The sequence below is a fragment of the Anopheles ziemanni genome, assembly GCF_943734765.1.
Source record: "Anopheles ziemanni chromosome X unlocalized genomic scaffold, idAnoZiCoDA_A2_x.2 X_unloc_1, whole genome shotgun sequence".
NCBI classification, from domain to species: Eukaryota; Metazoa; Arthropoda; class Insecta; order Diptera; family Culicidae; genus Anopheles; species Anopheles ziemanni.
The window spans coordinates 1,125,241-1,269,419 of NW_026689707.1; the positions used below are offsets into that span (position 1 = coordinate 1,125,241).

A 144,179-nucleotide genomic window follows, 5' to 3' on the forward strand; every position below is an offset into this window, starting at 1 on the left:
ACGATAGTTGAAGGTCGGACTCCAGTGGCATTAAACGAGCGAAAGAGAGAGCATGCTACGGCATCGCGCCAGCATAATCGAGAAGGAGAGTGCAGCAGAGTAACGTTCGCTCTCACACTGTGTTGCGTTTTGCCACAAGAACTGGCGTGTGTGAGCGAGACAACGCATGAGCCGGACGAGCGTGCGAACAGAAACGTTGGAAACTCCGCACATTTGCAAACACAGTAGAACCGTATGAGGTTAATAGTTTGTGAGAAAACTTTGTATTCCTTTAAAAATAAATGTAATGTTCTATTTTAATTGGACTATGAAACAAATACATCGGTCTAGAATGTTACACATAAGTTCACGGCGTACGATCAAGTGTGTTCAAGGCAAGCTTTATACGTATTCAATTTCATTTCGGCGGATTTCCTCCGACTGCCTCATAGTGCATCTGTTACAGCATGTGCGAGCATCGACTTCATAGCAGATACACTCTGGCGCACCTGGCTTTCTGCTCCGTGTGCCAGAAAGAGAACGTAAACGCAAAGTCGTAATCTGCGAGCAAACTATACGGGTTGCTGTATGGTTACCGGCTGCGGTGAACTCGGCGCAAACGTTTGACGGCTAACATTTTGAGAAAAAATAAACATTTTTAAAACTAAGTCATCGCCATATTCCCCTCTTTCACTGCCTCATTTTCTTTCAGTAATGGTATATATAAAAAAGAATCCAATGAACCGGATTATTTTTGCTAATTAAAACAAAAACAAGCTTTCTAAATCTTTGCCCAGCTTACCGCTCGGTTACATACTGCCCGTGCGATAATTCATGAAAAGTACCATGCACTGGATAGCCAAGTGTGCGCCACTGTTGAAGACATGCATGAGCCGTTAGCAAGAATTAAACAACAGCCCGATCGTTTTTCACTTCGCTTAGTTACACCTTTTAAAGAGACTGCCCTTGAAATATAAAGTTGGTTTCAGGGTCAGGGTCAATCGGTGTACACAATTCGTTGCTGGAATTCGAAGGAAAAAGAACCGCTACTATGACTGGCGCGTCGCCGTTATCTCATTGGTGGCATTGACATTCCAGGAGAAACCAGTTCGGAACTGTTGCATACCGGTTGTGGCGCACTAGGCGCATACGTATGACTACTCGTATTCGGGGGAAAATAACCCGTTGGTTAAACTTGGTCATGGTCATATTCCCCTCTGTTACTTTTTCCTTTTCCCACATTAATGGTAAAGATCGCCCTTGAAAACAATTTCGTAACTGTAGAACACCGACCTAGATTTTTGTCACTCACGTGCTTCGGCCACACGCCCTTTTCGGTAGCTGAGATCAAAATTCTATACACGAACAAAATTCACGCCTTGTGGCGTACAACATTTAAGCCAAACAATAATCCTCTGGCTCGTATGCAAAAGTTTGTGCTGTTTTATCAGACGTTTTACCATTTGAGACGCCAGTAAAACACGAGCTCGAATTGTACCAAACGTGTCAGCGAGTAAAAAATGTGGAACACAGGTAAGGTTTAAGTGTACGTTTCAAACAAACGGGTAGAGGCGATCAATTAATTTTCGGCATGTTGGTACGCAGGTATATAATTAAATAGAAAGTACGATTGTTCTAGAGATTCAGGTACGATGCTGCTAGAGATTCAGGTAGGTTCAACCGGTTCAACGAGTTGACAGCTGAAGATCCGGCGATCACCATCTTGCCGAATCCGTCGATTGAACTGAAGACTCGAGAAAGCGGACCGACCGAATCCGCTATGACGGATTGACAGCCGGAAATTAGAACCACGTGTTCGAGCTGGTGCTCGAAATTCGAAATTCGAGCAAGTGCTTTCGCTAATTTCGCAAAATATGAAATTTCGGATTTTCCAACCTTTTTAGATATCGAGCAGGTGCTCGTAGTTCGGAAAATCTGCTCGAAATACGGCGAACGATTAAAATTTTGGATTTTCGTGCAAGGATACTCACGTTAACAGGCGTACTAGGCCCATCTGACCCCCCTACGCCCATGCGTCCCCCCCTCCTCTCCTAGGCACCAGCATGGAGGACGAAACCCCGAGGAGGACTCTTAGATCAAGGACCGCGAAAGGGGAGGCTCCCGAAGATAAGCTGGAGGAAGAGCCGGGGCGAGTTCCTGATCGGGCACTCCGGAGTCGCTCGGCTTCGGTGAGCTCTTGCCAGCATTCTAAAGAGGAACGCTCGTTTTTCGGGAAAATAGGAGACAGACTTGGGGTGCTCTTGGGACCACTGCCACTGGACCCGGTATCGGCCTCCCCGTCGGGGAACTCAGTCAACAATCGATCGGCCGATGTAACGATTGATACTGAAAGCAGCGACGAGGAGACTTCGGAGCATTCGATTGCAACGCCAAAGCCAACGAGCGCATCACTATCGTCAGCAGCGGCATCACCATCACCACCGCCGGCTACGCCGATCTCTACATTAGTAATCGGGCGCACGATGGCGATGGACGAGGGTCGAACTACCCCAGAGAGAGATGGTCTCGTTGAACAGGGCGCATCGGCCCACCTGGCAGCATCATCGGCCGAACCTGAAGCCCACAGAGGGCAGGATTCAGGGGTGATGGCAGACATGCTGGCCGTCATGCGGGAGGAGTCATCGCGGAACGCGACGGTCATCGCTGAACTGCGGGAGATGCTCAAGGAGTTGCGAGATGACAACCGTGAGCTCCGGACCCAGGTTAGCGTCCTCACCCAGCAGCTGGCGACCATGAAAAATGAGCAGAACGAGCAACTGGCGCAGACCATTAAACAAGGTGCTGCAACAATCAACAACCTGGTAGTTGAAACGCTCGGAACGGCTCCTTTGTCGGAGAGTAAAAAGCCTCGCCGCAAAGCAACCAGCAGCCAGCAGAAGAAGGAGAAGCCGGCTCCGAAAGAAAAGCCTCAAAGGAGCCAGCAAATAGATCCGCAGCAGCAGTCGAAGCCTCGGCGGGAGACTGCCGCGAAACTGCCTTTTATCATCGAAGCATCGCGTTCGGAAAACCACCGGCTTACTAAGGAAGAAAAGCGGCTGTTTGACGAGGCAAACGGAAAGCCCAAATCCGTTCCGCTCACTACAATCGATTTCTTCGTCGCAAAGTACGGCCAACATAAACCACCATATACCGCAGCGAGGTGTCACCGGGCTGCAAGGAAGCGATTCCACCGACTGCCAACAGTCCGCAAAACAGCATTCGAGAAAGAACACCAGGACGCCCTGATTAGATACATCACCGAATATATGGCGTATATTGATACATGTTCATCTTTTCAGATGCAGGCGGAGTGGGAGGAGCTGGATCGGTACATGCTGGCTGTGCTACCGAAAACGGAAGCGGTGGACGAAGACCAGGCCAGATGCAGCACCGATGATTTCCACGACTTGCCGATTGCGGAGTCGACGGCGCTGGACGATGCAACCCTTTTTGGCCATTTGGAACTAAACGAAGAAATCCGGACAATTCATCGTCGTCGTCGAGCGTCCACTCGCTCACTCTATTTTAATATGAATAATTAATTTAACTATAATTAATGCATGCCTTCAATTCATTTAATGCATGCAAAAAATGGAAAATCGCGTTCAATTTAAAGTAATGCATGCAATATAATAAATTAATGCATGCAAATGTAGATATAGCTCATTAAATTATGTTTTTTTTACAATTTTACAATTGTTACAATTTTATTAATGTACCCTCGTTGATAGAAAAACTTATTCCATTCTCAGTAATGCATGTAATTTAGTAAATAAATGAATGCAAAGATAGATATAGCACATTAAGTTTTTTTAATGCATGCAAATAAACAAACATCACTTATTAAACATTCGTGTTCAAGTTATTTATGCATAGGCTTCATTTTTGCTGGATTCGTTACTCGCATTGTTTATTTCGCTATCGGTGGCTCTCGATGTTTATGATGACTTTTATTACATGCATGATTTAACTCTCATATTGGATTTCGTTTGAGGGTGATGGTAGCCCGAAACTTTTGCAGGAATAATGTGATCATCATAGTCATGAACATCACCCGGCAGTTAGTAAATCTGCCGTCGTGTAAAATTCGTGTAAATGTTCTATCAGCCATAATAAAAAAACGGCTGACATAGTCAAGCTGCAATAAACATACTTGTGTTTTGTTGAAAACTATCCCCGAACGAAAGAATTTACTAAAAACACAAAATGCGTTTCCTGTGCGAGTATCTATAAAGCGCAAGTATCTACGCAAATAAAACTCAATTAAAATAAATGCAAGGAAAGAAAAGACTTTGAACGATAAGACGCTCGTATTCAAGTAATTTGAGCTTTGGCTTCATTTTTCCTTGCTTTGTTACTCGCACTCGTTGAATTCACTATCGCTGGCCCTCGTGATTTATTTTGCTGTTTTATTTCACGTTTCACACGCACTTCATGCACGATTTCACTCATATTTTACGCCAAAAATGTTACAAAGTTCGCCCACGTTTGATATTTTTTAAACGGAATGGTTAACAGCTATGGGAGATATGTCTTACTTGATGGGCTGTGACCGTTAACGCTTAGATCTTGTTCACCATCGGCCCATTTTGTTACATGTGCGACAAGTTTTGCTTTAACTTGAAAGCGAACAGATTTTGTCTCGGTTTGCTGTTCATGCAGAAGTTTTATCATTTAAAACGCCAGTGAAACACAGTACAGGTAGCTAGTATTGTACCTATCGTGTCAGCAAGTACAAAATGTTGCACACAGGTAGAGTTTTAGCGTACGTTTCATGGAAACAGGTAACGAAAGATTAATTTATGATTGGAATATTGGCAGGCAGGTATATAATTAAACGAAAAGTACGACTTATTTTTACTCCCGTCCCGAACGAAACAGTTTTGGAAACATATGATGTATGCAGCCGATCATCACGCGCGAGGTTGGTTTTTATTTGTACTCGCATCAAATGCGCCTAATGGCAACTCCAGAAAACCTGATTATATTTTGTTTTTGTAGTTTATGCCGTAAAAGATAATAACAACCTTTCTGAAATTGTGCTTAGCAAGGCGCTCGGTTGTATAAAGCCCGAACGATATTTCATCATTCAGGTACCTTATTCTGCCATGCCAAGAGTACACCGCGATCGGTCAACGACCCAAACGACCGATTAGCCGTCTAGGGAAAATAAAAATTTGTTGCGAAAAATGCTGGTGCAAAAGCTCCGAATGAACCTTGGTAACTATAACCAATGTCATAACGGCGACGCCGTGAAAGAACAGGTGATGTAATAAACCAAGTCATTCTAGCGGTTTCTTTTTCTCCGAATTCAAGCAACGAAAGTAGGGCACGCACGGTCATTGACCCAGATTTAGCCAATACGATAGTTGAAGGTCGGACTCCAGTGGCATTAAACGAGCGAAAGAGAGAGCATGCTACGGCATCGCGCCAGCATAATCGAGAAGGAGAGTGCAGCAGAGTAACGTTCGCTCTCACACTGTGTTGCGTTGTGCCACAAGAACTGGCGTGTGTGAGCGAGACAACGCATGAGCCGGACGAGCGTGCGAACAGAAACGTTGGAAACTCCGCACATTTGCAAACACAGTAGAACCGTATGAGGTTAATAGTTTGTGAGAAAACTTTGTATTCTTTTAAAAATAAATGTAATGTTCTATTTTAATTGGACTATGAAACAAATACATCGGTCTAGAATGTTACACATAATTTCACGGCGTACGATCAAGTGTGTTCAAGGCAAGCTTTATACGTATTCAATTTCATTTCGGCGGATTTCCTCCGACTGCCTCATAGTGCATCTGTTACAGCATGTGCGAGCATCGACTTCATAGCAGATACACTCTGGCGCACCTGGCTTTCTGCTCCGTGTGCCAGAAAGAGAACGTAAACGCAATGTCGTAATCTGCGAGCAAACTATACGGGTTGCTGTATGGTTACCGGCTGCGGTGAACTCGGCGCAAACGTTTGACGGCTAACATTTTGAGAAAAAATAAACATTTTTAAAACTAAGTCATCGCCATATTCCCCTCTTTCACTGCCTCAGTTTCTTTCAGTAATGGTATATATAAAAAAGAATCCAATGAACCGGATTATTTTTGCTAATTAAAACAAAAACAAGCTTTCTAAATCTTTGCCCAGCTTACCGCTCGGTTACATACTGCCCGTGCGATAATTCATGAAAAGTACCATGCACTGGATAGCCAAGTGTGCGCCACTGTTGAAGACATGCATGAGCCGTTAGCAAGAATTAAACAACAGCCCGATCGTTTTTCACTTCGCTTAGTTACACCTTTTAAAGAGACTGCCCTTGAAATATAAAGTTGGTTTCAGGGTCAGGGTCAATCGGTGTACACAATTCGTTGCTGGAATTCGAAGGAAAAAGAACCGCTACTATGACTGGCGCGTCACCGTTATCTCATTGGTGGCATTGACATTCCAGGAGAAACCAGTTCGGAACTATTGCATACCGGTTGTGGCGCACTTGGCGCATACGTATGACTACTCGTATTCGGGGGAAAATAACCCGTTGGTTAAACTTGGTCATGGTCATATTCCCCTCTGTTACTTTTTCCTTTTCCCACATTAATGGTAAAGATCGCCCTTGAAAACAATTTCGTAACTGTAGAACACCGACGATAAGGCAATTTCGCATGGAAAATTGATAAACACGTATCTCGTTCACTATTTTCGTCACTCACGTGCTTCGGCCACACGCCCTTTTCGGTAGCTGAGATCAAAATTCTATACACGAACAAAATTCACGCCTTGTGGCGTACAACATTTAAGCCAAACAATAATCCTCTGGCTCGTATGCAAAAGTTTGTGCTGTTTTATCAGACGTTTTACCATTTGAGACGCCAGTAAAACACGAGCTCGAATTGTACCAAACGTGTCAGCGAGTAAAAAATGTGGAACAAAGGGTAAGAGCCCCGCTACACGACCCGAAAACTCAAAAACTTCTCGGCGAGAAGAGGGGAACAACCGAGAAGTTTACGTCAAAAACTTTTCAGCTCCGTGAGCTGAAAACTGCACCCGAGAAGTTTTTGGCAGCTAACCGAAAACTCAAATGCGTCAGAAGAAGAAGACGAAAAAGAAATAAATGTAAACATAACAAATCTCAAAAACAAAATAAACGAACATATGGTGATAAATTTACGTGTTTCTTTTGTAGTTACGGTTAGTTAATATTTTGTTATTTTATAGCTAGAATATCAATTATAAATTCACTATAGATCAGGGGTTCGCAAAGTCCGGCCCACCAACCAAAAGTCCGGCCCACCAACGCAAAGTCCGGGGATTCCAAAATCTAAAAGTTTCAAAAAGTTTAATGATAAATATTAAAATATTTTATTCTACCACTTTTTATGTAACTTGAGAACATCAAAATCTTCCTTCTTCATGCGAAGAAAGTTAATTATAGTTTCATTTGCTTGCTCTGCTACAGTATTGTCCAGCAAACGGTTGCCATCTTCTTGCCTCCGCACAATACGCCTGTTGCGTTGTTGCAAGTTTTGGGTACTCAACTCGATGACCCGCGATAGGGTAGTTAGCCACACTTCAACAGATTATCCATCTTTTACTTTTAGTGTGAATTGAAATAAGATCTTGTTTGCTTTGAAGGAAGATTTTTGAGTTAACTGAAAAATCAAAAACAAAAACCTCGTTGCGCCGCAAAGTTTTGAGTTTGCGGCTCGTGTAGCGTGGCTCACAGAATTGGTACCACAAAACGCGGCTACACGAACCGAGAAGATTTTGACGTAAACTTCCCCGGAGGCAGAAAATGTCACGCGTGACATAAAAATGTTGTATACCCCGCGCAATTAGCGCGCAATTGGCGCGCAATGTAACAGCTAATTGCGCGGGTCTGAGTTACCCTCGTGGGCGATTTTGCGCATGCGCATGGATCAGAAATGGCGGCCCCCGAGTACCCTGTATAGTGATGGTCATCATGCAAACATAAGTCCGCCAGTTCCGTAATATTTTTATCAACATATATATTTATTTCGGTTTATTTTTAATTACCTACACCGCTTAAGACTATTCTTAGTCATAAATTTCACTACATATCACTGCACTACACACAACACTTGTACACTAGAGAATATCTTCGGATTCGCATCCGAGCAGCGGAATCCAAAACAAGCTTCCGACGAAAGATGCTCTAGAAATGAAAATAGATAGGAAATTACTATTGATGTTTATACACAATCAATGATGGAATATTCATCTTTTTTTGTTTTTTATCGATCGAATTCTGCGAGAACGGATCGGACGCCAGCAGCAGCAGTACCTCTCCGTGCGGAAGAGTAGCGATGTAAACAACACTATCTATCGATTAAATATGTCGTTTTCGGGCTGAATATGAGCAGCAAAGCAAGCCCACACACAATTTCTTCACTCTTATCCATAAAGATCACTAAAAAACTCAGAAAACACCACTAATTTACCCACTTTATTTTCACTGCGCTCGACGCACTCCAAGCCGGTCCCGGCGGCTGCCATCACTGAACGCTCCCTTGACAGCTTGACTGTGAGCGTGGGTTTGAGACTATGGTGGCCAAAAATAAGTGTGATCGTTGAACAAAAATCGCGTGTGACGAAAGTTTATCTGTCCTAAATTTTTTTAAATTTGATAATATTTTTTTGTACATGGTTGAGGTTTCGCCTATTCAACAATTGCATGAAAAATCGGTGATAAAAATAATTTATCCACCCGCAATAAACTTTGTCCACAGGACAACCAAATCCCACAATAATGTAGGCGGTTTCGCTTGGCATTGAGTGATTGAAAATCTGGTCGAAGTGTGAATTTGATTTTCATTGTTATTTTCAAATACATGGACGTAAATCATATTGAAAATGATGGAATCGAACGCATAATTTCTTTTCTATGTTTATTTCTGTTGTAAAATGTGCTGAAATCATTTGAAGTGCATTATGGACATGCTTTTTAACTTTTTTATTCTGTATAGTTACGTACAAAAGTACAAATACGTTTGGAATTTGACAAATTTGTTGATCATTAATCAAATCGACGTTATTTATTTAAGTTTTGCAAAAATGAAAACGGTTTGAAAAATTGACTAAGTCCCAAAAGAGCGAGTACGAAAATTCGGGGTCGAAAGTGGGAGTAGGATGGCCTGCTGATTGTAGCAATTGACCGTTGACGATGTTGCACATCGTTTGAAAAGTGTGGGCCAATGAGGGGTGGAAACGGGTGGAGACGGGAGAGACGTAGACGTGACACGGAATTTTGAGTTACCGCTGCCAGCAGGGTTATACGGTTTTTGAGTTCTCGGTTGGAGTTTTCGGTTCGTGTAGCGGCCCGGTAAGGTTTAAGTGTACGTTTCAAACAAACGGGTAGAGGCGATCAATTAATTTTCGGCATGTTGGTACCCAGGTATATAATTAAATAGAAAGTACGATTGTTCTAGAGATTCAGGTACGATGCTGCTAGAGATTCAGGTAGATGCTTCTATTGATTCAGGTACGTTTAAGACACAACAGTTTACGTGGCGCGTGATCGATAGCATTCTTAGCGCTATCTTACCCGCCCTGTATTTCAAACAATCATAGTTGAGGGCAGACACCACCGATTTTGGCTTTTTGTTGAAACACAAAACCAAGCGTAGCTCAGGCTGCATCAAACCAATCTCGCAAAACAAAACAGTTTTGGAAACGTATGCTGTATACAGGTATACAGTTCGCCCGCTATCGCGAGAAAACGGAAAAACACGTTTACAAAATTCGTCCGGAATTTTGTGGACGCTCTCCATACATTTTCGATCGATTTAAAAAATTTCGAGATAGCGCGTTGGTGTCTTCGGTAATAATGTAGAAATCGGGTTTTTAAACACATTTTACTTGTGGGTTTTTTTCGATCCGTCGCTTGCTTCGCCCGCAATTGCGAGAAAACGGAAAAACACGTTTACAAAATTCGTCCGGAATTTTGTGAACGCTCTCCATACATTTTCACCTTTGGATCGTGAATACCGGCTGACCGGTAAGAGATAGCGACTTGTCGTAGAATATTTATATGTTGGGCGTTGGAAGACGCAACTTTCATTATATTGGAGCAACCCGGTCAGGGTGCTCCAAGTCGGTCGTTTGGTCGGTTTATGGTTTGGGCCGATCACGTGGTGTACCAGGTTGAAGTACCTTTCATGAATTATTACTCGGTCAGTTTGCCTTCGTGCGACAAGTTACGGTGTGATTTGGAATGGTCTTGAGTGGGACTATTACGGAAAAATACGAACAGAAAATCAGCATGTTGGTGGGCGAAGCTATTAGTGAAACATAGAGCAAAATGGGTCCTAAACCTAATGAAATGGGACTTGGACCAAGAATAGCGGCAAGTTGGAGACGAGGTAGCAAGTTGGCGTGGAACAATTATAAACTGTGCATGATTTAACCAACAAAAAACCATATGGGGCCAAGGCACAATCCCTCTGATTGCTTACTGTTACAATCCCTCCTGAACCTCCTCGTGGATTGGTGCTCTGCTAATTTTCTTACCCTTTGCCTCCCCAAGTGTTCCACTATCTCCTTTACACGCTCCCGTAATCCTATCCAATTTTCCTACTCTCTCGCAGGCACACCTGTCGCTCGCGTTGATACCATTTGTGACCTTGGAGTGATCCTCGACTCAGGTCTTCTTTTTAAGAATCACCTCGAGTCAATCATAGCCAAGGCCTATAGAACCCTCGGTCTTCTTCGCAAATACGCAGCCGATTTCTCAGACCCCATGTGTTTGAAGGCTCTATATTTTAGCCGCTCCATTTTGGTCCGCTCCATCCTAGAGTATGGCAGTGTGGTCTGGTGTCCCTCCGGTTCAGGCTGGATAGCGAGGCTTGAGGGTGTCCAGCGTTCCTTTACTAGGTTTGCTCTGTACCGCTGTCTTGACCACTCGGCCCCTAGAGCAGACTACCAGACTCGGTGTCAGCTTCTGGGTATTGAGACCCTCGAGTCCAGGCGCAATAACGCGCAGACCTTGTTCGTTGCTGGTTTATTGTTAGGCGAGGTTGACTGCGCCTCCTTACTTTCCCAGATTCACATCTACGACCCTTCCCGCATCCTCCGTCCCCGCCCTCTTCTTGCTAAGCCTACTCGTCGTACGCGTCATGGCCAGGAGGACCCACTTGTGGCCTCCATCCGTCGCTTCAATGAGCGTTTTGAGTGGTTTGACTTTTCCTCCCTTTCATCTCTCAGATCCCATTTGCGTTCCTCCCCGTCCTAACCACTCTCTCCCCTTCATTTTCCCTTCTCTTCCTTGATACCTCCCTATGTATTCGTTCACTTAATTCGCTGTGTTAGGCTATTTTTAAGATGTTAGTTAGTAAGATAAATCATTGTTAAACCTTTAAGGTGGACAATCTTAATTGAATCAATAACAAATAACAAATAACAAAAGTGTTGCCTTTTTGTAGAACACTTCTCCAGTGAGTTCGTCGCGCCCGGTAGCCGTGGAGTGCCTCTGGTAGATGGTCTTTCCTTCACCCCTTGTAACGTCTTTTCCGTTCTGTAAAGGGTTGGATCCGACGCCTCCTGAAGGCTACCATAGGCTCTCCTCCCCAACTCCTACTCAATACGTCCGCGACGTACAGAACGGTAACTTGTCGCCTAAATATTCAAGCTTGGGTACACGGGGAAACCCACCCCCTTGGGCGGATGGGCGGCAAGGCTGTTCATCCCCGAGCGTCTGTTCTCCATGTTAGGAGCGGCTCGAACCAGCGTCTGTTCCCCATGTTAGGGGCGGCTGTACACCCTGTCCTGACATCCTACGGGACGTAAAACAGCTAGGATGCGTTGTTCCACCGACCGGCGGGGGGAGAGGCCCTGCAAGCAACCCTCTGTATCATTGCAACGAAAAGTTACCATAATGAAGAACCGATTTGGACCAATCATGCCAGACCTACGCGACGGAAAAAGGACTACGATTGGAAACTCGGTACATGGAACTGCAGGTCTCTTACCTCACCCGGGAGTACCAGAATACTCGCAGAAGAAGTGAGAGCCCGCGGCTTCGAAATAGTAGCACTTCAAGAGGTTCGCTGGAAAGGAGTCTCGGTGCGCCCCTACCGTAGCGATTGCATGATCTACCAGAGTGGTGGAGACAAGCACGAGCTCGGTACGTCGTTCCTTGTGATGGGTGCCATGAGGAAGCGTGTGATCGGATGGTGGCCGATCAACGACAGGATGTGCAGGTTGAGGATACGTGGACGCTTTTTTAACCTGAGCATTATTAATGTGCACAGCCCGCACCTTGGGAGCAGCGATGACGACAAAGACGCCTTTTATACGCAACTCGAGAGGGAGTACGACCGCTGCCCACAACATGATGTGAAGATCGTCATTGGAGATCTAAATGCTCAGGTCGGGCGAGAGGAGGCCTATAAACCTACGATTGGAAGCTTTAGTGTCCACCAGCTAACCAACGACAACGGCCTCCGGCTCATAAACTTCGCATCCTCGAGGCGCATGAACATCCGTAGCACCTTCTTCCAGCATAAACCTCGTTTCAGCTACACCTGGAGATCACCACAGCAGACATATTCCCAAATAGACCACGTTCTCATAGACGGAAGGCACTTCTAGGACATCATCGACGTACGTACGTACAGGGGCGCAAACGTGGACTCGGACCTGGTTATGCTGAAGCTACGGCAGAAGCTCTGCGCTGTCAACACACTGCGTCACCGGCCTACCCCACGCCTAAACACGGATCGGCTGCGAACACCTGATGTTGCCGAGGGCTACGCGACAGCGCTTGGGGAAGCGCTACCGTACAACATCGCGACCGCCACAATGTCCCTCTATGACCACTGGCGTATGGTGGAGCGAGTCATCAGCAGCACAGCCGAGCAGACACTGGGCCATAAGCCACGTAACCAGAGGAAAGAGTGGTTCGATGACGAGTGCAGGCGGGCACTATCCGAGAAGAACACAGCGCGCGCCCGAATGCTGCAGCGCGAAACCCGTCAGAACGTGGATAACTACAAACGACTGAGGACACAGCAAACCCGGCTCTTCGAAAGCAAGAAGCGCCGCTTCAAGGAGTCGGATGAACAACTGATGCAGCAGCTAACTCAGTCGGGGGAAACTCGCCAGTTCTACAGGATGTTGAAGAAGACACAAGGCGGCTTCACGCCAAATGTCGCAATGTGCCGTGACGAGGAGGGCAACATTCTTACGGACGAGCGAGAGGTGATCGAAAGGTGGAAGTGCTACTTCAACGGACACCTTAACGGAGCGGAATTGGGGGAGTCCAGCAGCGGCGCAGGCAGAATTGAGCAGCACATTAGCCAGGAGGTAGATGACGAGGTGCTCCCACCATCCTTGGACGAAGTCACTAGTGCCATCAAGCAGCTGAAACAGAACAAAGCACCTGGCAGCGATGGGCTGGTGGCAGAACTATTCAAGATGGGTTCGGTAGAGCTTGCCGTCAGTATGCACCAGCTAATTGTGAAAATCTGGGAGCAGGAAAGGATACCGGAGGACTGGAAGCTGGGTGTCATCCACCCAGTGTACAAGAAGGGTGACAGAATGGACTGTGCCAACTTTCGAGCCATCACAGTCCTCAATGCCGCCTACAAAATCCTATCCCAGATACTCTTCTGCAGACTCGCGCCCCTTGCTACAGATTTCGTCGGAAGCTACCAAGCTGGGTTTGTTGGAGGCAAATCCACCACCGACCAGATCTTCACTCTACGGCAGATCCTCCAGAAATGTCGGGAGCACCAGATCCCGACGCACCATCTCTTCATCGTCTTCAAGGCGGCCTACGATACCATAGGTAGGAAGGAGCTATGGAAGACCATGCGGCAGTACAACTTCCCCGAGAAGCTGGTTGGACTGTTAGAAGCCACAATGGAGGGGGTGCAGTGTAAGGTGAGGATTTCGAACATGCTGTCGGATTCGTTCGAATCTCATCGGAGTCTGAGGCAAGATGATGGACTCTCCTGCCTTCTATTCAACATCGCTCTGGAAGGGAACATGACAAGCGCGGGCTTCGACATCCGTGGCACGATTTTCACCCGCTCTCTCCAATTCCTCGGCTTCGCGGATGACATCGACATCATCGGGCGGAACACAAGGACGGTGTGCGAGGCGTACACCCGACTGAAACGCGAGGCCGCAAGGATTGGATTGATGATCAATGCGACGAAAACGAAGTACCTGCTCGTCGGTGGCTCTGACAGTGACAGAGCCAGGCTGGGGAGCAGTGTATCAGTAGACGGCGACGAACTCGAGGTAGTAGAGGAGCTTTGCTACCTCGGCACTTCAGGGGAATCGTGCCTACTATGGGCTCCACAAACTCCTGAGGTCCAGATGGCTTCTCCCACGCACTAAGAGTGCCATATACCGCACGCTGATTAGACCGGTCGTCCTTTATGGGCATGAATCTTGGACTCTGCTCACGGAGGACGCCAACGCTCTCGCAGTTTTCGAGCGGCGCGTGCTCCGGTCTATTTTTGGCGGCGTGTGTGAGCAGGGCGTGTGGAGGAGAAGGATGAACCACGAGCTAGCTGAGCTGTATGGTGAGCTGGACATCCTGACGGTGGCAAAGGCCGGCAGGATTCGTTGGTTGGGGCATGTCATGAGGATGCCGGACTCATGCCCCACCAAGAAGGTGCTCACCAGCGACCCGCCTGGCACGAGACGACGAGAAGCTCAGCGAGCTCGGTGGATGGACCAAGTGGAGCAGAACCTGCGAGACATCGGATGCGACCGGGGTTGGAGGGCTGCAGCCATGGACCGAGCTACCTGGAAATCGATTGGTGACCAGGCCATGTCAGCACGACGTGCTCAACTGCGAGCGGGCCAGTGAAGAAAAAGAAGAACGTCTTTTCCATAAACCATGTTCCCATTGATATCTCTGCAGTGCTTCTATCTTTGTCTAAGCTAAAAATGTCCTTCTCTCCTGGCCTCGTCGATCCTAAAAAAATGTCCATCTCTGTTTGCTCCTCTTCTGTTGCGCTTATATAACCGATCCATTCTCGAAGGCTCCTTCCCAACCATTTGGAAGTCTGCTTGGTTAATCCCTTCCCATACAAAAAAGGATCGCTCAGTATGCTCTAATTACCATGGTAGCTCGATCCTTTGCTCCCCATGCAAAGTCCTCGAATCCATCATCCATTCCTCCATTCTTCCTATTATCGTCAGTTATCTTTCTCCTAACCAACATGGTTTTATTCCCAAACGTTCCACTTCTTCCAACCTTATGTGTCTAATTTCATCTGCCTTCAATAATATGGTCTCCGGCCGTCAAACTGATGTTATTTATACAAACTTTAAGGCGGCCTTTGATAGTATCCCCCTTGAGCTGTTAGTTACCAAACTGAAAAAGCTAGGAGTGGGTGGTCACCTGCTTTCTTGGTTTGAGTCCTACTTATACGGTAGATCGTACAAGGTCAAGGTACAGACCAGCTATTCTGATCCCTTTACTGGCTTGTCTGGAGTACCTCAAGGCAGCGTTCTTAGCCCTCTTCTATTTGTTCTCTTTGTTAACGACTGTACCAATATCCTTCCAAATCACGGTTGTCTGCTCTATGCTGACGACCTCAAAATATTCCTTCCTGTGTCTTCGTCTGTTGATTGTCATGCGCTCCAAAATGTCCTAGACTCCTTTTCCATGTGGTGTAATGCCAACGGCCTTCTTCTCTGTCCTGATAAATGTTGTGTCATCTCGTTTGGTAGATCCTGTAAATTTTCCTATTCTTACTCCCTGTGCAATACCCCCATTAGTCGAGTAACCTCCGTAAAAGACTTGGGAGTATGGCTTGATGAGGCTCTTAACTTTAACCTACATGTTGATTATGTTGTAAAAAAAGCTAACAAAACTTTGGGCCTTATTCTTAGACTTTCGTCCGAAATCAAAGACCCTCGTTGCCTCAAAGCACTTTACTGTTGCTGGGTTCGATCCACCCTGGATTACGCCGCCGTTATCTGGTCACCACCAGGTTCCGTTGCGATGGCCAGGCTGGAGAGTGTTCAGCTCAAGTTCACTCGTGTAGCAGTTCGACGTCTCCACGTGGAAGTCCCTTCCTATCCTATCCGCTGCCAGCTTCTAGAGCTCGATACTATAGAAGTTCGGCATTCCTATTCCAGAGCTTGCATTTATTGCAAGCCTCCTATCCCATGACCTTGATGTTCCTGCTCTGTTATCCTCTGTCCCTTTCTATGCCCCTTCACGTCACCTGCGGGATAGACCCACCTTGCATATCCCAACCCGCCATACGCGTATTGGATCCAACGACCCGTTCCTTCGAGCGCTTTCAGCTTTCAACAGCTCGTACCACCTGTTTGACTACAATCGTCCTTTGTCACACTTCCGCTCACGCCTTCGCGCCTCCTCTTCTTTCCTACCCCATCTTCTTCTCTATATCTATAAAAATGGATGTTTGTATGTTCGTGATGCTAAAACTCAAAATCGGCTGGACCAATCTTGATGACGTCTTCGTATGATTTGTTCCTTTTTACCCAAGGAAGGTTTAGGAAAAAAGAGAATTTGAAAATTCCTAAGGAAAAGCCGGAAAATGGGAAAATTCGGCAAAAACGGCTTTTTTCCATATAAAAAATAAAAAACAAACTTCAGTCTTTAACGAAAATACAAAACGGCTGAACTTATTCTAAGGAAATCTTTTGCCGATTTCTTCCTTTTGGTCATTTTAAGGTTTTAGAAAAATGAAAAGTTTGAAAATTTAAAAGTTCAAGGAAAAAAAATTAGAAAACTCGAAAAAAGGCTTTTTTTCATAAAAGTAGTATTCAAATTAATAATTTTGAAATACGCATCTTATCTTACATAAATTACCTACATCTTGAGCGAGATGAGATCATCAAGTATCAAATGGGACGATACGTTAACTGCAATGAAGCGCTATGGAGAATATTTTCTTTTGCAATTCATGAGCGATTTCCTACTGTTGTGCATCTCGCAGTTCATTTGGAGAATGGTCAAAGAGTGTATTTCAACCTAGAAAATGCAGTACAACGAGCCGAAAAACAACCAGCAACAACTTTGACGAGTTTTGTTTTAACCTGCGCCAGCGATCCTTTCGCAAAAACATTGGTTTATTCGGAAATGCCTCGATATTACACATGGAATGCATCGTGAAAGAAATGTGTTCCGTCTAGATCGGAAGCTACGGAACGCCTGAATGTAGGCAATATAGTTTAGAACCAAACCTTTAGAACAGAGTACAGAATAGAACTGTACAACGTGAAACGATAAGAAAGACGTAGCAAGATTACAGCGATAAGCACTGTTCATCGCTAGTACAGCATGGTGTAGAACTAGGATAAAAAGCAGTAGCTAGGATTTAGATATCGCTATAATAGCATCCGATCGTGGGATGCCTTGAGGCCACGAATTTGAAGAAATACATGGAGAACTTGGAATAAAGAAGCGTAGGCATTATTTATCAAGGCATTTAGATCCGAAACGGAATCCGACCCACGGTAGTTCTATTTGGACACCTTTTTGCCGTCTAAGTCTCCATAAGTTGGAAAGGTAGAGTACTAGTCTGTTGGCCTGCCCATCGACTTTGCTTTTTTTTTCCAGAGCGAGTAACCTTAATCCGCGGAGGTTACTTCCGAGCTCTTTTCCGTCCAGGCAGTGGTGGCTTCCATCCGCTGAAGTCACTCCCTGGATCCTTCCTCACGCCACGAGGAAGGTCGGTGCAAGTCTGTGTGTAAGTTCGTTCGGCCGCACACCGAACATATGGTCCAGTCGAACCGGATCCATTGTGCTAGTGAAAAGTGAAAAGACAACCCGATGCCACGAGTTAGGCACACCCCATCGAAGCAAGTGGATTCCCCAGCGAAGACGCCGAGTGAGCCGACAGCGAGTACTTCAACAAGTGAACCCCAGGACAGCGAGAAGATGGAAAAGGCGCTGAAGACGGCAGTCCGCCAACGAGCGCAGATCAACGCCAAGCTACTGAGAATCGAGCAGACGCTGCAGGAAACGAAAGAGCCAACCGTTTCCCAGCTGAAGGTGCTCGCCAAAAACGTCGCGACTGTGTAAGCGGAATTTAGTGCCATACACACCACCATCGTAGGCCTAATTCCAGACAGCGCAATGGCAGAGCAGGACGGCGTATATGACGAGTTCGAGGAAGTATTCTACGAGGCGTCCAATAGAATCGAGGAGTTGCTGCTTGCTGCGGAATCGAAGACCAAGAACAACATGTCTGCCGCGGCGCAAGTCATCATCCAGCAGCAACCGCTTAAGGCACCGATCCCGACTTTCGACGGCACATACGCTGCATGGCCCAAGTTTAAGGCCATCTTCGAAGACCTGATGGCCAATGCCGGCGACAGTGATACTATGAAGCTGTATCACCTTGAAAAGGCATTGGTCGGCGAGGCTGCAGGTGCAATTGATGTCAGCATCCTCAACGCTGGCAATTACAAGCAAGCCTGGGAGATTCTGACGGAGCGCTTCGGCAATCATCGAGCCATAGTGGACAGCCACATCCACGGATTGCTGAACCTCAAAAGGATGACGTCAGAAAACTTCCACGAGCTAAGAGCTCTAGTCCAAGAGACTTCCCGGCATGTGGAAAGTCTCAGGTTCCTAAAACAAAACCTGGAAGGAGTGTCGGAACCAATGGTGGTCCATCTGTTGGTTTCGGCTTTAGACAAATCAACCCGAAAAGCCTGGGAAGGGACGCAGCGGAAAGGTGAGCTGCCCCGTTACGAGCAGACGATGGCATTTCTAAAATCCCGATGCCAGATTTTGGAAAATTGCGCAGCAGCGTCATCATCAGCTCCTGTGGTCAAACTAAAGGGCAACCATCCGCTCCCCCCTAGACATCCAGCCCAGAAGAGCTATACAGCAGCGGTCATTCAGTGCGAAATCTGTGGTAAGGACCATCCTAATATAAATTGCCCAGAACTGCTGAAAGGGACACCACGGGAAAGAAGTAACACCGCACAAAAAGCAGGACTATGCTTCAACTGCCTGCGGAAGGGACATCAGTTACGGGAATGTCCCTCCAAGAGAAAGTGCTACAAGTGCCAGCGTCGCCATCATACGCTCCTGCACGAGGACGTAGCACCCACCGGACAGCCAACTATTTCCATGGCAGCAGAAGTAGAACCTCAACCTCCGACCCCAAGTGTGCATCCTCCATCGACAGCGGCAGAGTACGGCGGACCAGTGGTACGGGAACAACTTTCGACAGCATGTGCATCGCAAACCATCAAACCCAGTAAGAACGTCCTGCTGTTGACGGCCGTGGTCAACGTACTGGACGCCAAGAACCAGCCACATCGCTGCCGCGTCCTCCTAGACAGCGGTTCTCAGGTCAATTTCCTTGCTGAGGAAATGGCCAACCGTCTAGGACTGCCAAAGAGACCGGCAAACGTTCCGATCGTGGGAATCAACGCGTTGCGCACGCTCGCTCGCGATAAGTTAACCGTTACCATACAATCCCGAGTGAACAGTTACCAAACAAGCTTGGAATGCTTGGTAACTCCAAAAATAACCGGCACAATCCCATCCTGCAACATCAACATCGACAACTGGGACATTCCGGAGGGAATAACCTTTGCTGATCCAACGTTCTACACGCCAGACAAGGTTGATTTACTGATCGGGGCTGAGTTGTTCTTCGATATACTCAAGCCAAGCCAACTCGATCTTGCCGATAATCTACCTCGTCTGCAAGATAGCCAGTTTGGTTGGATTGTGTCCGGAGCCATAGTAGAGCAGCAGGCTACCATCCCAGCCAGATATTCCCACCACGCTTTGGTCGACATCGAAAAAATGATCCAGCAGTTTTGGCAGATTGAAGAGGTTCCAGACGTCCCGGAACGATCCATCGAAGAACTGGAGTGCGAGAACCATTTTCTAACTACATATAAAAGGGACGAATCTGGAAGGTTCATTATGCGACTACCGTTTAACAAACAACAAACCCTGTTGAACAATGGTCGCACGGTAGCCCTCAAACGGTTCATGATGTTGGAGAAACGACTGCTTCGCAACCCAGAGCTACAACAACAGTATGTGGAGTTCATCCGAGAGTACGAAACTCTAGGGCACTGCCGACAAATCCGTGAATCCGACGATGTACCCAACCAGCTATCCTACTATCTGCCACACCATGCGGTTTTGCGGCCATCTAGTTCGAGCACGAAATGCCGAGTCGTGTTTGACGCCAGTGCAAAGGCATCTCCAGCCGAGTTATCGCTCAACGACGTGCTGCATGTAGGACCAGTTGTACAGAACGATCTCTACTCCATTGTTCTGAGATTTCGAATGTACAAAGTAGCCTTTTCGGGAGACATCGCCAAAATGTATCGTCAGATTCTCCACGCTAAAGAAGATCAACGTTTCCTGCGGATTTTTTGGAGACCACACCCTTCCGAGCCACTACGAGTCTTCGAGTTGTGTACAGTTACCTACGGTACAGCATCAGCACCATTTCTTGCCACCAAATGTTTGCTCCAATTTGTCGAGGAGGACGGGGATGCCTTTCCGATTGCATCCCGCATAATAAAGGAAGAGACATACATGGACGACGTTCTCTCAGGGGCGGACTCGGTTGAGGAAGCTATAGAAGCCCAACACCAACTTAAGCGGCTTCTCAACCAAGGAGGGTTTCCCATCCGCAAATGGTGCTCAAACTCGCTGGAGTTTCTTCAGCATATTCCAGTAGAAGAGCAAGAAAAAGCCATCCCAATGGCCGAACGAGGAGTGAACCAGGCGATAAAGGTGCTTGGGTTACTCTGGGACCCAAAAGCAGATCATCTATATATCGCGCACCAGCCGAAGCCAGTCGCAACAGCTGACCAAAGGGTTACGAAGCTCATCATTTATTCGGAAGTAGCCAAATTCTTCGACCCTCTGGGGTTAGTGTCTCCGGTCATCGTGTTGGCTAAGCTACTCATTCAACGTCTTTGGAAGCTGAAAACTTACTGGAACGACCCCATCGACGAAGGATCGATGAAACAGTGGCAAGAACTCCAACCATCCTTGCAACACCTGCATCGCATCCAGACTCAAAGGTGCGTCACATTTGAGGGAGCAACGTCGTACGAGCTGCACGGATTTTCCGACGCCTCAAATGTGGCCTACGGGGCTTGTATATACCTACGAAGCCTGTTTCCTGATGGGTCAGCGAAGCTATGTTTGCTCACTAGCAAATCCAAACTGGCTCCACAGCACGATGTGTCCATCCCACGCAAAGAGTTGTGCGCCGCTCTTCTCCTCACCCGGTTAGTACAGAAAGTTTTGCCAGCCCTGAATTTGAAGTTCCAAGAAATTGTGTTGTGGTGTGACAGCACAATTGTTCTGGCTTGGATTAGAAAACCATTGAACCAGCTGCAGCTATTCGTCCGAAACCGAATTGCGGTAATCCAGAAACACACGGAAGAGTGTCGATGCGAATATATAAGGTCTCATCACAACCCAGCTGACATCGTTTCGAGAGGCATGCTACTAGAAGCCTTGGAAACCAACAACCTCTGGTGGAGAGGAAACGATTACCTTCATGAGGCGAGCTATATGGTTAATCCAGCAGATCCTGTTCCTGAGGACGAACTTCCCGAATTAAACGGAGTGATGGCCAACCCAACCGTGACTATTGAACCATTTTCATTTTTTGAACGGTTTAGTTGTTTTCGAACGGTTCAAAGAATCATGGGATACGTTCTCCGGTTTGTGGAAAATTGTAGAAGACCGTCAACTCAACGACATACCAGCCAGTATTTAACGATTCCCGAGTTGCGCCGTTCTACTGAAGCCATCATCCGTGTCACCCAACTCATCCATCTTGACGACGAAATCCAGCGAGCAGTGAAAAACGAACCCTCGAAGAAGTTTGCAAACCTTCGTCCAATCTACTCTGCAGGTTTGCTCCGTGTGGGAGGCCGTCTGGATCGGTCTCTTCTACCCTTCGAAAGCCGCCATCCTATCATTCTACCAAACAAGGATCCAGTTATTCGTCTTATGGTTCGACAAATGCATGTAGAGTTACTTCATGTAGGACAAACCGGCTTGATGAACGCCCTACGTCAACGATATTGGCTCTTGAACGCACGCTCCACGATTCGGTCTATCACCCGAAAATGCGTCACCTGCTTCAAGACCAACCCAGCCCCCGTAAGCCAGTTGATGGGTAACCTGCCAGCCGTCAGAGTGACGCCATCACCACCGTTTGCAGTTACCGGAGTGGACTACGCCGGTCCAATTTTCATCAAGCAAGGTGTTCGTCGTTCAGCAATGATCAAGGCATACATAGCAGTCTATGTGTGTATGGCAACAAAGGCAGTTCATCTAGAAGCAGTGTCTGATTTAAGCACAAATGCGTTCATTGCATCTCTCAAGCGGGTTATCAGTCGACGAGGAATGATGCAGCAGATTCACTCGGATAACGCAACAAATTTCCGAGGCGCAAAGAGACTACTTGAATACGCTGCAACCGAGGAAGAAAAATCTACGCAGCCTGCCGAATGTTCGCGAAGGAATGATCATCCTCATCCATGATCGACAACAGCCTACGCTCCATTGGAAGATGGGCAGAGTGGAAGCAGTATACCCTGGTGAAGACGGCCTTGTACGAGCGATTGATGTATTCATAGACGGAGCAACATATCGGCGACCCATAACAAAAATTTCATTATTGCCCATAGAAGAGTAAGAGTAACCCTGAAATATTGAGTAGCCTCAACGGGGGGTGTATGTTCCGTCTAGATCGGAAGCTACGGAACGCCTGAATGTAGGCAATATAGTTTAGAACCAAACCTTTAGAACAGAGTACAGAATAGAACTGTACAACGTGAAACGATAAGAAAGACGTAGCAAGATTACAGCGATAAGCACTGTTCATCGCTAGTACAGCATGGTGTAGAACTAGGATAAAAAGCAGTAGCTAGGATTTAGATATCGCTATAATAGCATCCGATCGTGGGATGCCTTGAGGCCACGAATTTGAAGAAATACATGGAGAACTTGGAATAAAGAAGCGTAGGCATTATTTATCAAGGCATTTAGATCCGAAACGGAATCCGACCCACGGTAGTTCTATTTGGACACCTTTTTGCCGTCTAAGTCTCCATAAGTTGGAAAGGTAGAGTACTAGTCTGTTGGCCTGCCCATCGACTTTGCTTTTTTTTTCCAGAGCGAGTAACCTTAATCCGCGGAGGTTACTTCCGAGCTCTTTTCCGTCCAGGCAGTGGTGGCTTCCATCCGCTGAAGTCACTCCCTGGATCCTTCCTCACGCCACGAGGAAGGTCGGTGCAAGTCTGTGTGTAAGTTCGTTCGGCCGCACACCGAACAAAATGGTTACGTAGAAAGCGAGGCCAACCAGTAGACGGACATCCAGTTGTGTTTTCAACTAATGCGTTAGGACGAATATACACAATCCACCCAAAAAACGATGATTGCTTCTATCTTCGGTTGTTGTTGGTTAATGTACGCGGTCCAACATCGTTTGAGTCATTACGTACCGTGAATCGTATCGTGTGTTCAACTTTTCGAGAAGCATGCCTGCAGTTAGAACTATTGGAACATGATAATCAGTGGAATCAAACAATGGACGATGCCATAGCTGCTTCACATGCCACTGAAGTTCTTACACTTTTCGAGATGATCATTTCGACATGTCAGCCTTCAAATCCACACCAACTATGGGAAACGTACAAAAATGACATCGCCGAAGACATTTTACATCGCATTCGAGTAACAACAGGAGATTTCGAGTTACAAATGAACGATAAGATCTACAATGAAGCATTGGCGTTGATTGAAGATTTGTGTTTGCGTATGAGTGGCAAATTATTGACAGAAATTCATATGCCAGCGCCAAATCGCCAAATCCAAGATGACGACATAAAGGCGTTGGAACAACAAGTTCAAAGAAATGTCCCACTTTTGAACACTTAGCAAAAGAGTGCGTATGATCGATTGATGAAGGTTACCGATGATGGTGGAAGAACGGCACACTCCGCACTAAAATTACCGTTAAACATGCAAGTCAGTGAAACTCCTGTTTGCAACATTTCATAGCAAGCAGCTATGGCCCAAGTATTGAAAAATTGTAAACTAATTGTGTGGGATGTGCACAATGGCTCACAAACGATCTGCGGAACAATAACGGTCGTTTTGGTGGAGCAACTGTATTGTTAGCAGGCGATTTTAGACAAACACTTCCCGTTATTCCAAAATCAACACCGGCAGATGAAGTAAATGCATGTCTCAAATCATCGTATTTTTGGCAATACGTAAAAACCATACGATTGACTATAAATATGCGAGTGCACTTGCAACAGGATAGAAGCGCAAGAGTTTTCTCCAAAGAGCTTCTAAGAATTGGAAACGGACAGATTCCGGTTAATATATCCAGTGGATTAATATCAATTCCGACTACCATTTGCCAATTCACTTCAACTAAAGAGGATCTCATAACTAATGTGTATCCAAATATCACCCAAAATTAAGCTAACGATTGATTGAGTTCACGTGCAATATTAGCTGCGAAAAATATAGATGTTAATGACCTCAACTGGACAATTCTAAACCAAGTTCCAGGAGATTTGCGATCATACAAATCAATACAGCTTATGAGCAATAGCATAGAGGCAAGAATATTAAAAGGGGCTTATAAGCGGACCGAATGTTTAATTCCTAGAATTTCCTTGAAATCGAACGATACCCAGCCAGCCAAATGAATGGAAAAATTCATGATTTACCCTCAAATTCATCAAACTCGCTCGATCTTAGGATGTATGTATATTCCTAGAATTTCCTTGAAATCGATCGATATGCTATTTCAGTTCAACCGAATTTAATTTCCAGTGAATCTTGCATTTGCGATGACAATCAACAAGTCACAAGGGCAGTCGCTGGAAGTGTTTGGCTTAAATCTAGAAATGCTTTGGTTTTCTCATGGTCAGCTATATGTTGCATGTTCACGCATAGGAAAACCGGCATCATTGTACATTTACGCACCCGAACAAAAGACTAAAAATGTAGTCTAACAAGCTGCGTTACAGTAAAAGCAATAATAAAATCACAATAAAATTATTTCCAATATAATGAATTCAAATTTCTTCTCTATACAGTTTTTCAAAACCAAATTTAACATCACAGGTAGTCAATTTCAAATTTTAGAATATTAGAAACTGCATAATTATTTGACGGGGCGAAGTTCGTCGGGTCAGCTTGTTAGTTATAAGTTTATTCATAGTACCAAAACATTGTGTAACCCTAGCCGCAGACAATTTATACAAATAAATAAATAAATTAATAAAAATAAATAAAACTTAACCCCAGTACATGTAAGTTTTTCAAATCAGAACTGACTTATTTAGGGCATAAGATAACAGATAAAGGGATTTTCCAGACAAATCGAAATTCGACAAGGTAAAGAATTTCCCAACACCTACAAACGGAGACGAGGTCGTAAGTTTTTTAGCATTCTGTAATTATTACAGAAAATTCGTCAAAAATTTTGCGAAAATAGCAAAACCGTTAAACCAATTGAAGAAGAAAGGAGTACCATTTGTGTGGACTAACGAATGTCAGAAGGCGTTTGAGCAACTAAAACAAAGACTGCTATCGCCAACAATTTTAACAGTAACAGTAATGAATTTATCATTACTACGGACGCATCCGACATAGCATGCGGTGCCGTATTGTCACAAATAACAGATGGAAATGATTTCCCTGTTGCAAACGCAAGCAAAAGCTTCAGCTTTTTCAGGAGAAAAGAATAAGCCAATCATTGAAAAAGAGCTTACAGCAATTCATTGGGCTATTAATTATTTTAAGCCTTATGTTTACAGTAGAAAGTTCAAAGTAAGAACCGATCATAGACCATTAGTTTACTTATTTGGAATGAAAACTCCAACATCTAAGCTAACTAGAATGAGATTAGACTTAGAAGAATTCGATTTTGAAATTGAATTTTTAGCAGGTAAAGCCAATGTAGCTGCAGATGCATTGTCTAGAATAATCATCAATTCAGATGAACTTAAATCATATATTCCCAAGAATAAGGAAAACACTGCGAATGTACAGATGAAGAGTACAATATTAACAGTAACGACAAGAGCGATGCTAAGGAAAAAGGAGAATGAAAAATCGCAGAAAAACGAAGAAAACAAGAAGAAGAATCAATCGAGGACTGATCACCCTGCGATGTGGGAAACGGATAGACCTTCCGAGGTATCCAAAATGTTGAAAATACAGACAAATGAAACAAAAAACGAAATAAAGCTCATGGTATATAACCATAAAGGAAATAAAGCGCTAGGGTCGATAGTAATCCCCTCTAATAATCATGCACTGAGAAATGAAAGTCAAGTACTAGAACTTGCTCTTTTAAAATTGTGCCAAGTAGCAAGAGACTACAACAGAGACAAATTAGCATTATCAGTGAAAGATGCATTGTTCAAGTACTTTCCCCATGAAATGGTTAAGGAAATAGCCAACAGGACTATTTCTAATTTCAGTAGTATTCTGTTCACTCCAACCAGCTGGATCTCAGAAAGGGAAGACCAGCTGAGAATAATCCATGATTATCATATGACCCCTTCGGGAGGACATATAGGCCAGTACAGAACGTATCTGAAGCAACGAGAAAAATACAAATGGAAAAACATGAAAGAAGACTTCAGAAAATACGTACGAAACTGTAACGCATGCTTTAGAAATAAAACAATTAGACATACTAAAAACATACTAAAGAAGAGACAGTTGTGACGACAACTCCTTCGAAACCATTTAGCGTAATATCCATAGATACAGTTGGACCACTTCCAAAAACAAACAATGACAATAGATACGCAGTAACAATTCAATGCGATTTAACCAAATACGTTGTTACAATTCCAATTCAAAACAAAGAAGCAAACACAATAGCTAGAGCATTAGTGGAGAACTTTATTCTAACTTACGGTAATTTCTTGGAACTAAAATCAGATCAAGGACTGGAATACAACAATGAAATTTTAAGCAAAGTAGCACAAATCCTCAAAATAAAACAAACATTTGCAACCGCATATCATCATCTAACCATAGGAGCTTTAGAAAGGAATCTTCTTCTTGGCGTAACGACCTCTTGGTCATGCCTGCCCCGTTAGGGGCTTACGAGACTTGTTTCCCTGTTGTACGTGGATAGTCAGTCCTCTCGTACAGGGGAGGGTCCGGTCTCGGTTGGGATTCGAACCCACGCCGTCGAGGTGGTGAGCCCCGGCGCTCATGGGCCGATTTTATAACCGGCGATACCGCTCGGCTGTCGCGGACCTTAGAAAGGAATCATAGATGTTTAAACGAATACTTACGATCATTTCCAAATGAACACCAAAACGATTGGGATAATTGGACTAAATTTTATGAATTTGTATACAATACAACAACACATACAGATACGAGATATACACCATTTGAACTAGTTTTCGGAAGAACAGCAAATTTACCACAAGATCTATACAAAGCAAAAATAGAACCAGTTTATCATATCGAGCAATATTACAATGAAATAAAATTCAAATTACAAAAATCAACCGAAATTGCAAAGGAAAATTTAATCAAGGCAAAAGAAAAACGTCAGACTTAACGTTGTCTTTGACGTTGACAAAACCACAAATCCAATAAATTTATCAATAGGAGATACAGTGCACATTACAAACGAAACAGGCAGAAAATTAGATCCAACATACATTGGACCATTTATCGTCAAAAGCATACAAGAAACAAATTGCGTAATACAAAATTGTCACACCAGCAAAGAAACCACAGTTCACGAAAAAAGAATAATCAGAAAACCTAGTGAGTAAGGTCATGATTCTTTACGATTGCGTAAGAACCATAACCTACCTCAAGAAAAGGGGGGCGCGTGTAGCAAGCTTATGCAATACAGCCTTAAAATTATGACAATGTCACAAGAAGAATCGGAACGATTCAAACCGAACATACTTTGTATCACAATGTCAATTCAACCAAACTCGAACCAATTGACCCATATATACGAAGATGAAACGTAAGCAGATTTTGTTCAATGCATCGAAACCGAAACAGCGCAACTCGCAAGCGCACCGCGACGCGTAAAGGCACAGCCACGCGAAAACAATAACAAACAGCGTGACCACCGCGAACGCTTCAAGCGGAAGAACTTTGAATAACATAAACACAAAGCGGAAGAACCGCCAAGCGAAATCGAGCGCAGACAAGATAGGAAAACCATTTAATAAACATTCAGAGGGCAGGAACACAAAGTAGGAAGTTAAACTTTCACCAACGTTACGTAAATAAGGAACAACAGAACTAACCAATCAGAAGACGAAATGATGTCAACTAACCCCATTGTACCAACGTAGTAATAATGAGTATAAAATAAAGAGATAAGACAAATGACAGTGCAGTCGAGAAGTAGAGCACTGAAGAGTCAGAGTCGGAGTTAGACCGGAGGACGTTTGCCGAGTAAAAACGAACAGACGAATCTAAGTTTATTTTCCTGACTGATCCAGCAGTAGCAGCTCACTCCTCACTCTCGGCGGCCTTCTCCCATCGTTTTCCACGTCAACCACAGGCTCAATCTTTCCAATCAAAGACATTTTGACTTGACTTGACTTGACTTGACTTTTTTCGCTTTATCCTCGTCGCCAACTATTATGCGGACTTGTTTCTTGTTCGAATGCTGATCAACGACTGACCCTTCATTACAATCTTTACACATATACTTATGTCGAACTTACATCGATCACTTACACTACGCTTACGTATTACTCACATTTCTAAGACACTACAATTTCAAGCTCCATTGCAGAACTTAATCTTCTAAGCAAGTTCTAAGTAGAATACAATGTAGAAGGCAATATGGAATGCAACGCAAAGATGCAGTGTAATCACAATCGAAGCCAAACAGGCATGCACGCATATTGTAACTTGATATTGTTTACCGCTAACAAATTCAACCACAAAAAAACCAAAATAACTTTGCGCAGTAAACCAAATGTTAAAGAAGCAATCCATGCGTAGTTGGGAATGCGTGTTTCCACGCTTTCAAGTGTCTCAATATGACACCGCGAGATAATTCTCACGATTCTGGGTACACATGCTATCGCGCCAACAACATATTAAGTTCAAAGGAAAAAGAACGTTTAGAAACACATCAAATACAATGTACGGATTCCCACACTTTCAGGTAAAATAATGAACACCAAGTTAGGCAATCGAATATGTTCAATCATGATAGGCACGTGTACGATCATATTAACCAAACTAACCAATCATAATTAAGTAAACAGGAAGTTAGCCAGAAAGTAAATCGATATCAATTCTATAAACGACCAATCAAAATTCAGACAAACAAAAGTGTTAAATTTAATATTATTTTCTTTATCAAAAAACTTAGAAATTCAAAACATGACCCGTGGGAACCTATTAGAAATAATCCAAAAGGAAATGTTAAATTTTTAGGAAGAAATTGTACTATAAATAAAGGGCCAAGGACTGATCGAACTACTCTCAGTTGAGGAGAAGCCTCAGTTCAGGACACTCAGTTCCGCAGAAACCTCGATACAGTTAAATCTCAGTTTAGAACTGAGCTCCGGCTCAGTTCCGTCCCCATTCAAAGATGGAGTTACAGACAGCAAAGAAGTTATAGTGAAAAAAAGACAAAAGGCACAGTTCGATCAGTTTAGGCAACTATAGAAACGAAACCACACTTGTGTTTTATTTCGGGACAAAGTCTCAAGAAGGAAGAACGATGGGTTTCCTACAGGTGCATAGTGATCAGTGAATTCCACCACGAGTAAAGGGCATTCTACAGTCAGCAGTGAGGCTGCTTATTCGAAGTGATATCATGGCAACCGTGATGCCGAAAGTTCACGCGTAGATATATTATCATTTGAAAGTGAAGTGAAGAGAACTACGTAATATATCATGGCAACCGTGATGCCGGAAATTCACGCGTAGATATATTAAAATATTACACCCTGGTCTACACGAAGCGCAAAGCAACCTTTGCAAACGGCAAAATGCTGTGAGTTAGCGGTAAAATGCTGTCAGTTGGCCAGCCAACTGTCAAAATGTGCGCAAATGTGTTTTTCGGTCGGCGAGTAAAAATAGATTTGCAAACATTTGCGCACCTGGTATAGAGTGTCGGAGAATGGAAAATAGTTGTTTTGATGATGAACAGTGCTTGTTGATAACACTGCGGTGTACACTAGTGATGGGTAAATTCGTCAAAAAACCGGAATCGCTTCCGAATGACTCCACCAATTTCGGAAGCGGCTCCGTAAGGTAGGTGCAACACTCCGCGGTCGGAACCGTCCGGAGTCGTCCGGAGCCGTCCGGAGCCGTCCGGAGCCGCTAGTCGGCAGCCGGAGCCGTCCGGAGCCGTCGGAGCCGTCGGAGCCGTCGGAACCGTACGGAGCCGTCCGGAGCCGTTCGGAGTCGTCCGGAGCCGTCCGGAGACGCTAGTCGGCAGCCGGAACCGTCCGGAGCCGTCGGTCCCGTCGGAACCGTCGGAGCCGTCCGGAGCCGTCGGTACCGTCGGAACCGTCGGAGCTGTCCGGAGCCGTCCGGAGCTGTCCGGAGCCGTCCGGAACCGTCGAAGCTGGCTGACCGTCGGAATCGTTGGTGCAAAAATGAATTGAAATCCCCTAACAGTTCAAATCGTCCATGAGTTGATTAATTAAAAAAGTGCTTGTATAGAAGTCTTCATAGAAACTTTTCAATAAAAGGAGAAAATAATTTGTAAATTTGGAAATTAGATAAAAACACTTCTTTGCGAAAACGATTTCCATGTCTAGGTACAGTTCTTAAAATAAATACTTTATTAAATGCTGGTTACTATACTTAATCAAGTATGGTTCAATCGACATGTAGGGTAACTGTACCAATAGTGGTGCACTTAGTACTGTAAATACCAATTAGGTGTAATTTATGAGTGTTAAGAACACAATATTCTACATATTTGACTCAATTATGATAGAAACATGACTTTCTTCTGGAAAACATCAATTTTCACCGTAAACCATACAAAATACACGAAAAAAAGCGTATTTTTCTTCCTAGTCGATTGTTCCTATTATGGTGGTATGGTTCCTATAGTTGTGGTACCGTGTTCCTTTAGTGGTGATAGTACGAAAAACTTGAATATATTTTGACTATGACTTATTTTTGAAGGATATTGCAAACAGAACGGTAAAATACTCCTTGACCAATGCGTTGTCATTGACAAGACTCCTCTCGTTCTTGCTCGGGGTCTGTCTTTTACCCCGTCGAATGTTATCCATGTTCCTCCTATTGTTTTGAATAGTGAAATTGTTGAGGGAGCTCTTGCCAAACTAAATCCGTCGAACTCTCCAGGACCCGATGGCATTCCGGCCTCGGTCCTTATCAAGTGTCGATCGATTCTTGCTCCACTGCTCGCTTCAATTTTTGGACTCAGCCTCTCTACCAGTACTTTTCCTGCTTTGTGGAAAACCAGCTGGCTGCCTCCTGTGTTCAAGAAGAGCGATCGCAGTGTGATATCTAATTACCGTGGCGTCTCCTTACTCTGTGCTTGTGCGAAAGTATTCGAATCTGTTGTCCACCCTTGTGTGTTGTTTCATACTCGTTCGTGGATCAGTATTCATCAGCATGGTTTCATGCCTGGACGATCCACAACGACGAACCTTGTGCTTTTCGTCTCTTTCCTGTCCAAGTATTTAGATCGCCGTTGTCAGGTTGATGCTATTTACACGGATTTTCGTTCAGCATTTGACCATGTTTGTCATTCATTGTTATTAGCCAAGCTTGACAAACTTGGTTTATCTTCTTCCCTACTTGCCTGGTTTTGTTCTTATCTGTCTGATCGGTCCTGCAGAGTTAAACTTGGTGTCTCCCGCTCTAGTGTTATTGCCTGTACTCCTGGGGTTCCCCAGGGTAGCGTTTTGAGTCCTCTCCTTTTCCTTCTGTTTATCAATGATGTTTGTCCTATACTTCCCCATGATGGTCATCTTCTCTATGCAGATGACCTTAAAATTTTTCTTCCTGTTGCCAATCTCTCTGACTGTATGGTTCTTCAAGACTTTTTGAACGAATTTTCCATGTGGTGTTCCGCTAACTTTTTATCCCTGTGTCCCGAGAAATGTTCTGCCATTTCTTTCTCCCGTTCCCAATCTCCTTTTTGTGCGACTTATTCTGTGTACGGTTGCCGCCTTCAACGTGTTGAGTCCATTCGTGACCTTGGGGTCATTCTTGACTCCAGGGTTACTTTCAACCTGCACTATGAAGCTGTCCTTAGTAAATGTTTCAAAACTTTAGGTCTGATCAGACATTTGTCACATGGCTTCTATGATCCTCTTTGTTTAAAAGCCCTGTATTGTGCCCTCGTTCGTCCCATTGTTGAATATGCTTGTGTTGTTTGGAATCCCGCGGGTGTTGGTTGGTGTGCCAGGTTCGAGAGGATCCAATGAACTTTTACCCATTTTGCTGTTGCTCGTTTGTACGGGGGTTCTGTCCAGCAGATGCCTTCGTACACGTCCCGGTGTCAGCTACTGGGTCTTCCCTCCCTGGAACAGAGGCGTGTCTCCGCGCAGGCCTCCTTCATTGCTGGAGTTATCCTGGGCGAGATTGATGCCCCAGCGCTGCTTGCCTGCGTCAACTTCTACGTGCATTCTCGGTCCCTTCGTCCGCGTGCTCCTCTTTTTGTTGAATCCCGTCGTACTGGTGTCGGTAACAATGACCCTTTGCTTGTATCTTTGCGTCACTTCAATCTTCTTTCTGATCACTTTGATTTCAATTCTTCCCACTCAAATTTCCGCTCTTCAATATCCTCTACTCCTGTTTTGCTTTAATTTTTCTATTGCCTTCTTTCTGCTTCCGGTTCAACAGCATTATTTCGGGTCCTCGCTTATCCATGTTTGTAGTCTGAGCTAGGGTCTAGTGCTTAAGTCTCTGTTTATGTATATTAATTTTAAGTTTTGTTTAGCCCACAAGCGGTAGACAAAATAAATAAATAAATAATAATAAATAAATAATAATAATAAATAAGACTGGGAAATACTATAGGAACAACTTGGGTTTTTGTGCCTATAGTGGCACTATAGTAAAAACTATAAAAATATAATAAAATTATGCTAAAATGCACTAAGTTCGTATAAATCAATAATATTGGATTTTGTAGTGACTATAGCCTTAAGGAAATCATGATATTGGTTATAGATTCTTAAGGAATGCAGCATGTTGGGACAACCTGTTTAGAAAATATGAATTTTGGAGCTTATATATTACGGAATGAGATGGTTCATCTTTTTAACACTCTCGAGCTAGGATTTTATTCCACTACAACCACTATTGGTACTAGCTCCACTATGGGGGCTGTTAAAGACAAATTGTCTTTAACGGTGCTCTAGGTGGTTCGAAGATAAAAAAGAAAGCAACCAGCTTGCCTATGTGAAACTTTATTAAAGCTACAAAAGCCAAAAAATCGTCTGGCTTTTCCGTCTTCTGTAGTGAAAAAGAGATCGAAGGCGCATCCTTCGATATTTTTTATATTTTCCAAAATCTAAGCATGAAACTAGTGGAGCTCTATTTTTATTTAAACGGTCAAGCATATCAAACGTAGAATTCCAGCGCGTGTGACAATCTTATTTTAATTTCAAAATAGGACAATTTAATTTAGTTTGCATTTCAAGCAGCATCTGAGCTGCCTTAGAACTTTTTTTGAAAAGAATTACCACATTCTTGGCATTATCTATAGTACTTTTGATAGATTTTTCGTGTGCCTGTTGTACGACTAAATTCAATGTATGTGCCCCACAAGATAGATGCACAATGTTTATATATTAGAAGCATTATAAGTAACCAATGCGAATATTTTGTCAGTTATATTAACCCTTTCACGACCAAGGGAAATATTTTTCCCATCTACAAAACTCGTTACTGTTTGTTCAACTAATATCAAAACGATACTTTTGGTTTTTGGGAAACATTGAGGAATTCGAAAGTACCTATGACAGATTAATAGAGAAGATGATTCCACTTCAGCCTCAGTCAGAAAACACAATTGTAGAAGAAATCGAATTATTAGATAGCGATGATGATATTTGGGAACCTTTAATACGAAAAGGAAAAAGAGGAACCCCAAGGTGTAGTCCTATGATTCTTGCAGCTAATGAATTAGATCGATACATAGCAGAAAATAATTTAAAATTAAATGAAGATGCCCTTCATTGGTGGAATGAGCGAAAATCAACATATCACATTTTGTACACTTTCGCCAAACAGTATATAAGCATTCCAGCAACATCGGTTCTATGCGAACGCATTTTTTGAAAATCCGGTAACAGAATGACTGAAAAACGAAACTCGGGATCCACACTACAGCGCGACGTCGCCAGACAGGAGCTGAACTCCATATAAAAAAAACCTTGCGTGATGTCGCGCTAGGTTGTTTTTGCATGGAGTTCTGCGCCTGTCAGGCGACGTCGCGTTACGCGACGGTGCAGTCTGGAAAGCGTGAAACAGGCTTACGTCTAAATCACACACACAATCACACTTAACATTATAGCAGCTTGATGCGGACGAACTGGCCCTGAAAACAGTGTATCAGGAACCATAGACGCCCCGTTCATTTTAAGCAAAATCAACCTTCTAGCTCCAAGTAGACAGTTACGACCCAGACAACTATTACGAGTAGAATACAGATCCACAGTACATAGCACTTGTGACCCTTTCACACAAATGATGGAGGCATATAATTCTATAAGTACCAGGTTGGCAATTGTTAAAGACAAGTTGTTTGACGATCCCTAGGTTTACTTTACCACGTTTTATTTACATTTATGTTTTGTTATGAAGGCAAACTATGCCAGATAACGCGAACCAATCTTCTTCTTCTTGGCGTAACGACCTTGTTGGTCATGCCTGCCCCGTTAAGGGCTTACAAGACTTATTTCCCTGTTGTACGTGGATAGTCAATCCTCTCGGGGGGGGGAGAGGAGGGTCCGGTCTCGGTTGGGATTCGAACCCACGCCGTCGAAGTGGTGAGCCCCGGCGCTAATGGGCCGATTTTCTAACCGGCGCTACCGCTCGGCTGTCGCGGACCCCCAACGCGAACCAATAATAAATAAATAAAAACAAAAGTTTTCGCAAAGAAGTGTTTTTTTCTAGTTTTCAAATTTACAAATTATTTTCTCCTTTTATTGAAAAGTTTCTATGAAGACTTCTACACAAGCACTTTTTTAATTAATCAACTCATGGACGATTTGAACCGTTAGGGGATTTCAATTCATTTTTGCACCAACGATTCCGACGGTCAGCCGGCTCCGACGATTCCGGACGATACCGACGGTTCCGGACGGTGCAATACTCCGAGCTCGGAACCGCCCGGAGCCGTCCGGAACCGTCGGAGCCGTCCGGAGCCGCTAGTCGGCAGCCGGAACCGTCCGGAGCCGTCCGAGCCGTCGGAGCCGTCGGAGCCGTCCGGAGCCGTCCGGAGCCGCTAGTCGGCAGCCGGAACCGTCCGGAGCCGTCGGAGCCGTTGGGAGCCGTCCGGAGCCGTCCGGAGCCGTCCGGAGCCGTCCGGAGCCGTCCGGAGCCGTCCGGAGCCGTCCGGAGCCGTCCGGAGCCGTCCGGAGCCGTCCGGAACCGTGTGTTTTACTAAGCCGGAATCGGAGCCGGTTTATAGATGCTCGGAAGCGGTTCCGAGTGGTGGGTGCGGTTCCGAGTGGTGGGTGCGGTTCCGAGAACTCATTACTAGTGTACACAATACCTCTCTGTGCTGTTTTTTTTACAGTTAAACAATCAAATCAACATTGAATGCACTTACAGCTGCATCGGCTCACGAATAGGAACGTCTACGCGAAGCGAAAAAGAGTGACAGAAAAAATTATATTTTCGCCTATGTTTTTAGAGTTTTGAGCCTCGTGTAAACTAAGCATTATAAATATGGTATACACCGACTGCCGCAAAAAGCTCAGGCCAAAAAATTCGGTCTACGCGTTCGTTCGCTCACGTGTGGCTCCTCGGTAAGATGGAAAACTGTCTGGAGAAAGAGAAGTCTCCCGTCAGACCAACGATTGATTCTCTACTTACATGCAAACAACAAAATGCAACACGGTCAACCACTGCATCGGATGAGACGTGTACCAACAGACACGTGTGCGTCGTGCCCCGAAGTGGACATCCTGGAGCATAAGTTTACGCTGTGTCCAAGAGTTACCGCGGCCTGGGACCTGCTGCGAAGTGTGACTCACAGTTTTTCTCCAAGATGGTCACGTCCGTTTACGGGGCTATGATAGCCAATACTGTCTGGAATGAGCACCCACATGCGCCTCACTGTACACATTTAAATTTTTTTGACGGCCTCGGTTAATTTTATTGCTGAGACCGCTCGGTTGGAGCATACTTTGTTGATATCTCGGCTTAAAATCCGCCTTTACCGAGAATCAGCATTGTGGTGAACCGAAAAATCAGCTAAGCTTAGCATTTAACCGATTTTCGGCAACAGTATATGCCGAGCACCTCCTTTAAGAACCTTGTTACCGATTTCGGTTGTCAAAGTAACCGAGATGTCAGCAATGCCACCTGTCATCTGTCATCCGCCGTCCACCATACTTTATTTACGTCGTGGAACTGTGTTTATCAAGTGAAGTGAAACATTTTCTAAAACCGTAACCAACATAGGTGATGCAGCACATGATATTCCAACAGTACCAGTTGAGTTCATAACGCAATCTTCTTCTTGGCGTAACGACCTCTTGGTCATGTCTGCCCGTTAAGAGCTTATGAGACTTGTTTCCCTGTTGTACGTGGATACTCAGTCCTCTCGTACAGGGGAGGGTCCGGTCTCGGTTGGGATTCGAACTCACGCCGTCGAGGTGGTGAGCCCCGGCGCTCATGGGCCGATTTTCTAACCGGCGCTACCGCTCGGCTGTCGCGGACCCGCCCATAACGCAATCATCTTATATAATAATTTTCCTTGCGAGGGTCGACCATGGCCCAACAAACACGCGCGCGAAAAGTAACCCTTATTCGAATGATGCCTGATTCAATGTCGCTACTAATTCAAAATCAGAAAAATGGGCCTGTTAAGCAAAACCGACCCTTCTGTGCGTTGTTGTTGGAATTTTGTGCTGTAAGTGTGTGTAAGAGTGAGATAAAGAAATAGGGAGAGGTTGAACGATAAAATGAGAGAGAAAGAGAGAGACATACAGTAAAGATAGAAGCTGACATAGTGGGAAAAAGAGAGATAAAAATGGAATGTATGACAAGGCGAGGCATAGGGATAGGGATAGATATAGCCAGAGAGCCAGAGAGCCAGAGAGAGAGAGAGAGAGAGAGAGAGAGAGAGAGATAAATAGACAGAGAGAGAGATAATGAGAGAGAGCGAGACAGTGTGAATGCGATTGTAGATGTGGTTGGCAAAGTAAGAAAGAGTAGATGGGAGATGGGAGATGGGAGATGGGAGATGGGAGATGGGAGCTGGGAGATGGAAGATGGGAGATGGTTGATGGGCGGTTCATGGTGGTTGGTGAAAGGTTGGTCGTGGTTGGTGGGCAGTTGTTGGTGGTTGGTGGGCGGTTCGTGGCGGTTGGTGGGCGGTTGGTGGTGGTTGGTGGGCGGTTGGTGGTGGTTGATAGTGGTGGGTGGATGGTCATCAGTGGAGGTAGATGGGTGGTGGGAGGAGGGAGGTAGGAAATGGGCGGTGAAAGGTGAGACGGTAGAGTTGGGTAAGTAAGGGACATAGAGTGGTGAACAAAGAAAGAGAGGTATTGGGTGATAATGAGAGGGATGGGGAGAAAACGAGAAAGAAAGAAAAAGAGAGTGAGAGTGAGAGGGGAGAGGGAGGGAGAGCGAGAATGCGAGCGGCATAGGACGATATGTCCGAGCTGTGCGAGCAGGTAGCTTTAAGTGAGGGATAGCAAACAGCAGTGTGCCGGATGTCGAGCCGATACTGCGCCTTTCGTGAATCGTCACACACATGGAAGGGTTCTGCAACACGAACGAAAGAAAGAAGAAACCGGAAACGAGGGGCCGCGTCCGCATTTCAACAGTAGGCAAGCGAGATTCAGTCATCATGCGCCGCGTACCACCGTTGATACTCGCGTTTCCACCGTTATAGCGCGCCATTGCACAGAAGGCGGGCGCGCTTCCACCCTAAGTGGAAACGGGTGTATAATACTCGCGCGAATGTCAGTTTTGTTGTCATTTTTTTTGTTTTGTTTCGTATCGACGCTCCTATTCGTGAGCCGATCTAAATGAAAGCGCATTCAGTGTTGATTTGAATGTTTAACTGTAACAAATTACAGAGAGGTAATGTGTTCACCGAAATCTTTTGAACAAACATTAAATATCATCACAAACAACTATTTTCCATCGGCTTGCAAGCAATACCAGTTGCGCAAATTTTTGCAAATCTATTTGTCACTCGACGACCGAAAACACATTTGCGCAGATTTTGACAGTTTATTGACTATCTGACATTTTACCATTTGCAAAGGTTGCAGTACCCGGTTGCATGTGCTGTGTGGCACAGAAACTGGTACAATATGCTGTACCCACACAACACGAAGTCGTATTAAGTTGAATAAATTGAATCTCATATTAGTATATTTCGAATCGGAATCGCATTATGCATAGACAATGTACGAGCAATGTTTATTCTTTGTTGCATATGATGCCGATTAAGAATGTAATACGATTTTCTTTATGCATACGTATAGATATACGAACAATGTACGGCTGATGTATATCGTAAGTCGTATATGATGCCGACTTAGAAAACATACGACTAAAGATATACATTTTGAACCATGTACGGTTAGCGCCTCCACTTTTGTACGTTTAGGCATTATTTTAGCATCATTTACGATTCAATCATATTGCATAGAAGTACGATTATTTCAAGTTGATATTCGATTTACATGCATATGTGTTGTGTGGGTAATTCGGTTCAAGTCCCTGTCTTCGAAAAACCTTCTACTAACCGAGCTGTTCGATAGACGCGTTTGGTTTTTTGGTTACATTTTGCGATATAACAGTGCTTTTGCATACATATCGATGGGGGCTTCAATTAAAGGGACACATCTTGCGCGTGAAGATCGGGCGCTCGTCGAACAGAGAGAGGGTCAGATTATTTCGTAATTTTTTATCCCGCAATTCGTATTTGTATTTGAACCCACTTATCGCTCGGCAATTGTCAACACAATATACCTTCTGCGGAAAGACCTAGAAACTGTAACGGGGACGGCATGGAACCAACAATGGGGCGGTAGGGGAGCCAGGGACTGCTGACGGGCCAGGTACCAGGCCTAAAAATCCTAGTGTTTATTATAACTGTGTCAGTTGAAATCAGAATCGTAGCAGTTGATATTAAAAAGTTGGTATGGCAGGTCGAGCGATGTACGTAACTAACAAGTATAAACGTATATCGCATGAATGAAACGCCAAAGTTGATTTACATAGCAGGTGAATTAATCTCGCATGAATCGCTTTAATTTCATTACAAAACGAAAGATTTTTTTAAACAAGCAGTGCTGATTAATTTTCATGTTGACTGCATGTCATTATTTTACTTATTTTTGTGAGCAGTTTCGTTCCAATGAAATCGAAGAGCTTCATTCGTTATGAACCCACCTGCTATGTAGATCAACGGTGGGCTGTCATTCGTGCGATATTCGTTTACAATCGCCAGTTGCGTACTTCGCTCAAGCTGCTGTACCAGGAGGATTATAATATCAACTGCTACGATTTTGATTTCAACTGACACAGTTATAATAAACATGATTGCTTTATAAATTCAACTAACGCAGTTGGAATATCATGTGCTGCAGTTGGAATAAATGCTTCTACTGTTATGATATCATCTGAAAATCCCTGTATATGGATAAGTTGGCTGTTAATATTCCCAATCCAATCGAACAGATGCTTCAAACCCGGGATGACATTCGATATGTTGATGGTATCGCAACTAAAGTGACGGTTAAGGAGTCTTTCATGTACATACCCATCATCGAGACATTGAAGCTCATTTTCAGAAATTCTCAAAATATGGACTTTATGAAAGATGGTTTGTCCCTTGATCTTAGTTGTGATGAATATGCAAGTTTTCGTTCCGGACAAACGTATCAGAAAAGCGAATATTTTAACAAATTTCCCGATGCCATCCGTATAAACATTTATCAAAACGATGTGGAACTCGGAAACGCGCTAAGCTCTAGAGCAGGAATAAACAAAGTGTCAGTGTTCGATTTTAAAATAGAAAATTTTCCCTCAAAGTGGAATAGTTCACCAAAGACAGTTTTTCCGCTTATTTACTGCACCACTATAGACGCAAAGAAGCATGGATTTAACAAAATTTTGAAATCTCTTGTTCACGACCTCAAGAGACTAGAGCAAGGAGTAACTGTTTGTTATGAAAATGAAAGATACACTATCTGAGCAGTGGTAACTATGTTCTGCGGTGACACTTGGCTGCGCATGATGTTTTCGGACTACTGGGACCGATGGCAAAATTCTTTTGTAAATTATGCACACTTCAAAGACCTGCTTTTCATCAGAATCCCCATCAAAGTTTTCCCATGCGTACTAAAGAATGGTATGAATTTAACATGACTAAAATTGAATCCGGAGAAATAAATCCTTCAGAACGTGGTGGGTGTATGTTGAATGAGTTAAGTCAATATCATATTACTCAAAATTTTGCTCTAGATACAATGCATGACTTAGCGGAACGATTGGTACCTACCACAATACAGCTAGTACTGAGCCATTATTCCAAAAACAAAGCACTAGGTATCAACGCAGCGTTCATAAATAAACTCATATAGTTTTTGCTTATGGCTACATCGATAAAAAAAAATAAACCATCTGCAAACTTCACCGTCGAAATGCTATCTAAACCCAGTAAACAGAAATTGAAACAGTCAGCATCACAAAACCTTCTTTTGCTCAGATCATTTCCTTTTTTATCCGGTGATAAAGTTCCTACTGATTGCGAATATATGCGTATGATTGGCCATTCGATAAACATCACACGAATTTTAACACGTTAAGCGCTACGTCGGCCCCGTGGGGCCGACAGTGTTCTTCCCCGTAAGCCGGCGTCGGTCTGCTCGGGCCGACAGAGCCCGTTGGGTAGGCCGGCGTTTCTACGAATCGCTGGCAGAACGGGAAGTAGTACAATTTGCGCGTAGCGCTTAACGTGTTAATGTCCACTATCATATCAGACCATGTGTTAGTATCGCTTGAGGAGCATTTGGTTGTATGAGGATTTATTCTACAACAAGTTTCAGAGAAGTGTACGAGCAAAAGAATAAGCCCAACAAAAATCAATCGGCGACCTGTCGAAATTTTAAAAATATTTGTAAACGCCTAGCTCAAAGGTGGTACATATATTGGTTTTACAAAGGTGGTACATATATTGGATAATCCATTCACGGATAATGTAATCTACAGTGGAGGTAACAAAATTCTACGAGAAGATTGTCGCAGTGCTCAGTTGTTAGAAGAAAACGTTAAACATGTGTTTATACCGAAGAAAGTAACAATCAATGGTATTGAATTCAGACCGAACTTGTTGGTCTGCATAAAAAACCACAACAATGAATATTATCCATCATACGGTATTATCGTCGAAATTGCTATAATAAATAGCCAAATCAATTTCTTATTCGAACTATGTAACACAATCACATATAACGATTTTTTAAGCATACTAGGGAAAACGGCCCGGTTACACGGGCCCTTGTAGAGTATATTGGGGGTTCAATAATTTAAATATAATAAATTGAAAATTTTGGAAATCTTTGCTCGGTTAGTACCACGATCATTGTTTTATTCTGCTCATGGCTAGCCGTGTCGAGAATTCAGTACTACTACAGTAAATATGATAAAGCATATACAGTATAAGGTATAAGCATATACAGTATGAAGAATGCATTTGCTCGATAGCTCAAAAATACCTGGAAACTACAATAATTACGCGATCGAAATGAAGGTAAAGAATACAGGATCATTCTCACTCGATCTCATTCATTAGAAACGCACCATAAATGATGCAGTAAATTTTATCGTAAAACAGTATCAGTAAAGCCCTCTGAAAGCTATTTTATTGGCCTATCAGGCGGATTTGCGACCGAGGGATGGAAATTTAACAGTAACCAACAAAACTATTAATGTTTGCATGTTTATCAGTTCTTTTGTGTGTTAAACGATCAACTACTGCCCTGTTTTAAGTTCAAAGTGACTGGAATATACCCATAAATTTTAAATAAAAGAAAATTATTAAGGAACCGATGTTATGTCAATATCCAGGATGGTTACGACTCCAAAATCTATCAAGAGCTTCAAAATATGGAATCTTTGAGCAAGATTGACACTTCCCAATCACCTTTTGACCCAAAGCACGGAACGATTAAGCCACTTTTCACATTTGCTTCTGCTTCTGTCGCACTTTACGGATCCGTCCACTGTTTGTGGTCGGAACCATTTCTGATTAAAGCTTTAATTTTTCGCCATAACTGACAGGAAACCAAAATCCTGCCTGCTAAAGTTGGTTGGAACGCAGTACATCGAGGTGATACACTCTGGGATAAAACAGTTAGGTTAATCAATCTTGATTGCTTTATTGATTTGGCCAAAACAGTTTCAATGCTCGATGAACTTATCAAAAAAAAGTTGGTAGCATTCTTGAAGTTATATTAAAAATCAATGTAATGTTGTTGTTTATACGGTGTTTAGAAACTTTGAGCCTTGGTGGTTTCTTTCGTTTCAAAAATCAATGTAATCAGTCCAGTGTTGCAATGCTTACGTTATTCTAGGATGTTGAGAAAATAGAAGTAAGTTTAATTAAAACCCATCCTAAAGGCTATTATTAACACAGTACATAGCAGATAGAAAGATTTCGTCATAACTTTCGCGTAGAAGCACATTATTGTTAATGCTTCATATACTGCCTAAATGAATTCGCGTAGGATAAATGCATTTCAGAGAACGGTCCATTCATTAGACTGTGAAGATCTACGGGGTTCTTAGGTGTCCAAAGTATGGTCGAATCGAAAACAACATATTCTATGTTAAACAGTTTTCTTGCATTCACCTTCCCGGATGTCGCAAAAATTGAATCGGACAGAGATAAAAGACAGGAGATCAGTTATGAAAGAGTGTGCCAGCAACACCAGCATATTTCGCTCCCAGATTATGACTGTGCGTTGGCGATCCCGTTCTGGCCCACTTGAACAGATAGCGTGCTGGTCTCCTTCAGCAGCTCTCCCGGGAGAGCGCTGTGTGACATTGAGAGATCGCACGTTGTGTTCACTCGCAGCAGTGCTGAAGAACGAGAGCACTTCCTCAGTGCTCATAGCAAACGTTAAAACAGAATGCAGCCCTACTCTTACTTCTATCAAGGATTATCAAATTGGTACTCGACCATCGCGATCCTGTTTACTGCAAAGCAAAACGAGTTGCGCCAGATCCTGCAGTAACAGGCAGTGAATTTCTACTCCTTCCTAAGTACACTCCGACTCAACTAACTTAATGACAATTTTCATATAAAAAAATAAATCCTGTTTTCTCTGTTCATGTAATACGTAAAAGTATAAAATAAATTAAATGAAAAAATAAATTTTCAAAGCAACAGTTTTTCCTTAAACGTACTAAAAAATAAAAAATAATGTAAGTTAAATGACATATGTATTTATGTATCAGTTTTTTGTTTTTGTCATTATTCGCATAGCTGATGCAAAGTTGAACTTATATAGTTTATGCATCAGACCATCGTGCCAGACGCTATCGAAGGCTTTTTCAATGTCTAATAATGCCATAGCAGAAGACTTGCAATTTATTTTAGCATTTGTGATGTGGTTGGCCACTCGAATTAGTTGAAGGGTAGTGGAATTAGTTGAAGGGTTGGGGGTGCCCATGGCGCAGCGGTAGCGCGAGGAAACACCACACCCCAGGTGTGGGATCGAATCTCGAGTCTGGCACCCTCCGGTATTACGAACGGCTGACCACCGATCTATAATATACCGTCTTTCGGTCACACAAACTCTCTTCGGAGAGAGGCCTTGTCCCACTAGGGGAGGTCGTGCCACATTAAAAAAAAAAAGTGGAATGGCCGGAACGGAAACCAAATTGTTGAGGGGGGTATATATTGTTTGACTCTACATGATCAATAATATGACACATGAGAAGTTTTTCTAATATTTTGCTGAGTGAACTAAGGAGGCTTATAGGGCGATAGCTACTTGGTAAGGTTGGGTCTTTACTTGGTTTAATGATTGGGATAATCTTACTTGTCTTCCATGAATTTGGAAAGTAACTATTGTTGAGACAGGGATTAAAAATATTTGTTATGTGTTTTATGGTGTTGATATTTAAGTGTTTGAAAAGTAAGTTGAAAATTCCATCTTTCCCAGGAGCCTTAAATTTTTTAGGGTTTAAATAGTGTTTGAGACTTGAATGTAAGATAAGACCAGGATATTTGTCGGTATAATGTGTCCCAAGTATTTAATTTGATCAGTTATTATGTCGTTCCTTTCTTTTAAACGTTTCATTCCGATCTGTTCAACAAACGTCGCAATTTTCTGAATTTTGGCTCCGAACTGCATTGCAAGCGCCTGACTTTTGGTGTTTTAAGGTTTCATACATGGTTTCTGTTACATTCAAAACGAAAAAAAAACACAACTTTAAAACAGACATAAAACTTTAAAATAGAAGTCAAACTTTAAAACACATCTCGTCGCCGTTCTGTAGGTTGTGAGTAACGGGACTTTATTGAATTATGAAAATACGTCTTGCCCGGACGAGCACCGGAGATAGAAGCCCCGAAGCTGTGTCTGCCTCGCAAAGGCCGATGCCCTCCAGGCCGCAACGGTCGTGCCGTCTCTGTCCTCGTATGCTGTCACACAACTGACATCATCGAGTCCAGCGTTGCCAGACACGCTTATTAAAATCTTAAACGCCCGTAACACATAGCTTGATCAAAGTTTTTAAAGATATACTTTGATATTACTTAACCATTGTTAATTTTTATCTAAAGCCTTGGCAGAATATGTGTTCATCAATCTTCTTCCATCTTTCCCAGGAGCCTTAAAAACTTTAAGGCTCCTGGGAAAGATGGAAGAAGATTGATGAACACATATTCTGCCAAGGCTTTAGATAAAAATTAACAATGGTTAAGTAATATCAAAGTATATCTTTAAAAACTTTGATCAAGCTATGTGTTACGGGCGTTTAAGATTTTAATAAGCGTGTCTGGCAACGCTGGACTCGATGATGTCAGTTGTGTGACAGCATACGAGGACAGAGACGGCACGACCGTTGCGGCCTGGAGGGCATCGGCCTTTGCGAGGCAGACACAGCTTCGGGGCTTCTATCTCCGGTGCTCGTCCGGGCAAGACGTATTTTCATAATTCAATAAAGTCCCGTTACTCACAACCTACAGAACGGCGACGAGATGTGTTTTAAAGTTTGACTTCTATTTTAAAGTTTTATGTCTGTTTTAAAGTTGTGTTTTTTTTTCGTTTTGAATGTAACAGAAACCATGTATGAAACCTTAAAACACCAAAAGTCAGGCGCTTGCAATGCAGTTCGGAGCCAAAATTCAGAAAATTGCGACGTTTGTTGAACAGATCGGAATGAAACGTTTAAAAGAAAGGAACGACATAATAACTGATCAAATTAAATACTTGGGACACATTATACCGACAAATATCCTGGTCTTATCGTACATTCAAGTCTCAAACACTATTTAAACCCTAAAAAATTTAAGGCTCCTGGGAAAGATGGAATTTTCAACTTACTTTTCAAACACTTAAATATCAACACCATAAAACACATAACAAATATTTTTAATCCCTGTCTCAACAATAGTTACTTTCCAAATTCATGGAAGACAAGTAAGATTATCCCAATCATTAAACCAAGTAAAAACCCAACCTTACCAAGTAGCTATCGCCCTATAAGCCTCCTTAGTTCACTCAGCAAAATATTAGAAAAACTTCTCATGTGTCATATTATTGATCATGTAGAGTCAAACAATATATACCCCCCTCAACAATTTGGTTTCCGTTCCGGCCATTCCACTTTTTTTTTTTTAATGTGGCACGACCTCCCCTAGTGGGACAAGGCCTCTCTCCGAAGAGAGTTTGTGTGACCGAAAGACGGTATATTATAGATCGGTGGTCAGCCGTTCGTAATACCGGAGGGTGCCAGACTCGAGATTCGATCCCACACCTGGGGTGTGGTGTTTCCTCGCGCTACCGCTGCGCCATGGGCACCCCCAACCCTTCAACTAATTCCACTACCCTTCAACTAATTCGAGTGGCCAACCACATCACAAATGCTAAAATAAATTGCAAGTCTTCTGCTATGGCATTATTAGACATTGAAAAAGCCTTCGATAGCGTCTGGCACGATGGTCTGATGCATAAACTATATAAGTTCAACTTTGCATCAGCTATGCGAATAATGACAAAAACAAAAAACTGATACATAAATACATATGTCATTTAACTTACATTATTTTTTATTTTTTAGTACGTTTAAGGAAAAACTGTTGCTTTGAAATTTATTTTTTCATTTAATTTATTTTCCTTTTCATGATTTTGTAAAGCCTGTTGGTAACAATATGTTAAGTTTGAACCAGTTGTAAACATATTTTTTTTTTTTTTATATGGCACGACATCCCCTAGTGGGACAAGGCCTCTCTCCGAAGAGAGTTAGTGTGACCGAAAGACGGTATATTATAGATCGGTGGTCAGCCGTTCGTAATACCGGAGGGTGGCAGACTCGAGATTCGATCCCCACACCTGTGGTGTGGTGTTTCCTCGCGCTACCGCTGCGCCATGGGCACCCCCATTGGTTGGTACATGTTATTGATAGAAATAGGTAATGATAGAAATAGGTTGGGGAGAATTGGTTGGTACATGTTATTGATAGAAATAGGTATACGTTTGTAACTTGTATTACTATGTTTAAGATACCTCTTGAATTTAAACTTTTAAACCCACTCGCTGCTCCATTTGAAGACATGTGGTGTGTTATTCAAGAATTTTTTTTGGAAAAGTATCGTAACGCTCATCGGTACATTAGAAATGATGTTTTGAAGGCGCTATCCATCGTTCGAGAAAAAAACTCCATACGAGATGATAAAAGAACACGCGATAATGGCAACGAACAAAAAGGAGAAGAAGCTCGTCGACTGAATCCATTGCATGGTATAATCGAATGGATTGATGTAAGTCATGCAATAAGTATAAATAATCGATAACAGTACATTTGCAATGCGGAAGTATTCCGTACAATCTAGAATGTAATACTTTTATTTTATTCAAATTCGTTTTCCAATCTTTTCTTTTAGTTTGAGACCGCACTTCCAACGGGAAAAATGTTCTTCAAAAAAAAAAAAAAACTTCCACAAGGAAAAATGTTTGAGCTCGGTGATTGTTACGTGGTTTGGAAAAAATCAACCATCAATGTAGACTTCTTCTTCTTCTTCTTGGCGGTCTTCTCTTTGGTCATGTCTGCCCGTTAAGGGCTTACTAGACTTATTTCCCTGGTGTACGTGGATAGTCAGTCCTCTCGTACAGGGGAGGGCCCGGTCTCGGTTGGGATTCGAACCCACGCCGTCGAGGTGGTGAGCCCCGGCGCTCATGGGCCGATTTTCTCACCGGCGCTACCGCTTAACAATGTAGACAAAAACCTGATTGGTGCCTTCACTCTTCTGTGTCAAGCGTTTACCGTATTTGGGGTCAAATATTGTCCTACCGACAAATTATTTTTTTCATTTTTTAATGCATCCTGCTTCAAAATTGAAGCACTAAGTACAACTGGTAACAAATTTTTGAACCAACTTATGTAAATACTTTTTTTATTCTAAAAGAACGGGCAATTGTCTAGCTTTAATGGATTTTTTGCTATATTTTGAACTAGCTTGACGGCCCGGCGTTGCCCGGTGATGGAGGGATTGAAAAAAGAATTATGGTTTTAACTATTACTTGAAAGATATGTTTGAATTTAATAGTATCAATAACGAAATATTTTAAATGTTTGATATTTCATCAATTTCCCCATAATGTATAAACCTTAGGGTAACTATGTTGGATACACCTTGACATTTGTTTACATGCTTGTTTTGTTTGTGTTAGTAAAACTGAGGTTAAATTATAAAATTTAGATGATTTTATCAAAATTTAGTGATCAAACAAACCTTCAACGACATCTGCAGAACTTAAACTTAATGTGTGAAAAATTTCAGAAGCGACAGTTCAGTAATGGTCGAGTTTTTAGTGTACACAGAACTCCATACATAAAAAAAAGCTAAAATATGTAGTAGATTAATAAAGAAGAATTTTTACTAAAAACTGAACATATGGAATTGATCATTATTCTATAGATACTCACAAAAAACCTATTGAAAAATTCCGAAGAACGAAATTTTTTAGGTTATGTGTAGTAAACTGCCCAAATGATTGTTTTTAAACATTACTGATATCTCGGTTATTAGTTACCGACAGACTCAGCTAAACACTCTAAACCTGTCATTTTTTGTAACTAACCGAATAGCTCGGTTAGAAAAGTTTAACCGAGAGCATTACCGAGCGCTCAGCAGTGCGGATCTCGGTAACCAATAACCGAGACTCGGCAAAAAAATTTAAGTGTCCACATCGTTGGAAACAACATCGTGTGATTGATCTTGATATTCTCGCGTGTGCCTTAAGAGGACAGCAATCACTGTACCAAAACCTATGGATTTTCTCTACAAATAAACAATATTTTACAAAAAAATAAGTAGAGGGAATTTCAGGGAATGGGGAGACCTTTAAATATAAGCGAATCAAGTAACGTAGTTGCACTTGAAGTACGAAGGTTCGTTTTGCGTAGCTCTCGGTTTTAAATTGTTTTACGGTCATATTTCGTCACTCTGCGCGATTATTTTTTCGTATACGTAAGTGAAAATTTGCAGTGCTATAAGATGGATGTTTTGGCATCGATCCGCAGTGCGAGTGATCTACTAATGATCACCGACAATGAAATAGAACTTGTGAAGGTGCTGCAACAGGCGGGGTTGCTCGCCACTAGCATGTTGTGCGAAAAGTGTGGCCGCTTCATGACATTAAAGTCTACGAAGCGTGCTAATTCGTGCAAGTGGGTTTGTATAAAAACCCTAATCTGCCCGGGGAGTGAATGTACGGTCCGTACGGGCAGTATTCAATAACTCCACCCTTCACCCCCCAGCTTATGCGAGTGGTTTTTGTTTAGGCGCTTAACACCAAGCTAGAGTTCGCGGCTACCGATTCCGGTACATAGCGAAAGACCACTGGAAAGTGGTATCAAATATTAAGAAAATTGAGTGCCGATCACGTGTTTCACCACCAGAATCAAATTGGTGACGAGGGATGCGTATTTGAACTCGACGAATCCGTCGTCACCCAGCGGAAATATCACCGGGGACGAATGTCGTACAACTACCAAGTGTGGGTTTTTGGAGGCATTTGTCGTGAAACCAGAGATATTTTCGTTGAGATCGTGGAGAAGCGTGATCGTGTAACTCTTCGCAATCTTACACCGTTTTCGAGAACAGGTAAGCATCGTTCAACTGCTTCTATTTCACTGTTCAACCGTAAGTAAACATTTGACGTCCACCTGAAATACTGTTGCCTATCTGTGCCTGATCCAAACGTAAATGAATAAAGTTCAATCACAACGAAACATTTGATGCCTCCGATGTCAATGCAGGTGTATATCGCCCGGATTCGTTTTTTGTCCTATTATCGCTTTTAACAATCGTTGGAAAACAATCATTGAGTGGGAAACCTTATAGTAAATAATTAGCTGCCGAGCACAATGAGCTTTTTTAATCCTTCAAGTGGGTTATTTACGAACATGACACTGTGTATGTGTGTAATAATGAAAAAAGCTATCCTGTAATCTACGTAAACTTACAACAACTATGAACTACAAAAACGACTTCCTATGAAGATAAAGAATTTTTTACGCCGAATGTAGTTTATCATTAAATTTTAATGTGCCTGAATTATAATTATGTTTATTTTTATGTTAATTGTCTTTTCAAATGAAAGCAACAAAACGAAGTTAAACTTACATCATGTAAACGTATCTGCTCGGAGGCATCAAATGTTTCGTTGCGTTTGAACTTTATTCATTTACGTTTGGACCATGCACAGATACGCAACAGTATTTCAGTTGGACGTCAAATGTTTACTAACGGTTGAACAGTGATACACAAGCACTTGAACGATGCTTACCTGGGCTCCAAAATGGTGTATTGTGACCCATGTCCGTCCGGGCACAACAATAATGGCCGATTGTTGGAGGTCTTACAATGCCTTGCATGGTTTCATCCGTCAGACCATAAACCATTCGCAGTATTTTATTCAACCTGAAGACCCCACGGTGCACACGCAGAACATTGAGAATGTCTGACGATGGTTGAAACCGTTTCTGAAGAGAAAAGAGAACAAACCGAGGAGGAGTACATTACGGAGTACGAAGTCAAACGCCGAAACGATGACACATTTTTAACTATTTGCAATATCATCAAAATAGCACAAAGCTAAAAAAAAGCTGTTGCAAAAGCGGTACGCTTTCTGCGTTCGTTCCCTAAACATATATTTTTTTGGCTAGCAAAAGCTTATATACAAATTAAATGTTTTACAAAATGTGTATTCTTGAACTCCGACACCAACCTCATCGTGGTGCTAGCTGGAGTAAGATCTCGGAACGTATTAAGTTCTTCAGCACTTTGTGCAACGATCGTATACTAATTTATTTATTTATTTATTCAGGCTTACAAGGCAAAAATAAAAAAGTATCTGCAAAGGCAACAAGTAAGATGATAGCAAAACATTTGCAAATATTTTTCACCAAAACAAATGATTTCCTTTTCCAGACGCTAATATATGTAGCAGATACAGCCAAAAGAGAATGCACAACTCCTCGGAATACATTATGGGAACTATTCAACGTTTGTTAATTACATATCGGTACCTTTTCATCCCGGTAGCCTTTCGGTAGATAGGACAGGCCCACTTCGTACTCGGAGAAAAAACTAAACTAAATTAAATATGTTTTCCATTTCAGTTTAAACTGTGCACTGTGTAGAAAACATCCTAGGGAAGCTGATTCAATCGAAGCTTAACGGACATGGGCTGTACCAGATAACTTTATATAATAATTCCTACATCCTAGGGAATTTCACGGAGACATCTTGCTGCACCGCTTAACACTCGACAAACATATCATTTTATTGAAAGTCGATCGATAATATTGTTTACCAAGTGTGCTTTGCAACATAGCAAGGCAATTTTACACCACACAGTATAGTAACACTCAGTTTGATATCATTCATCTTGGGCTGACAGAGACTTGCTACCCTCTCTACTTGTAGAACTTCGTCCACCGTTTAGCCGAACTTTCATACCAAGAGGCTTTACTTTACCTTTTTTTAAAAGATTGCAGCGCTCTTCTCGGATGAAAACAGCTTCTGGCACTGTTTCTGTGACGAAATGATCTCTGGTCACCGAAAGCACAGGAATATCATCAGCAAACTTCGCTCTCACCCATTCTCAATTGTTTGCATCACCTATCCGCATCTACTGTTCCAACGCGGATCAGTTGTATGGATGACCGTTCATCATTATATGCATTGGCTCTGGTTCTGTTTTTTCTGTAATGTTCTTTCCTGTAATTGTAAGTACCACTGCACCACCTTTTTAACGTTTTGTTAACTTATCGTCTTATTTCTCTCGTTTTTGCAGCCTTGAATTAAAAAAGTATCCTTTAGATTTTTCGGCGATTCCTTATATCCCTATTCAATCGTATTTGTAAGCGTTCCTGAAGCGACCATTCTATAATCCATTGTATGTTAAAGCATGTTGATTAGCTCATTAAGGTGGAGCCACTTTGTTGGAACCGCTGTAATGTATCGGTCCAACGAAGCTGTCAGAACGGAAACGTCGCCGCGATGGCGATGTTTTGGAAATATATAAAAAGGGTCGAAGGATGCGCCTTCGTCCTCTTTAGTAAAAACGTAAGCGAGAAAGCCAGACAATTTTTTGGCTATTGCGATTACAATAAAAAGGTGTTTTCACAAAGGCAAGAAAAGCTGGATATTTTATATTCTCGCTCCACGTAGAGGCCGTTAAAGATTGTCTTTAACACTCTTTGAAACACTTTTTTGCTGATAGATCCTGTAATTTAATTTTTCTGGTTCCGTGTCTATCAACCTTCTGAACTTGTCCACTTGTGCAATCATTTTTGGTCCATAACGTAATGAAAAAAACTGGAATATATTTTTTGTTTATTTGAGCTGCAAGAAATTCAACAAGAAGTTATTTTAATTGTTCAATAAAAGGTTACCAAAAGAAACCCGGCCTTTTCGCGATTTTACGTTGGGTTGTGTTTGACCGGGATGAAAAAGAGAGATGATATCAAGAATGATGAGAAATAGATTAGATTTGGTTTTTGCGTGATGCGATCGAAAACGTTGACAATTTCTTTTATGTGGATATTATGTATACATTATTCCGTATACACATAATTAAAGAAGAACAGTTTTGCATCTTTATAACACGATAAGATTTATGTGCTTTAATTTCGAACACAGGATCAATCACTTTAGTTAATCAACCATCGCAAGATCAATTTCTTGATTAATATCGATCCATGCAAGGTACCGTATGATAAGCAAGGCCTAACAAACTCTCGGACTCATTCGACGCATGGCATCTGACTTTACAGATTCCATGTGTCTCAGAACCCCCTACTGCAGCTTGGTTAGATCTCATCTTGAGTTCGCTCGTGTGCCTAGTTGGAGCGATATCGGGTATTTGAAGTACCCGACATACTGGTCCGATCTGTTCTGAGACTGCGAGTCTCAGCGGCACTAAGGCTCAGACGCTGTACATCGAGCGCACACCTTATGATCCTGGGGACCAATGAGCAGGCTACCTCCTCGTGCCTGTGTACGCGGGGCCTGGCACACCTGTCTCGTGTGCAACGACATCAGCTCACATCATGTGAGGCTGCTCACTGATCAGAAACAACTCAATTTTGTGTTTGATAACAAGTTCGCAAAAAAGACGATGGTGTGACATGCAATCTGCATCTGCGGGCACAAAACGGCACCGCAATGACGTCGGACGTTTACAGAACCCAATGTTTGGAGAAATGGATTCTACCATTTATCAAAGCGCACAGGGGCAAAGTTGTCTCTTGGCCTGATTTGGCGACCTGTATTTATTCCAAGGTGGCCTTGAGTGGTACAGGGCCAATAAGATCAACTTTATCCCTAAAATAACGAATCCACCAAATTGCCCAAAGTTTCGCTCCATCGAAAAATACTCGACAATCAGCAAACTACGTCTTAGACGAAGTGGTGGGACAGGAAGGAGAGCTGATGTTAGAGCCGAAGAAAAAAATACGTGAGTTTATTAGAACCTGCAACACGTAAATATATAGTAAAAAGCTATTTTTATAATGACGACGTAACGCAATGGAATAGTCGACGACCCAACGATCAAAGGAACTGTGAAGCACCCGGTGAATGAGTGGCTGGAAATAAGGATGGAAATGAACATGGAAGGAACGTTATATGCCTGTCAATTTATGTTGATAATTTGATTCTAGGCAGTTTCAACGTGGAAGCGTTCAGAATGAATTCAAAAACCTTCTGGGAATTTATCCCTTAAGTGCCTTAACGAAGGAGCATTTAAACGAAACGAATGCTCCGTATTGTTTGTTTGATTCAAACTCGACAATTAATTTGTTTGCTGTTTGAAACACAAAGTTTTCAAACTAATCGCAATATTAGTTATCGAGCAAAGTTTTTTATTATTGAAGCAATTGAAAAGAAAATGCTTTTTACTTCATCGAAGTTAGAAGTTGAGATTAAAATGTAAACTCGGCTAAGTGTCGATGACAAATTTATCCCTATAAAAAAATCGAAAAGTGACGGTGTATTTCCGGCATCGATGTCTCTGACTGGTAACACATACTCAGGCGAATAGAATCTTTGTGACTCCTTTGCCACCTACTTTTCTTCACTGTATGACAGTGCATCAACATTGGTTTATTCACAATTCTTGGAGCCATTCAAGAGCAAGTAGATATTCCCTTGCCATCCATCACCGAAGAAGAAGTGTTCTCTGCTGTTAAGGACCTTGTACCGATCTTAACAAAAATCTTGAACAAATCAACCCTTATAGTCTCCAAGCTTTCCGTTCCTTTGGAAATCATCATGGATGTTCCCTGTTCACAAGAAGACGGACCGGGGTGATATCACCATGCTATTCGCGTGTAGAAAATTGTTTGAGCTACTTATAGTCAAACATCTCCAACGAGGATTTCGACTTTCGATCTTTTCTGTTCAACATGGTTTAATGCCAGATCCATCGATACTAACATAATGTGCTTCTTGATCTTTATACGGGCTTCCTCGCTGACTTCGACTACGTCAACCATGCCTTGCTGCTTGATAAATTGACAAGGTATGGTGTTCATGGTGGCCTTGTCCAGTAGATTCAGAGTTTCTTGACTGGAAGATGCATTCAAGTCAGCATTGGTTCGAGCTTTGGTGCTCCATTCTGCAACATGAATTAGCAAAAATGGTTTCACTGCTTTAAAACAATTCAGTCAAGCAAGCAATGCTGCTAGATCTACAGATGAAAAGCCATAGCATCGAAAACGAAGAGAAAATATATGAATAACCTATTAAATTTGTATTAGAAGGCATAACAACGTATCAAAATATGAATCCTCCAGAAAGTCAAATACAAACTCTATTTGACAAAAAAGATAATGATCAATACCGCCAACACCTGTTTGGAGACTTTGTGAGTCGTATAAGAGTACAAGGAAAATTATCTGACCCAAACCTCACCCTCAACCTCAATTATGCACGGAGCCTCAACCATACGCTTCCAAGTCCCCATTGCGCCAGCAATCGGGGTCAAGGTTAGCCGTGCTCAGCAACAGCCTAGACGTCGGGTGTTTCCTACATTATGGCGAAGTTACACAAATATAAATCAAGATTTTCAACCCTGTATATATAAGTGCGGCAATTTTTATGTAAACCAGCCACTTCTGTACCCTGTGAAAGAGTATTTTCGAAAGCCGGACAAATTTATAATGACAAGCGATCGCGATTAAATCCAAAAAAAATGACGGAATTAGTGTTCCTTCATCACAATGACTTTTAGATTGATTGAAATAAAAAACATTACATTATGTAAAAGTTTCATATTGTTTACGAACGTCTTTAGGTATAGAAATGAATATATTTTATAGATAGTATCGTTTAGTACAGTTAATCATAGTATAATATTGCATATAGTGAATAGTTCATGAATTCTTTAATACAATGCTATGAATTATGTCTGACTGAACTGCAAAGAGAAAATGAAGTTTAGAGTATTTGATTTCAATAAAACAAAAGATTATTGACAATGTTCACAATGTTTTTGGACTTCTGGACTGCATCGAAATGTATATAGTTTATATAAATGAATAATGAGTAAATAGCTAAAATAGTTTAGTTAAGGCTAAGAATGTATTGTACATAGTTGATAGTTTATGAACTCTATTGCAACGATATGAATTATGGTTGATTGAACTGCGATAAAACCAAATCCACAAATAAGATGCATAAGCATAACAAATATTCTCTTGTTAAATATTCTAGTATTGAATACTTTTTAAAATGTTTTTTTTTTATGTATGTGATATTTTACGATACATCAGATTTTACAATGCGGTGAAAGTAATGATCTGGCAAATATCTGTAGTTTAACATTATAACCAATTTGAAGAAAAAATCGGTCCTGGGACGTGCGGAAGAATCACTGCACACGCTCACTTCACCTCACTGAACTGGACCGCACCTGATCTTTCTAAAGAATCATCTTTCCCAGACCGAGCACCTTTTGCGGCCACATTTTGTATGTAAGGGAGATGTCACGGAGACCGAGCACCTTTTGCGGCAACATATTTTATGTAAGGAACATGGCACGGAGAGGCACTTCTGTTCGTTAAGCTACAAAAAACAAAAAGAGGAACGAATTCGCGCCAAAACGAGTGCAGCTCGTGAAGCAAAGAAAGTCTCTGTAGGTCAAAGTTTCAAAAGCTAAGCAAAAAATGCTAAATTGACTATTTGATTGCTGTTGAAATGTATTTCTATCATTTCAAGTTGATCATTGAATATTGTTGAATAAAGCAGTTGAATGTAATGAAATACATCCATTTTGTTTTAAGTGCGCCAGGTAAGGCACATTACAAAAACCAGGCGCCAAAATAGGAACATGATGTGCCACACAAAGAGTTTGTGTAATTTGAAGAAATATTAATCTTCGTGTTTTTCATTTATTTTAGTAATATTCTATGGTAGTTAGGCTATCACTGTGCAAAAAAAAAGCATCATTTGACCGAACATTGCTTTTGTTATTCAACTTTGTATGCACAGTTTCCTCAACAGCACCAAATATCAACGGTATAAGATAATTAAATATGCTCCAGAATGAGATTACGAAGAATACATATCATGGAAGACTTTTGTGCAGGAATATAAATGGGAAGTAATGATGAAGACTTTTCTATAACTAATAAATGTAATACAGTTTAACATAAACCGACGAAGAAAAGTGAATTTAAAATTATTACAAAATAAAAGGATGGCAAAGTTCCACTACTCATTTTTTCAGCAATAGCGTCATTTTTCTTGCCATCATCTCATCGAGAGGAATAGTTATAAGCTCAAAATGTTCAATAAAATACTTATCTGATCTCTGACTGGAAGTACTAACTCTTATTGAGCCCCCACGTTCGCTGCATTCTCTTCATTGAACTTAATTGCACAGCAAAACAGATTATGCACTAACGATTGATTAAATCTGCATCAAATTTCTAACACCGTATCTATTTCAAACACCGTATTGAATCTGAAAAATAAAACGACGTTTACATCCATTAATTTACTGTATTAAAAATAAAGAAAATAACAGGTATACTACTTTCGCCTATAAGTTCAGACAAACGACACATTGATCAACATGCATTGAAAATATAAACTAATGAGAATTATTGAATGGAGGGGCCCATGACGCAGGGGAGGCGCGAGGAAAGCTTAATAGAGCTTGACCGATTCACCCATCAACAATCGAATAAAATTTCTTTTCACTTAAAACATTGGAAAACAAAATCAAAATGGTAAAAATGCTATACTTTGGATAGACGAACCGAAGAAACCATTCATAAAAATCCTGACTAACTCAGCAGACTTATGGAACCATATGGAGACATAAAAATCTTTTTTTTTTACTATTTTTAACAGATCAACCAAACATAATGTTTTTTTTACAATACAATTTCAATTAAGTTGAACAATGAGAATTTCGATAATTTGAAATTTCGATTGAAACGATTTTCGTAAGATAAGGACTTTTTTCAATAATAAATTTAAATTCTAAGAAAATCTTAAAATTCATAATACTCACCATACTTAACAAAATCGATTTCATCACTGGCAATCAGAGGAACAACCGTATCGGAAACAATTCTGAAATAGATTCACGCATTTATATCAACATTAGTTTTCATAGTATTCAAAGGATCAAAACAAAAACTACTCACAATTAGTCAATCTTATTTGTATTTTTAAAACTACACGCAAATATGCTGTAACGAATGATTGTATACATACTCTAATTAACACGTTAAGTGCTACGCGTAATTTGCACTCCTTACCGTTCTGCCGGCGATTGGTAGCAAACCATCGACGGCGAGCAAGGCAGTACTTTCATGTTCAATCATGTCTCGACGAAACAAAACGAGGCAAAACAGAGAAATGAAAATACGGTCAGACTCTCAAACAAATGATTCTAATAATGCGGGATCTAAGGTATGCTATTGAAAAACTTACTACGCTGTCGGTCCCGAACTGCCTGTGTCCCTACCAAACCGGCTCTGTTGGTCCGAGCGAGCCGACGCCGGCATACGGGAAAGAACGCTGTCGGCCCCACGGGACCGACGTAGTGCTTAACGTGTTAAAGAAACGCAAGACGGATCATTCTCAAAAACATTATAAAACGCATTCTATCCGGACACCTCAAATGGTTTTAGCTCATTCAATACATATATGCGTGAAAAGATTAATGATTTCACATTTGACACTGTTCAATAATTTTTACACAATCGAACAATCAGATTTTCATAATCTGTGATCGTGAGATTATCTTGAGAAACATTCATTTAGCTGAAACTTATGGAAGCTTTGACCATTTTGGCCATTAGTCTCTCTATTTCAAGATTAACGACGGTAAAACTGCATTGTTACTTACCACACTTTACACAACTGTTCTCGTTTTTTCTCGTTCCTTGCATGACGTAACCAAATTTCGTAGAATATTGTTCAGGGGGCAAGCACTTCCCACATGCAATCAAATTGATGCTGCACTAGAATCAAAAGAAAAATATAGATTTCATGAATGGCTGACTAATCTATAGAAAAAAAAATTTTCTGCAATCATTCGTCGTAACTACCACAAGTCTAATAATTACATTTAAGTCAAGATGCACTGCCTGACTTACGGTGTGATGTTGCCTTTTCCGCAATGACATGCCATTGCCCGCCCCATTTTCGACAAGGAAAATTTCACTATGCTTTTAATAACGATGTAAAAAACGCTTCATAGTGAGCGATGAAACACTAAACTGTTAGAATGTTCACATTGAACAACATTTCAGTAAATAAAAATCGGAAAAAACACCTAAGTAAGAAGTATGGCATGCTTTTTTCTCAACCGGAATCCAACCAACTGGTGTTGGCAGAATCCAGATTCGGATGATCCGAAGATTCGATCCCTAGACGGATTCTAAAGATTCGAACCTCATCTGACAGATTCTAAAGATTTGGGTCCCATTTGACGGATTCTAAAGATTTGATAAGGATTCGAATCAGATTTGATTGGTTTGGGACTCGATTTGATTCGATTCTGACTTGATCATAAACTGTTTGAAGCGACTCACAATGATTTGAGTTGAATTAGTCACATAACTAGTCGATCTAGAGATGATGTAATTGATTTAAGTTTACTCAAATCGAACACTGGATAGAATGTCCAATGGACATAGATTGAGTTGTTTGCGCGGTTTGCAAGTGGAACCTTTTTTTTACAAAGAAATACAGTACAATCTCCATTATCCAAGTTGGTCTACCCAAAACAAACCCATTTCATCAGGACCAGACCATTTTCACCGGATTCTGAATCGGATTTTGGGGATTCAGATTAAGATACACAATTTCCAGACCGATTTTGATTTGTTTGCATGATGATGATGAAACTCGGATAAATCGGTTAGTCTGCATATTCCCTCAAAGGACTAGATTGTTCGTGCTGTTTGAATACAATTAGAAGAATAATGTCAACTTTACTGATATTCTTATTTAAGTCATTCATTGAATTAAACAAATCATATGAAAAATCGGCATTAGATGAGCATGTATGACATGACGAATTGGGATTCGGATTCGGAGATCCGGATCTCAGAATGGATTTGAATCGAAAGATTGACTGACTGACTGAGAGCTGGAACCCAATGCATATCTAGACATAATTTCTCAAGACAAAAAACAAATTATTTGCGGTTGTAGGCTTATGTACTAAAAAAATAAACATTCGTTTTCCAAATTATCAAAACGTCCGCAAGACATTTAATATCGATTTCTGTCAAAACTTTTCAACGCGAAAAAAAGTCTCTCAATTTTTAATGGCCCGAGGCGGGTTGTAACAAAATTAGGAACTCCTTATCGTTTAACCCCTGGTCACAGCTTTGCGCAACCGCATGCGGTTGCGTTTTTTCCCATGGGAGCGATAGGAGCTGTCATGGGCTGTCACCGCAGACGCAAGACCAAAGTGATTATTATCCAGGTGGGTTCATCGCGAACAAATCACCTTGACTTTTTTAGAAAAATTAAGGAAAAATTTGACAATTATTCCGGGTTTTGTTTATGCTTACAATTTGCCAGTTGTTGTTTCCAAAGTTCTTTCCAATAGCGTAAGAATGCCGTATTTATCCTGTTCAGCTGTTTTTTGCAAAAATAACTCATGGAATGGGAAAAAATGCGATATAATGAAGATATTGTCGTTTTAACTAACACGTTTCGTGTAGCATTGTAGCAACAAAGTGTTAACGTATGTGCCTTTGGACGACCTAACCGCATTACCCATCTCGTCCAACCTCATTTACTAGATGACTTTGCAATGCATCGTAGATGGAACTGTGTCCTCAGTAAAGTTGTGGCTAATGAGGGCAGAGTCTTCTGGTAACCGTATCAACTGGAACCAGCAGCTTGCTAACGCGTCGTTATCCTTTTGTAGGTAAACAAAACCAGGAACGATTGTCAAAAATTAATTTCAAAATGGCTGCCACGACCAGGCCTTTGAGCACACCTCCCTTAGCACCCACCTTGCGGTTTCTGTACTAAAAAATCAAACGAGTTTGATTCTTGCCACATACTCTTGCGTTTTGATATGTCAACAGTAAATATTGTTCCTAGTAGACTTTAATAAGATTGTATGCTCATATAAGTGGTATATTCAAACATTAAAGTATTATTTTAGGCAAAAAGCTGTGCTCCTTTGACAGATCAAAAACGCAACCGCATGCGGTTGCGAAAAGCTGTGACCACAGGTTTACTGTATACGTTTACTGTAATCATACGTTTTTAACCTTCAGATCTACAACCGCCTACCTGGGTAAGTTTTCCCCTTTTATTTTGCAATTACTTCGAATTGAACAGTTATATCGACTCGAAATTCCTGGAATGCCTCAAGCAACATGTTCTCTATCATTCTGCCGAAAACCGACTTTTTTATTTTTATTCTAAGTATTTTTTTACACCATTTTTCTATTTATACCCCTTAAATCTACAACCGCCTACCCGGGTGAGTCATACGTTTTGTACGAGAGTTTATATTTTTCTGTACCAAGACAAACCACCAGTAGGTGAAAGGAGGTGCCCCTCGGGTTTTTCTTTTTATATTTATATTGAAAACAATCCAAATTTATCTAAGGCAGCGTCCACACGGCATCGTAGTGTAGCGATTTTGACACTCCGTCGTAGTGTAAATGATGGTCGAGAGGCCTTAGCCACGACCATAAAAAATAGTTGACACTACGATGGAGTGTCAAAATCGCTATGCTACGATGCCGTGTGGACGGCCAGTAAGACACACTATGAAAGACTGTTTTACTCCTCGAACTCCTCGAACAATTAGTAATGAGATAAACTCAAAGACGATCTACAAATATGCAAATTATGCTACATTTTGAACCACACAGCGGCATCGAAAACATTCTAGGTGAACTTTCATCATTTGCTACACAAAATAATAATTTTTAATTGCAAGAAAATCATGATGCAATGGGTTGAATTAAATACAAAAGAAACTGTTATCGTTTGAAACAAAACGATCGAATTTATGTATATGAGCTAAGTTTTAAAATGTTAAGGCTTAAATATCAGATGTAACAATGTATAATGAAGAATTTCCTCCAGATATGCCACTGAATTTACTGAGGAACATGACCATTTCCAAAACGTAAAATTTAATAGAAAAATATTTCTACATCTTTGAAGCTTCAATTTATAAGCAAAAATGTTGAAGGCACCAAGAAGTTACTTCACCAGAAACTTAAGAAGTATAAACAAACACAATAACTTATTGAAAATGTATGGTTTACAGAGTGGGCGATTGTAGATCTATGGGATAAAATATATTTGAATGAAAAAATTACTTACTTATCGAATTTTTAATATTATTATTTGAATGGGATTTGTTAGAAAACATTCTTAAGTATCATTACTGAAAATTTCAACTCACTACGGCATCTAGAACAAAAGATATTAGCTTTGAAGCACAGCAAAATGCAAACCCCCATACAAAACGTATGGCCTACCCGGGTAGGCGGTCGTATGTTAACGTAGGTATTTTTGGTCGTAGACCTGAAGGTTAATATTTGTCACACTGAAATGGCAAAATGTATGGACCACCCGGGTAGTCTGGTTGAACGTCTACGTATGTAGGTTTGGTTGGACGGGTGACGGTTAAATGTCTAACGGACGTTTTGAAATTTTGAAAAACAAAAGTTTATTTTTTTAGTACAGAACCCTACAACCGCAAATAATGTGTTTTTTGTCTTGAGAAATTATGTCTAGATATGCATTGGGTTCCAGCTGTCAGTTGTTGGTTGTAGTGATGGTGAAACTGAATCCTATAGGAATTCGAATCTTTCGATTCAAATCCATTCTGAGATCCGGATCTCCGAATCCGAATCCCAATTCGTCATGTCATACATGCTCATCTAATGCCGATTTTTCATATGATTTGTTTAATTCAATGAATGACTTAAATAAGAATATCAGTAAAGTTGACATTATTCTTCTAATTGTATTCAAACAACACGAACAATCTAGTCCTTTTAGGGAATATGCAGACTAACTGGTTTATCCGAGTTTCAGCATCATCATGCAAACAAATCAAAATCGGTCTGGAAATTGTGTATCTTAATCTGAATCCCCAAAATCCGATTCAGAATCCGGTAAAAATGGTCTGGTCCTGATGAAATGGGTTTTTTTTGGGTAGAACAACTTGGATAATGGAGATTGTACTGTATTTCTTTGTAAAAAATAGGTTCCACTTGCAAACCGCGCAAACAACTCAATCTATGTCCATTGGACATTCTATCCAGTGTTCGACTTGAGTAAACTTAAATCAATTACATTATCTCTAGATCGACTAGTTATGTGACTAATTCGACTCAAATCATTGTGAGTCGATTCAAACAGTTTATGATCAAGTCAGAATCGAATCAAATCGAGTCCCAAACCAATCAAATCTGATTCGAATCCTTATCAAATCTTTAGAATCCGTCAAATGGGACCCAAATCTTTAGAATCTGTCAGATGAGGTTCGAATCTTTAGAATCCGTCTAGGGATCGAATCTTCGGATCTTCCGAATCTGGATTCTGCCAACACTAGTTGGTTGGATTCCGGTTGAGAAAAAAGCATGCCATACTTCTTACTTAGGTGTATATTTCCCGATTTTTATTTATTGAAATGCTGTTCAATGTGAACATTCTAACAGTTTAGTGTTTCATCGCTCACTATGAAGCGTTTTTTACATCGTTATTAAAAGCATAGTGAAATTTTCCTTGTCGAAAATGGGGCGGGCAATGGCATGTCATTGCGGAAAAGGCAACATCACACCGTAAGTCAGGCAGTGCATCTTGACTAAAATTTAATTATTAAACAGTTTTCTTGCATTCACCTTCCCGGATGTCGCAAAAATTGAATCGGACAGAGATAAAAGACAGGTGATCAGTAATGAAAGAGTGTGCCAGCAACACCAGCATATTTCGCTCCCAGATTATGACTGTGCGTTGGCGATCCCGTTCTGGCCCACTTGAACAGATAGCGTGCTGGTCTCCTTCAGCAGCTCTCCCGGGAGAGCGCTGTGTGACATTGAGAGATCGCATGTTGTGCTCACTCGCAGCAGTGCTGAAGAACGAGAGTACTTTCTCAGTGCTCATAGCAAACGTTAAAACAGATTGCAGCCTCACTCTTACTCCTTGATAATTGGTACTCGGACATCGCGATCCTGTTCACTGCAAAGCAAAACGAGTTGCGCCAGATCCTGCAGTAACAGGCAGTGGATTTCTACTCCTTCCTTAAGTACACTCCGACTCAACTAACTTAATAACAATTTTCATATAAAAGAATAAATCCTGTTTTCTCTGTTCATGTAATACGTAAAAGTATAAAATAAATTAAATGAAAAAATAAATTTTCAAAACAACAGTTTTTCCTTAAACGTACTAAAAAATAAAAAATAATGTAAGTTAAATGACATATGTATTTATGTATCAGTTTTTTTGTTTTTGTCTTTATTCGCATAGCATCGTAGATGGCGATCGAACTGAGAGCAATCTCGATGCAATGCGAATAATGATCAAAACGAAAAACTGATACATAAATACATATGTCATTTAACTTACATTATTTTTTATTTTTTAGTACGTTTAAGGAAAAACTGTTGTTTTGAAAATTTATTTTTTCATTTAATTTATTAGACTTGTGGTAGTTACGACGAATGATTGCAGAAAATGTTTTTTCTCTATAGATTAGTTAGCCATTCATGAAATCTATATTTTTCTTTTGATTCTAGTGCAGCATCAATTTGATTGCATGTGGGAAGTGCTTGCCCCCTGAACAATATTCTACGAAATTTGGTTACGTCATGCAAGGAACGAGAAAAAACGAGAACAGTTGTGTAAAATGTGGTAAGTAACAATGCAGTTTTACCGTCGTTAATCTTGAAATAGAGAGACTAATGGCCAAAATGGTCAAAGCTTCCATAAGTTTCAGCTAAATGAATGTTTCTCAAGATAATCTCACGATCACAGATTATGAAAATCAGATTGTTCGATTGTGTAAAAATTATTGAACAGTGTCAAATGTGAAATCATTAATCTTTTCACGCATATATGTATTGAATGAGCTAAAACCATTTGAGGTGTCCGGATAGAATGCGTTTTATAATGTTTTTGAGAATGATCCGTCTTGCGTTTCTTTAACACGTTAAGCACTACGTCGGTCCCGTGGGGCCGACAGCGTTCTTTCCCGTATGCCGGCGTCGGCTCGCTCGGACCAACAGAGCCGGTTTGGTAGGGACACAGGCGGTTCGGGACCGACAGCGTAGTAAGTTTTTCAATAGCATACCTTAGATCCCGCATTATTAGAATCATTTGTTTGAGAGTCTGACCGTATTTTCATTTCTCTGTTTTGCCTCGTTTTGTTTCGTCGAGACATGATTGAACATGAAAGTACTGCCTTGCTCGCCGTCGATGGTTTGCTACCAATCGCCGGCAGAACGGTAAGGAGTGCAAATTACGCGTAGCACTTAACGTGTTAATTAGAGTATGTATACAATCATTCGTTACAGCATATTTGCGTGTAGTTTTAAAAATACAAATAAGATTGACTAATTGTGAGTAGTTTTTGTTTTGATCCTTTGAATACTATGAAAACTAATGTTGATATAAATGCGTGAATCTATTTCAGAATTGTTTCCGATACGGTTGTTCCTCTGATTGCCAGTGATGAAATCGATTTTGTTAAGTATGGTGAGTATTATGAATTTTAAGATTTTCTTAGAATTTAAATTTATTATTGAAAAAAGTCCTTATCTTACGAAAATCGTTTCAATCGAAATTTCAAATTATCGAAATTCTCATTGTTCAACTTAATTGAAATTGTATTGTAAAAAAAACATTATGTTTGGTTGATCTGTTAAAAATAGTAAAAAAAAAAGATTTTTATGTCTCCATATGGTTCCATAAGTCTGCTGAGTTAGTCAGGATTTTTATGAATGGTTTCTTCGGTTCGTCTATCCAAAGTATAGCATTTTTACCATTTTGATTTTGTTTTCCAATGTTTTAAGTGAAAAGAAATTTTATTCGATTGTTGATGGGTGAATCGGTCAAGCTCTATTAAGCTTTCCTCGCGCCTCCCCTGCGTCATGGGCCCCTCCATTCAATAATTCTCATTAGTTTATATTTTCAATGCATGTTGATCAATGTGTCGTTTGTCTGAACTTATAGGCGAAAGTAGTATACCTGTTATTTTCTTTATTTTTAGTACAGTAAATTAATGGATGTAAACGTCGTTTTATTTTTCAGATTCAATACGGTGTTTGAAATAGATACGGTGTTAGAAATTTGATGCAGATTTAATCAATCGTTAGTGCATAATCTGTTTTGCTGTGCAATTAAGTTCAATGAAGAGAATGCAGCGAACGTGGGGGCTCAATAAGAGTTAGTACTTCCAGTCAGAGATCAGATAAGTATTTTATTGAACCTTTTTGAGCTTATAACTATTCCTCTTGATGAGATGATGGCAAGAGAAATGACGCTATTGCTGAAAAAATGAGTAGTGGAACTTTGCCATCCTTTTATTTTGTAATAATTTTAAATTCACTTTTCTTCGTCGGTTTATGTTAAACTGTATTACATTTATTAGTTATAGAAAAGTCTTCATCATTACTTCCCATTTATATTCTTGCACAAAAGTCTTCCATGATATGTATTCTTCGTAATCTCATTCTGGAGCATATTTAATTATCTTATACCGTTGATATTTGGTGCTGTTGAGGAAACTGTGCATACAAAGTTGAATAACAAAAGCAATGTTCGGTCAAATGATGCTTTTTTTTGCACAGTGATAGCCTAACTACCATAGAATATTACTAAAATAAATGAAAAACACGAAGATTAATATTTCTTCAAATTACACAAACTCTTTGTGTGGCACATCATGTTCCTATTTTGGCGCCTGGTTTTTGTAATGTGCCTTACCTGGCGCACTTAAAACAAAATGGATGTATTTCATTACATTCAACTGCTTTATTCAACAATATTCAATGATCAACTTGAAATGATAGAAATACATTTCAACAGCAATCAAATAGTCAATTTAGCATTTTTTGCAGCGGACTTAGCTTTTGAAACCTTGACCTACAGAGACTTTCTTTGCTTCACGAGCTGCATTCGTTTTGGCGCGAATTTGTTCCTCTTTTTGTTTTTTGTAGCTTAACGAACAGAAGTGCCTCTCCGTGCCATGTTCCTTACATAAAATATGTTGCCGCAAAAGGTGCTCGGTCTCCGTGACATCTCCCTTACATACAAAATGTGGCCGCAAAAGGTGCTCGGTCTGGGAAAGATGATTCTTTAGAAAGATCAGGTGCGGTCCAGTTCAGTGAGGTGAAGTGAGCGTGTGCGGTGATTCTTCCGCACGTCCACGTCCACGTCCCAGGACCGATTTTTTCTTCAAACTGGTTATAACGTTAAACGACAAATATTTGCCAGATCATTACTTTCACCGCATTGTAAAATCTGATGTATCGTAAAATATCACATAAGTTTAGAAAAAAAAATTCAAAAAGTATTCAATACTAGAATATTTAACAAGAGAATATTTGTTATGCTTATGCATCTTATTTGTGTTGCAATATCTTATATCGTTGCAACAGAGTTCATAAACTATCAACTATGTACAATATATTCTTAGCATTGTCAATAATCTTTTGTTTTATTGAAATCAAATACTCTAAACTTCATTTTCACTTTGCAGTTCAGTCAGACATAATTCATAGCATTGTAATACAGAATTCATGAACTATTCACTTTGCATTTATATATTTATATATGCATTTGAACATAATATTGCATTTATACCATGATTAGCTGTACTAAACGATACTATCTATAAAATATATTCATTTCCATACCTAAAGACGTTCGTAAACAATATGTAACTTTTACAGTAATTCCGTCAATTTTTTTTGGATTTAATCGTGATCGCTTGTCATTATAAATTTGTCCGGCTTTCGAAAATACTCTTTCACAGGGTACAGAAGTGGCTGGTTTACATAAAAATTGCCGCATTTATATATACAGGGTTGGAAATCTTGATTGATATTTGTGTAACTTCGCCATAATGTAGGAAACACCCGACGTCTAGGCTGTTGCTGGGCACGGCCCGATTGCTGGCGCAATGGGGACTTGGAAGCGTATGGTTGAGGTTGAGGTTTGGGTCAGATAATTTTCCTTGTACTCTTATACGACTCACAAAGTCTCCAAACAGGTGTTGGCGGTATCGATTGTTATCTTTTTTGTCAACTAGAGTTTGTATTTGACTTTCTGGAGGATTCATATTTTGATACGGTGTTATGCCTTCTAATACAGATTTAATAGTTTATTCATATATTTTCTCTTCGTTTTCGATGCTATGGCTTTTCATCTGTAGATCTAGCAGCATTGCTTGCTTGACTGTATTGTTTTGAAGCAGTGAAACCATTTTTGCTAATTCATGTTGCAGAATGGGGCACCAAAGCTCGAACCAATGTTGACTTGAATGCATCTTCCAGTCAAGAAACTCTGAATCTACTGGACAAGGCCACCATGAACACCATACCTTGTCAATTTATCAAGCAGCAAGGCATGGTTGACGTAGTCGAAGTCAGCGAGGAAGCCCGTATAAAGATCAAGAAGCACATTATTTCATATTTCATATTTATTGATAATTCATCGAACACTTATTGGTTTACATGAATGTTGGTATTAGGTTTAGGTTATTTGCCTGAGACGTTCACGAAAGCTGGCCTGTGTCAAGTTGAAGTCAAATATATCGTAGGCTTCGTTAAAAGCTACGCACATAGCCCTTAGTGGATCAGTTTGTCCAAAGTTCGTCCGGCGATGGTCAATGGCGATGAAAGGTCGAGTCCGTAATCGTCTATCAAAGGCTGTAATGTCAATGCCGCTGAGGAGGTCTGGTGCATCTATGGAGCCGTTCAATAGTCCGGAGATGAACAGGCATTGCGCGTTACGCCGCCTTTGTTGCAGCGTCTCGATGCCCAGCAGCAAACACCCGGTCTCGTACGCGGGGAAAATATCGCCGGGTCGCCAAGGAAGCATTTTTACCGCAAACCGCGTCATTTTGCGCTGGATGGCTTCTAGTCGGTTCATTCATACCTGGGCCGTTGGAGGACACACTAAGCTGCAGTACTCTAATCCAGATCTGACAAGAGAGCAGAAGAGCATCTTTACGCAGATTGGGTCACGAAACTCCCTCGACATTCGACAGACGAGCCCGAGCATCTGGTTTCCTTTCGAAATTACGCTCTCCCAATGTGCTGTGAAGGTGAGCCGGCTATCCAACAGAACCTCTAGGTCGCAAACGCAGTTGGTTCGCTCGACGGTCACACCATCAATGGAGTATGCGAAATCCAGAGGTGTCTGTCTTCTCGTGAAAGAAATGACTCGACATTTCTCCACACACAGGGAAAGGGCATTTCGGTTGCACCAATCTGCAAAAGCGCCGGCAGCCTCTTGCAAGCGTTGACAGTCCTCGGCGTTCCGCACCATTCGAAATAATTTCACGTCGTCCGCGAACATCAGGAACCCGTAGCCAGTATCCGCGAGAGCAAGTGCAGCGTCATTGATATAGAGCAGGAACAGCAAAGGCCCTAGGTTGCCCCCTAGCAAAGGCCTGCGGTACCCCCGAGGAGCTGTATACTTTCCGAGATGTGCATTTTCCGATTTTAATCTGGTATGAACGTCCTGTAAGGTATGAATGGAACCAGTGGATCCATTGCTCATTGATGCCAATCTGCTTAAGTTTTGCAATCAGGATTTCGTGCGATATCGTGTCGAAAGCAGCCTTTAAATCGGTATAGATCGCATCCACCTGAGATCCATTGTCCATCTGTTTAATGCAGAACCCCACAAATTCCGTAAGATTCGTTGTGGTTGATCGTTTCGGGACGAACCCATGTTGTTTGGGACTAATGTAGCTCAGGGATGCCGACATTACAGGGCCATAGACGAGGAGCTCGAATGCTTTCGAGAAGGCGCAGAGTGAGGTAATCCCGCGGTAGTTAGCAGCGTTGGAACGGTCACCTTTTTTAAATCTGGGCACCATCCATGACGACTTCCAGGCGCTAGGAAAATTCCAGTCAACAGTGAGATATTGAACACTCTCGTCAACATCGGGACTAAGGAATGCCGGCACCGGTTAAGGATGATGTCTGGAATACCATCAGGACCAGCCGTGACTGACGGTTTTACTCTTTTCAGGCATTTTAAGACATCTGATGTACACGGACCAGGCGTAAAATCAATCACCTCCGAAGGTAGATTCGAAAAAAAGCAAAGTTATCATAGATGACGGTTTGTAGAATTGGGCTAGAGCGGCGCCTGTTGTTGATAAAATTCCAGAATTCCTTTGGGTTAGCTGTGAGGATTCTTCGCATTGATGAGATATATCCATTATATCTATATTTGTTGTAGCCTCGATATAATTTATAGGCCATTGATAAGTTTTCACGCGATCTCGTGCTCCTCAGTCGACGGTTCTTTCTAAGTGCAGCATATTTAGCCTTTTAAGTCTTTTAAGCTTGCTATTGGCCCAAGCAGGGGACATTTTCTTCTTTGCAGCTGGTACGCAGGAGTGGAATGATTCATTCAGGAATGCTGTCATCGAGACTACCGCGTCATCAACTTAAGCAAAATGTGTGTCACAAAACTGTGAACCGAACGTGGTGATCATGTTACAGCCGCTACCGGCCAGCTCTGTCGTACGCTACGCGAACTTTGTCTTGTAAGCCCGATCGTTGGCTTCTGTGCCAATACGTTCAGCTTTCGCTACAATTCGCTCGTCTTGTTCGTTGCTGAACAAGGTGACTAAACCAAGCCAAACAACTGGCGATGGTTTATAGAGCATCCAAGTCAAGGTGTATAGTTTTGGTGTCAAAAAAATAAAAAAATAATGGCCGTCGTAATGGCAGTAGAATTGTGAACGAATTGGTGGGTCGTGATTGTTTTGTACTGCCTGATTCGGTGATACAATTGTGGCGTTTAGATTATTGTTGGCCTGAGTGTGCTGCGGCAATGAGTCCATGTGGTGGTACAGTGAGGCCTTAGGGCCATCCTCGATAAACTCTTTAAAGAGCAAACCGCGGGGCCAAGTCCGTGGAGACAGTGCTAGTGCCAAGCTTTCCTTCGGGATCCAGACCTTGTAAGAAAGGAACCGCCGGGTTGTAGGATTGATATCCTTGCTCAGCAGACAACGTGCGGTAACGTCAACAATCCCGAGGCGACGTTTCACCTTGTCAACCACTTGGTCGACCTTGACCTGCGGCGCGATCCGGGATAAATAGAGTATCGCTTTGGGGACATGCTCATGAACAAGGCTAGCCGAGTCGGTGGACGGTGATTTAGTGCCCAACTGACTTGTTTGTGGTCGTGCAGTTCGTTGGACGATTATGTTGTTTTCTTCAGTGTTTGCCGCGGTGATGTTTGCCGCAGGGGGAGCCTCTCGGTTGACATCGCCACGGGTAACGTCAGCAAACAGTCGCCGGGATAACGATCCGTGCCACCGTCGGCGTTCGCTTACAGGAGTCCTAGAGGCCGTGTTGTTGAGAGCCGCAAACCCAGCTCGAAGCTCTTTTGTCAATGGATCAACAATGACGCTTTTCATTGAGTCAACGGCAATTGCGAGTGCCGCTTGGAAGCCTACTTGGAGGCCAGTTCCCTTTAGCTTCTTGCTTCGCGGGTTTGTTATTACTGCATTACAGCCGTTGCAGCTCCAATGCAGTTGTTTGTATTTGGCGATCTCTCGCAGGATATGCTCCGGAACAGAGGAACAGCCGTAGTGAAAGGTGCCTTCACAGTAACAGTAGATAACGACGCCGTCCGTGGGGGCGCACGAAAAGCAAACGGAATCCATTGCAAAATAGTGAACCGGGTGCCGAAGAATTGTGGATTTTCGTGTGAAAGCGGGCGAAGATCGAAGTTATTTCACAAAACACAATTTGCAGTGGTCGTTATGATGACAAAAATAGACAATTAGGGACCGAAACGCGATATTAACACGAAGAAAAAGCCGATTTAAAGCGGACGTTATTAAGCGTCAATGAACTTCAAATGACAGCCACTGTCAATTGGCTGTTAGTATCGATGGATCTGTTTGTTAGTATCGATGGATCGAAATTATGTTAGTATCGATGGATCTGTTTGGCATTAAACCATATAGAACAGAAAAGATCGAAAGTCTAAATCCTCGCTGGAGATGTTTGATAACTAGCTCAAACAATTTTCTACACGTGAATAGCATGGTGATATCACCCCGGTCCGTCTTCTTGTGAACAGGGAACATCCATGATGATTTCCAAAGGAACGGAAAGCTTCGAGACTACAAGGATTTGTTCAAGATTTTTGTTAAGATCGGTACAAGGTCCTTAACAGCAGAGAACACCTCTTCTTCGGTGATGGATGGCAAGGGAATATCTACTTGCTCTTGAATGGCTCCAAGAATTGTGAATAAACCAATGTTGATGCACTGTCATACAGTGACCAGGGTGGCCACTCAACCGGGAAAACCGGGAAAACCGGGAATCAGCCTTGAATTTAATTTTTCCGGGAAAAAAACCGGGAAAACCGGGAATTTCGCCGAAAAAACCGGGAATATTTTTCATATAATATTTTTTTGAGATTTACATATTTTATTCTCGTAGCGTAATTATATTTTCCTTTAAAATTGTCACTACATTTCAATTGTTAAGGGCGACATTTGTTGTCAGCTGTTTGAAGGTCCAATGTATCCATATTGCGTTTTCGTTTCTTCCAGTAGTGCCGGCGTAGAGGCAAAGCGAGAAAGCATGATGATTTTGTCGCCAGGGAAGCAATGTGTACGAAAGACAAACGCATCGAGGGTTAACATTCGTAACATGGTAACGGGGATTTCCAGTTGAAATTGTAAAAGCATTGATCATCTGTTTAAACACTCGATATGAAATGGCAAAGCAACCAAATGTCTTTGTATATGCTTCAGATAGTAGCCAAAACAGTTACTTTAAATCTAGTAAATCTACTAGCTGAAAAGCTAATCGCTTCCTATGATATTGTACGAAAATATTCACAGCGTTCAAATCCGTCCTTTGAAATTTCAATTGCAAACTCCTGTCCTTCTACCAATATTTCCTGATGAGATCCTTTATCCTGTTGAGTTTATAAGGTTGCTTGTTTCGGGACGATCGCACGCGGTGCAATCTCTTGCTTCACTTGTTATGAATGTGTCACTATGGATGTACCTTTCGGATGTGATCTGATCGATTTATATGCTTGCAGATATACGGAAATAATTATGTATGTTTCATTCTATTTGTCAGCAATGGTTTGATATGGATAAAGGTTTTTGTTTTACCTTTAACTGTTAACCACTCTCTAGCAGGTGTATTGGTTGTTTTGGTATGGGATCTCATTGTATTGCGGCATTCGCTAGACGAGTGTGCTGATCAGTTTTTATTCTTGGTGAAATGTAGCTCATTTGAGTTGTTGGTGTGTTTGCATAAAATTTTGATAACGTGAATCATTTGTATCGACGTGTTTATGAACGTGTCTTTTGATAGAAATATTAGAAGATGTACAACAGGTATGCTACATCTCCCTTCTTTTGTTGAAAAATGTTATGATTAAGCAAATTCTATGAGCGAAGGAAAAACATTTTTCATTTCTAATTTTGAGCCGAATTAAAAATTAATTTGTTATTTCATTAATGAAGTTGTTCTTTAACATTTTTATAAGGATTTTCTTTTAAAATATATACGCTCAAGCAATGTGTGTTGTTGCAATGAAAGTTCAGTTTACGATGCTCTATAATCCCAAACCGTATGTGTTGTCCCTGTTTTCCTTCGGTTTTTCAATAGTTTTTGTTTTTGAAAATTTTGAAGTTATTTCCTTAAAGTATTCTTTAACACATAACTTACATGCAGTTTTGACCTACCTAAAAAACCATAGAGACATATAACAGCCAAGTTTATCTACTATAAGCAATCGAAATGTAGTGAACCTGCATAAACTAGAAAAAACCGGGAAAAGCTGGGAAAAAACCTGGAAAACCGGGAAAAAACCGGGAATTTGAAATCATAATCTGAGTGGACACCCTGAGTGACGAAAAGTAGGTGGCAAAGGCGTCACAAAGATTCTATTCGCCTGAGTATGTGTTACCAGTCAGAGACATCGATGCCGGAAATACACCGTCACTTTTCGATTTTTTTGTAGGGATAAATTTGTCATCGACACTTAGCCGAGTTTACATTTTAATCTCAACTTCTAACTTCGATGAAGTAAAAAGCATTTTCTTTTCAATTGCTTCAATAATAAAAAACTTTGCTCGATAACTAATATTGCGATTAGTTTGAAAACTTTGTGTTTCAAACAGCAAACAAATTAATTGTCGAGTTTGAATCAAACAAACAATACGGAGCATTCGTTTCGTTTAAATGCTCCTTCGTTAAGGCACTTAAGGGATAAATTCCCAGAAGGTTTTTGAATTCATTCTGAACGCTTCCACGTTGAAACTGCCTAGAATCAAATTATCAACATAAATTGACAGGCATATAACGTTCCTTCCATGTTCATTTCCATCCTTATTTCCAGCCACTCATTCACTGGGTGCTTCACAGTTCCTTTGATCGTTGGGTCGTCGACTATTCCATTGCGTTACGTCGTGATTATAAAAATAGCTTTTTACTATATATTTACGTGTTGCTGGTTCTAATAAACTCACGTCCCAAGGAGAGAGAAAATGGCGTTTCGACCCGAACCCATGAAAGTTCCATACAAAAAAACCCCTCCACAACGGGAGAGTTACCCCGCAACCACTCTTCCACTGTTTGTCATACCCCTCACTTCCTGATGACAATCCAAATGCTGTCTGCTCTATCGTTCCGTCCTTTTCTCTCGCGTTATTTTGCCAACAGCATAGACTTGTGCGTGTGAGCAACAGCCCGTTGAGGAATTGTTTACATTTTGAAACAAACGGTCGGGCAGTGTGTTGTAAATACTTGGTGTATATTTTATTCCATAAATCCTTTGAAAATGTGGCGGCAACCCGAATTAAAACGTTTGCGAAATAGTGGCGTTTTCTATCGGCGATCCGATAATCGTGAAAACATGTTCGCATCGTAGCAATCTGCAGCAAATATCGAAGCTGTAGCTGTAGCTGCTGTACCTGTGGAAGCAATTTCTGCCAGTTGAAAATCGAGATGGAGTTTATGTGGATGAAATGGGGCTTTCAACACTACTTGATATCGTAGATAATAATTTGGAGCGCAAGCGCAAGAACATTATTAGGAACCAACCGTAAGCCATCGATCGAGATAATGGAAATAAGCGGCGGCCCGTATTGGAATCATGGAATAGAAAAATTTTTATCTGTCCAACTATGGTAAGTTTGTTTCAAACTATGCAGTTATAATTGTGAGTGTAAATAGCAAATTTTTATTTCTTGTTTTTTAGCAATGCAACACTTATTCATGCCAGCATATATCAATGGATGAATTACCATTGCATAGACGTGGCAGCATGGAGTTTTGGCCAATATTATGTAATATCCAAGAGATGCTGAAAGTACCAGTGATGACGAGAACTATTTTCTGTGGTAGGAGGAAGCCGACGAACGTTGAGGCATCTTTACGTCTCATTGTCACGGAGATGAACAACCTCGTGGAATATTGAGTAAACATCAACGGGAAACATGTGTCGATACATCTAAGGGCCATTATTGCAGACACTCTAGCAAGAGCATCACAACGAACTGATGGAGGATTCAGGCAAGGCGCCTATCCAGGACACCAAAGAACGATGACACCTCTTTAAGATTTAATTTTTTTTTTTACATAGTCCAGGATGTCGTGGTAGTGAATCGTTTGCATCTTATCGATCTTAGCATCATGAAGCGACTGCTGGTGGGCTGGCGAAACGAAACAGTGGTAAAGTAATAATGCAAGCCTTGCAGACTACAAAACTCATGCAACTAATGAAAGAAGAGTTGTTCTCTGATTCACTTACCAGAAATCGATGGCTGAGATGCTGTATGATATGTAATCGTTTTGAAGGTTGCCGTTGAAAGCTCCTGTTAAAAATAAATGATACACAGTATATGTCTTATAAATGGTACAAATAAAAAGTTTTATCTTTGTAACATGATTTCAATAATTACCGTTATTTGTCGATGCTGGTGGAATTTGAAAAGGTACACTGTGACGATGGAATGTCCTGAGCCGGTTTTCAGTTGTTTCGGTTGGTTTCTCATGGATTGTCCGGGTGGATGTCGTAGCATGAATACTTTCACTCATAACACTTTATTGGCGAGTGCTTTCTGAGCAAAATATGCTACAGTCACTGTCAATTAAGTGTTAAAACCTAAAAAACAGCACAATGGAAAAATCAAGCACATTATTAAAATGCACAAACTTCATCAAATTGTTCAACTACCAACCTCTAGTTTCATGATTTCATACTGCCTACTTTATTCCGCGAGTGAAATTTTGAGAAAATGTATCCATCATTACGTAAAATAAAACTGACAATCAACAAGACACTTTCCAACATCGCCGATGGATCAACCGGTCTGCGCATCGTATGGTATGTATAACGATAAGTGTTCAATCCTCACTAACCAAACAATAAAAATTTCTCTTCAACAGCTATCACCAATGTAATCACTACCACTGTTAACCACGACCGTGACAATAAAAAAAAGAAAGAATATCGAATCAAGTGTGCATTACAGGAAGAGGCTGAGGGGAGAGTGAAGAGGAAAAGATAGAGGAATGAGGAGGGAAAAACAGACCTAGAGAGGATATTATTTTTGAACCTAGACGGATATTTTTTTCGAACCCACCATTTTGAATTTGAACCCACCATAAAATTTGAATCTGACAGCTCGTCAACATCGCCGTCAAATCGGGTCGAAATTTACTGCGCATCGTGCCCTGGACCGACCCGTTTTCGACGCGAAAACGGGTCGGACCAGGGGCCGGAAATATTTCAAAAATCCCCTTGGGGTATTATTTTCTTCGGCTCTAAAGCTGGGGATAGACGGATGCAATATTTCACTGCAATGAAATAAAATTTGACATTGCTGCCAAAAATGACAGTGAATGCAATATTTCGATGCTTAACCATCTCGTTTTGATCTTTGCAATATTGCAATGAAATACGCATAGCAATATTGCAATGACTGTCATTTTAGGTAGAAATGTCAAATTTCGTTTCATTGCATTGAAATATTGCATCCGTCTATCCGCAGCTTAACATCGGCTCTCCTTCCTGTCCCATCACTTCGTCTAAGGCGTAGTTTGCTGATTGTCGAGTATTTTTCGATGGAGCGAAACTTTGGGCAATTTGGTGGATTCGTTATTTTAGGGATAAAGTTGATCTTATTGGCCCTGTACCACTCAAGGCCACCTTGGAATAAATACAGGTCGCCAAATCGGGCCAAGAGACAACTTTGCCCCTGTGCGCTTTGATAAATGGTAGAATCCATTTCTCCAAACATTGGGTTCTGTAAACGTCCGACGTCATTGCGGTGCCGTTTTGTGCCCGCAGATGCAGATTGCATGTCACACCATCGTCTTTTTTGCGAACTTGTTATCAAACACAAAATTGAGTTGTTTCTGATCAGTGAGCAGCCTCACATGATGTGAGCTGATGTCGTTGCACACGAGACAGGTGTGCCAGGCCCCGCGTACACAGGCACGAGGAGGTAGCCTGCTCATTGGTCCCCAGGATCATAAGGTGTGCGCTCGATGTACAGCGTCTGAGCCTTAGTGCCGCTGAGACTCGCAGTCTCAGAACAGATCGGACCAGTATGTCGGGTACTTCAAATACCCGATATCGCTCCAACTAGGCACACGAGCGAACTCAAGATGAGATCTAACCAAGCTGCAGTAGGGGGTTCTGAGACACATGGAATCTGTAAAGTCAGATGCCATGCGTCGAATGAGTCCGAGAGTTTGTTAGGCCTTGCTTATCATACGGTACCTTGCATGGATCGATATTAATCAAGAAATTGATCTTGCGATGGTTGATTAACTAAAGTGATTGATCCTGTGTTCGAAATTAAAGCACATAAATCTTATCGTGTTATAAAGATGCAAAACTGTTCTTCTTTAATTATGTGTATACGGAATAATGTATACATAATATCCACATAAAAGAAATTGTCAACGTTTTCGATCGCATCACGCAAAAACCAAATCTAATCTATTTCTCATCATTCTTGATATCATCTCTCTTTTTCATCCCGGTCAAACACAACCCAACGTAAAATCGCGAAAAGGCCGGGTTTCTTTTGGTAACCTTTTATTGAACAATTAAAATAACTTCTTGTTGAATTTCTTGCAGCTCAAATAAACAAAAAATATATTCCAGTTTTTTTCATTACGTTATGGACCAAAAATGATTGCACAAGTGGACAAGTTCAGAAGGTTGATAGACACGGAACCAGAAAAATTAAATTACAGGATCTATCAGCAAAAAAGTGTTTCAAAGAGTGTTAAAGACAATCTTTAACGGCCTCTACGTGGAGCGAGAATATAAAATATCCAGCTTTTCTTGCCTTTGTGAAAACACCTTTTTATTGTAATCGCAATAGCCAAAAAATTGTCTGGCTTTCTCGCTTACGTTTTTACTAAAGAGGACGAAGGCGCATCCTTCGACCCTTTTTATATATTTCCAAAACATCGCCATCGCGGCGACGTTTCCGTTCGGACAGCTTCGTTGGACCGATACATTACAGCGGTTCCAACAAAGAGGCTCCACCTTAATGAGCTAATCAACATGCTTTAACATACAATGGATTATAGAATGGTCGCTTCAGGAACGCTTACAAATACGATTGAATAGGGATATAAGGAATCGCCGAAAAATCTAAAGGATACTTTTTTAATTCAAGGCTGCAAAAACGAGAGAAATAAGACGATAAGTTAACAAAACGTTAAAAAGGTGGTGCAGTGGTACTTACAATTACAGGAAAGAACATTACAGAAAAAACAGAACAAGAGCCATTTACAATGATGAACGGTCATCCATACAACTGATCCGCGTTGGAACAGTAGATGCGGATAGGTGATGCAAACAATTGAGAATGGGTGAGAGCGAAGTTTGCTGATGATATTCCTGTGCTTTCGGTGATCAGAGATCATTTCGTCACAGAAACAGTGCCAGAAGCTGTTTTCATCCGAGAAGAGCGCTGCAATCTTTTAAAAAAAGGTAAAGTAAAGCTTCTTGGTATGAAAGTTCGGCTAAACGGTGGACGAAGTTCTACAAGTAGAGAGGGTAGCAAGTCTCTGTCAGCCCAAGATGAATGATATCAAACTGAGTGTTACTATACTGTGTGGTGTAAAATTGCCTTGCTATGTTGCAAAGCACTCTTGGTAAACAATATTATCGATCGACTTTCAATAAAAGGATATGTTTGTCGAGTGTTAAGCGGCACAGCAAGATGTCTCCGTGAAATTCCCTAGTACGTAGGAATTATTATATAAAGTTATCTGGTACAGCCCATGTCCGTTAAGCTTCGATTGAATCAGCTTCCCTAGGATTTTTTCTACACAGTGCACAGTTTGAACTGAAATGGAAAACATATTTAATTTAGTTTAGTTTTTTCTCCGAGTACGAAGTGGGCCTGTCCTATCTACCGAAAGGCTACCGGGATGAAAAGGTACCGATATGTAATTAAAAAACGTTGAACAGTTCCCATAATGTATTCCGAGGAGTTGTGCATTCTCTTTTGGCTGTATCTGCTACATATATTAGCGTCTGGAAAAGAAAATCATTTGTTTTGGTGAAAAATATTTGCAAATGTTTTGCTATCATCTTACCTGTTGCCTTTGCAGACACTTTTTTATTTTTGCTTTGTAAGCCTGAATAAATAAATAATTAAATAAATAAATTAGTATACGATCGTTGCACAAAGTGCTGAAGAACTTAATACGTTCCGAGATCTTACTCCAGCTAGCACCACGATGAGGTTGGGGTCGGAGTTCAAGAATACACATTTTGTAAAACATTTAATTTGTATATAAGCTTTTGCTAGCCAAAAAAATATATAGTTACGAGTAAGATGCGTCTCGTTCAGAGAATAAGCTCGTAATGTCCTTTATTTTCTTCTACAGTAATTTATATTCTAACTTAAAACTAACACACTTATCTACTGGCGTACTATAGCAGTGTATAGTACGCCTTGATGTGCCCTGTTCTGTTGCTCACTACACTACCACTTGCAGTTGGCATGTAGGAGTGTCAATCATATAGCTATATGTTTAGGGAACGAACCGCAGGAAGCGTATCGCTTTTGCAAGAGCTAGCGACCCTTTTGCAAGAGCTAGTGAGCTCTGTGCTATTTTGATGATATTCCAAATAGTTAAAAATGTGTCATCGTTTGACTTCGTGCTCCGTAATGTACTCCTCCTCGATTTGTTCTCTTTTCTCTTCAGAAACGGTTTCAACCATCGCCAGACATTCTCAATATTCTGCGTGTGCACCGTGGGGTCTTCAGGGTGAATAAAATACTGCGAATGGTTTATGGTCTGAAACCATGCAAGGCAATCGGCCATTATTGTTGTGCCCGGACGGACATGTGTCACAATAAGATTGCGAAGAGTTACACGATCACGCTTCTCCACGAGCTCAACGAAAATATCTCTGGTTTCACGACAAATGCCTCCAAAAACCCACACTTGGTAGTTGTACGACATTCGTCCCCGGTGATATTTCCGCTGGGTGACGACGGATTCGTCGAGTTCAAATACGCATCCCTCGTCACCAATTTGATTCTGGTGGTGAAACACGTGATCGGCACTCAATTTTCTTAATATTTGATACCACTTTCCAGCGGTCTTTCGCGATGTACCGGAATCGGTAGCCGCGAACTCTAGCTTGGTGTTACGCGCCTAAACAAAAACCACTCGCATAAGCTGGGGGGTGAAGGGTGGAGTTATTGAATATACTGCCCGTACGGACCGTACATTCACTCCCCGGGCAGATTAGGGTTTTTATACAAACCCACTTGCACGAATTAGCTCGCTTCGTAGACTTTAATGTCATGAAGCGGCCACACTTTTCGCACAACATGCTAGTGGCGAGCAACCCCGCCTGTTGCAGCACCTTCACAAGTTCTATTTCATTGTCAGTGATCTTTAGTAGATCACTCGCACTGCGGATCGATGCCAAAACATCCATCTTATAGCACTGCAAATTTTCACTCACGTATACGAAAAAATAATCACGCAGAGTGACGAAATATGACCGTAAAACAATTTAAAACCGAGAGCTACGCAAAACGAACCTTCGCACTTCAAGTGCAACTACGTTACTTGGTTCGCTTATATTTAAAGGTCTCCCCATTCCCTGAAATTCCCTCTACTTTTGTTTTGTAAAATATTGTTTATTTGTAGAGAAAATCCATAGGTTTTGGTACAGTGATTGCTGTCCTCTTAAGGCACACGCGTGAATATCAAGATCAAACACACGATGTTGTTTCCAACGATGTGGATGATATAGTTGGCGTAGGGACGAAGTATAGTGAGGCGCATGTGGGTGTTCATTCCAGACAGTATTGGCTATCGTAGCCCCGTAAACGTACGTGACCATCTTCGAGAAAAACTGTGAGTCACACTTCGCAGCAGGTCCCAGGCCGCGGTAACTCTTGGACACAGCGTAAACTTATGCTCCAGGATGTCCACTTCGGGGCACGACGCACACGTGTCTGTTGGTACACGTCTCATCCGATGCAGTAGTTGACCGTGTTGCATTTTGTTGTTTGCATGTAAGTAGAGAATCAATCGTTGGTCTGACGGGAGACTTCTCTTTCTCCAGAAAGTTTTCCATCTTACCGAGGAGCCACACGTGAGCGAACGAACGCGTAGACCGAATTTTTTGGCCTGAGCTTTTTGCGGCAGCCGGTGTATACCATATTTATAACAGTTGGTCTGCTTTTTTTTACCCGTACATGGAAGGGGAAGAATGCCCAAAAAATTCGCTCGACTTTTTCTGTGCGCTAGCCTAGCGAACGTTCGCTCGAATTCTGAGCATAGCTTCAACACTGAACGTGAACCGAAGGAACGAAAAAGACAACTGCCATTAGAGCGAGAGGCAGTAGTGACACACGGGAAGCTCCAGCCGCTCGAAAAAACGTTCGTTCGGTGTAAAAAGCTTCACGTGTGGCTCCTCGGTTACTCCTGGTGTGTGGACCACCTTTGGCTCAGGTAGGTGATTAACAAGTAACCGACGTAGCGACCGGAATGACCTTGGGTCCACATCCATTGCGGATTTGAATTGTTGGTTACAGCGTTAAAAATAGTATATATAGCAGTGGCGTCTCGTCCACCTGAGCAACCTGTGCACTGCACAGTCATGAATTTATAAAAAGAATCACAAAATTATTTGTTTAGTTATGGTATTGTTATTTCCACCCGCCATAGTTGCGTTCAAAATCTACTTAACGCTTTACAACGTTGCGCTGGGCACTTCTGCTGGTGCACCGCTGCTACAAACGAGCATCTTTTATCAAATAAGAACAGTTCTCTTAACAACAGTCTCATAAAACCATTCTCATTAGGAACGGTGAAGAAGCGCTAGTTTTCTTATTAGCAAGACACAAAATCCAGTTGGAAAGTCGATCAATTTTGTTTACGGGTGGGCACTTCTGCCAGTGCACTAGCCAATCGTATATGTACACATTATTTCTCTCGTGCATGTGTTGAATGCGGCCATGTGAAATTGTCGATGTATAGGTGCCTTTCCTGTGCACATTTGATTGTACCCAGGCCGGACCCGAAGTGAGCCTGACTTGCCAAATAAGAATTTGATTCACAGACAATGACTAACCGCGGATATATTTTCCGAGTAGATATTGACGTTCGTGAAGTAAATTTGCAAGAAAATAAAACTTTGAAATAAAATCGAAGAAACAAACGTGCAAATATAGCCAACAATTTAAAGCTAATTAAAAAAGGTCTAAGCAGGCACTGGGCAATACTGCTGGTGCACACAGTTTCATTCGAAACTGCAACTGATTTCATGCAATTGTTCTATTTAGCGTGGAATTACCAGTCAATTTGTACATCGTAGATGAGCTTTTAAACTCGTTTCCATGTAGATCCATTTAGTAGCAATTAAAGATTGCAGAACTAAATAGACCATTCACGGTTCCTCAAACTATTCTTTCACTTAACAACCTGACCAAATTCGTCTTGGTGTGTCGTGTCGTTCTGGTTCTAATAAACCCCGTACCTAAGAAGGTATTGCTTTTTTTGAAGGTGCACAACCATCTCATTTTCTCACGAGACGCCACTGATATATAGTAATTAGTTAGATTTAAGAATAGTGCAGGAATTTTTACATTCTCATTTTTTGATACAATTGTTTGTTTCAGGGGCTATACAAACTAATTTTAAAAGGATTGGGGTAACAGAGAGGATACGGAAACGGAATTGGAAGATTGAAATATTGTAACGGATCATTCTGGCCATAACTTGTCCGACGAGTGGGAAGCAGGAAAGGATGTCTATCACGAAAATGACGCGAAGGGATATAGGACAATAGGAGAAGGGCATCAAGGTTATGACGAAGGAGGTTCGCGATGAACAAAGATTGGGTGGCGCGTGCCGTTGCTGAAAGGTTTGAAGTCCGAGCAAGTGACATCGCGAGGGGTAGGGGGGAACAGGATATGTAGAGTCGTTGTCCAGCTACACCCCAAGGTCCTTCGCCGTAGATACCCTCGTAAGTGGAGTGCCTCAAAGGGAGTAATTGAAACGGATCGGATCTCGAATGCAACAAGCTAAGAAGCCATCAAGGTAACTTTGGAGAGAATGACAGTTAAGGAGGGAGTAGACAGGAAGGAAGATCTTAAGTAAGTGCCTATCGCCAGGAAAGACACCCACGCAGATAAAGATGTAAAACCCCGTGGTACATCGATGGTCCACCATGCTTTATTCGCACCCATAAAATCTCGAATGAGATGAACGCACCAACGAAGTTACGTAAGGCTTGGTTCATTTAGAAATGGGGCTTGCCAAATCGTATTTTTTAGCGAATTTATCGGCGAAAAAAAGATTGAACTTCTTGGGGACGTTGCCATAAGCATAAGCCGTATAAAATTTAACGCTCGGAATTTGCTTAAAATCAGTTTTCACGTTGCTTTCATCGTCCATGAAAATGCAACCATGCGGTTTGGTCAGCACCTGATCGTACAGCTTCTGAGCCGGGTTTTTGACCATTGTTTTTTTGTATTAAATTTCAATTAGGATGTTTACTTTTTGGCCAAAGTAAAGTCCGAGATATGTGGGTTAGCTTTGATTTCCCGAATGACTCTCATTCGCAATTGACGATTCACGGTTCCACTCCATCGCTTAGTTTGCACCTTACGGGCACTCGTCTGTGTTTTCTTGTACTTTTTAATCACTCACGCAACGGTCGATTTAGCAAACTTAACCGTTTTGCCAGTTCCCGAGATGACACTGATGGATTCTGCAGATAGTTGTGCACGATTAGTTTTCGCTTTTCTTCTTGTATGTCGAATATCTTGGAGCAGGAATAACTAAATGGCGTGAAAATTTGACCAACTAAAGTATATGCTTTTGTCACTAAATGCTGTAAAAATTGTTAATTTTTGTCCACGTTCAAACAAACTGTCCCATTTCTAAATGAACCAAGCCATAGGATAAAAGTAATATCTAACTTTGATGTTGTTGAAAAGCATATGAACCAGACGGGAATGTATCATTTTTTACGGCATTGCGCAGTGACCCCGTTCATTTAGCCACGAAGAGCCCTCATGACTGTGAATTCGTCACTGGATAAACGTGTTATACGTGCGCGCATAATTTTTTTTTAAACAAAATAACGCAAAAAAAGGTTACAGTTATATAGTTTATTCATTATTTCATCGTTAATATCAAAATGTCACTTTGAACGTAGAAGCGCATGGATCAAGAACTGCTAATTGAGTAAGACTTGATCGGCTCACCAGCTTCAACCGGCTTGGCGCCGTATCAGCGCCGCTCGAGTTGGGGCTACGCTACTGCTGAGTGGAAAGGGTAAATTGTTTTAAGCTTATGTTAATCTGTACTTTTGGTAATTGCGCCTGCGTGTATGCTTGGTACAGCACATCCCGTTGCATGATTCGCTTCGAATTGCAATTGTATAGTATCACCGTACTGAGATGAAACATGAACCTCTTGTTTTTCGACATTCAACAGCTTTCATTTCAGGGGGCTGTGTAAATACACCCACAAGTTAGATTCGCAGTATGCAAATAAATAAGTGCACAGATTACACATTATGCTGCTGAGTAGAAAATTGCCAAGTTGAACGTTACGTAAAACGGCATTAACGCCAATTGTTAGAGCCGATGAAAGTTGCATTGATTTTTTTCCAAATTCAGCAGTGCAACGACTTTTTGTCGTTTTAATCGAATGCATCTTAGTGATCTTTTTGACCGCTCTTTTGAACACGCTATAATTTTGTCATTTTTGACGATTCTTCCAATACGTAATCGACTATGCATTTATGAATCATTTCGCAAATTTTTGTATGCACCTCTGCATCATTCCGCCACCTCTTTATATAGCAAAAATCAGTTCGTGTAATATTTCACATCGGTAGTAGCATACATTTTATTCCGCGCGATTGTTTCTTCAAACTGGCGTTTCACTTCAAGGCACGCCAACACGCCTACAATTGTGCTTAAACCGAGCAAAACAATGAGGCATCACTTAGTTATTTTGCCCATTGGCGTTTCGTTCTCATAGTACTGTGTCCAAAAAGTAAAGTGAGTTTGGTACGCAAACTGTGCGCGTCCAAGGTATTGGCGGATTATTATTTTTTGGAATATGTGTTTTTGACTTGAATTATGAATTGTTTCTATCAAGGTCAGGGTCGCTCGGTGCACACGTTGCGTGGCTGGAATTCGGCGGAAAAAGAACCGTTAGTATGATTTGCGCGTCACCGTTAACACATTGGTGGCATTGACCTTCCAGGAGAAACCAGTTCGGTACTGTAGCATACCGGTTGTGGCGTACTTGGCGCATACGTTTGACTGCTAAAATTCGGAGAAAAATTAACCGTTGGTTAAACTAGGTTACAGCCATATCCCCTTCGTTTACTGCTTCGTTTACTTACACCAATGTTATAGATTGCCCTTGAATGTGAAGTAATGGTATTACTAGCTTGGCAAAAGCGGAACGTTAGCAGTCTTTTCTACCATATGGACCATATGGAGTTCCATCATGCCAAGAGTTTGCCAAAACAGTGCTTACGATGCCGGTCCGGGAATTACACGCGGTGGCGCATTTTTTGCACACTTTTTGTCACATTTGCGTACCTCGGATCGAAATGCCGTATATGGACGAAAGATAGGCCTCAGGCGATACACATTCGTGCCGAACATTGCTTTTCGCTAGCTCGTACGAAAAGTGAGTTTTTGGGTATACGGCAGTTTACCGTGCATATTTACCTTGCCTTTTGCTCACCATGCATATTTACCTTGCATTTTGGCCAAACCCTGAATATCCTTCTAGGGCTTTCAGGTCTTCGGCAAAGTTGTAGATCTCGACAAGGTAAGACTATTTTCTCAATATTCATTTTTCCCTCCGATCCCTCCTTCCCCCCGCAAATCGCCCTACAATGTGCAATTATTGCGACTTAGTCCCCAAATTGGGTGGCCATCACATAATATCGTCTTGTTCTTTCAAGCTAGCCTATTAAAACTTTAAGGGTTTGAGTGTTTTTCGGATTTCTTAAATGATAAATGATCTTGGTTTCAATTTCTGCAAATTTTTTATTTCAGTTTTTTTTGATGATTATAATATAAATTCTTGGGGGGTCCGCGACAGCCGAGCGGTAGCGCCGGTTAGAAAATCGGCCCATGAGCGCCGGGGCTCACCACCTCGACGGCGTGGGTTCGAATCCCAACCGAGACCGGACCCTCCCCTGTACGAGAGGACTGACTATCCACGTACAACAGGGAAACAAGTCTCGTAAGCCCTTAACGGGCAGGCATGACCAAGAGGTCGTTACGGAATACGGAACAGAAATATTTTTAATTTTGCTTTCGGTAACTTTCATCCTTTTTTCAACACACGCAATACCTCGGCTTCCGTAAAATCTTTCACATGTTGTATTATTGTATCATCGATGAGAAGTGAAAACGCACTTATTACACTTTCCGTCATGATGTAAATTGATGAAACTGCATACAATTTTTTTTTTATCAAAGAGTAAACTCTATATTGCATTTGGTGAATCTATTTCTGAAAAAAATGCTAATTTTGTTTAAGCATTTTACACAGAAAAAAGCTGTTCAACATTCGAACAAAATAACAGTCAAAATGACTGGTTCTGGTAGAGTTGCCCATGACGTAACTTAATTTCAATATTTAAATGAATATTTTATTTTGGAATACAATACAATGAATATTCCATTTAATGTGTAAAAATCATGCATTAACATCGGTTGAATTATTTTACCATAAGAAATAATTACTATTGAATGGTACCGGACCAGTCAAAATGACTGGTCCGGTGTTTCTAGTGTTAAAAAGGGCTGCGCTTCTTTGCATGCTTATTGAAAATGGTAAAAACCGCTTTGCAGGTATTAAAAAAATTTTGATTACAATGATTAAATATAAAATAAATGGTAGAACACGCCTTAAATCTAAAATAGATCGCACTAAACTGTTGGGTTTAAAAATTCTTTCCAATTATGTTAAATGATTATGGTCTATCAGTTCCAGTTCGGCGTCGCATCAGAGCGGATGGTTAGCAGTGCACGAGGTTCCTGAAAGGGTTAGCTGAAAAGTAAGGTTATCTTAGGCACGGCCGCGTGGTGTCGCCGAGCTGGAGCTCAAGTCAGAGAAATCCTAGCCGACGCACATCTCGTGCTGTTTGAGTAATCAAGCGGATCACGAGTTTCGTGCGATCTGACAAACGGAAGGAAATATTCCTTTCGTTACGGCGGGTGAACAGCCGCATTTTGACTGCGCACTAGCGTGGTTGGCTAGCAGTGCTCCTGGCCGCATGGTGGCAGTCAAAAGGCGACGCCTACAGAAAAATGAAAACCACAGAAAATCAGGACATATGGCCTTTAGTTGCCAGTCCTTAACCTAAAGAGGTCTATGTCTCCAGGTTAGCTTGCGAAGGCCCAGGAAGCTGGATTCAATAGCCGTACTGGAGTAAATCCTCGACGAAGTGAAGAAGAAGAAGAAGAAAAATTATGGTATATGAGTAATAATGTAAAAAATACAAAGTACGGCATGCAACGTTGCTAATTCTGAAGGAATTCCTCAATCGCCGCTTTGCATTCACTGGAATGTTGTGCGTAGGCCACTTCATGATCTTCAGGTTTCCCAAAAAAGAGGTACTTCTTGTGAAACTCTGAAATTTCTCTGAAAAACATTGAAAAAAAAGCATTGTTTATAGTTAAATTCACATCATATTTAAAAACTTTTGAAGTAAATAAACCTACGTTGGTGTAATTTTTCGCTTCACCAAAACTCCTGATTGTCGTTTTACGCGAGATGTTGATTGTTCGCTTTTCCTACGAAGAAAAATAAAAAGAAACTAAAATGTAATTGTCATTCAAAAAATTGTTGATATAACTGAAACATTCTAACTTAACTCCAAAACTTAAAAATTTCTCAAACGGGACTCATCCACAGCATATTTGGCATAAGTCTCAAGCCCATTAAACCATAATTTTCTTTTCAAATTAACATGCATGATAACATTAGATACTGAAGAGTTATTTACCTTTCCGACAACTGAAATGTTACCTTTTTTTTCGGTAACATCGCCATATCCGAAGCAGCAACATCATGCTTCCGATTAAGAATTGATTTCGGCTGCTTTCTTTCAGCTGTAATCAATGGCGGAGTTTCACCCTCTGGCGGAAATGGATTTCCTGAGGCTGAGAAGGCGAGGTCTTCTTTAGCGGAAACTTCCTTTGCGTTGAAACCGAAATCTTCATAAGGTGATTCTGATGCTTCTTCTTGAACCAGTTTGGCTTCATCATTTCTAAAATTATTTGAAGCAAAAAGGATTATGAGAATGTCATATGGTATTTCAATCGAATTTGATGATTAAAATAGAAAACAGTAAAGACCACTTTACAAACCTTTTGAGCATGAAAGTTTGAAACTCGATTGGCTCCTTAGCCTTTAGCTCCAGGTATAGTAGATACACCTTTCGCTTCTAAATTGGGAGCAAATCCAAAAAATTTCGAAGTTCGTTGACATAATGCTTTTGGATTGCCTTCGTTTTCGTTTTTAAGATACATCTTGACGCATCGCTTAGATTGTTATACGGTTGACGAAAACTGCTTGCGTTCCCGGTGTAAATCTATCTTGCGTAGTATTCAAGCGAGGTTCTGTTGAAATACAATTTTGAGAATGATTCAGTTTCGCACTTGACGAAAAATTAGAGTAAATATTGTTGTGGGCATTTTTACCTTGGTGGAAGGGTGGGTTCCCGCAAGCTTACGCTGTCTGGAGTTGTTCTTCCTATAAAAGTCGCGCCAGTCCTGTCAAGAATGAGTCAGTAAAAAGAAGTGTTTTTAAAAAAATATTCATCAGCATTTTGGCCAAACAACTTGTCTTACAGTTCATTGCCATTCCTTTCGCGAATCAGCGTTTCTTTCAAATAATGTATGTTTTCCTGTCTAGAATGATTAGGAAGGCTGTCAATGAATTCTTCCACCTCCTGCAGGAATAGTTTTTGCGCATAATCCTTCACTGTCTCAAGGATGCGCTTAATTCTTATCGACAGCCCCTCAAACGTGTTTTCGCAATCCACTGGATCACCAAAAAATAAGAACCGCTTGTAAAAGTGAAGCAAATTGCTGTTGGGAATAGGCAGAAACAGTTGACACGTTCCGTACCGCGTCACCCAAATATGGGTGACCCGTTTGCTTTGCTGCATTCGCAATCGTACGAACGATTGCAAAGCAGAATTTGGGTTTTTTCGGCCCGCAGGAAACTATACCGTTTTGTGCTTGGTACGGAATTTTTTTTCAAGAAATATAGTTAACGCACTGCTGCTGGTGTTTGAGTTTTAAAAAAACTTAAACTTCATTTCCTACAACATATGTGCGGGTTAATATCTAACTATCGCGTTTGGATGCTGGATACCAACTGATGATCGCTTCCCTTAGTGCAACCGAAGCAGCTCCAGTGTAGATCCGCATACATTCCCACAGCCGTTACTAATTGCTGCGGAAGCTTGGAGCAGCTGTGATGAAATGATGCCTCGCAATACGCGCAATTGATCCTCTCGACACCCGCGTCCAACCGCTTAGCACAAGAAAAGCAAATCTCCTCCATTTCAGTGGTTGAAAAAGCGGGCTTCAACGGGAACAAGCAGACTACAATAAGCAACAGGCACTGACTCGAGTAACGTGAGCAACGTAGCGCCACCAAACTTGGTCTAATCGAAATTGAAAACCGTTAACGAACAGTTCTATAGACTTTTGATTAAACGCAGAGTTTATTCTTTCGACACGTGTGGTGAGTGTAACTGGCTTGACACGACTGACAGGTTCAGCTTATGTCAAACAACATAGTTCTTAAGTTTATAGCATCCGGGTTGGATGTCCCATAATTCTCAACACCCCCTCTCAATTGGCGACCCCAATCATACTTCTAAGTCATTGAAACGGGATGACATCCAATGCTTTTGTAAAGCTATCGGCTTGTTGCTGGTTAGACGACATTGAGACTGTAGCTTGCTTCTGACTTGTCCAAGAAACTGTAGAGTCGTATACTTTGAACATAAATCCCGTAACCGATTTACGATCCTCCAAATCGGCTGCCCAGTCAGCATTCACATATCCAACAAGAGGTCCTGTATCAGTGTGTTTCTTATAATGGAGTCCCATGGCAGTTGTTCCTTTCAGGTATCTCATGTAGGAAAGCTGTTTTCACGTCCATCTGATGAATGTGGAATTCATCGTTGACGGCAACGGCTACCACCAACCACTCGAACTGTAGACAACTTCGCAACTGGGGCAAGCGTCTCCTCTTATTCGATTTCCGGACGCTGCAGAACTACGAGTCGCGCCTTACACCTGACCTGACGCCTAGTCTCGTCTTCCTTAAGTCGAAACGCCCACTTTGTCTTTGATGTTCGTCATCCACAGCCTGGAACCATATATCACTATCCTCATGAGCACCAATGTTTTTATACGTTTCGGGAACGTCTGCGAAGAAGGGAAAGCCAACAGCACTGGCACTGAACCCTGTAAAGTAGTCAAGGAACTTACTTGGAAGACAGCGCTCTCGTTTGCTGCGCCTCAAGGACTGGTCGTCACCGGAAAAGTCCCGATCTAGATGCGCGGAATCATCTGCATTCGCTGCATCTTCATGCGTCGATTGAAACTCTCCCACTTGACATGGCATTTCATTCAAGACATTTTGGGCGGCAGGTTGCTCATCTTTTTCTTCTCTTACATCAATGGCATCCTCGTAGCATTCCTGTTCTTCTTCCTTTTTGACTACATTTTCACCTTCCCCCTCTTGCTCGTGAGTTATCGATATAACCAGCTTTTCTGCATTTGGTGTTTCTTTGTTCCACGGGAAGCATTGTTCGTTGAATTTAACTGAATAACGGTGGCCTTTCCACGACGGAGGGTCGATAGGTCCACATACGTCGGAGTGAATACGTTCCAACGGTCGGGATGCTCTGTCTCTCGTACCATTGAACGGCTCACGGCAATGTGTACCAAGAGCACATACGTCACTAAACTTCAGCTTCTTAGGTTTGAATTTCACACCAAGGGCCAGATTCTCACGCACCAGAGTGGTCATGCCACTTTCACTGATGTGACCAAGTCGACGATGCCATAGATCAGCACACTCTACTTCAGCTGTGTTTGCACTGGCATGCTGCATCTCCATCTCTAAAACATAGAGGTTTCCTCGCTGATACGCTATGGCGATCGTTTCTCCATTTATCTTTAAGGTAACTTGCTTTTCTTTGAATTGCACATCTACGCCTGCCTTATTTAACTTCTTCACAGACATTAGATTTTTCCTTAAAGATGGAACATACAGGACATCTGTTGCGCTCATCATTGTTCCATGATTGCTCATTCCATTGATGACACCTACTTCCTTTGCCACGAGCGTTTCTTCATTCTTTGCTACGTTGATGTACACCGGTTGCTGCAGTGGTTCCACAGATGCAAAATATTGCTTCGAATTTACCATGTGATCACTGGCTCCTGAGTCAAGAATAAACTCGAGCTTTTCCGATCCTTCATCTGATAGCTTCTTACATCTGACATCATCCGCCGTGAACACGACCGATCTTGATCCATTTGCAATGTTGGCATTCGTCATGTTTCGACAGTCTTTCTTCATGTGACCACGTTTGCCACAGCCATGACATTTTCCTGAGAATTTTTTGATTTCGTACTTCTTACGATGTTCTCCAGCAAACGCAGTAGGCTTTTCTTCATAGCTATACAGTCGATCTAACCGCTTCGACTCATCGCTTAACAACCGGACTTTCATCAGCTCGTATGTTAATTCGGCTTTCGGTAGATTGTCAAGAGCGGTTATTAGGGGATCGTAAGATTCCGGAAGGGTCAAGTCAAGAGCTGAGCAAACGTCACTTTCCTCGACTTTCGAACGACTTTCCTCGGCCAATCGAAGCTGTCGAATGAGGTCCTCGAATGTTATAAGGTGGGTACGCAATGATGTCCCTTCCTTAAGCTGGAGCCGAGCAAGCTGCCTTCTGATAACTGTTTGCTTTCCTGCCGACTTTTTCTCGAATGTGTCTTCGAGAGCCTTCCACATTTTATTTTACCGTAGACTTTTACCTCGAATGCAGCCTAGATATTCATCCGATATTAGGCTTACTAGTATAGCTTTTGCTTTGGCGTCCATTTCTTGGAATTTCGCCGCCTCTTTGTCGTCTGCTGGCCCATCCTTCACCACCGTATCCCACACCTTCCAGGCTTCCAGATGGATCTGAACCCGGAATTTCCATGTGTCGAAGCCGGTTCTGGCGAACTGCGGGATACCGTGAACGGCCAATTCTCGTTGCTTATCTGGGCCCATAACCTATAGACTTTTGTTTCAACGCAGAGTTTATTCTTTCGACACGTGTGGTGAGTGTAACTGGCTTGACACGGCTGACAGGTTCAGCTTATGTCAAACAACATAGTTCTTAAGTTTATAGCATCTGGGTTGGATGTCGCATAATTCTCAACAAGTTCAGACTAAAATCAGCAGAAAAATCAACGAAAAAACTTAATGATAAGCTCGCAGACAAACGACACAACCGAGTGCTATGACAGTCCACTGTCAACTGTCAACTTCTTACTGACAATTCTAGCCGTTTGCCTTTTCTAAGCCTGCACCCGCAATCAAGGAAATAAACTTTAAGGTGTTAAAACTCTAAGTCTTATTGCTTTGATGCTTAGATATTTAACCCTTTATTTGGACGTAAATATTGAATACAATTTCTAGGTTGTATTAAAGTTTATGTCGTCCTTCCTCAACGGTGGCACAGTTCCACAAGAAAGGCTTTCTCCGCGCTCCGCCGAGGACGACTTCCTTTCTCTCATCTTCCATCTTTATCCTACTTAGCATCGCGTGCCTCGAACCGAAGTGAATCCTGGATCCACGGTAAGTACGGCTGGCGTTTGCGCCTGAGGCGCTGACGGTTTCTGCGACGTTGCCAGGTGCCACGAGTCCAACAAAACCTCTAAAGGTAAACGTCGCTGATGAGGACCCACTGTGCCTCGTTGAGAAGGTGTGTGTCGTTCGCGTAGCTGATTCACGTGACTCTTCATGATCTTTTGGTCAAAGGTCTTGACCTTGTAGAGAACCGCTCCAAGTCGCTCAATGATAGTACCTGCGACCCAACTCCATCCATTTCGCGAATAGCGCTTAGCGTAAATTTGGTCCGACGGTTTGAACTCTCTGTTATGTCCGGTAGTAGGCACCGTTGTAGGATCGTTGGAATGTGCCGGACGTAGCAAATCCAACGAGGTACGTATTGGCCTACCTAGCATCTTTTCCGCTGGCGATTTGGACAATTCCAGAACAGAGTTCGGTGTGCTTCGGTAGGCGAGTAAGAAGATATCTAACGCTTCTTGAAGTGTGGTACCGTCTGCTGAGATTTTCCGAATGGCTCGTTTAAAAGTATAGACGAACCTTTCTGCCTGCCCATTGGATTGTGGATGATAGGGAGCCGCCGTCGTTATATGTTGTATGGCGTTCTGGGCACAGTATTCGCTGAATTCCGCGCTCGTAAATTGGGTTCCGTTATCCGACACGAGAAGGTTTGGAACTCCGAAACGTGCGAATAGTGCGCGTAGTAATCCAATTGTTGTAGATGCACTGATACTGCTTGTGCGAACAATTTCGGGCCATTTTGAAAACGAATCAACTACCACAAGAAAGTGATCTCCATCTAGCGGACCCGCATAGTCCACGTGTTTTCGTTCCCAAGGTCTTGTAGCATCTGGCCAAGGCACCGGGCTTGCGTGCGGAGGGGATTTTGCAGCCATCTGGCATGCATGGCAGGTTTTCACCCCCTCCGCGATGTCTGAGCCTAGCGATGGCCAGTAGAAAAAACTTCGAGCCAAAGCTTTCATACGATGAATTCCAGGATGACCTTGGGGAACCTGACGGAGGCATCGCTGCTGCAGCGTTTGAGGGATCACCACCCTCTCTCCGAAAAGAATGCACTCGTCCACGATTGATAGCGCCTCCCTTTTGGCGTGAAGACGCGACAGGTCACCCGTAAACGTGGAATTTGTTGGCCAGCCATCACGAATGAAGCGTGTGACTTTTTGTAATAATGGATCTCGCTTTGTTTCTCTTGCTAGGTCCGCGAAACTAATGATTTGACGTCCGCTTCTAAGCTGGCAATTATTTGATCTTCATCAGGCTTGGTGTGTGTGCTTATCACACGCGATAAGCATTTCCGAAATCTTCGGTGCGAACATACTCGATGTCAAAGTCGTATGCTAGCAAGGTGAGCGCGAAACTCTGAAGACGGTTTGCCGTGAATGTCGGTATGCCTTTCTTTGAACCGAAGATGTGTAGAAGCGGGCGATGATCCGTCTGCAGGGTGAAGTGCCTACCAAACATCATTTTGTGAAACTTTTTAACAGCAAATATAATGGCCAAGCCTTCCCTGTCAATTTGGCTGTATCGTTGCTCTGTTTCAGTGAGGGCACGTGAGGCATGTTGGATAACTCTTCTGAAACCGTTGGGGTATACATGGCTGATAGTTGCTTCGAGACCGATTGACGATGCATCTGCCGAAACCACTATTTTGAGATGCGGATTATAGTCGGCGAGTTGTAAGTCCGATGCAAGGAGGGCCTTGAACTCAAGGAAAACCCGCTTGCACTCCGAAGTCCACTGGAATGGAGTGTTTTCCTTCAGAAGCGTGTCCAGGGGGTATCGCAGATTACGTATGTTGGGAATAAATTGGCCATAACAATTAATCGCCCCTAAGAACGACCGCACACTGGTAACGTCCGTCGGTTCCGGAAGATTCTTCGGTAACGTCCGTCGGCTCCGCGATTTTTGTTGGATCTGGACGCAGTCCGCGGCAATCGATAACGTGTCCTAGGTATATTATCTGTTGCATTTTAAACGCACATTTATCGACCCGAATGGTGAACCCATACTCTTGAATCCTGGCAAGCACGTTTGCGAGTAACTCGTTGTGCTCTGCTTCCGTAGATCCACCCACAATAATATCGTCGAGATAACCTGACACGTTGTTAAGGCCGGCTAGCATTTTATCCATAACCATTTGAAATGCTGCTGGAGCTATCTTTATACCTGGAGGGAGGCGGTTGTTATGATAGAGACCGCGATACGTGTTTATGGTCAGCAACGGACGAAACTGAGGCTCGATTTCAACTTGGAGGAACTCGTCGGAGAGGTCGATTTTGCTAAAGACTGTGGAGTTAGCCAGTTTTGCAAATTTATCATCCGGTAGCGGTAGCGGGTATTCATTTGGTTCTAGAGCATCGTTTAGTCCAGTGGAATAGTCTCCACATAAGCGCAAAGAGCCATTGGCCTTTTTACTATGACAACTGGCGCAGCTCAATCAGACGCTTTTACTGGTGTGATGACACCTAGCGTTTCCAACCGGTCTAGTTCCCGGTCAACTGCTTCTCGTACCGCGTAAGCTACTGGACGCTTGGCCCGGAATACCGGATGATAATTATCCTTGAGTGTAAACGAGACACTCGCTTTTGTACATAAACCAGTACCTTTGAATACTTGGGGGAACCTCTCATGCCATGATTGCTGCGCGTCGTTCGATTTCTTCAGCTGGAGGCAGAATTTATCAATGGGAGTTGACCACAACGAAAATGCGCCGATTAGATCAAGCCCTAGAAGAAGCAGGCGTGCTGGAGTAACAAAAATCTGAACCTGCTTGGTTTGGTCGGCCGCGCTAACATTACCCATAAAACTCCCGTCCAGTGCCAGGTTAGCACCCGATGCTGTGTGAGCTATTATCGAAGAAGATGCTAGTTCAGGATCGCCGATACGCTGCCAGGTTTTCCGATTGATCACGGTGATATCCGATGCGGTGTCAAGCTGCAATCGGACAGGCGAGCGGTTTATCAAAACAGGCACACATTTTCGCCGTTGTTGAACATTGTGGACTTTAAAGATAGCATTTGCGTTCTTCTGCGCCGGGTGAAACGGTTTTTTGATCTGCATCGAGCTGCTGTTTCGCAATGGCCCTCTTTATGCCCAATACTCGAACAAGTTTCGCATCGATGTGTACGATAAGCACATTCTCGCATCCAATGACGGCCTCCGCACAGCCAACACGGCTTTTTAGGAACAGCTGTGTCGGTAGAATGTTGTCGTCTTTGGCGATCCCCTCTAGTGTTGACTGCCAACACGCGCTCCGATGCGGGGGCCTCTATCATGGCGCTGTCCTTTTTCAGGTTTGCAAGCCGGTGGCATTCTGTGGACACTTGCTGCAGCGTTGTGCACACTCGATCCTCGATGCGGGCCAAAAGGCGTGTCCGTAAACCAGAATCGGCTTCGTCCTTCAGGCCACAGACGAATAGTAGTGTTTTGAAATCGTCTTCGTTAAGCTTGTCGAGCTCAAACTCTACGCACGCTTTGTTGATGCGGTGATGCTGAGCTCCTTGTTTTTCTAGAAATGTTCGAAATCCTTCAGAATTAAACGGGGGACCATTATTTGACACTCACTCTCTAGGAGTACCAAAATAAGTAAAGAAGGATTCTAATTGTTCTACCACATCTGATGTCTTTGACATTTTCAACAACCTTACGTCCATATACTTTGTATAGGAATCTACTTTTATCAAAAATGTACGCGAATCATAATAGAACAGATCTACATGGATTCTTTCAAATGGATCTTCGGTTTTCATTCATTTGGTTGTTACGACTTCTTTCCTGACTGGTTGTCGCGATTGACAACAATATTGCCTAATATAACCGTGAGTTTTGCGTTGAAACCAAGGCTTCCGTCCCTCCAACCTTTGAGAAGCCGCTTTATTATCCCCAGATTAATTAGGTGGAGGTGGTCTGCTATCTTCTACCATATCGAAATCGGGAATCTGAAGCAGAGGTGAACGTGATTTATGGTGATTCCCGTAGCCACCTACACGAAACTCCTCATCCGTTCGTTTTCTTCCAGCCTTAACGGGAAACACAACGGTCCTAGCATCGTGAGAATATACTCCTGCAGCGTGGCATTTTTGGCACCCGCTTTTCGCAATAAAATTAATAAAAAGCAACACCTAAAAAAAAGATTTTTTATTTACTATGTTATTCCATGATGGTGCTTCTGTAATTACCTTTAACACGTTAACTGCCAAGCCTTTTTGAGCGCATTTCACCGTCAGGTCAAGAAAATCGCTTCAGAGAGGGAGTCGCTTACTCATATGTATTTGTGGGAAGCGCTTCGCTCATTGATAACCTTCTCACATGCTTTGCGATATTATTCTCTATTTTATTATTTTATAAATTATTATACTTTTATTATATACGAAGTAGCAGCATGGACCGGTCGAAGTCTCGCGCTAATGTAAAAAAAGTTACTACATATTGTGCAAGTTGCCTGAACCAATCACTGATGTGTTTAATTTGTTTCGACATTGTACACAAAAATTAATGTTATAATAAACTTAATAACGATTTTTTTTTTTTTGAAAGGAAATTGAAGCTTTATTATATAAAGAATATTTACATGTGTAGAGTTTTTCATTCACAGGATGGCAGCTACTTAGAGTTTGGTTACATCTCTTGACGAGATGTTTCAAGATTGTGTTATGAACTAGTTGTTGCTTTAAAGCTTGAAACACTTTACATACTAATTAATTGCTACTTATATTAATCTTAAACTAGTTTATTTACTTATGAAACTAAATTACGAATCAATTCATGTATTGATAGGAGACATTTAGCTCTTGTTGATATACAGTTACTCCCAAATATGAAGGTACAATGTCGATTTGCTGGTTTAACCCCGATTCTCTTGGTCAATTCTCATCGTAGCCGTAAAATTCTAAAACCATATGATAGAGGAACTAGTAATGCTTCAAATAAGCCTCGAACGAGATTTTTATTGGCCAAATTGGCTTAGCACCATATCGAGATCTCACAAAAGTCATGGTACACCGTTTAGTTCCTCTGGGAGTTTCATGAAACTTGTCAATTAACCATAGGGAATCATGTCATATAGGGTTCAGGACAGTTTGCAAACTTGTTTCACACGTAACTTCCTTGGAGTTTTCAATTTTGTTGCGAAATGGAGGAGTCAAGAAAGGAAACTGGCGTTGAATTGAGGAAACGAATTCTTTCCCTATATTGCAAAGGATATTCGATGCGAAAAGTTGGTGGTATAGTTGAACGGACACATTCTACAGTCCAGCATGTCATCGACAGATGGCGATAAGAAGGAAAAGTGAAGAATGGTCCTCGAACTGGGAGAAAAAGATTATTAACAGCAAACGATGAAAGATTAATTGTTTGAAAAGTACGGCAAGAACCAACCGCCAGTGCTCCAAAATTAGCCGAAGACTGGACACTATTTCTAGGTCGATTTCTGCTGAAACTATCCGAAAAGTGTTAAGAAAACATGGTTTAAATGGAAGGATAGCACGATGGAAACCTTTCATATCTGCTACCAATAGACAAAAAGATTGGAATTTGCTAAAAAAAATATGTTAATCAACGCATAGAATTTTGGTCGGACGTATTGTTTACTGATGAAACCAAAATAAATCTTTTTGGTAGCGATGGGCGAAAAATTGTGTGGAAAACGAAAAATACGGAGCGAGATGCGAAGCATGTAATACCAACCGTTAGGCATAATTTTTTTTTCCATAAGGGTTCGTTTTTTTCTCCTTTTTTAATGCTAGGCTTAACTAATATCACATATTAGAAGAAGAAACATCCTACTCCCTCATCTTGCCCTTGCGTTGCCCCCACACAGCATGCACCTACACGGTAGAGCTATGTGGGGGCAGGCATCTGGCCGTATTGCCCTACTACTAACTCCCGATCGGGACCTCATTTCCGTTTATTTTGATTTTATTGTAATTGGCCCGGCTGGCCAAACCGTCAAGCATAATGGTGGAAACGTTATGTTATGGAGCTCTATGTCCTCAAACGGAGTAGGAAAAATGGAATTCATCGATACTCATATGTATTTGTGGGAAGCGCTTCGCTCATTGATAACCTACTCACATGCTTTGCGATATTATTCTCTATTTTATTATTTTATAAATTATTATACTACTGTGTCCAAAAAGTAAGGTGACTTTGGTGCTCAAACTGAGCGCGTCAAAGGTATTGGTGGATTGTTATTTTTGTATTGTTGCTATATGTGTTTTTGATTTTTACAGCAAATTTCATGTAAAAATATTCATCAGGATAGGAGATATGATTTTTTTTGTGGCCTACTACACGTATGACCCTCGTTTGGCTAGTTTTTTGGTCCTGGCTTATTCCTGGCACGGTATTTATTCGATTGATTGATTGTTTTACAGTCTGGAGCATAGTTACAAGTCTCGTCTACAGTAATGATGCACTTCGTCTTGTCAATTTAGTCGGATAGCGCTGTTTCACCCACTTCAACGCAACACCTTTTTTAAAAAAAAATCAACGATTTTGGTACCAGTCGAGTTCCAGGCCCAAAACCTCCTCCAAAATGGTATTTACTGATACTTTCGATATTTCAATATCATCGGTGAAGTCTCTAATCATCAATCGACGATTATTTAACATTGATTCCTTAAAATTTTGAACGTGAGCTTGGTCGAATGACGAATCGTTGAGGATGATGTGTCCCATGACGCCATTTTGGCCATTGTGGCCATGGCGGCCATTTTGGAATTCACTAAACCCCTCGTAAACATTTTTTTTCGACATTACTGCATCGCCAAAAGCTATTTCAACGAATCCGCAGCTAAAAATTAGTTACGCATACAAAATTTTAAGCAAATTCTTTGCTCCCCAAATGTGCCCAGGGTCGGGTCAACGAGGGTCATACGTGTAGTAGGCCACAAAAAAAATCATATCTCCTATCCTGATGAATATTTTTACATGAAATTTGCTGAAGAAGTCAAAAACACATATTTCAACAATTAAAAAATAACAATCCGCCAATACCTTGGACGCGCACAGTTTGCGTACCAAAGTCACCTTACTTTTTGGACACAGTAGTACTTTTATTATATACGAAGTAGCAGCATGGACCGGTCGAAGTCTCGCGCTAATGTAAAAAAAGTTACTACATATTGTGCAAGTTGCCTGAACCAATCACTGATGTGTTTAATTTGTTTCGACATTGTACACAAAAATTAATGTTATAATATACTTAATAACGATTTTTTTTTTAAAGGAAATTGAAGCTTTATTATATAAAGAATATTTACATGTGTAGAGTTTTTCCTTCACAGGATGGCAGCTACTTAGAGTTTGGTTACATCTCTTGACGAGATGTTTCAAGATTGTGTTATGAACTAGTTGTTGCTTTAAAGCTTGAAACACTTTACATACTAATTAATTGCTACTTATATTAATCTTAAACTAGTTTATTTACTTATGAAACTAAATTACGAATCAATTCATGTATTGATAGGAGACATTTAGCTCTTGTTGATATATTTGTATTGGTCAACTGAATATTGATCCGTTCCACTTCAGCAAGCTCCAGAACACGATTTGTAGGGGTCCTCCAGTGAAGGTTTAGCATCATTTTTAGAATCTTGTTTGCTCTGATTTGTAACTTATTTTTGTGTGTACTCGCACACTTCGACCATACTGGAGATGCGTATAGTATCATTTTAAGTATTATTGTTTTATATATAAGTAATTTGTTTTTAGAATTGAGTTTTGATTTTCTGTTGATCAGTGGATATAATAATCTTTTGAGTTTATCCAATTTATTGTTCGTTGTGTCTAGGTGAGGGCGATATATTAATTTATTGTCTAATTTTAGTCCAAGGTATACGACTGTTGCACTCCAGTTTATGGTTCTCCTATCCATATGCAAGTTTTGGTGAGGTTTTGGAATAACGCGTTTGTTAAATTTGTATGGAAAGAATATGCTTTGAGTTTTCGAAGGGTTAATTTTAATTTTCCAACTCTTGAAGTAATTGTAAAACTTATCTAAATAGACTTGAAGATTGCGGATCACGGTTTAAGTTACTTTGCTGGTTGAGATTAAGGCGGTGTCATCGGCATAATTCGCAATAACACATCCTTTTGGGGTGGGAATATCGGAAGTAAAAATATTGTATAGTGTGGAGCCTAAGATACTCCCTTGGGGAACTCCTGCAGGGGAGTCAAATGTGTTCGAGTACGTGTTATGCACGAAAACCTCAAAGTGTCTGTTGGAGAGGTAGCTACGTATCATTTTGATAACGAACATAGGAAAGTTGAACTTATATAGTTTATGCATCAGACCATCGTGCCAGACGCTATCGAAGGCTTTTTCAATGTCTAATAATGCCATAGCAGAAGACTTACAATTTATTTTAGCATTTGTGATGTGGTTGGCCACTCGAATTAGTTGAAGGGTAGTGGAATTAGTTGAAGGGTTGGGGGTGCCCATGGCGCAGCGGTAGCGCGAGGAAACACCACACCCCAGGTGTGGGATCGAATCTCGAGTCTGGCACCCTCCGGTATTACGAACGGCTGACCACCGATCTATAATATACCGTCTTTCGGTCACACAAACTCTCTTCGGAGAGAGGCCTTGTCCCACTAGGGGAGGTCGTGCCACATTAAAAAAAAAAAAGTGGAATGGCCGGAACGGAAACCAAATTGTTGAGGGGGGTATATATTGTTTGACTCTACATGATCAATAATATGACACATGAGAAGTTTTTCTAATATTTTGCTGAGTGAACTAAGGAGGCTTATAGGGCGATAGCTACTTGGTAAGGTTGGGTCTTTACTTGGTTTAATGATTGGGATAATCTTACTTGTCTTCCATGAATTTGGAAAGTAACTATTGTTGAGACAGGGATTAAAAATATTTGTTATGTGTTTTATGGTGTTGATATTTAAGTGTTTGAAAAGTAAGTTGAAAATTCCATCTTTCCCAGGAGCCTTAAATTTTTTAGGGTTTAAATAGTGTTTGAGACTTGAATGTACGATAAGACCAGGATATTTGTCGGTATAATGTGTCCCAAGTATTTAATTTGATCAGTTATTATGTCGTTCCTTTCTTTTAAACGTTTCATTCCGATCTGTTCAACAAACGTCGCAATTTTCTGAATTTTGGCTCCGAACTGCATTGCAAGCGCCTGACTTTTGGTGTTTTAAGGTTTCATACATGGTTTCTGTTACATTCAAAACGAAAAAAAAACACAACTTTAAAACAGACATAAAACTTTAAAATAGAAGTCAAACTTTAAAACACATCTCGTCGCCGTTCTGTAGGTTGTGAGTAACGGGACTTTATTGAATTATGAAAATACGTCTTGCCCGGACGAGCACCGGAGATAGAAGCCCCGAAGCTGTGTCTGCCTCGCAAAGGCCGATGCCCTCCAGGCCGCAACGGTCGTGCCGTCTCTGTCCTCGTATGCTGTCACACAACTGACATCATCGAGTCCAGCGTTGCCAGACACGCTTATTAACACCTTGTTGACGGGAGACGAAGATCTTCGTCTGTTTTTGACTCAACGTTGAGGACGGAAAGACGGACATGTACGTTGCACGCATACAATTGCACAGTCGAGCATTCGGGTTTTTGGTTCGTTTCGTCGTATCCGTTTCGATCGGTCGTTCGTTACCGGGGCGGCTGGCCCCGGTGACAGCAGCTAGTTTTGGGAAAAAAACGCCCGTCAACAAAGTGTTAAAATCTTAAACGCCCGTAACACATAGCTTGATCAAAGTTTTTAAAGATATACTTTGATATTACTTAACCATTGTTAATTTTTATCTAAAGCCTTGGCAGAATATGTGTTCATCAATCTTCTTCCATCTTTCCCAGGAGCCTTAAAGTTTTTAAGGCTTTTAATAGTGTTTGAGACTTGGATGTACGATAAGACCGGGATATTTGTCGGTATCGATCTTTCAATTTTTTGTATTGATGAGCGAACTTGCCTTTCATATGGACTAGGGTTTATGGCTGTTAGGGTGTGAGAGCTATATATGTGTTGGCCGATGGCGTTGCCTTTTTCAAGAGGATTAATTAATACTGAGTTATCATGAGTGGTAAGAGGGGGTATTGGTTTGGGTTTTTTCCTAAGAATTTTTGTGACTTTCCAGAACGGTTTGCTAGATGACTTGAGGTTTTCAACCATGTGACTGAAGTTTAGGTTTTTTAGTTCTTCGCATCGAGATTGGATTATTTTATTTAATTTTTTAAGACAAGTGCTGAAAGTGGTTGTTCGCTTTCTATAGAATAGTCTACGTGTAGCGTTCCTGAATGTTATTATAGCAAGTGTAGTGTGGTCTATAGCGATGTTTGAGCTATTGAATTGAATAGTTGGAATAGTGGTAGCTTCCGCAGATACCATGGCTTCTGTGAGTTCCTCTAGGGATCGATCTATATCATTATTTGTTTCCAAGCGTGTTCCAATATTAATATTATACTGCACCAATCTTTCAAAGTTTACCCAGTCTGCATTCTTAAAATCTTTTTTAACGACTGGATCTTTGATTTGAAGAGTGTCTAAGACTGATGCTTGTACCGGTAAGTGGTCAGAGGATAGGGCGGTCAAAGTTTTCGGGAGACTGATGTTAACTAGGTTAGACAAGAAAAAATAGGTAACCATCTAAGGTAGATGGTCTGTTTCCTGCTCTTACAAAGGTTGGAGAAAGTGGTGTATAGATGTTAAAGTGGCCGTCTTGAAGAATTTGATATAGTATTCTCCCATTACAATTATCGCTTGAGTTATTCCATGATCGATGTTTAGCGTTAAGATCTCCTGCAATAATGAACTTTTGTTGTGGATTTCCATATGTTATCTTTTTTATATCAGCGGTAAACTGTGATTCTCGTTCTGAACGGGTTGAACATTGTACCGGGCAATATACGGCTATTACTTTAATAGGTCCATTTAATCTCTAGATTTGGATGACTAAAGATTTTATAACAGTTGTTTTTGGATGGGGTAGAGTTTTGAATTGTATTGTACTTTTAATGGCTATGACTACACCGTTTGAGTAAGCCGTACCATCCAGTCTAATAATATTATACCCTGTTAGGCGAAAACTTACACCTGGGATCAGATGAGTTTCTGTGAGAACTGCAATCTATTTTTCTCAATTGAAGAAAATGATCGAGTTCAACTTGTTTTTGCCGTACAGAGCGGGCGTTCCATGTGAGCATTTGAATTTCAGCAGACATATTGGATAATAAAGGTTCCAAGTACATGGATTTGCTCAACCATAGACTTACACGAGGTAAGGGAGGGTAACAAATTATTAAAAATATGTGTGCGCAGGTAGCTGGTTGTTGGTGCTCGAGCTGGGTGTATCAGTGAGTGTGAGCGAGACAGCAGGGGATGAAGCTGATGCAGCATTGTGTGATGCAGGTAGCTGAGATGGCAGACTTGAAGACGGCGACAGATGACTATTGTCTGGTGCAGGTGCGTCGACTTGCATGTTGGAAGTAGGAAGATGTGCGGCGCCGGAGGGGTTTGTACGCACTGATGATTTTTTACTGGTAGTTGTGACTATTGGTGTGCAGGCTTGCAGATTTGTGAGGATATCCACGAAGGACGGAGAATCCTTCGTTCGTATGTGTGGGTTTAGCTGCTGCGATGGTGATGTGCGGGAGTTTGGTGTCGCTTTTGTGGTAGCCTTCTGTCGGACTTCGATAAACCTAGCCCGCTCGGGGCAGGTAAGATCGTTGGCTTGGTGGTTTCCTCCACAGTTCGCGCAGCAATATTCTCTATTCATTTCGCAAATATTGGTGAGGTGGGCCAAACCGCATTTGGCACATCGTGGATTTAGGTGGCATGAAGAAGCACCGTGGCCAAACATGAGACAACGATGGCACTGTGTGACATTATTGCGGTTTGGCCGTTCTGGTTCCCACCGGATTTTTACATCACAAAGGAATCGGATGTTGGCTTGTAGCAGCTCCAAACTAACGACGCCTTTTCTAAACTTTGCTATGTAGATACAGTTGTCTAGGGTAGCTCGACCGATTGGGAAAACCCCCAGTGGTTCGATTCCCAGTTGTTGCTTTAGGTCGGCTTTGATTTCAGACGGCTCAAGCGATGGTAGGCCCTTGATGATTAGTTTAACTGTCTTCATGGTTCTTTCCGGGTGCGTGAAGTAGTTGATTTTACTCTTAACCAGGAGAGCTTCTATTTTTTGCCGGTCTATTGATGTTTTGGTGAAGAATTTGATGCCAATCGAACATGACTTAAATTGCGCATTCAATCCGGCATTTTTTATTAAGTTGCGCATGGCCAAGAGGTTGGTGTCCATGGCCATTATATAGTGGAGGAGGACCCAAAATTGGGTGACATGGCAGTCAAAATGTTAATAAATGCCCGGGCAAGCGAATCACTAATAAAAGTCCGAATGCTTACATTTAACCGATTACCATTTAGCCACATGTCATTATTGTACATGTCCTTTATCTCTGCCTCTAGTGGATTGAGAAATGACGCGGAGCAAAGCGGTTTTTTACTGCCACAGAATATGGCAACTGGCATCGGGCTAATTTTGAGCATCTCGTGTATCGAAACTAGTATAGGCCAAAACTGCGTGGAGCTTTAACAAAACACGGATATCACATCGACATTCATATTCAATGAGATGGAGTTTGGGACATGCAGATCTCTGAAAAAAGCAAAATAAATTTCTATGATGTATCATACTGCATGTGTTCATTACAGTCTATTTGTTACACAATTAAATCTTACTTACTTCAGAACATGTGAAAGACTTTTTGCAATGCCTTTGTACCAATACTTTCCTCCCGGTATTCCAACAATTATAGCTGTCTCTGTTTTTGATGTTTTCAGCAGTGTTTTTGCTGAACGTGGTAGGTTCGACAATCGACTGACTTGTGACACTGGTTGGTCTTCAGGGCCCACTGTCTAAGCCGTTGAACATAGCTCATCCCAAAAGTTTCAAGCGAAAAACGATTGAGCTGCAATTAAGTAGAAACATACATTATACATGCAGGGAGCTCTGAACTAGATAAACTTACTGGATTAGGTTCACGGACTGGGCAAGATGGATGAACTGGCCTGGAAGAGCCAATTGGGCGTGGTGTACGTAATGGACTTGGCGAGCGGGTAATCACAGATCCATCTGGAACATTTTCCGATGGCTAGCTGATCAAATCTGTTTCAAGGAAGGTAATTCACGTTGTAGTTTGGCAAAATAATGGTATTGTTTACAAATTCACAACTAACCCACCTTCATTAGTGCACTCTAATTTTTTATGCTCTGCGAATACTGTTTATTTGACGGTAAAACGTGACACTGCGTTTCATTCTTACAAGACTGTCCATTTCACACACAATAATACGGCTATAACAAAAACCAAACAACTTATGAAACAACGAATACGCTGGTAAAAACACGGTAGAATGCCTGCTAGTTGGCCAGACTTGCACAGTAAACAGTAAACAGTAAACAAACAAAGGTTTAACAGCCTGTTCCTCTCGAAACATTGCGGTGCCTACCAAAAAAAAAACATCATTGATAGGTTATGAGGAGTACATGCCTACCAAAAATACACTTGGCAAGGTTCTTTTTGGTAGGTATGTGCACTTTTGGTAGGAAAGTGCAGCACGGTTCTCCTTGGGGAGGCTTTGAGGATAGTCGCCACATAATTATTTTGAAGAATAGCATTAGGGGCGTCTGGAAACTCCTTCGACTGAACCTAGGCGTTCGGTTTCTTTACATATTGTGGTGATATGAAAGTCGCCACGTCCATCACGTCCATTGGATCTGGTGGTTTCTTGCGGTAAACGAATGGTTGCAATTGGCGATCAAGGTGGCGGATTCCGATTTGATGAAATATCTGCGTAAGGTCCCCCGACACGGCCACGGGATAGTTTTTGAAGCGACCCAATACTTGGCTGAGCGTTGGCAGGAAATCGGGCCCTTTCATCATTCTTGAGTTAAGGGAAACACCCTTCACCTTAGCTGTAGCCTCCCAGACCAGTCTAAACTTATCAGGATTTTTGGATTTTGAATCACTCCTAGAGGCAAGTAGAAGGCTTTCTCGAATTTGCTTTCTAGTGACTCCATACTTCTTACTGCCGTGGGGTAACCTTCCGTCCCGACGCGGTTTTCTAATTCATTGCGTTGCTCATCTTCCGGGTCCAGGATTCCGCGAACGGTGCTGGTGCCATATTCTTCCATTGTGAAGTCCCGGTTGAACAAAATCACTCAGTTCACTCAGATTCCACCCGTCTCTCCATGTTTCCACTATGTATGTTACCCTGCATGTCCACAAACTTGCTCATCGTGCAACAACATAGAGTCCTCGCCATATAGTTTGAAATCTCAGCTGGTTCGGCAGCTTGTTGTTTTCATGCGTTGTAAGTGGAAGTGCAGGCAGCCTTTGCAAAATTAAGCAAATAGGGCTGATAAGATGATTGGCACCGAGCGGTCAGATAAGATAGATAGCTAGACAATAAGAAAGAGACCGATAAATCGAAATATAATTATAAATAGATAGGAAATAATTCCACAAGAAAGGTTTGTTGCAACTCGCAACCTCTTGGCCAGGTTTCGGATAAAAAGACTTCAACTCTAGCGATTTCTTATAACTCCCAAAATTGCGGGCGGGAGGAGTTAAAAAAACTTTCGCTTTATTTCTATGCTTTCTGATCCAAGAGTGAAGCCCTCTTCCCTCTTGTCTCCTATTTATGTTTTTTCTCCTCCGGTTCTCATCCGCTCGACCGACGATCGCTAGCCGATCGCGGTCATTCCTCCCTATCAGCTGGCCGGGCAAAGGTGACCCGGCGATGTTTTTTTATGCCCGACAAGTAGCTTGCAAGTTGCAAACAAAATAATTTGGATGCAACCAAATTTGAACGCTACGGTTTGCAACATTCCCCCCCTAGTAAACGCCTACTAAGTTAGGCTTTACTCCTTAGTCTAACTTGTCGGGACGTCCTCACCTTTCGCTTGTACTTCTAACACTGCTAGCTTCGTCGCAGGACGCTCTAATAGTCCACGTTCGGTCTGTACCGTGGCCCGTCGAACCTGTCCGTCCTTGGCCCGTACGACCGCTACCACCCGTCCCTTTGGCCAGCAGTTGCGTGGCAACCCTCCATCCGCGATTACAACCAGATCTCCTTCCTCGATAGGTCTTACCACGCCGAACCATTTCGTCCTTCTCGTCAGCATGGGCAGGTAGTCAGTAACCCATTTACGCCAGAAGGTATCTGCTAACAATTGTGACGTTTTCCAGCTTATTTTCAGTGCTGCCGCGCTGTCGACGAACGGTATTGGTGGTTTGCTTCCATTTGATGTACCGAGAAGAAAATGGTTTGGGGTTAGTGGCGGGACGGAAGCATCGTCCAATGGAACGAATGTCAGCGGTCGCGAATTGATGACCATCTCGATTTCTGCAAGGGTGGACTGCAGAATCTCGTCCGTTGGAAGTCGGGGCATCTTCAGCTCCAGGATGCCCTTTTTAATGGACCGGACCAGTCGTTCCCAGCATCCGCCAAAGTGGGGTGAGGCAGGAGGGTTGAATTTCCAGCTGAGGTTAGGCGCAGAGAATTCTTCCATTAATTTATTTTGGTACACTTGTTTCAGGCACTCTTTTAACTCTCGCGACGCGCCCACGAAATTTATTCCACAGTCGCTAATTATCTCGTTCGGTTGTCCGCGTTTTGAGATGAATCGTCTGACGGCCAAGATACAGGATGAGGTGCCTAATGTGTGTGCATCTTCGATGTGGACAGCTCTCGTCGTAAGGCACGTGAAAATCACGCCCCATCTTTTTTCAGTCCGCCTGCCGATCGCGACGGTCATTGGCCCAAAGTAGTCGACTCCAGTGTATGCGAACGGTCGCTGAAATGCTGCTAGCCGTGCGTGTGGAAGGGCCCCCATGGCTGGTGGAGCCGGAGTCGCATCACGGTTCTTGCAACGTTGACATGATCGCCTCACTCGATTGTATTCCACGCGAATCTTGGGAACGTAGTACTTCGAACGTATCTCATTAATGGCTGTTTGGTGGTTTCCATGTTGGTACTTGTGGTGGAACTCATACAACAATAACGCGGTTACGCGATGGCCCCTCGGCATTGTTCTGTCTTTTGTGGATGCGTGCTCATGCTTTGAGGGCTTGATTAAGACTACTTTATTCGTACGAAAATACTTAGATTCTAAATACAAATACCCTTACACTATCATATTATTTTGTACATTATACATACACTACAGTCTCCCCCTAACGTAAAAGTTTACTTTGAATACTTTAATCTAGGCTGTCCTCGCAATCTATCCGAGCGACGGACAGGTGGGGAACTGGATTCGCTTCTTTTACGTTTGTTCGTGACAGTTTCTTCATCTCTAGTTTTATCTATAACATGGCTCTGAACACTATAACGTTTTCGAATTTGGTTAACGTGAACCATCCTAGCATTACCGTTATAGCTATCAAGTATGTTTAGGCGCTAAACCTTTTTAGAACTACTGCTGGTATCCATCTTACCAGTTCTTTGAAATGATTCCTATACATTACTTTTTCACCATAAGTGTAAACCTTCTTTTTAATAGGTTTTGTGAGCTGAACGCTTGGTGCTTCTATCGTTAACTCAGGATTTTGATTCTCTTTCGTAATTAGCTTTGAAATAAACGTTATAGGAGTATATTTAAAAATTCTCTCAGAGGGTGACTCGCCTGTTACAGTAGTTGGTGAGTTTCTATAATGGAACAAGAACTTACTCAGCTTACGACTTAAAGGTAGTGGCTTGTATCGCAAATCTAACAGAAACTTCTTTAACGCATCTTTAACGGTTCTGACGGCCCTCTCGGCCAACCCGTTAGATTGTGGATGGTAAGCTGGTGCCTTGGTAACTTTCACACCATACTCCTTCAAAAAATTTACAAAAGATTGTGAGTTAAAAGGTGGCCCATTATCTGTCACTATTTCCTTAGCAATCCCAAAATACGCAAAATGAGATTCTACTTGCTCAATTAAGTCGTTTGCTTTTGCCATATTTAACAAACGTACATCTATGAATTTTGAATAGGCGTCAACTATTACTAATAATGTTCTAGAATCAAAATAGAATAAATCTAAATCAACTCTTTCGAATGGAAAACTGCATGTTGGCCATTTAGATTCTACTTTTTCCTTCGGTACGGATTGCCTTGCTTGACATACTTCACATGATTGAATATATTGGTTCAAATCTTTATCCATTCCTAACCACCAAACTGCCCTTCTAGCGTTCATCTTCATCTTCACAACACCGTCATGATTATTGTGGAATTGCTTCAATATTTCTTCCTTCAGGATTTCAGGAATGACAACCCGATCATCAAAATATAATATGTCATCCTGTATACCCAGACGATTACTTATTTTCTTATATGGTTTTAACTCATGTAACAAACTGCTTTTCCAACCGTACTTAATGACCTCTTGAAGCTTCTGAATTACACCATCTTTCCCTTGCGATTCTTTGATATGCTCCAAATCGATTAAAGAATTTTCCCATACTGCCTTGATGCCTAGCTCTATATGCTCTATTTCTGATTCTTCTGGCAATGGCAATCTTGAAATCGCATCTACATTTGTCATTAATTTCCCTGACCTATGTTCAATTGTATAGTTGTAATTAGCCAAAAACAGGGACCAGCGTAATAATCTTGCTGCTGAAACTGATGACGTTCCTTTACATGGATTGAAAATTTCTTTAACTCCACTGTTATCCGTAATTAACTTGAATGATCGTCCATATAAGTATTTATGGAATTTTTTGACACCAAATACCACTGCTAAAGCCTCCCTATGCACCTGTGCATAATTTTTTTGAGCCGTTGTTAAGGTAGCTGACGCAAAACATACTGGCTTTTCTACTCCATCTACTGTGTGTGACAAAATTGCACCTACACCATAAGGACTAGCGTCAACTTGAAGAACCAATGGCTTTTTGACGTCGTACGGAATAAGAACATTATGATTAACTAAACACTTCTTCGATCTATCAAAAGCAAATTGACAGTCTGTGCTCCAAATAAACTTACTATTCTTCCTCAGAAGTTGATACAGCGGATACAACAGTTCTGATAAATTTGGTATGAACCGCCCGTAGTAGTTCAATAATCCTATGTATGCTTGTAATTGTGTTACATCTTTTGGTACTGATGCATTTATAATCGCTTGAATCTTCTTTGAATCGGGATGTATGCCGCTACCCGATATCGTATGCCCTAAGTACTCGATACTGTTTTTATAAAAGCATGACTTGCTCATATTTATGTGCACATTGTGCTTTTCTAATTGACACAATACCGCGTTTATATTGTTTTGACATTCAGGCGCATTATTTCCTCCTACCAAAATATCATCTATGTACGCGAGCCCTGGCGTTCCACATAGTATTTGATCAATTATTCCTTGAAATATTGCTGGAGCCGAATGAATACCAAATGGCATTCTCGTGTACTTATAAAGACCTTTGTGTGTGTTTATAGTACAGATTTCTTGCGACGCTTCTGATAATGACACTTGTAAGTATGCACCTGATAAATCTATCTTACAAAATATTTTCCATTGCGATATCTTGGCAAAAATATCGTCCACGCTCGGCAAGGGGTAATGTTCAATGGATAAACTTTTATTTAAAACCGCTTTTCTCACTAATGACGCTAACGCACGCACCGCAATCGATTTCAAACATTAGTTTTTTACTTTCGTAATTCAACTGAATTACCTCCGACGAATTACCCATGGTTAAGTTCTTAATCTCCATTTTTCGTACATAACCTTTACGACCATTGTCGTATTTTTTATCTTTCGCTCTTCGACAAACTGTCGACACGTGCCCAGTTTTGCCACAGGTGAAACACTTCCACATGCGCGCTGGACAACTTTCGGGGTCGTGACCCTTACCGCACCGATAACAGGCTGACCGTTGGCTTCGATGCTGATACACTTGGCGCTGCTTTGCCGATGAGCCCGATGCGCCTTTTGGATTGAGGCTCGCCACTGTATTTGCAGACTCACTCATCTTGGCATTTTCTGCTTTTGCTGTCTCCCACGATCGCGCTACTTCGCACACTTCTACAAATTTCATTTTAGGCTCCGTTAACAGCCTTTTACGTAGCTCCTGGTCGTTGATTCCCGCTACAAACTGGTCTCGTAGTGCGTCGTTTAAAAAATCGCCAAATTCACATGACTGCGCCGACGATTTTAGCCCAATGATGTACTCTGCTACTGATTGTTCTGCTGTCTGCTTGCACTTCCGGAACTGATATCGTTCTGCCACAATATTCACACTTGGCTTGAAGTGATTTTCTAACAGTTTCACTAATTCATCAAATGTCTTTTCTCTGGCATCGTCTGGAGCGCACAACTTGACGGCTACCGAATATAATGACGCTCCCGCCATTGTCACAAAGATAGGAACCTTTTTCTCGTTCGGTACATCATTTGCCGAAAAGAACATTTCGATACGATGGACATATTCGGTAACACTGTCGCCTAGTACGTAAGGCTCTATACTTCCGATTGTAAAACTCATTTTTACTTCTTTTTTAAACTCGAACTTTTTTACTTTTTCCTCGTCGCCAATTTGTTCTGTCTTTTGTGGATGCGTGCTCATGCTTTGAGGGCTTGATTAAGACTACTTTATTCGTACGAAAATACTTAGATTCTAAATACAAATACCCTTACACTATCATATTATTTTGTACATTATACATACACTACAGGCATGATGATAGGTCTTTTTGTGTCTTCATCGATCCAAGGCGCATTGATAAGTCGTCCACACATTCGTAACATACCGTGCGCATCAACTTCCGGAGATAATTTATAGAGAGGGCTGCTCTTTGGTAACGCTCTCTTCATTTGTGATGGCTCTGTAATTGCCTCGCTTAGAAGGTGTATCTCTTCAGAAAAGATCTCCTGTTGCACAAGCATTATAATTTTCTCTTCAGCGCGTAGGAGTTCCTCCTGCTCTAGTGGTCCTTCGTATCGCGGTTTCCCTGTGTTTCGTGCTCTCGCGTTGTGGATGAACCGTAGAACGTATCCACATGCCCTTATAAGTCTTTGCCACTTGGAGAAGCGTTCGTAGTTGACCGGAGCCTCCAGGACCGAATGATGCAAACATGCATGTCGCATCTCTTCTAGGGTCTCGCCTGGTTCTACCGTCGATGTCATCCAGTCTTCGTCTGACCCCCAGAGAAAAGCAGGACCGCGGAACCAACGGCTTGACGACTTCAAATCTGGCACTCGCAGCCATTTCGTTCCCTCATCTGCGACATTGTCTTTTGTCGAAATCCACCGCCAGTCGTTTACGTCTGTGGTTTCGAGTATTTCGCCAATTCGATAGGCCACAAACTGTGTATAGCGTCGGTGATCGGAGTTCAGCCAGCATATTACGTTCCGCGAGTCGGTCCAGTAGCAAATCTTGCTGATTTTCATCCGGTGATAACTAAGAATACTGCAAGAAAGACGCGCTCCAATGACTGCCGCTTGTAGCTCAAGACGCGGTATTGATTGGAACTTTATCGGAGCCACTCGAGTTTTCGACCCTGCAAGCGCGCATTCAACAACACCATGTTCCTCGAACCGGAAATACACCACTGAAGCCATGGCATTTTCACTAGCGTCACAGAAGATGTGTACCTGCACGTTGTCGAAACGATCGGACGTGATGCTACGGTAGCATCGAGGGACGCTCACTTGTAATACTTCAGGTAGTACCGAAATCCAATTCCTCCACTTTTCGTCGATTCCATCGGTGATCACTTTATCCCAACCGTAGCCAGTTCGCCAGACTTCCTGCAGCAATACTTTAAGATATACCAAGAAGTTTCCGATCAGGCCTAGCGGGTCGTAGATAGACATAAGCGTCCGCAGCAGCTCGCGTTTGGAAGGCAGCCTTGCACCTGACAGCAATTCCTTGTCGTGCTTGGGCGATAGGCGAAACGTAAATGCATCGGCTACTGTGTCCCACCACATTCCGAGGACCTTTTCCGTCTGGGATTCTGAGCACATGTTTACATGGTTACCCTCACTTGACCCATCTTCGAACATGTGTCTTACCAGCTTCGGAGAATTCGAGATCCAGTTTCGAATCTCGAAACCTCCTTGTGCGTGTATAAAGCGTACCTGTTCAGCCAATGTCACTGCTTCATCCTCGGTCTCTACACTGGCCAACATGTCGTCTACATAATGTTCGGTCTTGATGCATTTTACGGCACGAGGTAGTTCTTCTTCGAATCTGTCAGCGTTCTGATTTTTAACGAATTGCGCGATGCTGGGCGAGCAAGCAGCCCCAAACGTCATAACTGTCACAACGTATACGCCCGGGCTACCATCTTTCTCCTCGCCCCACAGAAACATCTGGCTGCGTTGGTCTTCGGGTTTCATTTGCACCTGGAAGAACATCTCCCTGATGTCCCCAGCAACCGCCACACGAAACTCCCTGAACTTCGACAATACTGCAGGGAGGCTGGTCAGTTGGTCAGGTCCTTTTAGAAGGTACGAATTAAGACATACTCCTTTCACCTTTGCAGCAGCGTCGAAAACCATGCGTAGTTTTCCTGGCTTGTTTGGGTTTATCACCGGAAAAATGGGCAGATACCAGTCTCTGGGATGATGCTGCACACGTTCAGCTTCTGTTAAACGTCGAATGTAACCTTTGGTTTCATAATCAGCCACTTTCGCTCTAATTGCTTCCGCCAACACCGGGTCTCGATCCATCTTTCTTTGCAGGCAGCCGAACCGGTTAAGTGCCATTGCTTTGCTACAGGGTAGGGTCACGTTGTTATAACGCCACAGTAGTCCAGTTTCGTAAAAGCTCCCTTTGAGCTTGACTTCCCTATTCATTATCTCCAAAGCTCGCTCATCATCCTTTGATAGTAAAGTTTTCGCGTTTGCCGAGATTCCGAGCGATTCTATTGTGAAAAACTCCCGTACCGCTGCATTGATGTCGTTACACCCTTCTTCTGTGCATATGCAGATGTGAACGCCTTGAAAAAACTCTTTTCCGGGTTTATACATCGTGGAGCAAGGTCCATAAACAATCCAACCTAGGCGGGTTTTAGATGCAATTGGTTGCCCCGCTTTTCCTTCCCGACCCCTGGTTGTTTGACCCAAACGACAGTTGTCGACGCCAATCAGTATTCGGGGCCTTGCGTTTGAATACGAGGTTGCTTTCAATTGTCTAAGGTGGTCAAAGCTTGCCGCCAACTTGGGAAAGTCCATCGTCTGCGCAGCCAACGCAAGCGTCTTCACGGTTCGGACGGTGGACAACTCGTGGATCTTCGCTTCCGGGTGCGTTCCGGATACTTTCAGCGCCAGCCTCACGGAATCTGGCTCCGTTCGACGATGATATCCGGTCCACTGCAGGCACATTGGCTCCGGCGTACCTGTTAGCCCAAGCTCATTTAGCAAGCTGTGCTCCATGAACGTCGATGATGAACCGTCATCCAGGCACGCAATGGTATTCACGACCTTTCCGTCGCCATAAAGCACCACCGGTACATAGCGAAGCAGCACGTTACTTTCCACGTTCAGATGCACGTTACAGTTCACGGTCGACGAATCGTTTGGGGCGGCATCTTCGTGTAACGTTTTGTGGTGTTTTTGTTTGCATCCATCCTGTCCACAAGTCTTGGTGAGCCTGCACGCCTTTTTATGCCGGTTGAGGCATACCCAACAGTGGTTGTGCTGCTTGACGAAGGCCCATCGCGCGCTTGTGGTTTTAGCTAAAAAGACAGAACAGTTAGCGAGATTGCCACAATTACCACCGCATGATGAACACGTTGCCGTGTGTGCACTGTCCGTAATGCTGTGTGCGTTCACGAATTCCCGATGAAGATGATTCGTTGTTCCGGTGCCGTGTGTCCTTTGCCCTCGCGAGTGTCGTTCCGTGGAGTGTCGTTCCGTGTGGTCGCGCTTCATCTTCGGCAGCGTTGCTGCAACGGTGGAGATGTCGTCCGCCAGTTCACCGACCCAATTGCCAAAGTCGGTTAGCGTTGCCTTCTTAAGCTGCTTCTTGTACGCTAGCCACTGGTAGCACGCCGTCGGAGGGAGCTTTGAGACCAGCTCCTGCATCAGGGACACGTTGCACATATAATCTTCTAGCCCGGATGCTCGGATTGTTGCACACATGTTGCTTACTGCTACACCGAAGCTGGCCATGGTGTCCAGTTTTTCGTCGCTTGGGGCTGGCATTCGGCGCACTTTGTCGATCAGCGACTGGATGATCAGTTCCGGCCTCCCGAACTGAGACTTCAATGTGTGCATTGCGTCGACGAGCCCGGCGGGAAGAAGGATGAGATGCTGCACTGCTTCGCGTGCCTTCCCTTTGAGGGCCTTCTGCAAGCGCAGCTGGTTTTCTCCGTCACTATATCCACATGTTAATGTTGAGTGTACATAGCTGGCGAAGAAAATTGGCCATTCTTCGACAGCCCTGGAGAAGGTTGGTAAATCTCTGGTGGTGGCTTGCCTAGCGGACAGCTGGCTTTGATTTAAATTACCAACACCAAAACTGGGACGGAAACCGCTCGATTGTACCGCGCTCTCTCTTCTTTCGCCGTCCAAACGACCGTGGCGCATAAATAGCTCCTCGCGTGCTTTCTCGAAGGATGCTTGGAGTGCGTGTTTTTCTTCAAGAAACCGTACTTCCCGGGCGTACGTGGCGTCGTTGAAGCCGGGCAGTGAACTATTCCGGGCCTCGTTGCCGCCATCACTGGCTTTAGCGGCCCCGCCACTGCAGTTTCCTAGCAGCCACTCTCCTGTGCTGTTCAGCTCAGCTAATGCTGCCGAACCGGTGTGAGCGGGACGGGTAGTGTCCACTCGATCCACATGCTCCATTTTGCGGCTGCCCAGGCGATCGTAAAATTGGAACCATTCCGCTCGTCCTTGCTGAATGGAAGCATCTACGGAAGGAATGCTCTTCTCATTCAATAATTGCACCTCCCGTGCGCCTGTTACTTTGTGCGCATTTGAAGCGCTCACGGGGGATTTGTATGGCGGAGGTTTGGGAGCGGCAGGCATAGGGCTGAGCGGTGCCCAATTGTTACCATCGCTGGTTCGGCGCGCCGTCCCAACGCAATCTCCTCGCGCCAACCACTCTTCCGCCTTTTCTATTTCGGCTCGTGTCGCCCTGCCAAGGTCGCTGGCTTCGCTGATGTCACTGCGAAGCCCCTTCATTGCGAGGGCGAGCTCCTTTTCTTCGAGCTCGAACTGCTTCATCTGCATCTGATACTCGAAGTTTAGTTTTCGCCTCTCTAACTCGATCATCTTTTGTTCGAGATCCGTTGTCCCTGCCGGTGTGCCGGTGCTGCTTGGCGTTTTACGCTCGGCCGTTACGAGCATCGCCGTGGAGTTAGCTTTCGGCGCAGGCGCGGTCGTTACGCGCCTTGTCGACGAGCCGGCCAGGGGGTCCAAATCTGCGAGCCGTTCACTGGTGTGCTGGTCTGGCACATTTAGCTGGTCATCCTGGTCGTCCTGCTCTCCGATGCACCCGTACACATGATCATCTTGGGACGCCATTGTTCACACCGAGCACTGAACTTCGTTCTCTCTTTCTTCACACTACGTTCGCGATGCGGTTACGTTAAACCGTCTTAATGCACCGAACTTTGTGATTTCACTTCGGTTACGTTAAACCGTATAAAAAACTCGTAGACTTGTTTAAGCACCGAAAGTTTTTTTAAAATGTTGCAACTCGCAACCTCTTGGCCAGGTTTCGGATAAAAAGACTTCAACTCTAGCGATTTCTTATAACTCCCAAAATTGCGGGCGGGAGGAGTTAAAAAAACTTTCGCTTTATTTCTATGCTTTCTGATCCAAGAGTGAAGCCCTCTTCCCTCTTGTCTCCTATTTATGTTTTTTCTCCTCCGGTTCTCATCCGCTCGACCGACGATCGCTAGCCGATCGCGGTCATTCCTCCCTATCAGCTGGCCGGGCATAGGTGACCCGGCGATGTTTTTTTATGCCCGACAAGTAGCTTGCAAGTTGCAAACAAAATAATTTGGATGCAACCAAATTTGAACGGTAGAGCTGTGTGGGGGCGGGCATCAGACCGTATGGCCCTACTTTCTAACTCCCGATCGGGACCTCAATTCCGTTTATTTTGTTTTTATTTTACAAATGGCCCGGCTGGCCTCGATTTTCACCATTTCTCCGGTTCGCCCGCTGGCGTTCATTGACGCGCTCACGTCGAGCGCGCCGGAGGTTTCCTTCAGCTTCTTGCAAAGCTGCTGCCGCTGCTTGCTGACCCTCTGGACCCGCATCATGAAGCTGGAGCGCTGCGATGTTCCTGGCCATCGTCGCTGCGTACAAGGCTGGCGGCATCCGATGTTGTCGCCCTCGCAGCCGCCGGATGTTTTGGAGCAGCTGCCGCGCCCGCCTCCTGAAAGCTATCCTGGCGGGCTCCTCCGTCGCCAGGACTCTTCCCCGGAGGGTTGGGTCACGTCCAAACCGACCCATCCGGCGCCGCTCCTGCGCCGCCGCGATTGCCTCCGCTTGCGCAACGACTCGCCGTCTCCCCGCCGCCGTCGTCCGCTCCGCTTCAGCTGCCCTGTCCGCATTCCACTGGCGCTGCAGCCTGGAACAGATCACCCTTGCCGCCTCAGCTACCCGGTCCCACGCCTCCGGGCTGTGCAGCATGTAAATGCCAAGGTTGTCGGCCGTCGCTGTCTGCATACCGTAGCCAGTCAGGAGCCGCTGCCGTACCTCGTCAAAACGAGGGCACTGGAACATCGCGTGCTCGACTGACTGGTCCACTCCTGGGCATTCGGGGCAGCCCGGGGATCGGATGATCTTCTTCACTGTAAAGTACTGCCGGAAAAATCCGTGCCCCGTCAGCACCTGCGAAAGGAAAAAGTCAACCCGTCCATGTTTCCGGGTCACCCATTGCTCCACATCCGGGATGAGCCGATGCGTCCACCGCACGAACCTGCTCCCTCGCTCCGGATCCTGAGCGAGATCGTCCCAGGTGCGCTGCCATCTCCGGAACGTCTCAGCCCGCTCCTGCTGCCGGATCACCGCGGGGGCTTCGGTGGCTGCTTGGCGGCGCTCGTGACATCGATGGTCCTTATGGATCAGTTCCACAATCGGCGGCAGCGAAGCTACGACAGTGGCCACATCGTACTTGACAGTACGGAACGTACTGGCCACCATCTTTGCCGACCGATTGTGAACCCGGTTCAGCCTTCTGCGGTTACACTGGAGTTCGGTCCCCTTCCACCACACTGGAGCCGCGTACCGCATCACGGACGTCGCGACCCTGGCAAGGGTGCGGCGACGAACGCTGGACGGCCCCCCATGGTTCCGCAACAAATAGCCAAGGGCACGGCTGATCTTCGCTGCCTTGTCGGTGACCGCCCTGACGTGGAAGTTCCACGACAGGTGATCCTCAACTTGCACCCCCAGGTACTTGATGTGACGGCTCGAGCGTAGTACCGATCCTCCAACACGTACCGGCACCTTCGGATGGCCCCTCCGGAGACTGCTGATCATTACCATCTCCGTTTTGTGCAGGGCTAGGGACAGCTGGTGTTGTTGCATCCACCGCTGCACCGCGAAGACGGACTGGGTGGCCAGCCTCGATGCTTCCCGTGGTGTACAGCCGGGGACGGTCAGGACGAGGTCGTCTGCGAATCCAACAAGCTCCACACCAGGAGGTAGCCGCGTCTCGAACACGCCGTCGTACATTACGTTCCAAAGGGTCGGGCCCAGGATGGACCCTTGAGTTCCAGTTCGGCGTCGCATCAGAGCGGATGGTTAGCAGTGCACGAGGTTCCTGAAAGGGTTAGCTGAAAAGTAAGGTTATCTTAGGCACGGCCGCGTGGTGTCGCCGAGCTGGAGCTCAAGTCAGAGAAATCCTAGCCGACGCACATCTCGTGCTGTTTGAGTAATCAAGCGGATCACGAGTTTCGTGCGATCTGACAAACGGAAGGAAATATTCCTTTCGTTACGGCGGGTGACCAGCCGCTTTTTGACTGCGCACTAGCGTGGTTGGCTAGCAGTGCTCCTGGCCGCATGGTGGCAGTCAAAAGGCGACGCCTACAGAAAATCGAAAACCACAGAAAATCAGGACATATGGCCTTTAGTTGCCAGTCCTTAACCTAAAGAGGTCTATGTCTCCAGGTTAGTTTGCGAAGGCCCAGGAAGCTGGATTTAATAGCCGTACTGGAGTAAATCCTCGACGAAGTGAAGAAGAAGAAGAAGGATGGACCCTTGTGGAACTCCGGCTGTTATGTTGCGTGTGACCGTGCCGCCGCTCGTCGCGTACTGCAAAACTCTGCCCTGGAAGTAGTCCCCGATGATCATCCGCAACTGCGCAGGGACTCCCTTCTGACTCAAAGCCTCGCCGATGTGCGTCCAGCTGGCGGAGTTGAACGCATTACGAACATCGAGGGCCACAACCATGCAGCAGCGACGGTCTCTTTTGTTCGTCCGGCCGAAGGACATCGCGCGAGTTAACGTTCCTGGATTTCGGGGGTGAAATCAATCACAACCAGGTTCTTTGAGTTCTGCGTCTTTACGACGTTTATTATTCGACTGATGTACTGAGAGTGATGTATACATTGCTTGATTAGCTTTTATATTATTCTGTAGGTATAGTTCATGAATGTGGGTAAGCAGATATGTCTTATGCTTAATTACCAATCAGGTATACACTGCCAAAATATGCAGTATGCTTAATGTAGCCACGGGTAATATGCTCTGTATGTGTGGTACAGGTAGCATCCTGTAACTTGCCCCCCTCTAAAATTTGAGGCTCCGTACGAAAATATTCCATCACTGCAGGTGGATGGTAAGGCGTTCCTGAGATTCCGATGCAGGTTGATAATTTTTTTTTTTTTTTTTTGCTGTTCATACCTAATTCCGTGGTAAACATTTTGTATCTATCAACTTTAAGTTTTCAACGCTTCGTTAGGTTCGAAATTCCCTCTCTGATTTCTTTGTAAGATCTTCAATAATTTCTCTGTTTTCCTCTTCTAACCGTTAACGTTTAAATATCTTTGCTTGATATTGAAGTTACTAATGGAACTTTTCGTTTGTTTGTATTGCCGATTCCGATCATCCTACATTTGTTCATTGTTTCTCATTTATGTATTTTTGTAATAGACTGATTTTTAGATGCATTCTCTTCTATTAGTATACTCTTTTTCTTTTTCGTCTTATGATTATCTTTGAGAGTATTTTCTTTTTCTACGCTTTCAAAATATTTGTTTATCAAAACATCTTTACTTTTAGACAACGCTGTTTTATGTGATTTAATATGAATTTGGGTTTGTTTATTATCTCCGCATTCTATTTGCGTAATTTTATCCGGAGCTTCACGAATCGGTTGGAATTTCGCCCGATTGAAATAATACGATTCGCCATTGTTTAGTTCACATGGATTCTGATCGTCAATTTTAGGATGCGTACTATAATTAAGAGATTCTTTCGCTCTTTCTTTATGTAAATTAGTTTGACTATTAATCGGCGTCAATGAAACATGCTGTGTATGACTGCTCTGCAAACTTGATTGGAAACCGTGAGCAAACTCCGTTGGTAAGAGATTATTATTCCCATTGTGCCTTCTAGGATAGTTGATATTTTGGTTATAGTGACTGTCTTGAACCAAAGGAAAACAGTTAGATTCATAATCAAGGCACATTTTATACGCAGCTGACAAAAGTGTTGGCTTGTCTTTTCGAAAGAACATATTTGTGAAGAATGTACTACCCATTCCTTTAAACAAAATATTTATAACTTCACTTTGATAAAAATTCAATAGATGCTCTGAGCACTGAATATATTCAGGTTCTGTTCGGACTAAAATTTCAATTGCTTCGTGTACATGATGTATCCTTTTGTAAAATGATCTTAAAGGCTCATGCGATCTTCTGTATAATGATTTTAATTCATCGTACAGGGTATTCAAACTCCTATGATCTTTAAAGTGAAGAAGCAGATTTGATTTTATAGTCTCCCAATCATTCGAAATTAAGCTTGTGCTTAAAATTGCCGCAGCTTTTCCTACAATTTTTCTCTTTATCGTTAAAAGCACAATGAGGTATTCTATAGACTGTTTCTCTATCCTTGAATATATTTTCCATACGTCTTCAACATGGCCAATCCAGGTCCATATGTTGCTATGTCCATTATATGCTGGGATGCTCTGAACAATATCAGGTACTCTACCCATTTCGATGAACTCACTGTGATTTAAAGATGTGTCATTTGATTGATCCATTCTCTAAGGATATCGTGTTTTGTTACTGTCAATAACTGTTTTGCTTGCTTCCGAATTTCTTCAACTGTGTAACATTAGGCTTTCGTTTCTGTATTAAAATTATGTGACTCACAGTAACCAGAGGACTTGGACCAGCATTATAATCTGGCCTCGTAGACTCGGTGTGATACTGCCGACACGTTGGAGTGGTCCCGTTTGATGTTTCTACTAAGGGTCCTCGGCGTCCTTCTCGATGTAATCGCTGAAGTGCAGGTGGCGGTGACGTAGTGCAGGATAGCTTTAACTTAACTTTCACTGTTTTTTACTGTACTGCCACTTCACTGTCCGAATGTCCAACCTATTCGGGCGCCAGTTAACGTTCCTGGATTTCGGGGGTGAAATCAATCACAACCAGGTTCTTTGAGTTCTGCGTCTTTACGACGTTTATTATTCGACTGATGTACTGAGAGTGATGTATACATTGCTTGATTAGCTTTTATATTATTCTATAGGTATAGTTCATGAATGTGGGTAAGCAGATATGTCTTATGCTTAATTACCAATCAGGTATACACTGCCAAAATATGCAGTATGCTTAATGTAGCCACGGGTAATATGCTCTGTATGTGTGGTACAGGTAGCATCCTGTAACTCGCGCCTTCCTGCTGCGACCACCTCCTGAATCGCATCCACAGTCGATCTCCTCTTACGGAACCCGTACTGGCGAGGAGAGAGGCGGGGACCATCTGGCTGTGGGGACTCCAGATGGTCATTAAGGCGATCCAGGACTATGCGCTCAAACACTTTTCCGACAGTGTCGAGCATACATAGGGGCCGGTAAGACGACGCCTGGCCCGGTGGCTTGCCTGCCTTAGGTAGCAGCACCAGTCTCTGCAGCTTCCACTGGTCCGGGAATCGCGCACTGTCGAGCAACTGCTGGAAAATGCTCCTGAACGTGGCAGGAAACGCTCTGATGGCAGCAGTCACCGCTCCATTGGGGATCCCATCTGGGCCCGGCGCCTTCCTTGGGTTGAGGCGCGCTGCGATGGTGATAAGCTCGTCCTCAGTGATGGGCCTAACTTCCGGCTCATCGGTGGGTGCTGTCTCTGGCCATTCCGTTGGAGCGTGTGTGGGGAATAGCTCGTCGACGATGCCGCCCAGGACCTCGGGGTCGGTCTCCTGGGGCATCCGAGCACCTTTCACCCACTGCTTGACAAGTTTATACGCGTTCCCCCAAGGATCGTCCTCCACGGTGTTCGCCAGCTCCTCGTTACATCGACGCTTGCTCGCATTGATGGCCTTGCGGAGGCTCTTTCGAAGACTCCGGAAACTACCGGCGCGCAGGGATCGCAGCACCTGGTCGCGGGTCCGACGGACGATTGCCTGGGCGCTCTTGCACGCCGTGCGCAGCCCCGCTATCTCTTCGGTCCACCAGTATACTTCTTCATCTTCTTCTTCGTCGAGGATTTACACCACCAGTACACGTGCGTCCGGTTTCTGGCGCCGGTTAGCCTCGGCATGGTTTCGTCGCATGCTGCCCGAAGTGTTGAAATCAGCGTCGACGCATCCGTCACGACCTCGTCGAAATGCAGCGTCCTTAGGGCCTCGACGAACAGTTCCGCTAAGAAAAGTGCAGTGTCCCAGCGTCGTCCGGGCGGCGCCGACGACCTTGGTCCCGCGGATGGCGTCTGGCTCGTCGCTGCCCGTGTTCCAATGCTGAAACGATCGGCTGATGGTCGCTAGAGGTGTAATCAGGCAGCACCGCCCAGCTGTCGACTCCCACCAAGCTGGTACTGGCTAGCGTGATATCAATCACCGATGGACGCGCCACGCCGTTCCCAGTAAACGTCGGTGTGTTACCCTCGTTGACGACACGGAGGGAGAGCAACTCCGCCAGGGCGAGGATCTCGTGCCCTCTGCCATCTGTTGTTCTCCTTCCCCACTCCACAGCGGCCGCGTTGAAGTCACCGGGGACGATGACACGCTGGCGTCCGTGGGCTGTTGTCTGGATCGTCTCGATTAGAGCCTTGAACCGGGGGAGATCCCAGGATGGTGGGGCATAACAGCTGATGAAGGTAATTCCGTTAACCTCCACCGCCACCATCCCTTCCACGACGTTGATGATTCGCTGTATCGGGTATCTCCCCAATGCGACGACCGCGGGCCAACTGGGTCGAGAGATCCTGGGCCGTCGCACTCCGTCTCAAGTTCTGTTGGATCACTGCGAACTTGGACGGCGGTTCTTGCACTGTCCTGCACCCGTGAAGTGCGGTCCTCTGCAATCCAGACACATTTCCGGATTGCTGCAGTTTGCTGCCTTGTGTCCTTTTTCACCACACCGACGGCACAATGCGGTTCGGTCGGGGCCGTTGCAGGAGCTCGCTTTGTGGCCGAGCCACATGCAGCGAGAGCAGCGCATTTTTTCGAGCTGTAGGGGCGGTGCCAGCGTCGCTCGGCTGCTGCTGTAGCAGATGTGGACCCGGTCGTCGATCAGTGCGTTGGCAATTCTCCGCTGGACTCGCACCAGGGCCATTTGATCGCCTTTCAGATAGCGGTGCATCCGCACGGATCCCGCATCCACTGGTTCGCCCATGTGATCCGCCACCGCTTTGGCCACGTCAGCTGCTTCCGCCAGCATATCTACGCCCCGGAACACGACGGTCACCTCATCCAGCCGCAGGTGGACCGCGCTGCCCTCAGGAGCCAACTCCTTCACACGCTGGTAGATTGCCTTGGCATCCGCGGACCGCTTGAGCGTCATCGCGAGGTGGCTGGACGCGGTCCGGATGCCCTTCTGCACCGCTGCTGCCACCCTCGTGTCCGCCCGAACGCTCCTGAATACGTCGAGGAATGTTGTTCCTGACGCCGGCACGACCGTGATGACATCCGGCCGATGCCTCAGCTTCAGCTTCCTCGTCTTCTTGGTGGTGGCTCCGCCGGAGTGTCCCTCCTCGCAAGTGGCCGCGGCTGTCGGGCGCTCGGTGGACGAGCCGACTACACTGGCGAAGCTCTGCTTTTCCTTCGGAGCACTCTGATGGTCAATTCTCCTGCCTTTGTTGACCTGGGGTTTTTCTTGGTTGGTGTGTCGGTCATGCCCTTGTTTGTTATCAACCGGGCGGCCTTTCTTGCCAACCATCGTAAACCCATCTTCCTGCTGCTGCTGCCGCTTCTCCTGCTGCTGCTGCCGACCCTGCTGCCCATGCGGATGCTGCTGCTGCTTTGACCGCTGCCGCTGCTGATCCGGGTTCTTCCGCCGAGGCTTCGACTGCTGCTGCGGATCTATTTGCTGGCTCCTTTGAGGCTTTTCTTTCGGAGCCGGCTTCTCCTTCTTCTGCTGGCTGCTGGTTGCTTTGCGGCGAAGCTTTTTACTCTCCGACAAAGGAGCCGTTCCGAGCGTTTCAACTACCAGGTTGTTGATTGTTGCAGCACTTTGTTTAATGGTCTGCGCCAGTTGCTCGTTCTGTTCATTTTTCATGGTCGCCAGCTGCTGGGTGAGGACGCTAACCTGGGTCCGGAGCTCACGGTTGTCATCTCGCAACTCCTTGAGCATCTCCCGCAGTTCAGTGATGACCGTCGCGTTCCGCGATGACTCCTTCCGCATGACGGCCAGCATGTCTGCCATCACCCCTGAATCCTGCCCTCTGTGGGCTTCAGGTTCGGCCGATGATGCAGCCAGGTGGGCCGATGCGCCCTGTTCAACGAGACCATCTCTCTCTGGGGTAGTTCGACCCTCGTCCATCGCCATCGTGCGCCCGATTACTAATGTAGAGATCGGCGTAGCCGGCGGTGGTGATGGTGATGCCGCTGCTGACGATAGTGATGCGCTCGTTGGCTTTGGCGTTGCAATCGAGTGCTCCGAAGTCTCCTCGTCGCTGCTTTCAGTATCAATCGTTACATTGGCCTATCGATTGTTGACTGAGTTCCCCGACGGGGAGGCCGATACCGGGTCCAGTGGCAATGGTCCCAAGAGCACCCCAAGTCTGTCTCCTATTTTCCCGAAAAACGATCGTTCCTCTTTAGAATGCTGGCAAGAGCTCACCGAAGCCGAGCGACTCCGGAGTGCCCGACCAGGAACTCGCCCCGGCTCTTCCTCCAGCTTATCTTCGGGAGCCTCCCCTTTCGCGGTCCTTGATCTAAGAGTCCTCCTCGGGGTTTCGTCCTCCATGCTGGTGCCTAGGAGAGGAGGGGGGGACGCATGGGCGTAGCGGGGTCAGATGGGCCTAGTACGCCTGTTAACGTGAGTATCCTTGCCCGAAAATCCAAAATTTTAATCGTTCGCCGTATTTCGAGCAGATTTTCCGAACTACGAGCACCTGCTCGATATCTAAAAAGGTTGGAAAATCCGAAATTTAATATTTTGCGAAATTTCGAGCAGTTTTTCCGAAGTTCGAGCACTTGCTCGAATTTCGAATTTCGAGCACCACCTCGAACACGTGGTTCCATTTTCCGGCTGTCAATCCGTCATAGCGGATTCGGTTGGTCCGCTTTCTCGAGTCTTCAGTTCAATCGACGGATTCGGCAAGATGGTGATCGCCGGATCTTCAGCTGTCAACTCGTTGAACCGGTTGAACCGGTTCGGATTCGGCAAAATCGCTCGGGTCTTCAGCCGTCTAGCTGTATGGCGTCCCAAGTGGGGCTACGCCCCGGCCGAAAAATCTGTATTTCTTTCCGGGTCGTTCCATACTGATTCTTTCTGTTCTCCACTATTTTCTCACTCTCTGCTGCTTCGGGCAACTTTTTGACTACTTTTCTTTCACTTTCCTCGCAAATTTCGCCGATAATTTAACTTTTCTCGCGGAGCGTCGTGAAGTCGACCTCTCGCTTTGACTTCTCGATGACAGCTTTTTTGCCGCTTGCCCTGCTCGTTGCGCTCCTCCGTGCCAGCGTCCATCGTTGGACGTTGCCGAGGGCGTTGAGCAACTTGAGGGGAAGTATGGAAGGGGAGGGGAGAGTGTGGGCACTCAACCCCGGCCCCAAATGGTTAGTACGTAGGACCACTTACCTCAAAGCGCAACGATTTCACCGAGGAAGATCGGGCCTCCGTTGGGTCGAAAGCGGTCAAACGGGGTACGTCTAACCACCTACACCAACCAATATTTCTACTGGCACCCTAAACACCGTTGTTCCCCACCGAAAAATCCACGAAAATGCGTTAAAACACTTGTTTTGAAAATGTATTTTTCGTTTTTTTTTTGTCGCATGGTCTACGCCTAAGATAGAATCGGGGAGATTCATGACAGAGCCATGAAAGATTCATGAAGATTCATTAAGGTTTCGAAAGATTCATTAAGCTTCGAGGATTCGAATCCGCAAAGATTCATGAATCCTTCTGAATGAATCTTAGGTGAAGATTCATTCGCACCAAAAGATTCATTAAGCACAACACTAATAAATAGTGCTCATGGTACGACTTCATAATCAGTTGAGTAACATCATTCTTTTTTGGTAAAATAATGGCTGTAAACTCTCTTTTAATGGTTTCCTCCAACCTCGCTCCCAGCACTGCTGCTTGTAGTTCCAAGCGAGGTATAGAAAGCGGTTTGGTGGGAGCCACTCTCGATTTAGCCGCTACTATACTGACATCTATGCCATCTTCGTGAACAGAACGCAAATAAGCTACCGCTGCAAAGGCCCGTTCCGAAGCATCTACAAATACATGCAACTGTCTGGTGACTACAGTGGCTGCTGGTGAATAGCATCGTGCTGCTTCCCATGATTCGAATAATTTCAATCGTTTCAGCAAGTCTTCCCGTTTCATCATAATAAAGCATGACCATAACTAAATTGAACCAAGGAAAGTGCGCTACTGTGGCGCCTCTAGCGGCGTCAGCCAGAAACTAATATTTTTAATAGTATTAGTAAACAGTAACAATGAAGTTGTGAAAGTTTCAGACCTGTACTATTGTTTTTCGCGAAATGGCGTATAATGGAAATTGAGCGACCAAAACTGAACCCGCATCCCGAAAAATTCCTATTTTCCATATGTCTTAACCATATGTAATAACAATCTAGATTCTATCAAATAGTTTGCTAACAACCCCAGAGGATCAAAATTTTTCATTATTCGTGAAAGTATATTGCTTTTTGTTGCTTCAGAATCAGGTAGTTGAATGTTTTTTACGACGAAGTTAAATGTATCTCTTGAGATATTCCAGTAGTGTGCTAAAACTTTTTCTTTTGTCGATTCCTTTACTTGAACCGCTCTTTCCTCATCTTTTTGCTAACGGCTGTTTGTGCTAAGGGCCTCACCTCGAAGCCTTCAATACTAACGTGCTTCTTCGTTATTTTATCCATGAACGTTTCCTGTTTTCCTTGCTTTACGACTACCTTCATCACAGTTTGGAGTTCTGCTTCAGTACATCTACCTCCAAAAATGGTCCAACCAATTGGAGTCTTTACTGTTACTGGTTCGCCCGGCATGCCGGCTCGATATGCCCCTGCCCATGTAGAAGATGTGCATGTGGCAAACCCAGTAAGATTGAAGGATCTCCTTGAATGTACGATGGCAAATCGATAAAATTTAACTGTCGGTATTTCGACCTTAATTCTTTAGCCTCAACAGATTGCGTGGGACGGTCTAATGTTCGTACCGTTCTTAGTTCATTTATTTGATATGAAATGCCTTCAGAGCTTCTAATTTTTAACTCGATTTCTACACTTCCAAGCTCCTTTTGTTTGTTTCCTTTGCTCCAAACCATTTCCGTCGGTCTTGGTGTCCCTGGCACGTTAAGTTGTCGTTGCACTTCTTCCTTTATTAAGCTCACTGCAGACCCCGTGTCCAAAAATGCAAAGGTATGCAATTTGCGGTCTCAATGTTTCACGGTTATCGGAAGTATTTGGTAGTATAATTTTTCTCTTAGATTGTGTACATTTAGCCTTGCTGCATTTCCTTGGTTGGTATGTGCCATTGTGGTGGATATTACGGTATCCATAACTCGTGGTCACCTTGTATCAACGCATACTGCGTGAAACCACTCGAGGTCGCGAACTTATCGAAGCGAAGGGTGTGTCATCGTGTACAACTTGGACTTAGATGAAAACTCAGAGATTTTTAGTTACTGGATGCGCGACGGGCATTACGACCACGTCCGAATCAGTGTCCACCGAATAGTTCTGTGGTCTATTCGGTATCGATTTATTTATACGGTTTCTTAGGGCTAGTTTACAGGTGGTTGAATAAGTGTTGGTAATGAGGCTGACCTACTTTACAAAAGTTGTTTATCGGTTCTATAAATGCTGATTGGATATATTGATGTTTTTCAAGAATAGTTAGGTTGTTGACTTCGATCGCGCAAAGGTTTTTGCGCGCATCGTTCCCTGTCTGTTTCATAACATCCGGCCCGCTGTGGGTCATGCTTACTTGGCTCGAATGCCCGACGCCGGCTTGCCATGGATCATATCACTAGGGTGCAATGCTCGCGCACAATCGGGTCGCAACTTGTTTACGAGTTGCGCTGTTTCGATGCGTTGATCGGAATTTGCTTATGCTGTGTTTTTTTATAATTTCGGTTGATTCAAGTATGAATAGATTGGCATCGATCAATAAAAGTGTGTCTGGTTAAGATTGTGCATAGCGTATGCTACACCATGTTACGATGAAGCAGTGTGTTATGCTTCCGGCGACAATTACCTTCGCGACATTGAGGTGGTAAAGTGCAACAGGTGGTTGCGCGAATTGCAACAATTTATGCAAAAACCTAAACGCCTAAAAGTGTCCCATCTTTCGTAAATATTCGCGAATTTGAATCTTCTACAATCTGTGGTTTGATGGTCTCTTTTGCAAATTTGGCAACCATATCCTATAGGGGTGGATGGGGTAATACGCACCCCTTAAGGAAAACTATACAATTTTCTAACAACTTGGCTCTTGATTGTTGATTTCATCACTGAATTGGATTCATTAAGGTTCAAACCAGTTACCAGTTCAGAAATGCTTTTTTTGCTAAGAAAAACGTAATTTTTTCAGTTTTTAAAAAGTTCAATTTTTGATCGATCTGTATCTGGTTGAGGCAAAACGCACCTTTGCTAGGGGCAATACGCACCACAACAAAGGGGCAATACGCACCACAACAAAGAGGCAACATCCACCGTCAATTAAAGATACAATTCACTTCTCAAAAAACAGTTTTGGATCATTTTAAAAGCTCAAAAATATCCTGTGATTTGACCGGAAGCTAATGAAATTCAACAAGTCAATGCTTTTATAAATCAACATTTTTATTTGGAACGATTAAAAATGTTAACATTTACTTCTAAGTTCGAGATCATAATTCATTCCATATTATAATTATTATGATGATAATGATTAAAGTAATAAAGATAAAAGGAACAATAATAATAATTAATTTAATATTTTACAGTACAACTCATTGCATGCAATAATAATAAAAATAATAATGATGATAATAACTGTAATAATGGTAAAAATATTCATGACCATAACTAATCCAACATATATTACAGTTTACATCACTTCTTAGTTCAGTTATCTCTTCTATCTTCGAGATCATAATTCTTCGCTTAAAATAATAAAAACAAAAAAGGTAATAATAATAATAACGAATTCAATATTTCACAGTCCAGATGTAGATCAGCACTCATCACACTTCTCCACACAATAAACAATAAATGCAATTGGACCACCCATTTCCTTTCGCTGACTGTGAAAACATTTCCCCGCATTTGAAGCAAAGCACATCGTGTACCTTTTCGGATGATTTTGATTTCTGGATTTTGCGCATTCGACCTATTTTTTTAATGTTGGAAATGTCCTTTAGCGCAGTGGTTTCTGTTAGTTTTTTTCGGTAGATGATGATGTGAGTTCAACAGCACCTTCGCTTTTCTTCCCATCTTTCTTGCAACGACTGATACGAGGCTTTTCCTTCATTTTGGTGATTGTACTCGGAGGTATGCTGAAATTCTTTGGCACAGTCTTATTTGCATGCTTTTCCCGGTTGTGGTCCCAGCGAACTTTTTTTACAGGATCTTCAGATGCTCTGTCCAGAGCAGTGGCATCGACAAGAGGACTTAATGTTGTCGATGCTTCTGGGCAAACCGAAGAGTCACACAATGCATCTGATAAATCGGTTGGTTCCGTCTGCGTGTGTTGCTCAGTAAAAGAGCATGCGAGACTCACAGGTTCTCCCTCTGTACATGTATTTGTGCTGCTCATCGACATTGGTCCCAGCTCATTTTGCTCAGCGAATGAATGGTCACTGAACCTGGTTGTAGGATGGTCAACCAATTGGTCCACAATCTCTGAAGATTTGTTCTTGGTTGCCAACAAATAATTTGCACCAGCGAAATCAGCCTCCGGAAAAATTGATCGATTGAAAGGATGAATACCGGTGGCACAAAATCCGTTTTGAGCTGTCGGCATGATAGCTGCTTTCATAAAAGCTTGTTTGACCAGCGCACAGATGTTATATGGTGTCACTGCTTTTCCTGCAAATAAATTTTAAATAAATCTTGTACTTCTAAAATTGCCGTCATTTTCATTAATACCTGGATTATGCTTATGAAAGTTTCCAACTGCCGTTGCATAGTATGTTTTTAGTGGACCCATCATTGAGACGTCTAGCGGTTGTACTTAGTGCGATGTGTGCGGTGGAATACAAAGGAGGCGCACATGATTCCGTTTGGCCTTTTCCAGCATTCGCAAATTTTTTGTATGGGTTGAATGTCCATCCATCACTAATAGTACTGGTGATTCAGCAGTTGGTCGTGTACGTTCCACAAAATGATCAAACCATTGATCCATCGTAGTGCGCGTGCTCCAGCCAGTAGGATTGCACGCGAAAATGGATCCTTCAGGGGCACCAACTTTCAGACTGTCGTTCATTCGCATTCTGGCGAAGATAAACATAAGGTCTAGGAATTCCCCGGCAGCTGACATGGCCACGACCACCGTTGTGTTTATACCTCGCTCGCCTGACGAAATACCCGACACTTGATGCTGCCCTTTTTTGGCTAAAATTTTTGATGACCTTGTTGGAACCTAAAATGGAATATTTATTATGAAATCCGGAATAGTACAACAACTAGATCACTTACCTTAGAAAAACCAGTCACATCCATGTTCCATATGTGATGAGCTGGATATTGACGCTCTTCCAAAATGTGCTCGAAAAGATTGAAAAATGTTCCAACACTCGTCTGATGAAATCCGTTTGCTCTTGCCAGGGACGTTCTTTCAGCAGTCCGCAACGAAAGCGCCGGATGCCTTTTCAGAAAGCCCCTAAGCCACTCGTGACCCGCTAACTTTTCAGACTGGTCGAAGGGATACGGGATTCCGTTCATGTCAGCAAGTTCGAAAGCCAAACTTCTAACATCCCGTGGCGTAGGCCCGTAGAAACATTCGCTCATTTCCAAAATGTGAGCCATCAGTTCAATCAATCACATCTCTCAAAGCTTTTACCCTATCCTCCAACTCGCTCTCTGTACATGCGTAAATTAAAATGTCGTCTAAATAAACTAGTATATTCTTAAAATTTGCAAACACTCTCTCCATTGCACGCTGAAAGTCCTCCGGCGCACGTGATAATCCAAATGGTAGCCTTCTGAACCGCATAAGCCCATTCCCAGTGCCACAAAATCTCACTGGTGAAAGCTTTCTCACCATAGTGAAAAAGTGGCCTTTTAGCTGGCCCCATTTTGGTTCTGCCTTCATGCCCTGTAGGAATTGGCAAAGCTTTGAAAAAAAGCTCGGAGCGTAAGCTTTGACCAGCCACGCCCCGCGATTGCTTCGCATTGACTTCTGCGTTGGTGGTCGTGCACCCGTGGCTCGGTCACCGTTCGCGCCTCTTCTCTGTCTCATCTCTTCTTTCTTTCTTTCCTTAGCCAGCTTGACTTCCTGAATCTATCGCGCGTGTCTGTTCGGCAGTATGTCCACAGCGCTGGTACGATGCAGTCTCAGTCGGTTGGCTATGCGTGCTCCGTCCGATTTGCGCACACGTTCTTCCATGCATGAATGCGGCGGGGGTCTTCTATGCGGTGCGATGTCGTCGCGTGTCGATCCCGTTCCTTCCTTCTGAAAATAGCAAACTATACACGTTAGGCCATCGCTGGCTCCAACAATCACCGTTCTTGCGTCCAATATAAAATACGTTTTGATGCGCTCAGGCATCACAAAAGAAAATTCTAAGTCCAAATACAGAATTTGTCAGTATTTTTTTTTTTGTTTCAGAAATCGAATGTGCATCATCTGACGACATACTGATGTAATCGATTTGTTCGTGACCAAAAGGGAAACCGTTTTACGGCTCTAACGGGCAAATGGTTGAAGATAGCTATTTGCGATCTTCGACAAAGTTTTGGTTAACAATAAATTACAAGTTTTTTACTTGCACCAGTTTCGTCTCCGAGGCTGCCTTCACCCAATATAAATAAAATTAATAAAACGTTAATTTTTTTTTTTGCATTCAAAAAATTAACTAAAACTTTGTCCTTGACTGTAAGGTACTGCAAGAAACATAATGAAACGTTAGAAAACAGTTTTATCCGAGCGAAGATCATTTGTAATTTAGTTCTAGTTGAAATGTTCTGTACTGGTATTGCGGCGGTGGCAACCCGAAAGGTAAGAATGACACATGGAGAAGAGGTATATACCGCGTGGCAAGTGTACGGTTGAGACCGCAGCGTGTTTTCATGGTCGATACGGACATTTAATAAAGCGTGTAAAGGAATGATATTCCGCTGCCATCTATGGTATGCTACCGCGTCGGCTAGCAGCGATAGACTGAAGAGTATATTAAAATCATATCGCACGCATGTGAACGCACTGGAAACGAATGAAAGAATGAAGAGAAATCCAGAAACGCGGTACGCGTCTGTTGGTGTGCGTCTGCTGGTGCGAACGAATGATTGAAGCTAGCCTATACATATTTACACATCGTAAATCGCAGGGGGTACCCTGCTGCAGGTGTGAAAGCGAGGGAAAAAAATAAAAACCGAGACAAAAGTAGTAGAGCTTATTTTTAATATCGCCGTTCGACGCTTGGAACAGAGAACGACGCAGAATGAGCCAAATGAGAATCTCGCCTCATCAACTTTGTGGGAGAGGGGTGTTGAAGAGGAATGAAAGGGGAGCAAAGTGAGCTGCTCGCCCGTGTACAGATAGGACAATACATACAAATATTAAAGCTCCCGACTGATTCTTGCGGACTGGGTTAGCCGACATAAACGTCGTGAGATGGCGCATCTCCTCGCTAAGTTCTATGTGGAAATATGCGTCATTTAGGTCTACCTTTGCGAACCATAACTTTCCTTTACCACTTGGTATATCTGCCCAAATCTTTTCAAGCGACGGTATCAGGTATGGCTCCCTTATAATTCTCTTATTCACCTCTCTGAAGTCCACTACTATTCTAAAATCTTTAACTCCCTTTGGAACCAAAACCAATGGTGATACACATGATATGTCATGTTTTCTGCTATCCACTTTTTCTATAACTCTCCTTTTCTCCATCTGTTCTAACCTCTCTCCTACCGCTTTTTCGAACGCTTTAGGAATATTATACCTTACAATTTGTTTGGGTATGATCGTTTCATCGAATCTAATTTTCACTGCTGGTATTGCCATTCTTGGGAATTCCGACTCCCTCCCCAACTGACGGTGACATGCAACATTGCCCCGTTTCCCCACATTCCAACCCCCTTAAGTCCAGTACTGTCAGCTATCTTTTACACACTTTGTCTTCCTACTCGTTCTAATGATGAAGGATGAGAAGTTTGATCGTTTGGAAGGATCTTGGAATCGGTAAGTAAACAGTGTGATGGAGCAACATCATGACCGTTAAAACGTCAGGCGTCGATTGGTGTTGTCTTCTGATGCTGTGTGGCACAAGTTATTCATTCTATGTTGTCGTCCATCTGTGTGTTGTTGAGATCTGTTATCCGCTCGGGCTCGTTTGCTCCACAAAATGTTACCCACCTCCAAGTGCTGAAACTTTTCATACATATTAAATGATTAGAGGATATTTATATTTGATTAGTCGCGAACCGCGATCGTTGGTGTTCCCGCGCAGCATCCAAGACCGGTACGCAACCGTCGCAGTCGTCCTAGACCTATTTACAATCCGGTTTTAATTTAACATAAAAATTAACTTCAACGAAAGGATGCGTCAATCGAAAGAAGAAAACAAGCAGCAAAAGAATTTGATGCCTGCAGCATCTACCCAATCGCAAAAATCGGATACTGTTCGGTCCTCTCACTCTAAATCTGCACTTTCTCTCTTGCTTCCACTCGCACAAGGGTATGCAACCACTTTCTGCCGCGGCACCGAGCTGCGAGTGTATGCGTGAGCCATGCACCCAATCGCAAAAATCGGATACTGTTCGGACCTCTCACTCTAAATCTGCACTTTCTCTCTTGCTTCCACTCGCACAAGGGTATGCAACCACTTTCTGCCGCGGCACCGAGCTGCGAGTGTATGCGTGAGCTATGCATGAATTTACTCCCCGCATCACGCATCCCCCCTTTGGGTCCCACGAACTTGCATGGTTCGTTTCCTCCATTCTTCATGCCCCGCGGTCGTTGCCATGCGTCTGTCGTTTTAAATCGCTTTCTGTCTTTTTTGCGCTTATTTTCTCTTTTGCTCATCATTTGGCTTCGCGCCAAAACTATGAAGTGACGTCACATTGCACTTGTTTAATACGATTTTAGTTATCACTTGCGGTAGAATTAAATCATAGTTGCGTTGATTACAAGTGAACAAAGTTTTCCAGTGTTTATAAAGTGCAAAATTATAATTTGCATTGGACCAAAATGTCCGATCTTGATAGAATGAAAAAAACTGGCAATTTCAGTCGTAGGGTCGCAAAGTACCTGAAGATGGATTTACCAGTCGATGAAGAAGCAGGGTCAAGTGGATTGAGTGAGTGAAAATAATGATTTAGTAATATTGAACTAGTGTTAAAGCTTTATTTTCCAGTGTCACAACAATTACATGCCGTTAATCCTTCGGATAGCACCGATATGCCATCTGAACCACAAGAGCATCAAGGAGAAGGATCCATTCATTCCGAAGATCCGAAATTAACGGATTATTTAGAATCGAGCTCTATTAGTATGACAGGATGTCCTCTTGTTATCTTTTATATGCACTCTGGCTGCAGCATGTTGCAGTTTCTTCATCAAAAAGTTAGCAACATGTTTGTCAGCTACTATTTTAATGCTAGTTACCGCCTATTTCCTTAAAAATACTCACCACCTCTTTATTTCTAACCTTTCTTCTAAATTAATCTAACCTGTCGTTGCTTGCCTAGGTGTCCTACTGATACCCGACCAATTAATACTGGCAAAAAATGGCTTAGCAAAAATAATATCAATAGAAACGTGCATACAATTGGAAGGTTCTGCGCGCGTGACTTGACTTTGCAACCAAGCCAACAGTTTTCTTTTGTATTTAACGTTTTAAAGGTCATCTTCAAGCTTCAAAAGTTCTTCTGTGCTAGATATAGGAGAAAATTCAAAATCCGTCTACTTACGGATGAGGCCTTCTCTAGGCCGACTGACTGCCACCATCGTGTCCAAAGTGACATTCGTAGTCGCAGTGTTGCGCAGGACTAACTCCAGTTTGGCTTCGAGTCTCTCATTTTGGAGTCGAAGTTCTCTATTCTGATTTTCTAGTTTAGTGAACTTCTCTTCAAATTTTTCAGACATTGATTTGAGAAGATTTATTAGAGTTTGCATTGTTGTATTGTTGTCCATTCTAATGGGATTTTGTGTAGGGCACAAGGTGTAGGTAGCTAAAGCAAATGAATTGTAATTCTGCTTAACAATAACATTCTGCTCATTAATTTACACGGCTGTAAAACAAACAAATATTAAAAAGAAACACAAATAACTCCATTGCTTTTGGATCCATTGCTTCAGCATAGTTTGATGGTGATGATGATGGAAATGAAGAGCAAGGTTTGAATAAACAAATAATAATGAAAATAATGAAATTTAATCGATCTTGGATGCTGCTTGATCGATCACGAACGGTTCGATGACAGTTGACCAGTCGAACAAATTGCCGCTAGAGGGAAACTCCTGATAAGGATGAGAGAGTAAGGAGCAGTCGTTCTCACTCTACTATCTGGTATCTAGACAAGTTATTGAGGATGCACCAGGATGCACGGGTATCATCTGATACAAGTCAACGACCTGTGACAAATCAGAATTGGTTGGTGGATTTGAGAACGATCTCTAATAAAATTATAGTCAAATTAAATGCGGAGAACTTTTTGCACAAAGTGGAAAAAAAAGCACGAATCGATGTAATGGCACTAGATTCGAAAAATTATTAGATATTGGATTGCGTAGCACTTTAAGGTGTAAACTGAATTATGCTTACATTCAAACATTTCGTTATTTATATTGAATCACCAACTGGTCATGCAGAGGAGCAGCCGATAGCACAACTGGAAAACACTTCGTTCCATGGGTAAATATAAACCATCAAATAACGATAATCAATTCTACTTGCCTTCTTTCAGGAACAATTGCACCGTAAAAGTTTGCTCATCAATTAGAATAATATGATACGACGCTTCCTTTCACGCCACCGCCACAGGCCCACAGGCACGAAATACCCGCGCGTATAAGAGCAAACGAGAAGCAGACAGCTGTCTAGACTCTCTGAGTCAGCACGGAGCACGGAGCTAAAGTACAAAGCAGGAGAAATAATCCAAGTGAGGGAGAACACGGGCAAAACAAATACGACATAGATTTTTTTTTATGCAACGCGTTTGTGACGTCATCAATCCGGCATCACCCTAAAGACACCGCAACACCGCAAAAATCGGGTGATGGCAAGTGCTCATGTGTGTGTATAACGCGGCGCGCTTCGACCGCGACACCCAAAAATCTTGAATTTGGCGATTGTTTAGGGCAGTGATGTCAAACTCGTTTCACCTTGCGGGCCGCATTTCCTCCCAAAATAGGTTTGCGGGCCGCATTTTCTCCCGAAATAGGCTCGCGGGCCAAACCATATAATTGATTGGAGTGATGAAAATATGTTCTTATCAACGTGGTTTTATCTTAACAGTCAATCATGTTTTACATTTTCTCATTTTTTCATATTATATTACTTCTTATAAAATTTACAAATTTTGAGTAAAAGAGAGGGTTTGTTGCTCAATCGTTTTCCAAATTCGAATTCAAATCAAGTTTATTGAAATATATGTTGCAGTTCAACACTATTGTGTATTTTGTTAATGATTTTAGAAAAATAAAGGTATTTAATTACAATAGCTAACTTATTGCTCCGCATTTGTTATTTTGTTTGGAATGGTCTTGTAGTTCATCACGTTTGTTTGCTCGAAACACTATTTATCCACTTGTCAAGAAAAAAACCTTTGCTGCAAAGTTGCATATCACTTTCTTATTGAAATTGTTTAAATTGACATTCGTTCAGTTCTCTTGCAATTCGCAGTTCGTGAAAAAATTTACATTAAATATTTTGGTATTTGCTATAAGCCAATACTCAAGGATTAAAACTTTCGTTGTAATGTTTCAAAGGGGTTGCGGGCCGCACCCAATGTTCTTGCGGGCCGCATGTGGCCCGCGGGTCGCATGTTTGACATCCCTGGTTTAGGGGCTCAATTGGATATCCAATTTGTCTATGTGTAATATCCAATTTAGTATCCAAAACCCGCGTGTTCAAGTGACTGGGTAGTAAGTAAACCAGTGGTAATAAGTGTGATAAGTGAAATAATCCGATGTATAATGTGCGTTATTTTCTTCTTCTTCTTTAATGGCCCGCTCGCAGTTGAGCACGTCGTGCTGACATGGCCTGGTCACCAATCGTTCTCCAGGTAGCTCGGTCCATGGCTGCAGCCCTCCAGCCCCGGTCGCATCCGATGTCTCGCAGGTTCTGCTCCACTTGGTCCATCCACCGAGCTCGCTGAGCTCCTCGTCGTCTCGTGCCGGGCGGGGGGGGGGGGGCGTTATTTTATGTTTTCTAAATATAATATGGGGGTCCGCGACAGCCGAGCGGTAGCGCCGGTTAGAAAATTGGCCCATGAGCGCCGGGGCGCACCACCTCGACGGCGTGGGTTCGAATCCCATCCGAGACCGGACCCTCCCCTGTACGAGAGGACTGACTATCCACGTACAACAGGGAAACAAGTCTCGTAAGCCCTTAACGGGCTGGCATGACCAAGAGGTCGTTACGCCAAGAAGAAGATATTAGATTATATTTTGTATAATACTTATATAAATATTTTCTTAGAAATATTTCTATTATATAAATATTTTCTTAGAAATAAGTTTAGGCATGCTAAGGAACGTATTCACATACCCGAACGAACTACAACTTCTTGCCACGCAAAATTAAAAAGAAAAAGATTGAACTTGTGCCATAATTCTACTTTTTGTTTTATTTTTTTTTATAAAAACATTTATTCAAGTGTGTACAAACATTTGGCTTATATACTATTTTTAGGACTACATGTTGGACTGTTATAACATAATGACACATAGATAGAGTTTACAAAGAACATGAACGGACGTCTACATCAATCGCAGCATCATTGTTTCCAATGATGTGGATGATGTAGTTTGAAAAGACGGAGAGTATTGTACTACGTGTGCCCGCTCTTATCCTGTTTACTTATTCATGTTTTTTTGACTTTTCCACGACTGTGTGGAATAAAGGCACGAATAAACTACCTTCGTCCTCCATTTTTATGTTAACAAACTTACATCTTATTTCATTATACGATTGTGTTGTTATATTAACTGTGTTGCAAAAGCCTTTATAAATATAAATGTATCTCGAATCAAAAGGTTGTACAAAGAACTCTTCTGTTCGGTCAAGTTTTTGGCCAGTAATTTTAAGTCCACTTTGGTCCACGATGGCTGATACAAATTTAATCATTTCGCCGTGTTTTGATAGAAACCAGCAATTCTTTGGGTCATTTTTCAAAACCAAACCTGGCCGTACGCAGGCTGTGACCCGGCTACCATTTATCTTTAGTTTAGGTTTTTTAATTTCGAACGCTCTGGAATTTTCTGATCGAAACTTTTCTAATTCCGATATCCTATTGATGGCTTGGTCTAAGCTTTTATACCCGCTTCGTATCAAGCGCTTCAGGTGGTATAATTTGTTTTCAAACGGGTACGTCGAAAACGTTGACAGTGGTCCGAAACGTTCACATTCCTCCAGGAGGTGTTGAAGGTTGTGAACATTACTAGTCATCATCTGTTCGCCGTAGACGCTAGGGAACTCGTGAATGAATCGTTCAAGCAGCTCCCCAGCGATGGGCCTGTATACTCTAAACGCCGATGAGGACAACAAGGATACAGCACAAAAATATTTCATAAAATTATCGTACGTCAATGTTGTCCCTCAACACAACAAAGCCGGCGTAATGGAGGAATGACGCGTACTCCGATCCTTTCCAGAACTGAGAGTAGTTCACGGATCGCAGATTGGAAGATGGATGCGGGCTAGGTCCTCCGTTATGTTCCTTCGTTGATCCTCGGACCACTTCCGACTGATGGTACCCTTCTTCCATAAGTGCTTAGTAACTCCCAAGTCGATTAGATGAAGGCGATCGCCAACAACGACATCCTTAATAATATCAAAATTGCGAATTTGCAACAGCGGTGTTTGCTGTTTGCAATGTTCGGGGTACGCGTTGTTTCGGAATCCTTCGTCGGTCCGTAACACCACCTTGTGATAACGGGCCACATAGCGCCCTTTTGTGGTGCATTTCTGGCAGCTGGAGTATCCGTAATGGCCAACTACACCTGAGAACAAGATGTAAAAAAGAAAAATTAAAAATGATTTCGACATAAGTAAACTGCAGATGTAAAATATATTTACCCTTTATAAAACACCGAGCTACAGTATCGCCAATGGTAGCGCGCAGCCTCACCACAACCCACTTTCCATCGATACTTAATCCGTGCTCGAGAAGCTTGTTTATTTCATCACACATAGGCCCCAAATACTCGTTCACGTTTAGTGGTTTCGTGAGTCCGCAAAAAATAGCAGCCGTCATGACCGGTTCTTCTGGCATCTCGTGTATATTGAATAAAATTGGCCAAAATTGCATATTGCTGCTATTATGCAATGGCAGCCCATCGATAGAAAAATTCAGCGATATTTCGCTGAGACGGAGTTTCCTAGAGCTGCAACCACAAGATCATAAAATTTTTAGCATTCACCCAAATTTTATACCCTTCAAATATGTTACTTACCGAAAATAGCTGTACAGCGATTTTCCGATTCCGTTGTACCAGAACCGCCCGCCGCTAATTTCAACTATCTCCGTCGATGGGCTGTCAGGGGTTCCGGGGAGTGTCTGGGCAGTTTTAGGAAATTTGGCGCCCGTTTTGAGGAAAAGCCTCAAAACCATGTTTACCGAATGGGTAGACTGGTTAGTGGACAATGCCCAATACCTCAGTCCCATTAACAAAGGCAAAACATCGATACAGTCAAAGTTTTCCTCGTCTTCGTTATCGTCATCGTCATCGGAAAAACTTTCATCTTGATCGACGACGGAAGGTTCGACCTCGACGTCAAGCTCCGGACGAAGTTCCTCTTGTTCCGAAGATCTGGAATGCGCTTCTGGCTCGCTTGATGGAATGGCTGTAGAGCCAGAGGAACCCGCTCCAGCTTGCAGCAGCTTTTCCCGAGCCACAGACCGACGATACAGCGCACCAGTTGTCCGCAAACGTTTAAATTCTTGCTGCATTTTTTTCACGATTTTTTTATTCAATAGTTTATCTCACAGCAAAGCACTTTCAAAAACTGATCACGCGTGACTTGCTGATAACACTTCCAACACGAGTCTGAAGTCTGTATGGATGCAAATTATTGTGACGCTTTATCGTAATTGATCAATGGTAGAATGCGCTCTCTGCCAAAGGTCAAAGCTCCTGTGTAGTTGTCGCACACTGTTTTGTGGGATCCGTCGGAAGAAGATCAGCAGGTGCAAATCGAACGAGATACACGTGCTTATCAAAATCGTTCGATTGATAGTTTCTAAGTGTGCATGAAGATTCTAATGGTAAATGTGCCTTTCTCTTCTCTTGCAGAGGTCTCTATGTACGAGATGATTGGATCTTTGCATACTAAATTAGAAATGATGGAGACAGAATTGTTACTGATGAAGTCCAAAAGAAAATTTGGCGCATGGTCATTGAAAAATGGCACCGAGGCTTCTCCGCCTGCCTCGATCCCTATGCGTAATGTCCCAGTGACATAATGACCCAGAGCGCTGAAAAAGTACAGCACCGTCCATAACGTTTGCTTAAAAAATAGACAAATTTTAAACGTTGATAAGAAATACGTTAAACAATCTAATTGAATGAAGTAAATTTTTGTTGTAGAGTTACATCTTTAATGCACTTTCGAAAAATATTCTGACGGCCTTATGGTCCTTGGCCGAAACTTTAGCCATAGCTGACAAAACCAATCGCGTAAAGATGTTTTTCAGTTGTTGTGAGCCATTCATGACTAAATGCTACTCCGGTTGGACTTAAAAATGTTGTAATGGGTCCTACGATGCTTTTTGCGCATGATTTACTGTGGCCAGGTATGTCCAAACAAGTGAATTGCACTCTTTATGATGTTTTCTGAATGGAATAAGTTGCTGAATTCGTGATAGGAAGAACATACGAAACCCAGAACCCAGAAACCAGAACACAAACCACTTGTAACCCATAGAAGGAAGAACCTTGACTTAGGTTACAATGTTGCATAACATGCGAGTCAATGTCAACCCACTCTTAAGTTAATGAGTCATAAATTAGAAAGAATACAACTCCGACCTTCCAGGCGCTAACGGAGCATAGGCATGTGTCATACGACATCTAGAAAAAGCGTGAGAACCGCGCGTCGAACCGAGCGCATGACGAAGTGTCTCAAAGCGGAACCAAGAAAAAGGTCTTTCTCCAGGCAAAGCAGGAAACCTAAAAACAGATAACATTAAACAGATGACCATTGTAACAAAGAAACCTTTACTATAAAATAAAGATCACGACGAACGAAGGCAAGTCAGTCCCAGTTCAGTCATCCAAGAAACAACGCAATTTCGCGACGCGAACACCCCGGATTACCGCAGCATCTTCACCAGAACTTAATCCGAAAGAGAAGATTACAAGCACCTGCACCTAAAACCCTTCTGAAGAAAGGATATCATCTTACAAGCGGCTTTGTGCAAATCTTTTTCGCATCTTTCAGCAATGATATCAAACGTAGCTGGTTTAATGTTTTGGCTACGGTGGCTTCAATTTAAATGATGAAGTTGTCAAACTTGTCCTAAATTTAAAGAAATGCTACTCTTTATTTTGATGTTAACGGAAAGGTGCTAGCGTTTTCCGTTTTTGCATAAAAGTCGTCAAAATTTGTCTATTTTTAAATGCAAACATTAGTTACATGTTTTTGTTGTCTTTAAGAGGCTCACAATCCTCCTCCTTCTGCTTTAAATAGCCTACCTCAACTGGTATTGGCGACGATTTGGCGTCCTCCAAGTTAAATCTTTTGACAAGTTTCCGGATGTATCCTGACTGTCCTAACTTGAACCCATTTTTGTCTTTTTCAATTTCAATTCCAAGGGAATTATGTATATCTCCTAAGTTTGTCATTTTGAAATTATTTTGCAAATGTTTTAAAATCCCTTCAAATTCATTGCTTGTTCGGGTCACGATGACTAAATCATCTACGTAAATCAAAACGTAAGCAAAGGAATTTCCATGTTTTCTGGTGTAAAGGCAAGGGTCTGAATTGCATTGATGGAACCCTATTTCTTTGAAAGTTTCGTCGACCTTTTGGTGCCATACACGCGCTGACTGCTTTAAGCCATACAAACTCCTATTCAAACGACATACCGTGTCTTTATCACCTGTAACGTACCCTTCAGGTTGTTTCATGTATATGGTTTCCGTTAACTTTCCATTCAGATATGCGTTCTTCACATCAACGTGTTTAACTACC

General features: G+C 42.8%; 1 protein-coding gene across 1 annotated transcript; it reads left to right on the forward strand.

The window, feature by feature from the left end:
• The first annotated feature begins 18,058 nt into the window (after nt 1–18,058).
• Nucleotides 18,059–83,953, forward strand: LOC131291491 (uncharacterized). Its single transcript, XM_058320709.1, has 2 exons — nt 18,059–20,994; nt 83,944–83,953. Exons 1-2 carry the CDS (start codon nt 18,059–18,061, stop codon nt 83,951–83,953), a joined length of 2,946 nt encoding a protein of 981 aa, XP_058176692.1.
• Nucleotides 83,954–144,179: the final 60,226 nt, after the last annotated feature.

Coding starts and splice junctions, on each gene's coding strand:
- LOC131291491 (XM_058320709.1), top strand. CDS start 18,059: ATGGCAGAGCAGGACGGCGTATATGACGAGTTCGAGGAAGTATTCTAC.